The following is a 144,179-nucleotide window of genomic DNA, read 5'->3' on the forward strand; positions in this document are numbered from 1 at the left end:
ATGGAAAACAACATTTTAAGTTTTTGCATGGTTTTTCAGAGACATACTGCACAGGATACCATCTTTTCCCATTCCCTGGCAACTGCTTCCTGCAGACCAGGCTGAGCACATGCTCTCTCCTAGGCACTATGGCAGTAAGTCCAGTGCTGTGTTGCTTTCTGCCAATAGATATCTCTCTCCTTAATCCTTGTGCAATATTGCACAAAAAAGCATTTTGAATCCAGCCTAATGGCCACATTGTTGTGAATTCTATAGGTTATTTAGCTGTTTTTACAGTACAGTTATGTTCTGCTCTTTTTGTTGCCATTATGATGAGGTCATTTTCCTTTAGGCGGCAGTTTTGTTTGTGGGTAACCACCTAACAGCTAACATACTGATGCAAAACAGTTACTGTCGCATCATCCAGGTGGATGCTGCACATTGTTGGTGGTTGAAGTGGTTCTCCACTCTCTATGTGAAGCTCTTTGAGTAGTGAGAAAAGCACTATATAAATGAAAAGAAATATTATTTCTGACAGCCAAAAGCACACTGCCATACTGTATGATGGGTTAAGAGTTAAGTCAAATTCAGCAGCTGTCTCTGCCTTTTATTTCTTGTTTACTTTCTCGTATACATAATGTAGAGCAGGTATAGTAATCATGAAAAAAAATTCAACCTCAAGATTTTGGTGAATCTTGACATTTTAGAGATTCCTGAGTCAGAAAATACCATTTTTGAAATTATGTCTGTGTGTGTGTGTCTTTGTGTAAACACGATAACCTAAGTCAATGAGATTTTGTACACCTGCTTTATATCAAAAATAAGGAATCCTATCCACTTTTGGGCCACTTTCAACAACCGGAAGTGGTATCTTAGCTGAATTCTTTCGTGAATTTTCAAGTCAACTATGGTTATAATTACAGATAGATGATTCAAACTTTGTATAGATATTTATAATGATAAAAAGCAAACAGATATGAAATTTGAGAAAAATTACTCAACTGGAAATAATATTTTATTTAAACAACCATCCAAAAGTTTTGTATCATGGGAATATACAGTGGTGTGAAAAACTATTTGCCCCCTTCCTGATTTCTTATTCTTTTGCATGTTTGTCACACAAAATGTTTCTGATCATCAAACACATTTAATCATTAGTCAAATATAACACAAGTAAACACAAAATGCAGTTTTTAAATGATGGTTTTTATTATTTAGGGAGAAAAAAAAATCCAAACCTACATGACCCTGTGTGTAAAAGTAATTACCCCCTGAACCTAATAACTGGTTGGGCCACCCTTAGCAGCAATAACTGCAATCAAGCGTTTGCGATAACTTGCAATGAGTCTTTTACAGCGCTCTGGAGGAATTTTGGCCCACTCATCTTTGCAGAATTGTTGTAATTCAGCTTTATTTGAGGGTTTTCTAGCATGAACCGCCTTTTTAAGGTCATGCCATAGCATCTCAATTGCATTCAGGTCAGGACTTTGACTAGGCCACTCCAAAGTCTTCATTTTGTTTTTCTTCAGCCATTCAGAGGTGGATTTGCTGGTGTGTTTTGGGTCATTGTCCTGTTGCAGCACCCAAGATCAATTCAGCTTGAGTTGACGAACAGATGGCCGGACATTCTCCTTCAGGATTTTTTGGTAGACAGTAGAATCCATGGTTCCATCTATCACAGCAAGCCTTCCAGGTCCTGGAGCAGCAAAACAACCCCAGACCATCACACTACCACCACCATATTTTACTGTTGGTATGATGTTCTTTTCTGAAATGCTGTGTTCCTTTTACGCCAGATGTAACGGGACATTTGCCTTCCAAAAGTTCAACTTTTGTCTCATCAGTCCACAAGGTATTTTCCCAAAAGTCTTGGCAATCATTGAGATGTTTCTTAGCAAAATTGAGACGAGCCCTAATGTTGTTTTTGCTTAACAGTGGTTTGCGTCTTGGAAATCTGCCATGCAGGCCGTTTTTGCCCAGTCTCTTTCTTATGGTGGAGTCGTGAACACTGACCTTAACTGAGGAAAGTGAGGCCTGCAGTTCTTTAGACGTTGTCCTGGGGTCTTTTGTGACCTCTCGGATGAGTCGTCTCTGCGCTCTTGGGGTAATTTTGGTCGGCCGGCCACTCCTGGGAAGGTTCACCACTGTTCCATGTTTTTGCCATTTGTGGATAATGGCTCTCACTGTGGTTCGCTGGAGTCCCAAAGCTTTAGAAATGGCTTTATAACCTTTACCAGACTGATAGATCTCAATTACTTCTGTTCTCATTTGTTCCTGAATTTCTTTGGATCTTGTCTAGCTTTTGAGGTGCTTTTGGTCTACTTCTCTGTGTCAGGCAGCTCCTATTTAAGTGATTTCTTGATTGAAACAGGTGTGGCAGTAATCAGGCCTGTGGGTGGCTACGGAAATTGAACTCAGGTGTGATACACCACAGTTAGGTTATTTTTTAACAAGGAGGCAATTACTTTTTCACACAGGGCCATGTAGGTTTGGATTTTTTCTCCTAAATAATAAAAACATCATTTAAAACTGCATTTTGTGTTTACTTGTGTTATATTTGACTAATGGTTAAATGTGTTTGATAATCAGAAACATTTTGTGTGACAAACATGCAAAAGAATAAGAAATCAGGAAGGGGGCAAATAGTTTTTCACACCACTGTAAATGTGTACATGATATTAAAAACTGTATTCAATATAATGCATAGTTTTTCAATAAGTATTAATAATTTTATTTTAATTTATACATCATTAGTTTAACCATAACATGTAAACATTGAACATGCTATGTAAATATAAAATTGTAATGGGAACAATAAGCTGCTATGTCCCTGTTGTGTACCTGGTAATACATTAATTTTAGGATTTTTTTTATTTCTACCATCATTATCATAATTAAATGTACCTAAAGTAATTTTTTGCAATAAATATTATACAATACTATAACCTTTTCTATGTTTTTAGGTGATGTTACAGATTGCTGGGCTCCTAACTTAGCCAGGATGCCTGGAAGGACCGGAAGGTGGTATTTATGTCCTCCGGGCCATGAGGATGCAACTGCCCTGGATTAGGAGAGGGCCAACAGGAGAGGAGTAAAGAACTTGCAACCCGTTGGGACCCGTGGCCACTGCCAGCGGGCGCCACAAGCCTCGTGGAACCCGGGAAACATTTACTTCCGCCACACCCTGCAAGATGGAGGAAGAGCCTTCCAGGGACGCCTGGAGTGCTTCCGGTGCAAAGGGCAACACTTCTGCCACACCAGCAAGTGCTGCCGGAAGGACCTCATCAGACACTTGGAGCACATCCGGGCAGGAATAAAAGGGGCTGCCTTCCTACAATTGAGCAGGTAGAGTCGGGAGCGGGAGCAGGATGAAGCTCCCATAAGGAGAGGAAAGGCGGCCATGGACACTGAGAGAGAGCCGGGAAAAGGAGTGATTGGTGCTGGGAGCACTGTGAGTTGTGTTTGGGACTGTTTTTTGTGATTAATAAATGTGTGTGTTTTATAAAGATGTGGTCTCTGACTGGTGGTGTTCGGGCAAGTCTCACAGTGACTATAACTCTTTACTTTGCATGTAATCTAGGTAATGCATATGTAATCATGAAAAAATTCCACCACTTTTTTCAATGTCCCTAAGTGCAAAAATATAATTTTAAAATTAAGTTTGATTATAAATAGAGATAATTGATTGTGTATTGATATTATCAATTAGTTATGATGAGAAATAAAGAGATATGATATTTGAGAAATATTGCACAACTGCAGGTGGTTCTGATGACCTTTTCTTCTATCTCAGTATACTAGAAAGTCAAGGGGAGCACACTCCCGATTTTTCCATTCTGTTATGGTATGTACTGTAAAGCACACGGCATCAGACAGAGTATGTTCTTTTCTCTTTGTTAGGTCCACAACCCCCATGCTGCCTTATGGAGCTGGTACTGTATAATGGGTTAATAGCAGCGGTATCTGCTGTTTTTTCTTTATTTCATTCTGTTTTAGCACATAAAATACAAGACATCAGAAAGACAAGCTTCTATTCTATTTGTAATGTTCAAAACATGCATGTTTCTTATTCCTTGTCACTGCTTTCTATTTCTGGATGAGCATTCATTGGTTGTCAGCTGTCATGCACAAGGAGCCCATCCCTATGACTAAAGACAAAATCAAACCTGTTTGATTTTGTCTTAGTAAGTCACAGACTAGTTGATCTCAGTCATTGGGTATGTCACGTTAGGCAATCCACTTCATGGGAGCCTCCAACTGGCTAAGATTATGTAAATGAAGAATACAAGTGAATATTGCTGGAAAAGTTGTCTAATGTGACAAGGCCTTAACAGGTATCATGGGACATTTTGACATACCCAGAAGTACTTTTTAAGGTGGGAGAAACGGATTAGCCAGCAGGCTAAGTCAAGCCCACAGCAGGGAGCAATTTTGCATTGTCTCATTTTTTATCTTTCCTTGTGCATAATTAATGAATAATAGTTCAATTTTTATTTAGTGTTGGCCTATTTAGTATTATACTGGTTGCAAAGGGTTGCTGTGATGACCTTCTAATATTCCACATACATTATATATATGCCTTGGCTCACATTTAAGAGTTTTTCTTTTTCTCTAATGTCTTTTTTAGAGTCTAAAAAGATCAATATACATTTATTGTGTGAAGTATTTTAGTCTAATCATCATCACAAAACATTCTGTACAATAATCAAGTGCAATGGTATGAAGCTAAATGGCAAAATTGATTATTAATAGAAAACAAATAGTCCAGCAAAGCCTGTGTAACAGTATATAAAAGATAATCAAAGACATACTGAAACAAAAAAGAAAACATAAGTAGGTTTTTATCTTTGATTTGAATGTTAATTCCAGACCAGCCCGATTAGCAAATGGGTAGAAAACACAGAAGAAGCTATTTTATAAAGTGGCCTGATGTTGATGAACCTGAAACTTTATGTTTGAATGCTACTGCAATAGTAAGTTACACTATGAGGATAGGTAGATGACTCATTTATAGTATTAAATGTATAAAAAAGAAAGATCAGAAATACAGGAATTGAGGTGCCCTTTATGAAGCAAACAGCATGTTCTTCAATGTATGTTAATTTGGTCCTTTACACTAGCAAACATACACAACATTAGCTTCTCAAATTAGTTTAATCCATCAGCAGCACTGGATGCTAAGCAGGAAACAACCCTGGACAGGGTGCCAGTCTGATTACTGATTATTGTGGAGATAGTTGTATTTCTAGTTTGAAATAAAATGATGAGTTTCCAAAGATGGAAAAAAACACCAAGGTAATGTGTGAAAAAATAAAAACCTATATATTAGATTTTGTTAAAAAACATAAATCTTCTATGAAGGTGACTACAAGTTATGTATAATGAATATATGAAACATGTACAGTCAAGCTTCTTTTTATGTGAAATAGCAATTTTTACTTGTAAAGATAAACATCTCAGTTATATTAAAGGTAAGCTACTTGCACAATAAAAAATGAATTACTGTTATTGTTCTGTGATATGCTAATCTTAGCAGTGAATATTGCTTCCTCCCCTCCCCTCTACTGATAGCTTGCAGACTGTCAAGCACCTCTAAAAAGCTTCTAAATCTCCGCTATCGCTGTCAAGTGCTTCTCTCAGTAGAATATCATGACTTATTAAATACAGCAGCAGCAACTCCAAAGATAAGCAACATTGCAATAATGCAAAGCTAATTAATTTATGCCAGACATCAAAGAGTTCAAAGCAGGAGGAAAGCCAAGAAAGCTGACTATGTACTTTCTTGGACAATTACGCTCAAAGAAATTGTCCATTTAAGGATTTTCCTCAACACCACTGCCCTTCATTCCCATCCCCCTAATTTTCCACAATGTGTTCAGATTTCTCAAAATAAAAGACTTGGCAAGGAATGTGTGTTGGTAAAAGCTAATAAAGAAATCTGCCTTTCTCTTGAAAAAATGTTCATCACACTGATCACACAATGACTGTGTCCCATGTTAACAAATGCCGCCATAACCACTCTGCATCAGAAGGCAGTTTAGAGTGGTATTTTTTTGAATCTTAAAAATTCAATTTAGGAGACAGATCATCTGACTGTGATATGCTAAAAATAAATAAATAAATGAATAAAACAGAGAAAAAAGGCACTCCAGTGTGTTGAGGAAACCACATATTTTGCAAAGTATTCCAATGGGTAGATTTTACTTGATTTCCTTCTTTCAAGTCTAATTTGGCAAGCAGTTGCATGTATTTAGCACACTTTGTTAAAAAAAATCAGTTGCCAGGTTTCTGTTGTACATTTCATCTTTCATCTGTGACTGATATAATGAATGTACATGAAGAATTAAGAGAGGGCAAGAACTTTTGTTGATTTTTTTCAAACTTTGTCATTGAAAGAATTAAATTCTATGTAGTGCCCTTTATTTTTTACTTTTCTTTCATAGAGATTTTATTTTCAAAAACCAGACAATTACCATGGTATATTACTCAATAAAATAAATAATAATACTAGATACAACCATTTACTTTGAAATGAATGCAGAGGAAAAAGAAACAAAACAAAACAAAACAAAACAGAGCTAAGCAAAGTAAAATTCATCCCCCAGATGAGAGACCCATTGCAATGATTATTGCAGCAGCTGTGAAGAATAATATAAGACAAAAGTACTGCAAATATACATTATGTGAATTAAAGTATTTACTAACGAAGACGTTTCAATTGCCAATGGTCAACTACTGTTATCTTTTGTTTTTGTGATCAAGTGGAGGATGAAAGGGTTAAAAACACATGATAAGTCTTTTATGTAATAATAAGTCATGATTTTTTCTTGACAACTCCAATGCCACTGCAAATGGCAATTAACAAAACTATAATTACAATAAACTTTGAAATTAAGGGCTGCCATGTGTCAATCTTCATAATCACTGAGAAAACATCAGAAATTCTCTTTCTGTTATGGACGCTGAACAATACTGCATAATGCCATTAAGTAAAGGGCACGCAGTTCGTCTAACTCATCTACATTTTGTCTTTGTTGTTTCCAAAGGAAAGTAGATCCTCAGAGGTTTATTTTCTCTTTGAAGGCTGTTAGGCAGAGTCTTCATTTTTGTCTCCTCTGTTGTCAGCTGGGCATATGTTCTATTATTGATATCTCCTATTAGCATGATTTTAAGTAATTTGGACTTTTAATTTCATTTGGCCAAAGATTAAAGGGTCTTTCTTTTACTATTAATTTAACTTTACCTGCCTGTACTAAAATTTTCAAAACCAAAAGAAAGGTAACCAATTGTGTGTCAAATGTTATAAGTCACCTTGAGTAAAGGCATTAACCAATGTAAAACCTTTTTGACAAGCAGTGTGGAGTGGTGGCTAAGGTTTGTACTTTGAACTTCAAACACTGAGGTTTGTCAAAAGGAATGTAACCATTTGTATCTCAAATGTTTTAAGTTATCTTAAATAAAGGCATCAGCCAAATAATAAATGTATCTCTCTACTCCTATACATAATTGTTCAAGGCCACATAGTTTATCTTTACTGATTTGTTTCCGTACTATTACAGTAGAGCCTTTGTTTGTTGTTTTGGTTCAGCTATGCTATGTATTTATAGTTAGCTTTGTTGAACGTATGAATACTACATATATAATAATCCACTGTACTAGTTCCGTTAATACATTTAAATACTTCAATCATGTCACCTCTTGATCTGTTTCTGCTTAAACTGAAAAGGTTCAACTATAATCTATCTTTATAACTCATCCATTGCAATCCTAGAATCAGCCCAGTCACTCTTCTCTGGACTTTTTCTAATGCTGCTAGGTGTTTTAGTAGCCTGGAGACCAAAACTGCACACAGTACTACAGATGAGGCCTCACCTGTGTTTTATAAAGCTTGAGCATAACCGCCTTGGACTTGTACTCTACACATGGTGTTATATAACCTTTAATTTTTTTTGCTTTCTTAATAGCTTCTAAACTGCCTAGAAATTGATAGTGTCAAGTCCACCATGTCTCCTACATCCAGTTTTGAGACCTCCCATTGTGTAATTAAATCTAACATCTTTAACTTTACATTTGTAATTCCATTGAATTGTAACTGCCACAAATCTGTCCAAGCCTGTATGCTGTACAAGTTCCTCTGTAATGATTCAACAGATTTCAGATTATCTACCAATCCTCCTAGCTTGGTATTATCTGCAAACCTAAACAGCTTGTTGTTTATATTTCTATCCAAACCATTTATATATATTAAAATAGCAGCAGCCCTAACACTGACTCCTGAGGGACACCCTCTTAACAATACCCAATTCTTATTAGGTTCCTCACACCATCACCCTCTGCTTCCTGTGTCTGAGACAATTCTGCACCCATCTACACACTATACCTTGAACTTCCAATTCTTTAGTTTGATGCCCAACCCCTTATGTGGAACCTTATTAAATGCTTTCTGAAAGTCAAGATAAAAATATATATGCACTACTTTGCCTGCATAATTTGGTTGCTTTCAAATTGATTTGAGCATGTTATTAAAACATCACTTTCCTTGTCTGAACCCATGTTGACTGTTCAGTAAAAACCCTGTTCTTTCCATGTGTTGCTCAATCTTTTCCTTAACAATACCTTCCATTAATTTACCTGTGATGCACATTAAGCTTACTGGCCTATAATTACTTGGATCTACTCAATCAACCTTTCATATGACAGTGTAATATTTGCCATTTTCAAGTACTTATGAATTTCTCCACTGTTCAGTGACTTACTGAAAACATGTGTCAAGGGTTTATATATGTGCTCACTAGCCCTCTTATCTGGACCTGGAGATTTGTTGATGAGTTCTCCTATGACACATTAAAATGAGCAGTTAAATGACTAGCACAAAATTGAACTTATAATAGTGTTCTAATTGTGTAGATAGATAGATAGATAGATAGATAGATAGATAGATAGATAGATAGATAGATAGATAGATAGATAGATAGATAGATAGATAGATAGATAGATAGAAACTAATCCTGAAGGAAATTGCAAGATTACACCAGTTGACAAGGGTGTTGTACCGTGTTAAGCATTATGGTGTAACGAGAAGTCAAGCAAAATGATACCCACATTGTTTTGGATAAACTCATCAAAAACTTCAAAAGACTTTGTTGGATAGTTATGTTATCAAAAGTTCTTGATTATGCATTGTTCTCTCTTGCTAAATGAAATTAAGCCTGGAGAGGTCTATTAATTTTTTCCATCTACAATGTCTCACTTAAAGGTTTTCCAATCCTGTATCTGTCCTGGTGTCTATATAAACATAGGGAACTCCAGTCTCTGTATTACATCTTGCCTGAAGAAGAGGCCTGAGTTGTCTCGAAAGCTTGCATATTGTAATCTTTTTAGTTAACCAATAAAAGGTGTAATTTTGCTTAACTTTTCATTAGCAGCAGAAAAAAAGGTACAAATATACATATAACAAGAATTATAATAATTTTAGGTATGCTGATGATGCATAAATTCACATATGAATTATCTGTTGCATTAATTGTCTGCAAGTAGATTAACAAGTGTAGGTTTCTAATAAATATAAAGTGATTAGAATAGAACATGTTTGTAAGTTACATTTCATTGGCACAGTACATTGCACATGGCATGATTGTCTCTTAAGAACAGCTCAGTCCTATTCAGCAAACATGGGAACAATACCTCCTCAGCCAAGGGGCGACTCATTACAAAGCCTGGAGATTTTAAATAACGCTCTTTAGAGCAATGCACTTGTCTTAGTCTGCTACTAAATGCGTGCCTCTGTTTTACCAAGACCTCATACAAGGGGTGAGAGTCATTGTCCACAATAGCCAATACCTTCTTGAGTTACTCTGTTGTACCACTTAATCCACTGAATCCAATTTGACTCCTAAAATTGAATTAGCCTTTATGATGAGTTTAATTAGTTGGTTCACATCAGCAGCACTGATGCCATTTCCCTAGCACACTGCTGCATAGAAAAATGCGCTGGAAACTACAGGCTGATAGAAAACTTGTAAGAGTGATCTGCAGTCACCAAATAGCCTCCACCTCCTTAGGGAACATAGTTTACTCTGACCCTTCCTGTATACAGCCTGTCTGTGGGTACTCCACTCAAGCCTTTTGTTCAGATATACCCAAAATTATTAATATGTGCTCAGCACATCTACATATTCATCATCAATGAGAACTGGGGTCAGACTGGGCTTGACCTTCCTGAGGTCAACAATAATTTTCCTTTGTCTTTCTAATGTTGAGGTGCAGGTGGCTCACTTTGTAACATTCAACAAAGTCCTCACAAACTGTGGTCTAAAAGTTAAAAAGTCCATTATCTAGGACACAGTGGTAGAATCAACCCTTATTGACCAGAGTTTCTCCCCTGACGTTTGGGCTGCATTGTGCTGAATGCATTAGTGAATTCAAAAAACAATATCCTCACCATGTTTCCCTTCTCCAGGTGGAAGTAGTACGATATGGGTATATCGTCCACCCATATGTGGTCCTGATAGGAAAAGTACAGTGTGTCCAGTGCTGTTCTGACCTGGGGTTACAAGTTAGCCAATATTAGCCTTATCACGGCCTGAGGATTTTAAGATTTCACACAATATATACTTCACGTCAGCATTTTGTCAGTAGACGAAAAAACATTTCTGTTTTAGCAATGTGTTTAACATTTCTTGCCTTGCATTTCCTGTCATCCTACATTTACCCAGATTGTTGTAGACACGGAACACACATGAAATGTATGTATTCCAAATAACAATATATTATATACCCTATATAACTCCAGGCACCTCACACCCAGATAAACAGACTTGAGCTGGGAGAACTTTTTGTCCGACTTGTGCTGCGTCAGTGGGTGGGCTGGGAGAGCAGGGTGCTTGCCGCTTGTGCTGATTGACACATTTACAAAACAAGAAACACTGATGATGAGAGGTGTGAAGGAATTTAAGGTGGCCTGGGATTACGACTTTTTTTGTAGGCTTCAGGTATTCTAGTGTTAAATGTAGTATTACAGATATTGAAAATACCAAACATTGGAAATTTACTTTGTTCAGTCCAAAACAGCTGAAATAATTTAAATGACATCCCTTTTTGATGTATAGTCTATTTCCCTGATTCAATTGTTTTCCACTCTTTCACCCTCATATTTTATTAAATGTACTAGTATTTCATGTTAACTGTTGTCACTTTTGTACAAAAAATATATGATTCTGAATATTTTGCATCTTGTAACTGCCATTAAATTCAAATTTTTTTAAATGTAAATATTAAGTGATTTATTGTTAGATGACATAATAATTCACCCTTTATTCGTGTTTTCTTGATTGATCAAAGTGCTACTTATGACATTTGAGATTTTGCTATCCTCCTGAAATGGCACCGGTATCATGTTTACTGTATAAAGGTTATGTCTGCTTAGACAAACATTTCATTATTTTTGAGTTCACCACAGGCAACCATAACTTTGTCACATTCCTTATTTTGTAATGTGCAGTGTCCCTAAATTCTGTTTCATTTGATATTTATCTATCCCCCTTAAGCTATGTAATTTCATACAGAAGGATACAATTTCAATTATATACATATAATCACTAGATATCTCTAAAACCAACTTTGGACATTTCTATAGTTATTTCTAAGGTCATCAGACATTTGATTGCTGTGAAAAATTGGCTACATAAATTGTATATAAAAAGTGGTCTGAATCCAATGCATGGTTTTCTGGCTTGAAAAAAGAAAAATATACATTCTACAGCATGAGAGAGTGAGACTGAGAAAGAGAGTGAAGGAAGAAGCTAGCAAAGTGAGATCTTGTGTATCTAGCCTTGCTAAGGAGCTGTCATAAAGGGGTTTATTTAATGCTGCTTTTTATTCCTTAGAAAGAGCTTTGAAATATCCTATTGACAAGGCTGGTGGTTCCAACAACCACAAATAGGTGCATTCAAAGCTTCAACCGATTCTGAGATACAGTACTTTTTAAACATTCCTATGGTGTAATAGATGCTGCAGCACATCTGGGGACTTGCAGTCTAATGACAAAAGCAGGCAATATGGGTGCAGACAGAGTGTCTGAGCCCTTGATGTCTTAGGATGTAGAGATACTAGGATATTACAGATCACCAAAGGGTAATGTTATTTGGTGGCTGTGCTGCTTATGGGGACCCCTGTGAATTACTTTAGGAGTACCGACAAGGTGGAGTTTGTGAAAAAGATAGGGGAAAGAGACGGGACAAGATCTGGAGGTCTTTCAATAGATGAGAGAGTAGAAAAGCTATTGCATATACTAGACTGGAACAAGAAATCTGGATAAATGGGACTAAGAATGTTACAGTTTGTTATTTTGTATTAATTATTCCTTTACTTTCTGTCATTACCAAACTTGGTAAACTGCAATTTCTCTGTGGCAATGAATCATTTCTATCTTTTGGATACTACTTTCTGGACACAGAAAATGCTTATTTTCATACTGTATGTCAACATAGCAGCAGGTGTCCAGTGGGTACAAGGTAGGAAACAGCCTTAACTCGTACCCGCAGTTACACAGAACAAAATTAGAGTTGAACATTAACTTAACGTGCATATCTTTGGAAAGTGAGAGGAAACCAAAGTGAATGTTGAATGTTGTAGGGGGCACTATCTTGGAGGATCTGTTATTTTTATTCATCGAATGCTAAATCCTTCTTAATATACAAAATACCTTAAAAGAAGAAACAAAATGTCAAAAACCTTAAACCATTATAGAAAAATGGCACTTAGTTTAATGCTTAATACAACTTTAATTACTTGAAACAATGGTCAGCAGTGGTTTTAGGCAAGCTGATCATTCTGCTGTAGTTGAACCCTTTTATATTGCTTTGGATAAAGCAGAACAGAATTTAAGGTAAATTAGAATAAAACATAATACATATATAGCCTGCAGAGCTACTGTATTTAAATCACTAATCACAAGGATGTACTGATTACCGAAAATGTAATTATTTTTACTGCTTACTATACCTGGAGAAAACATATAAAGACAGTGTTACAAGTTTTCTGGCCAGGATTTAAACCCAACAAAGCTAAATGTTATACCAAATCATCTTTTCAAGGTTTCTCCCAATCAAAAATAAATAACCAAAGAAAACTTAAAATATGCATATGCAGTTTAAATTTATTAATTTCTTTTTAAACAAACTGCAAGGCGCACATGAACAAACTAATCAGAAAATGGAAATAAAAATCTTTTGCCAAAACCCCTGCGATGGCAATAAGTTTACAATGCAATTTACTTGACATTCTTATGGAGTAAAGTTGCCCATTTAATAAACTGAAAATACCAACATTCCTATGTTACTTTCTTCCAACGCTTCAGAAAGCACAATTGAGAGAACTCCTTGCAAATGAAAGCAGAGTGTGATCTGGTCGCACAAGATTCTGGAACCCTCTCATCTGTATTGAAAAATGAAGATAGGATTCCATAGGCCAATTATATTTTTGGGAAGCAGGTTATATAAAGGGCACACATTTTTTAAGTACAGCTTTTCAGATACTCTTTCTATGTACCATCAAATCCACATTCTATTTGGATAAGATTAAGTCGAAATATACATTAGTCTGCACTGGAGGTGCAGGTTTTTACTGAACTCCACTGTTTCTAGCATCTCATCTTTGTAGAGTCCATTTCTGGTCAACAGCATTGCGCAGACAAATCTATTTACCTGTAAATAACATAATATAACATGTACTTTTACCAAGTTCAAACTGCCCACAGTTATTTAAAAAACCTCTCAAAATGTTTGAAAAAATGCAATCTGACTAACCTCTCTTCCGCTGTGCCTTTGTATGTGGTGCTCTTGACTGTTGGAAAGTTAGTGATCACTCTAAATGTTTTGCCATGAAGACAGGTTTGCTACTGTATATGATAAGGAGGAAACTGCATAAATGGAAATATACGATTTTAGCATTAAATAGTCTGACCATTATAGTAAGTTGCATGGTGCAGCACTATTGCATATAAATCCCTCTCTACTGAAGCATTCAGCACTACAAGTAAAATGATTTATTTTTGCTGGAACAGTTCCTCTTTCTGTCTCAGTAATGGTCATAAATAAGAAAGTTGCATGCCCACAATTACATGCTTGATGGACTATAAGTCAACATGCAGTACGTGTTCCTACTTTGTATATGACTCAAGCAAGTGATGTATAATGTAGACCTGTAAAATAGAAGAATGTAGCTGGAAGTTAACTTTATTCTGAAAAAAAATATATATACAATGTTATTGCTACAGTACCTATATCAGCAATGTAAATATCAAGGCTTCTTGTGGAATTCATAATGTTTACCAAAACATTCAATTAATAAATCACACTATCAAATATCTGCATCTGGCAATACAAAAAGGACAAATTATGTTTACATGTTGGTAAACCTTTCACCTTAAATTTTATAATGATTTTGGTTATGAATGGTCACAGCATATTTAATTAAGTTAGTATGTGAGTAGTTCTCACATACTATAATCACTATATTAATTAATAATGCTTGGTATTTGCCGTTTCCTCTTCAAAGTATTTAAACAGATGTAGGCTTTACAATAGAATCATGCACACATTAATTTGCTAATGAATGCAATTATCTAAGCCATGCAGTGTTAACATAGTACACATTTATCTTTTTGTTTTAATAAACAAAAAAATGTTTTTGATACTTTGCCATGATCAAGACAAGATTTAAACCAACCTTTTATTCATGCAAAACAAAGTGAAGTAACACATATTGTATAAAGACGATGGATAGATAGCTAAAATGAACAAATCACCATTTATCTAGGTTCACAAAATATTGAACTCTGGGGACATTGTTCATGCCGATCTTCTCAAAATAATTTTACTCTACTTATTCTTTTTATTTCCGTACGTTTTCCTTGTTTTGGGATGGTTTTATGAAGCTGTTGTTTATGATAATATTAGTGAGCAGAACGAAAAAAGTCAGTTGAAGGCCAGTTCATAGCTGGTTAGAGTCAAACACACAAATGAAAAAAAATTTCATGTAGGGGATACCTTGGGATGTATGTCCTACAGCAACAAGGCAACCTACTTAGCTACTCTGCCACAATTATGGTACAAATCAGACATAAATACATCCTATATATAGATATTTACTGTAATTAAATGTAGGAAGTGCTGGAATAGAAACAAACAATAAAACTAAAGTTCAACATGTCTCATGCTGTATGCCAGAAATGATTTTCCATGATTATGACTTACATTTTATAACTCACTAAAGACAATAAACTGGTGAAATGTAACAATAAAATATAATATTGTAAAATTATTCATGGACATAGGGGTTACAGCCCAGTAGAGTTGGGCACAAGGCCTGGAGCACTCCTAAACAGATGAGCCCACTAATCTATACACTCACACAGATTTATTTTAAAGTTTCCAATTGACCTAACATAAACATCTTTTAGAATATGGGTGGAAACCCAAAGTAGTACATTATATTGTCATTTACAATTTACTTTTTTACATTTATTAATTTGATAAATTTTGTATAATTCAATCAAATACACAATGAATACTACATTATAAAGATATATTATTCAAATTAGATCAATTTCAACATTTCTTCTCAACCCAAATATTTTAGTGCTGTCTTGAAATATCTGGGTGCTCTTTTTCGACCTTGTAGCTATTTGTCAATTTTCTCTTCACTAAATGTATTTATTTTTATCATGAACCAACTTTGATTATTGTTATGATGAAAGTGTCTGTGAAACACTTCAAAAGTTGTTTTTATTGGTGAACAAAAAGAAATGCCTAAATAACGTTCCTAAGCTTACTAACCTTGTTTTATATATGAACTCTGCAATACTTACCCCTGGGATCCTTAATACAGGGCATGCTACATGCATTCAGGACCACCACTGTTTGCAGTTTTCCACCCTTAAAAGGACTTAATACTTAACCTCTGAATACATTAACAATGACAGGCAGCATTGCACTGAGACTTTTCTTGCTCCCAGTATTTCACCATTGTAAGGGCTGTACCTGTGAATACCCTAACAAGGGCAGGCTACACACTTCCAACTCACAACTTGTTCCTAGTTTTCCACCCCTGACAGAACTGAAACCGAACAAGAATCCCCCTGTTAAATTAATAGACCTGAAGGACTTGGATTAGCATCTGAAGTTCTCACCCTATACAACCCACTGACCTCTTATGACCGAGTTTAGAATCCTAAAGAACCTGGATAAGTACTTCGATTACTCATCCTATTGAACCTTCAGTCCCTCATTGATTGCTAGTGTTACAGTAAACACAAGTTAGTTTCAATCAGATAATACTTTATTTAATGTGTAAACCCAAAATTTATTTGAGGAGAAACCAGACATATTAAACATTAGAAGTTAAAATAGAAGAGCATATACAGCGTGAATGATTTAAATCAAAGTCCATGCAGCAATCTTCTTATCAAATAGCTTTTTGGGTTTTTTTTTTTTGGCTTTTTAGCTGTTGCAGTTTTTATCTTCTTAATGCTGCTAAGGTGTTCTTTTAAAGTCATCTTATGCCACTTGTAATGTTTGTGAATGTTGGGATGCTATTGTAAGTGACTAGACTGACAATAATGTCAAGAATTGCTTCCAAATAGCTGCATCTGCTACAATCAGACAACTGATCATTTCCAATGGTCTTGTTACTTGGCATTGAAAGTACTTTTAGCCAATGACAATAGCACTAGCCAACCCGCGGCGTACCATACGCCGCATAATCAGGCCGGTTTTTTAATAATTTTTAAGCACAGGGAGAAAATGTAACATTTGCAAAATCGGTAATGTAATAAATCAGCAAGAAAAGCAACATTGTAACAATGCACGGAACGAACCAACACACAATCGTCCGTGCAGCGTAGCGAGGTGGGTGGGGGGGGTGTACAAAGTGTAGGAGCATCTAAGAAGACGCATGTTTGTCGCGGATGCGAATTGCTGTATGTAGCGTGTACAACACTTTGCTATGCTGCACGCGGTCGTGCGTCGTAACCGAAAACTCGTTTTTTAAAGGCTGCTCACTTCATTGTGTTTTAACCTCAGTTGTAAAGGAATGTTTTAATGATCCCATGGGATACTCCTTGCAAACAGTTTTACACGCTGCATATGGTGATTCACCTCCGCGAGAAACATGCCTCTATTAACAGTCAACGTGTGGGAGGGGGGTGTGTACAAAGGGTAGGGACGAAAACAGTGGGAGCGTATGAGTCGCACTTAGTGGGAATTCCACGGTTTGCAGCCCGAATGGGGTTCAACGGCTTACCCATGCCTAGACACACGCTCAGTCTCATGCATAATTATTTATTGAATGGTAAACACTTCTGGAAAGACACGGTTGTCTAAAACAGGTTAGTGTGAGAATACAACAGTAAGTGAATGAAAAGATGGAACTCTGGAGAGAGCAAAATACAACACTATAGTGAACCCGCGGCATAACAAACGCCGCATAATTATTTATTGATGGTTGAACACTTCTGGAAAGACACAGGGACACCCCTCGCAAACTGTTCTACATGCCGCATACAGCGATTCACATCTGCGACAAACAAGCTGTTTAACACACTGCATACAGCGAATCACATCCGCTACATGGTTTTTCCTAGATGGTCCTGTCGCGTCCACCCTCGCACTCGAAGTATACACACTGCCTGCTCATGTGCCCGGTCGCAAGCCGCGTCCAGCCTCGTTCTCGAAGCATACACACCGCCTGGTTATGAGTTCGCTCGCAAGAGAAACTCACGGAGAGCCGCCCACCAGCTGCCTGTGTGGGTGCCTCTGTCTGTCTCTGGCGGCTTTCTCTTGCGCTGCCTCTGTGTGAACCGGTCAGGCACAGAGAAGGTCAGCTGCTGACAGAGCGTCTCGACTGTTGCAGGGCCTGCATTGATGAAGCAGGTGAGACGGTAATGAAACAGAGGCACAGGGCTTATTGGTTTTTAAAGACTGATTCCTTCATTGTGCTTTAACCTCAGTTTTAAAGGATTGTTTTAAGGATCCCATGGGATACCCCTCACAAACCGTTTCACACGCTGCATATGGCGATTCACCTCCGCGATAAACATGCCTCTATGAACAGTAAATGTAGCTCGGAGGTACATGACTTTAACCTGACCTGCACTGCATGTGGCCTCTACGACAGACGAACATAAATGACGCCATTTTTTCTGTGTCGTCGCGTCCGAGTTGGTGGGCGTGGCCCTGCGAGTTGTCGTCGTATCCAATGGTCTTAGAGTTGGTCGGCGTGGCTCCTTCCTGTGTGCGCCATATGTGTCTCACTTGTCGGCGGCTTAGTGAATCCACGCCCCTTCCGGCATGCTTTTCATGGTTGTCTTGCCTTAGTGAATTATATATATAGATGTTGAGTAAAAGGTCCTAAACACTTATTTCATACCTGCTTACAAACACACATTAATTTATTTAAGATTGTTTCTTATACAATCTAATAGTTATAACACTACATTAGGATTTGCTTTTACATTTGCATATCTCCCAAAATCCATCAGCCTATTGAAAAACACTTACTTATTCCTATGAGCTCAATGTCGTATACTCGCTGATCAGACCTTCTGTTCAAAAAAGCATTTGCCTGATAAACTCCTGTTTAAAACACACTTTTTAAAAAATAATGCTAACGTTCCCATATAAGCTCTATAGTCCTGGTTTACATAATGTATTCACTTAAAAGCTATGTCTTATCTAAATAACCCTATATTCCTCACACAAATTAATGAGTCCTATTTAACAAATTGTAAAAAAGCACAATTGTTCTTCCCAATACAATTATGCTCTAAAACTTCAACATCTATGCTTGCGGCACTTCTGCACCTCTTTATTCTGATTCTTTCTCTATCTTCTCAATACTTGTGGACTTCCCCCAGCAGGTCCTCTACTAATATTCCTGAGTATATTTTGAATTTCCATATCTCCCGAGGAGTTGGTCTAAAAAATATGTGTCTCACATTGGACACTGTCATTTTCTCACCTTTATTGATTCTTAACCTACCAATTATTACCCTAAACAAATTGAGCTGAGCAAATCTTCACTCTTATATTATTTTCTTTACTCTGATTCAACAGAAAAAGAATGGTCTCCAAGCTCTGACGCACTTCATCCATTGCAATATTATAAACCAAGTTGCTCTGAATTAAATGTTGTTGCCAGTTATACACTACTGAACTTTGAAGACTAAACATTTAAAGCTTTAGAGTAAATAAATTATAGTGACATCGTTATCTCTTGTTCCACAGTTTCCAGCACTAGAGGCAACTATTTACAGTGGATGGGAGTAGTTAGGAAGGGGTATGTCAATTCTACTATTTTTTACCAAACTATCAAAATGATTCTTTAACTCTTTTGTCGGCTTAATTAGTTTGTTTCGTCAAACTCATTTTTATTGCCCAGATTGTGAAAAACATAAAACTAACAAAACAGTTCTTCAGCAGCACTCTCATTGTTACTTTCCTCCGACACTGCAAAATCCTCATCTGACAGTGCAGAATCCGAGTAATTGATAATACACAACACATATCTGCCACTGAATTTCCTTTGATGAGAGATTTGACACAATGCTGTAATGAAACTAAAAGGTGAAAAAGGTAAACAGGCGGATATAGTGGTTTTATAGTGGGAAACCGGAAATTATGTAATCAGACAGGAACCAGAAGTGACATCCTCAGGCCTGGGACCGGAAGTGGCGTGGCTGGAACTGGAAGTAGCATCCTTGGGGCTGGAAGTGATGTCTTTGGCCCGGAACTGGAAGTGATGTCATTGGACCCAAGCGGAATTTCCCATGATCAGTCTGTCAAAGAAAAAGAGTAAGGTTTAGCGAACTCTGCAATCCCCTGGTTTGGCAAGGAATTCCCGTCTTTTGAGCCTCTTAGCTGCCTCCCATATGCATGTGTGTGATAGTGTAGAAACCCGTCTTGAAAGTGTTAACCTGAAAAAATACAAATTGCACATCTGTGCTAGTATTTTTTCCGTTCAATTTAAGGTCAGTGCTATGTGCTCAATTCGTTTCCAATTCCTTGCTCTCCTTCAGCAGCCCTTCCACTTTTTTCCACTTACCTCCAGATCTTCTCTAACTGATGTCACTGACTTTCTCATTTTAGGCCTAACACATCATTCACTGGATTCTCTTAGTTTTTTACTCATGTTTTTTTATACAGTATACATATACAGTATTTTATATTAGGTACATTTTCAATGTTTCTGCTAGTTTAACTCAGTTCCTTCTGACTTCATACTTTTCGGTATTTTACCTGAATATCAAAACAAAGCCTAGTTGCTTCTGTTCTCTCATTTGTTCAGAACACAAAGTTTATCCTTAGCATGTTCAACATCTAGCAAATGACTGAAAACAGTCTGGATTCTAACTTAATTGGAGAGCTGAATCTGCTCCTCACTACAGATGATGGCACTCCCTCCACTCTACCACTCATTCTTCCCACTGATGTTTTAGACACGTGTGATAGTAAAACTCTTAAGAAACACTTACTGAATTATGCATAGCTGACAAGAACATGCTACTCCAAGTTTATGTTGATGCACAGATCATTATCTTGCAACTGGTCACATTTTAATGACTTGAATACTTGATTTGTCAAACAATCTTCAGTTTCTATGCTTATGACTTTACTTAACCTGAACAAAACTGATTTACTTTTTAAAGGAATGTCCCACACAAGTATGATTTTTTATTTCTATGTTACTTATCCCATGTAGTATTTGTATACTCAGAACTGTTCATTTGAATTAAGATTCACCCCCACCATTTCATCTTCAAGAATCCTGCCCTCACTTTAAATGCACAGTATTATGTGAATGTGTCTTTCCTATTTACCTTTTAAGCAGAGTTTTCTAGAAGCAAGTATAAATAGTATTTTAGCAAAAAATGCATGTACTTTGCATTTTCTGAGAATATGAATAACGAACATGTGTATTATATGATACAAGTACGTGAGATATTTTTTGTTCCCATGGACATCTTTCACATTGCTTGCTGTTGTCCAGAGTTGGTCACCATTGGATATCATTCAATTTGAATCTTTATTATAACTTTTCTTCACAAAAACACAAGTTTGCCCATGACTAGCTTTGAAGATTTACTTGACAAAACCCAGAGTTTTAACTATTGCATTTATGTTACAGTCAAAACCTTTTTTATCATCTTCATAGCTTGTAGATAGTGTGAACCCTGACCTTTCTGTACGAGTTCTAATACTGAAGTAGAACTAAGTGCACTGACCAAATTACCCCCCCCCCCAATGGCCCGTGTATATTGGTCCTCATCTAGAATTGAACCATCTTGAAGACTGTTACTAGCATACAAAGTTTTTCACTCCAAAGCACTTATGTGCCTACATCACATAATCAGATTAGACAACTGAGATCTTCTGTCAGCAGTCCTATTGTTGTTGTAAAACTTCACTTATCAGCTCTTGGTAAATACTTATTAAGATTTATAAATCTTATTTCCTAGCTCTCTCTTCCAAGGTTGTTTTGTGAGACTCTGTTGTGAAGTCCAAATACAGAAGCCCTCCTCTTTGCTTCACTATTGAATCAGTTTAAAATGTTTAACCTGCTCTTCTGTTCATTGTTATAATAATGACACCACTATCTTGGAGCATCAGTTATGGAATTACAGTCTATCACTAAGCATATTCCTTCATTTTTTTCATATTTGGTACATTCACAGTGTTATATTTTAATTATGTTTGATGTTCAAAACTTATTTTACTGTTAGCTTAACAAGCATGGATTTCTAGTTTCCTGCAGAATCAGTTGGTGTTATATATTTGCATTTGCATCATTATCTGCTATTTTAAAGTTGTATTGTATTGTTTGGTTTGTATAGTATGTTATTTAATTCATGGAAGTCACATGGTATCCAGACATTTATAGAAACTTCTGTTTTATACTGTAAATACAGTGCATCCGGAAAGTATTCACAGCGCATCACTTTTTCCACATTTTGTTATGTTACAGCCTTATTCCAAAATTTATTAAATTCATTTTTTTCTTCAGAATTCTACACACAACACCCCATAATGACAACGTGAAAAACGTTTACTTGAGGTTTTTGCAAATTTATTAAAAATAAAATAACTGAGAAATCACATGTACATAAGTATTCACAGCCTTTGCTCAATACTTTGTCGATGCACCTTTGGCAGCAATTACAGCCTCAAGTCTTTTTGAATATGATGCCACAAGCTTGGCACACCTATCCTTGGCCAGTTTTGTCAATTCCTCTTTGCAGCACCTCAGGTTGGATGGGAAGTGTTGGTGCACAGCCATTTTAAGATCTCTCCAGAGATGTTTAATCGGATTCAAGTCTGGGCTCTGGGTAGGCCACTCAATGACATTCACAGAGTTGTCCTGAAGCCACTCCTTTGATATTTTGGCTGTGTGCTTAGGGTCGTTGTCCTGCTGAAAGATGAACTGTCGCCCCAGTCTGAGGTCAAGAGCGCTCTGGAGCAGGTTTTCATCCAGGATGTCTCTGTACATTGCTGCAGTCATCTTTCCCTTTATCCTGACTAGTCTCCCAGTTCCTGCCGCTGAAAAACATCCCCACAGCATGATGCTGCCACCATCATGCTTCACTGTAGGGATTGGTATTGGCCTGGTGATGAGCGGTGCCTGGTTTCCTCCAAACATGACGCCTGGCATTCACACCAAAGAGCTCAATCATTGTCTCATCAGACCAGAGAATTTTGTTTCTCATGGTCTGAGAGTCCTTCAGGTGCCTTTTGGCAAGCTCCAGGCGGGCTGCCATGTGCCTTTTACTAAGGAGTGGCTTCCGTCTGGCCACTCTACCATACAGGCCTGATTGGTGGATTGCTGCAGAGATGGTTGTCCTTCTGGAAAGTTCTCCTCTCTCCACAGAGGACCTCTGGAGCTCTGACAGAGTGACCATCGGGTTCTTGGTCACCTCCCTGACTAAGGCCCTTCTCCCTTGATCACTCAGTTTAGATGGCCGGCCAGCTCTAGGAAGAGTCATGTGATGAAGGCCACTGTGTTAAGTGGGACCTTCAAAGCAGCAGAAATTTTTCTGTAACCTTCCCTAGATTTGTGCCTCGAGACAATTCCTTTGACTTCATGCTTGGTTTGTGCTCTGACATGAGCTCTCAACTGTGGGACCTTATATAGACAGGTGTGTGCCTTTCCAAATCATGTCCAATCAACTGAATTTACCACAGGTGGATGCCAATTAAGCAGCAGAAACATCTCAAGGATGATCAGGAGAAACAGGATGCACCTGAGCCCAATTTTGAGCTTTATGGCAAAGGCTGTGAATACTTATGTACAGTACATGTGATTTCTCAGTTTTTTTATCTTTAATAAATGTGCAAAAACCTTAAGTAAACTTTTTTCACGTTGTCATTATGGGGTGTTGTGTGTAGAATTCTGAGGAAAACAATGAATTTAATCCATTTTGGAATAAGGCTGTAACATAACAAAATGTGGAAAAAGTGATGCGCTGTGAATACTTTCCGGATGCACAGTATGTATGTATCCTTTGAATAGCTAACCTTAAATGAAATATTTCAATAATACACTATTTTATTACTAGCAAATTTTACTTAATAACCTTATGCCTATCATCTAAATAAAGATATAGACAGCACTTTCAGAATCTACCACTTTATTTTAAAGAATATACTATTTGATTATCTAAGATAAGACCTTACCATTTAGAATCTAAAATGATTAATTTAATTCAGCTATTGATATATATATATATATATATATATATATATATATATATATATATATATATATATATATATATATATATATATATATCATTCTCTGCAAAGCATTTTGTAATTCTATTAACAAATGTCCATTATACTCTTCCAATAATGTCATCAACCGCCTGTTTCACTAGGTCATTTGTTTTGGGAAGGCCCTACACTCAGATAATTGTTTATTTGTAAGATAATTTTGGTTTGAAGTTACTTGAAATTCTCTAATGCCATTATTATTTACAACTGGGACAACATTATGTTATGAAAAAAGTATTGTGATATTTTACGCTACGCTGCTCAATCAGTCATTTTATTTTACTTAAATGGAAGAATCCTAAACACCGTTCATAATTCAAATGGAATTTTATTTACAGGATGTATATCCTTGGCTGATCCTTGTCTTTTTCATTACAATGTCTTATACAAAATAAAAAAATACAAGAAAGAAAAATAAAAAAGGAACAAAAAGAGTAAATTGCCAGGGTGACCAGTGTGCAGTAAAGGGATACATATATTTAAGTTAAAGAATCTGCCATTTCGCTCCCTTCTGATTGTATTTCTGTTTCTCTTTCTAACTAAATCCTTTATTCACCCCCTCCGTGTTTGCATATCTACTACACGATGTGCAAAAAATACTTTCTTCATAATGTGGGTTCACCTGTTGCCCTTTTGTGTGCAATAAACACTAAGGTGAAATGATTCCAACACCAGCAATGCATTTGCTGTTTAAATAAATAAAAACTGGCGACTTCTTTTACAAAAGAAAACAAACGGATCTCAGTTCCAGAAAAGGCTAAAATAAAAAGGCACTTATTCATTCAGCTGTGCAGTCCAGATAAGATTCTGCTGTCACAGATACCACTGCTCATGTGTCATTGCTTCTTACAGACCATACCCCTTGTTCTGCACAGCATCTTGGCAATCATGTCTTTCCTATCGCATGGTTCAACTTTCCCAGAGAATGTTACCCAGCAGGGAGAGTTTATTTTAAGATAGTGCCACCAGCACTCTAACTCTCAGATACATGCTCAATCATTCCTTACAGGGCACTCATTCCCTGTAGGTGCATCTTTTTCAGTTCAGTGCCTGTAGCAATCTTGTATGTCTTATATGTCTAGTAGTAGGGTTTTTTTTTCTTGACTCAGTGCTTCTGGCCTTTGCTGACTTGGGTAGTACCCCTAATTTTGAATAGAGAACTGTATAGCTGTCCAAACCAGCAAGTTCAAGATGTAAAAAAAAAAATAGAAAAATACTAATAATGAACAAAAAGTTCCAGTGAGGTGGCAAAAAAGTTGAGAAATACAGAAATAAATTATAAAAACTGAAGGTGGTGCAAAAAGAAATTGATAAACTCTGTTACCAGCGGTACAAATGATGTAATAATGACAGCCTTAAGGATGAATCCCCAATGATTTGCTACACTCACCTGTCCCTACACTAGCTAGTTAAAAAAAACAGGCAGGAAAAATAGAAGCTGTTATATCTGGCACCAGAAAAAAAGGAGGAAGGAAACACCACAGTTAGAACTATATTAGAAATATTTATTTCTTTGATGCTATAATTACAAGCAAAATAAAAACCAGAAAGAAAAAATAATTAACTTAATACAGAGCCTAAAAAAGAAAAGATGGAAAAGTATAAATAGTACTGTTATGGTTTAGCCAGGACTCTGTCTTTTTATTTTATTTTATTATGTATTTTATCAGGAATCATTTTATTATGAAAATTCTTTTGTTTATTAATTATTATTATTGTGTTATGATTGTAGTATATTTAATAGTCCTTTAAGTGATGTAAAACTATACATTATTTTAAGCCAAGTACAAGTGGCCTCCAGTGCTACTTAAAAGACAGCAGAACAACAAATGACTGCTTTGAAATTGCATATATTTTCTGTTCTTTTCCTTTTAAATTTACTTGTAATTACATTTCCTGGTTTATCAACATCTGAATTTCTTTAAAAGGTACTGTTTTGGGATTTTGAATTTGTTCGCTATATGTTATCTTTATTTTTTTCTTTTCTTTAGTTTGTGCTTTTCTTTGCTATTTCTTGAATTCTGAATAAATCTTTAAATGTTAAAGGACCATTTTTGTTTTCATGGGTGAATTGTTTTATAGCTTTTTTGTTCCACATTTTGTGGATATTATTCACTCTAAGTCCTTTTCCACATTGGTATTGGGCCTATGCAGTTTGTAAGATTGCAAATTGAGTTAGGAACTAGGTAGCTTCTTACTGGTGAGTATTATATTTTAAGCTTTGTTAGACTTGTGTGGGTACGGAGGTGTGACTTTCATTTTTCTTTGTGATTTGTGAGAATGCAGAATAAATATAATTTAAAAAAAATTAAATAGGCAAATTACATATAAGGCAAAAATATTTTAACCCAAAATTCAAAAGATTAAAAAAAACAGAAAAACACAAATTCTGATACAATGAAACTAATCCAAACACTAAACATGCTAACTAAACATACACAGAAGTGAATACTAAATGGTCCAAATACCAAAACCAAATCAAATAATGCAAAAAGAAGGAGATTAGACACTGTCAAGAGTAACCTGAAGTCTCTATAGCCCTTATGTGCTGTACCTTGACCCAAAAAAAGCATCAGGAGACAATTAACTAATAAGGAGAATAACCACCTTAACTTGATTGCACAATTAATAGAAATAGAATAACACACTAAATTAATACAAATCAAATCAAATGAAAACAAAAATAAGAAATACAAAATAAACACAAAAGACAAAATTTACAGTTGAACATAACAGCATTAAATTACTAAAAATAAATAAATAAATAAAACATCAATTAATAGAACCATCCTTTTATTAAAAAAAAAATCTGGAAAGCAAAAAATCTGAAAAGCTGACAATATTACTATTGTTCCAGACCAATTTTATAGAAAATATAATGGACATGTTGTAATTTACAACATACAAAATGGAGAAAAGGGGATCAGGCCTCAAATTTTCCAAAACCAGACTTACTAGGGCCTCCCTTATAAAACCTTTCTTAGATTCCACATTCAAAGTCTTCTTACACTCAAAATGCACAAAACAAAATTATAAAAATATATGTATGCCAAGTGCCACAGCATTTTCCTTTCTAAATCTCAAAATAACATAAAACGATGCATGGTTTTAGCCACTTCCCGTCACTGCTTGTCAGTAACCATACTGTATATTGTGGTACAGCCCCTTTTTTTGAATAGTCATTATCTAGTCAGCTTATCAATTTGCCTATGTTCCTGAGCAACCTCTTTACTACAACCCATGTAAGAATCAAGGAAACAAAGACAAAAAACAAAACTTGTGTTATGTGAATGTGAAATTGAGTTGTAACTGATTGAAGTAGAGAAATGCGAAAACATTGTTTTTGATGGTCTGTTTGCAAAAGTCACAAATAAAAGAAAAAAAAAACGAATGGAAGCAGCTGAGTGAATAGAGCAATAGCAGTTTGCCACCAGTACATAGCATAAAATGACGCAGACTATATATGCAGAATTGTGACATATAATAAGAACATTTTTATTGAACTGGAAGAGGTGTTGGTGAGGCCAACAGGGGTGCACAAAGGATGGCTTCTGGAAGTCAGAATTGGCTAATAAGCCAGAAATAAATTATGAGCCAAATATCCATTGTGATCTTTGAAAACTCGCTTTAGTCTGACACTGGCAATGTCCTTTAAAAGAGCTAATGTTGCCATTACCAGTTGTCTTTCAACACATAGCACACCCTTTTTATAGCCAAAGTAGGCAAGTATCATTAAGCTTATGCATTAAGCACTATTACCAACACTGAAGGCAGCTACATTGGGAGAACATGTCAATAAACTGTGATATAACTAGTTCAAGAACATCTGAATGTGACTGATGGATTATCAAAATGTGCAGTGAAATTAGATTTTCCGTTCACTTAATTATCCTCTCATCAGAAGTCACTAAAATACCAAGACCAAAACAGTGTAGGACTTATGAAATGTGCCATAACTTTAATCCAAATTCCATGTCAAATTCATATTTTATAAATCTCAAATTATGTGCAAGGTTTTTTCTTATGCATATTTTGGAGCGTAAGCAAATTTTCTAAATAAGGCTCCAGGTTTGGAACTCAAAGACAAGCCTCAAATCTCGGGCAGCTTCTAGGCCTGTCCTGGCGCAAAATGGGGCCCTACAAACATAACAATGTTTTAAAAAGGTTACATCAAAACAATTATCACAATATATACTTCAAAATGAACATAAAAAACAATTAAATTTAAACTTAACATAAGGTTACATCTATCTATCCTTATGAACATGCCCCTAGGGATGACACTACAGTCATACAGAGTGTGAGATCATCAGTGATATGAAAAGAAAAAAAATAAGGAAAGTAAAAATATATAATCAGGCTCAAATAAAAAACTTCAGAGCAAACAAGAAAATGGAAGACATAAAATACATGCAAAAGTAACAAAGTACAACATCATTTTTTTCTGTGTTATACATGCCAGTAGAAAACAAACCAAAAAAGAAAAAAAAAAGAATGAATTAATTGGCGTTATTGACCTAAATAACCAAAGCACTTGTCTGTGATTTTTTTTGTTTAGAGATGACAAGACCACTTCCCAGTACACATCATTTGAATACATTATGGTTTAAATGAAGCCAACTAGAAAAAAAGACCCTGGAGGTCAACAGTTGATTAAGAAAAGCCAGCAGACAGCTCTTGAGTGGCTTGTCTGTGCTCACATTTCACCACTCTTTACCAAGAAGAACCAGAATCACACATTCATTTCTTGCCACACATTTTTTCTTGATGTATATAAATAACAATATACAGTATACAAAATGCTTACTTTTTTATACAGTGTGTGACTAATGAAAGCAGTTCCCCAAAAGGCTGTATGACAGTCCTATAGAGGCACAAAAAATCTATTTTACTCAGTTCAGTTCCAAAACCAATTTCTGCTTAATTCATTATTCCACTAAGAACGAATCTTCCCTCTGGCAAAGATATTGCTGCTTAACTTGTCCCTATTTAGCGCAAAATTGCATTGCTTCATGTGATCTTGTGGTCTGTGGTTTGTCAGACAAAATACAATGCACGTAATTTGGCTGAAATCATTGGTACAGTTGATAATTTAAGTACATTTTGCCACCATGTGCTTTATTGTTTGCATCATTTGAGACTTGAAACTAATTTATGTTATATATCAAGTTATATATTAAGTAATGAGGTAGCTAATTCTGTGTAGTTGCCACCTGTATATAAAGATTTATTTTTATTGTTAAACTCCCTTGAGCACAAGTAACTGTATCAATAACATGGAGTCAATGAGCTTCTTTGAAAGCAGACTCTAAACTTAATTATCAGCAAAGACAACAGAAAGACAAAACAAATGAGAGGGAATTTAAATGGCAATTCATAATAATACTGCTTTAAGTATTTACAACCCGAGTTTTCATAACAGTTTTAATCGTGCCCTCCTAAAGGTTTTTTCAAACCCTAAAAAAATGTATTCCTATATTTTTTGCTGTCAATACACCGCTACCAGTTTTGTTATACCTACTTTAACCTACATTTATCTAACTTTATATTTATTTTTCTAGTGTCAGAATGTAGTTTAAGTTAATTTGTTTTTGTTTCAATAGATGTATTTTTCATATTTCCAATTCTTGTTTTTTTTTTCACATCTTCGTACCCCCCTTTTTGTTACTTCGGGGGGTGCACTTGACAGGTTGAGAACCGCCAGTGTAATGTTTCCAATATTTTAATTTAAATATTTGTTAATTATCCTAGTTCAGCTTATACATTTAGCTGATTAGTTCCTTTGTTTGATATATGTCTGAACGATATCAATTATGGTCCACATTTGTTACTCTTCAAGGGGTAGAAGGACATGCTGAAGCACAGTGACTAGTTTAAATAATACAACTTTTATATTCAAGCAAGATGTATAATGAGAATGTCTGGGTATGTAGGATTCTCTACTTAAAGGACGCACCGGAGAAAACCATAGCAGTGATGGTAAACTTGGACCCCTATAGTTAAGAAGATTGTAAGCAAGTATCACCAGGATACAAGTCTGAGAGACTTTATAGTGAGGCACAGGGTATCAGCTATGGAGTTTATTTTTTTATTTGAATTATCTCTGCAACTTTTACAAGAAAAGAGAATTATAGACTTACCATTCATCTCTTTAATCTGTATCCTTTTTGCATATAATAATGTCATGGAATTACACATTAGTTTAGACTGATAAGAAGGAGTTTTAAAAAAGAGAGACTGGTCAATTAAGGTGGTAACTTCATTAGGCATACCATAGTAAGGCTTCAGTTTTATCTGAGTGAGTTAGGTGTTTTTCACCTTTTCATAGTAATAGTAAAATGGAACTGCTAATGTACATGAACTTTAAGAAGGCAATATATTTTTGATGTTTCCTGATCCTTTCTTGGAGCAGTACTACTGTGTAATTTGTTTCTTACTTAGGTTTTCTAGGAAATATTAAAAACTAAATAAACAATAGGAAGTATTAAATATTAAAATTTTAACTGTTATTTTTAAAAGGTGCAAAGTTCTCAGGAAAGAGGTATTCAATAAGAGTTTTCACAGTTATGGTTATTTGTGACTTTATATATATTAAACTCCACTTAATTCACCGAAGCCAGTGGGGAAGGAGGAATTGAACTAGTTTGGAGTGGCTCACAATGGTGCAATAGTGTTTTCATTTTCCCTGAGGATTACGGAGGCATATACCAACTAGGCTTGCCTGATTATTTTGACCAAAAATGTGATCTGAGCTGTGAGGTTGCAATGCTAATCAGTGCATCACCCTGCAGCAAATAACGAAAAATGCAGACAAAATGATTACCACAAAACAAAATACAACAAATGGTCAATCACCAGCAATAATTTAAAAAATTGATATCATTGTTCATTACAGGGTTCCAGTTTTGGTGCACACATTAGCCTTGCAATAAAGCGGCACAATGAAACTGGCATGTTCCATTCTTTCACATACAGACAACAGCTGAAATGGCTTTTTTTGTTTCCAATTTCTGTGCAGATGCCATCCAGTGACAGTGCTTAAAATTTCTTTATGGTCAGCTAATGTACCTTTCAATTGAAAATACTAATAGTTATTTGTTTTTTCCTTTTTAAACACTTGCAGGATGGAAGACTTTCAGATGAGGAGAGATTGAAGGAGTGAAAGCTTTTCAATTTAAGTAAACAGAGATTAAGAGGTGACATAATTGAAGTGTTCAATATTATGAAAGTAATTAGTACAGTGGATTCCAGCTGTTACCATATATACTGGTGGATACGTTCTCCCATGGATAAGTGGGGACTTGATTTTACAGTATAATTTTTGGTATTTTATAATGTCGGTCTTATAAGTCGAATGTGGAAATCTCATGCTATTGGCACAAGGAATTATGATATGCTAACGCTCACCTGAGAGAGTAACCATGGAGCACACTGCCTTTTTTTCTATGTGGGTGCGGCAATACACTGTATCAGTGCGTGGGCCTAACCTCTCCCTCTCTCTCTCTCTCTCTCTGTTGTGCCTACGTGACCACATGGTAATACCCAAGCTATTCTGAAGCAACATTTGAACTGATTTGTGTTTTTTGTATCTCACACCCTTATACACCTTTATCGTAACAGCATCCTTATCTACGAAGGAGTATTCTATTAGAAGAAAATATGGTTTTAAATTAAACGTTGTTGAAGTGGCGAAAGAAATTGGTAACTACACTGTTGCAACAAAATTCAATGCATCTGAGAAACTGATGCAAGATTGGAGGAGGCGTGATTTTTTGGGTTTCAAGACCTGACTTATACAAGATCATATACAGTACTTTAAAATAATTTTTTCAACAAGAACACAAGGACATTATTGGAAACTTCTTAAGGGCTGATTTTGCACAAATGTTAGAAACGATTTCTAACCACAGGCACATGGAATAAATGACCAAGTAGTGTGGTGGAGATCAGGGGTCTTGTGTATAACGCCGTGCATAGGACAAAAGTGGAAATGTGCATATGCAGAAAAAAGTACCACACTTCCCCTTTACAAATCCCAATGTACGTGAAATTTACCACACGTGCACATGCCTACAGTCCCATCTCAACTCCTCCCAGAATATAAATATCACCTTCCATTAAGTGTTTGATTAAAAAGCAATGGAAAAGACACATTAAAAAAAGAAAATGTGAACTGGAGGCAAGGAAAAACGTACCATTTGTTGGTTTTATGCAGTGGTGTAAGAAACAAAAGCATAGCGGAGACACTCAAAAGTTCAAATTCAGAAAGTCGCACAGCGCCCGAAAGAAAAAAAAAATGGTCAGATATAACAGTCGATGTGAAAAGGTTAGTCACAGTCCACCATCTGTTTATTCTGTTTCAGACAATAATACAAAAACTGATCCCTGTGCTATTGTCAGGAGGTGATGATGCTGCTGTGCCGAGTACATCTTCAGGTGCTGGCTGCACATACATCTCTGCCTGGGAAACTGCTGGGAGGCCATCTGACTATGTGCTGATGGACTATTCTGAAGTCGCAAAATGCAAAAGTGGATACTGTAAGAGTTGTGGCCAATGAACTATCATCTGTAAATACGCGCTCTTTTCTAATTCTTCCATTTGCGATGTCTTCTAACAACGCTAAAGCATTCATGGTAGTTGGAATAGTTTGGCCATTCCTTGCAAAATTATATCCATCCATCCATCCATCCATTATCCAACCCGCTATATCCTAACACAGGGTCATGGGGGTCTGCTGGAGCCAATTGCACAATTATATTGTTACAGAATCATTACAATCAAGTGAATTAAATCTGTGAACGATATGCAATTAATTTTGGTGTATTTAATAAAACCTGCATAATAGATGTGAATCTAAAAGAGAAAAGCAGACCACAGAAAGAGTAGCACTGCTTTGATGCTGGGTGCCGTCATTTTGCAAAACCGAGCAGAAAAGTGCATACGCAAGGCAGGGACCCTGCCGTGAAAATGGGACTTCTATTAGTCACTTATTACTATGTAAAGTAGTTGTTATACGTCTTTATATAGCAGCAACTGACTAATAAATGTACGACAGGTTAGCCTTTATTCACAAGTTGTCACTGGTGCTCTGTAAGTATTTGTTAGGGTCATTTTACATAGCAGCAGTTGAATAATAGATCCACCTATAGAACTCCTACTTTATAGTATTATGAATATTTCAAAACAGATGGTATACATTAAATGTATATTTTATAGATTTCAGGCTTGGGGGTATGGGACTTACATGTTTATTTTTATTGTATTGGAAGTGATTTTAACTACACCTAGGTGTATATTGTGTTTTATTTTAGTGCTGGAGCATGTGAATTTCCCCTTTGAGAATAAAATACTGTCGACCTGTTCTATATATACAATGAAGTAAATGGATTTTTTTTTTTTATATGCTACCCACAATGACGTGGCCATTATCAGTAGGATGCCAAGGCAAATGATGGTAAGGTTTTCCATTTAATTCATTACTTTTTTGAAATAATAGTCTGAAGTTTTATTTTTGGACTAATAACTAACAAAAGAGCTGCTCTTCCTCTTGAGAGAGAATGTCAAGTTGCTGTTTTCCCACTTGACTCTGATTAATGCGGCTATAATTTCCATGATTTTTTCCCTGTTTTGCATGAGGCATTTAGTTTGATTTTTGATTCTTCTACAGTTTATTTTCCAAACTTTAAAAATTATATATGAAATACATTTATGATTTTAATTACATACCATTCAGAAAATTTCTTCATTGAGGTGTTCATCTCCTCAAGGAACCACTGACTTTTTTATTGTTATTTATTTATTGTTTAGTTTTGATTAAATGCTTTTCAAAATGAAATCAAAAGACAAATGCAAAACCCCGAATTAGAAAATAGTTGATATGAAAGTTTAACAATAAAGATTCCATAGTGCTTGAAAACCATTTCCAATCTCTGCATTTATAGAGAAGTTCCTGTTTGTTTTCCATTACGCATTTCTTCATGCATGTATTTTATCTTTTTTTCCATAGTATACATAATTGCTTCATGACACCTAATTGATGCCTTTCAAACATTTGCAAACCTGGCAGGAAGTCTGTAACACCATTAGTGCCAAATGTGGAAATTCATTGTTGCTGCCTACCATTAGATAAGCTACTTTTATAAATATGCTAGATTTTTTTTTTGCAGTGAAGAAATCACAGCTAAAACCGTCCATCAGTGGAAATTATTAGTTGACAGCTGTTTGGATTTTCTATATAACTGGTACAAAACATTCACCTTGAATTTGAAGAAAAACTTGTATTCTAACTGAACTGGAAATGTCCTGAAAATGTGAATTTTGACGAAACAAGATGACAGACATTATTTGAAATTAAAAAATGTAACTTATAGCACATAATTTGACAAAAAATGAGGAAAAAAACCCTATCAAAAAACTACTTAAGACATTACTTGTAGTTTTACTAACCACATTGCTCATGCATTTTACAAAATCCTGCAACATTTTGTGTGGATTTATAAAAACTAACATTTGCACTTATAATTACAGTATAAAAATAATATAATCCTTTACTACAAAATGTATTGTTAGAATGCTCTGTTCTCTCTGTATTGCTAGGTTGCCATAGATAGAGGCAAACTTCAAATGATTAACAACATAATCAGTGCTTATAAGTACATTACAAGACATGAAACAGTCCAAACTATTTCTTTCAAACAACAAAATCAGAGAGCACAGAAACCAACAGGAAAAGTTAATGGTGCAAAGTAAGAAAAGCATACAACAGTTACCACTGAAATCTCCTGTACTTTAGGATTTTCCTGTGGCTTCTAGAAGTCATTTTCTCTCGGTTCATATCTTACTGAATATGCAACTGAAGGAGTTTGTGGGTTTTGAAGACACATTTTTAAGGAGTAACCAATAAGTTTGGAACAAGAAAGTGAGAAACGCCTCTGAACAAGCTGTTAATGCAATTCATCTCATCATTTTCTCAATTCCAATAGTTTAGCTCCACATCTTCCTTTCAGTTTCTGCAGTGGAACTCTCTACTCTGTCAGTAAGCACTGATTTTCACCATGCCCTACCCTTCAAGACAGCATTTTCCATTTTCTAACATTGTTTCACTTAAGCAGTTTTTAATCATCCCTTTCATTTGAACAGTCACTTGATTAAGTAGGTATTGGGGCTCAGCAATGTATGGATACATGGGGGCCATTAAAGAAAGCTCTTTTGAAACTCTAGTGAGAATCTACATGGATCAGTTTCAAACACACTTCATGGAAACCCAGAAAAATGTTTCTTTAAAGACAATCAAAACTAATGTGCTGTTTAAAGTTGTCCCCGGACATTTTTTTTGTCATATCTTACAGCTGTGCAGTACTTACAACTCTGAAGCTGCACTTCATTCCAGATCAATTAAGAAGATCATTTTGTGAAGTTGTATAAAGACAATGGTATATGTCTTTACTACTTTCTGGATTCTATGCATCTATGGGTTATCTTCTTTCGCCTTTTGTCAATGTTCTACAATATTTTAATACAGATATTTTGATGGCTTTAAGAATGACCTCCAACAATACAGAAGCTGCTCTCCTTATTAAGAGCATTGACACGTTAATGCCCACTTGGAGATTTCAGTGAAAATAGAAAGAACATTATGTTGTCATTTCAGCACTGTTTTTCCCGAGGGCTTTTCTGTTTTTACACTCTAGCTTTAAGAAGTATATATGGTGCATGGAACAGATTATCTGTGGTGATTTATTTTTTAAACAACTTCAAGTCTCTGGTGAATTCAGTGGAAATGGAGCATAAGAAACATCTCTCCATAAAGAAATGGCTCATAGCTAAAATAAGCATGTTTCTTTTGTCCTATTATACAAAAATGACACATCTACTTGTAAGAACACTTCATCCCTGATACTTATTGACTACAGCTATCGAAATGCCCTTGAAAATACTTCAGATTTCTCTGGAGGAAAGCGGATGAAGAAAGGGGAACAACAAAATAACCTCTGAAAATGATAAGTTAAAAAGTATATGTATTACATGCAGCCTGTGGGCACATATATAATTAGCCATTTAACAGCTTAAAAGAGAACCATAATATCATTGATTACAGTGAATGCAAGAGAATACTTCAATGTTGAAATTCAAAATCGAATGTCAGTTGCATGGAACTACATGTTAATATTAATAAATAAGGAATAATGGACTTTAGATCATATCTAAGAGCTAACACTACCATGGCATAATAAATCTAAGACAAAGTAATGCTTTGTGTGTTACAGAACAGGAGCTCCTAAGAAACTGCAACTTATTGTGAAGCACCTGTGAAAAAGAAAAAGATACAAAGATGGACTTGCTGTTAATCTAGACTAAACATAGTTAAAATATAACACTGCTGAAATAGTGAGACATTAATCTCTCTGCAGAATGATATTTTAAAAAATGGAGAAATATGGAGTCAAGTATCAAGTGCAAATACAGAATTAAGAGGCTGCCTAAAAGCTCCTTTCCATGAAAATGCTTGTTTTAAAAATGGCAATCAACCCTTAGTTTTTTTGTAAGGACCTCATGGTGTGACAAAATGCAATCAAGGGTAGATGGTCTCCAAGGCCACTGACTAAACAGGAATAATGCTTTGATGTTGGCAAGGATTTCAGCCGAAAAGAGTTGCTTTGCATACTAATCAAGCTTTCAATTTGGGTGCCTTAGCATTAGTAAAGCAGGTGCATGGCTATATAGTCAGCTAATCAAATTAGAAAAGCTTGAAAATTTTAATATTAAATTGTTAATGAACAATATTTAAGTCAGCTGTTAGAGTGAGTGATATATCATAAAGCTTAATCATCACACTTCATAGCAAAAAGATATTTTTGTCCAGTAGCTGTCAATTCCTGCTGTTACTGAATGTCAAGAAAAAATCAAACATTGTTTGCAAATAATGAGTGACGTGATATTAGAAATATGCTTCTTATTAAATTTTGTTAAACGAAACATTACATTTTCTTTAAATGAGCATATTGATAGATGGAGGCAAATAATTATAGAATGATGATGTTTTTTGTTTTAAATAATCCCATAAATTTATTGATTTTCAAGTTACTAAATATTCAGAATAAGAGTCTTTCAAGGATCTGTGAAAGATGATTAATGCCTTTAGTCTGTTTTTTAACTATGGCATTGTACAACAGAAATGTTAAATATTTCTTGCAGTCCATGAAACATTTTGGCTCTACATACTTATATCTCATAGAAAAAAAATCTAAAATTTATTTTATTAGTATTCTGAAATCTGTTAATGCCCACACAATTGATTCACATTGTTAAGAGAGTGTCTGGAATGGCTGGCAAGCTCATGAGACAACTAGGGAAGTAAATCCCTGTGTGGCATGCTTTTATCCATGTATTGCTTGTCAAAGATCCATATTTTGATAACTGCTCATTATGAAATGTTGTTGCTATGTGTCCTGGCCACCTGCATGATGCTGCTCCAAAAGATATTTCCCTGACATCTGGTCTCTAATATCTAGTCCAAATATTGTGTCATTTCACAAGTGCAGTTTCTTTTTCCCTTCTTCAAAGTGACAGATCCAATGAGACATTTCTCAATTCAGTTCTCAATTTCATTAATATATAAAACAGATACTGTACTTAAATCAAAGAAATATAATGAAGGATCTTATACTGTTGTGCTACTTGCTATATCTGTTAAAACATAAATCTGATGAAATGATATACCTTTAAGACGTTTTTGATAATTAATTTCATTCCATCTAACAATCAATTTTGATAAATTTTCAAATGAAATTATTCTGAGAATCACTGGCATAAACATTCAAAGACAGTATGTTAGAAAGGTTAATTTATAAACACAGTAAAATGACAATGAAGAAAAGACATGTCTGTCTTTAAAAGCGCAACAAAGAGTTTTGTATTTAAAAGGATGAAAGGCAAGCTGATTAGATTGCTAAAGGCAAAAGAGCAGTCAAAATACAAAAAGGTCAAAACAAAAAGGTCAACACAATCAAATGATAAGCCAAAGCAGGAAACAAAAATCACAGTCAAAAGGAGAAAAGCTGTGGTCAAAAAAGTCATTGTGAGAAAGACAAAAAAACAAGCAGTTAAAAAATACTGACGTCTGATAACAATTCAAAATGGTGTCACATCAGAATTACAATAAACACCTAACAAAAGCAAAACCCAAGGACATCAAAATGATAACCTTTCACAGTGTCTGCAGCATAAAACAACTGTAAAATAAATGCAAAAAATGCTTTCTTACCTACAGTATATTTAATAAACATATTATCAAATTATGGTTTAACGTTTCACATGTATGAATTCTTTATTGAAGCTGTAATGGGCAACACAGTAAGAACAAATCCATTTGTACAAGTAAAAGTGTGTGCTCCCTTTGGGTTGACCTGATGGATGCTATTTGATAGATTTAACTCTTTACTAGAGAAAAATTTAAGTTCAAGCTATAGTGAACTGCAACATACACAGAGTGCAATAATTTTTTACTTGCATGTCTTACCTGCATTCGACACACAGCCACATTACATTACTGTGATACACAAGTATTATAATGTAATGAACAAGTATTTAGTTATACAGGACACACAGTAATAAAATGGACAAACAATGTTGACTTTAGGAAGACTAAGAGTGACCATCTGCCACTGAACAATGACAGCTCAACTGTGGAGGTCATCAATAGCACCAAATTCCTGGGTGTCCACCTGGCAGAGAGCTTCACCTGGTCCTACACCACCAGGGGCCTCATGTATAAACGGTGCGTATGCACAGAAATGTTGCGTAAGAACGTTTCCACGTTCAAATCATGATGTATAAAACCTACACTTGGCGTAAAGCCACGCACTTTTCCACGGTACTTCATACCTTGTCGTACGCAAGTTCTCTGCTCAGTTTTGCAGAGTGGCGGCACCCAGTGTCAAAGCAGTGATACTGTTCCTGTGTGGTTAACCTATTCTTAGATTCACATCCAAGACAGCGGCTTTATCAAATACACTGAAATTAACCTCATATCATTCATAAATTTAGGGCACCTGATTGTAATCAACCTGTAACAATATAACGGTGCATAGAATGGCCAAACTATTCCACTAGCATGGCTGCTTTAGCGTTGCTAGAGGACCTCGCAAATGGAAGGCTTAGAAAAGAACACGTATTCCGAGATCATACTGATTTCTTGGCACATGATGATGACTGGCTTCTAAGTCAGTTTAGATTTCCAAGAGTGATCCTCTTGGAGCTGTGTGCTGAACTGGTGCCGGTTTTACAAAGGCAGATGGTGAGCAATTATGCTCTACCTGCTCCTTTGCAAGTTTTGTCCACTCTCTAGTTTTTAGCTACAGTAGCTTTTCAGAGTGAACTGGCTGACCAATCCAGTATTTCTCAGTCATCACTGAGTCGTGCCATGCCAGCTGTATGGGATGGTATTATCCGCTTGTCAAGCAGATATATAAGATTTCCATACACTACGGTTGAACAGGCAAACATCAAAGCGCAATTTGCAATGTCTGGTTTTCCCAATGTAATCGGAGTGGTCAACTGCACACACATTGCTATAAAGGCACCTTCACAGAATGAATTTGTGTATGTGAATAGAAAGCATTTTCACTCTATTAATGTGCAAGTTATCAGTGATGCGAAAATGCGCCTCACTAATGTTGTTGCGAGATGGCCTGGCTCAACTCATGATTCATTCATCCTGAGACATAGTAGTGTGGGGAACAAACTTGAAAATGGTGCTGTGCGTGATGGCTGGCTTCTCGGTAAGATAAGACATTTATTACCATTTTGATTACAGTTGTACGTTATCTATACGATGTAACCATATAACACAATTACTTAGGTGACAGTGGGTACCTGCTGAAGACATGACTCCACACCCCTCTCGCCAACCCACTGACTGAACAAGAGCGACGTTATACTGACCTCCACTCACGGGCTCGGGTGATGGTAGAACATACTATAGGGCAGCTTAAGGGCCGTTGGTGCTGCCTGGATAAGACTGGTGGAGTGATGCTCTATAGTCCACAGAAAGTCTGTTGCATCGTGCAAGCATGTAGCATTCTACATAATATGGCACTCCTTTGTAACTTGCCGGTACCTGAAGAGATGCGATATGATGAACCTGACCCTGGACCACCAAATGATCAGCCATACCGGACAGCATTACAATTTCGAATGAATGTAATAAACAGAATGCAAAAACAGGTAAGCAGATTCATCATTTATTTTTTCACCAAATCAGTTAATTTTTCGCTAATGTAATGCAATACTGCCTTGATATCTCTTAGTTCATTGGCCACATCTCTCACCGCATCCACCAACGCATTTTGTGATTTTAAGACTGCATCAGTTAGTACATGGCCAGATGATCGCCCACCAGTTTCCAAGGCAGGGGTGTGTGAGCAGCCAGCACCCGAAGATGTGGTCGGCACAGAAGCAGTACCATCATCGCCCGGAACCATGTTCTCCTCATTTGGGTCAACTTTTGTACTATTGTCTAGAAGTAAATAAACAGTAATTAATACCTGATTGTTTGTCTTATTACTCATGCAAAGTATTCACATGAGTATGGATCATGGTAATCAAAAAAGAAATAAAAACTCAGAATCTCCCTCACCCGCAGGTAGAATGCCGACAATGAGTGTGTCGCCAATTATTGCTGTAACTTGCTGCTCAGATGGTGTGAGCTCCGGGAGTTCAGTGCCTCCTCCAGTGGAGCTAACATGAAGACGATGAGCTGCCACTCTCCTTTTCTCGGCCACTTTGATATCTGACCACTTCTTTTTTAATTCGCTCACAGTATGATCTTCTGCCCCAGCACTCTTGACTGCGTCCGCCACGCTATGCCACTCCATCAATTTTCTTTTGTTGCTAATGCCACTTCCTAGGTTGCCAAATAAAACATTTTTCCTGGCCTCTATTTCAGCTAGCAGCTCCATTTCACATTCGCTGAAGTTTTTTTTTTTTGTTTTTTTCACGTGCTTTCGCCATTGTCTTGCTGAAGCGCTGAAGGTAAGGGGCTATTTATATTGATTTGCATATTCAAAGAGGCATAATTCTGGGAGGAGTTGGAGTGGGGTAGTAAGCGTGTGCGCGTGCATTAATTTCCACGCTGACTGGGATTTTTGTAGCGGAAGAACGTGGAAGTTGGAGTATGCACAGATTCCTGCATCTGGAATTTTCTGTGCGTAAGCACATTTCGGCTTTTGTGCTTACGTCATGTTATAGTGCGAATTCTACGCACACCGTTATATATGAGGCCCCAGGGGGCGGTCAGCATGAAAAGTAACGCTTGTGCACGCGCCTGCTGTCCCGCCCCAATTCCTCCCATAATTACACCTCTTTGAATATGCAAATCAATATAAATAGCCCTTAAGCTCAGCATTCTGTGAAAAGACAATGGGAAAAGCACAGGGGAAAATATAATAATTTCAGTGAATACAAAGTGGAGGCAAAGGAAAAACATACTATTTGTGGATTTAACCATGGTATAATTAACAAAAGGAAGTTGATCGATTGACATAGAGCGTCAAGGAAACTCGAAAGCTCAAGTTCAAAGTCGCACAGTGTAAAAATAAAAAAGAAGTCACATATCAAAGTCGCTGTGAAAAGGCGAGTTGTAGCCCACCGTCTGAGTGTCATATGAAAGCTTATTAGGGTACAGACAAAAAAAAATAGGCACACAGTGGGAAAAAAAGCACGAAATGTCAACTATAATCTTGAAATTTCCACTTTAATCACGTAGTTTGTCAATAAAGTAGAACATCATAAACTTCATCTTAAAATCATTTAATTTACTAGTTTCTCAAATCCCATCGTAACTAAAGTAGCATGTTAAATGCTTTGTTTTGTATTTGATTTTCTATGTGCTCTATGTGTGTGAATCACTACGTGCTTCCGTTCTTTCTCTTTCTCCGACAGGACACAGAATCCATTACATTCTTGATATTACAGCTCTCTGGATAATTAAAATACTGAGATGTATATGTGACATCATTTTCATGATGATTGGAATGAAAGCATATTATTAAACATGGGAACACGATGGCGCAGTGATTGTTCATGTCTTACACAAGATGCTGCTGCGCCATGCTCGACCTTCGATTATATAATTTATTGTAGCAGTACTAATCTCCAATTTCTGTCCTTACTTTTCTTTCCCCAAATACCCAATCGCCACACAATCAGCTCTGTAATAGACGTTAAGCCATCTGTAAGCGCACAACGACGATTCTTCAAAACTTTTAAGGAACATTGAAATATCTTCATAGTATGTGTTTAATTATTCTATCCTTCCAGTGTCACGCCAGCCTCAGTAAATATACAGCGCAAGGCAAGAACAATACGTAAACTTGCTAGCGCTGCGGCACTGTGTCCTCACATGTTTAATTATTAAAAATACAGATTATTTAAATGAAGTTAAAGTTTTATCTGTATAATATAATCAACATATTTTGCTGCATTTCATCTTAAAAATGATATCGTCATCATATGTAAACATAAAAGTGCAATATTTTAACTGTAGTGCAAGTTTACAGTGGGGTAATTGTACTTATAAGTACAAACAATTCTACAAGGAGAAATTGATTGAGTGCGTTTACAGTTCTTGGGATGAAATTCTTTCTGAACCACGAGGTCCATACAGGAAAGGCTTTGAAATGTTTTGCCATGGCTGAGGCAGCGTGTGCTTGATGCTGTATACCAATAATTCCATTCAGCTGCTGCTGTGATTCCCCACTCAGATACAGCGATAACAATACTCTGAGTGGTGCAGTGAGAGTAATATGGAAAAAGATGATCTGCTGTGGCAACCCCTAATGGGAGCAGCTGAAAGAAGAAGAAGAAGGGGCAGTGAGAGTAACAATGCTAAAGCAGTTATGGTATTTGGAATACTATGGCTATTCCCTGGCCCATTATATTGTTACAGGTTAATTAAAATCAGATGCATTACACTAATAAACAGTATGTGGTTAATTTCAGTGTATTTATAAAGCCGTGTCAGGAAAAGAAAAGTAAACCACACAGGAACAGTAGCACTGCTTTGACACTGAGTGCCGCCAGTCTGCAAAACCGAGCGGAGAACTTGCGTACAACAGGGTATGAGGTACTGTAGAAATGTGCGTGGCTTTACGCCAAGTGTAGGTTTTATACATTGTGATTTGAACGTGGAAACGTTCTTACCCAACATTTCTTTGCGTACACACTGTTTATACATGAGGTCTCAACTCTTTAGCCAAGAAAGCCCAGCAGCGGCTCTGCTTCCTGCGTAGGCTGAGGAAAGCCCATCTTCCACCAGCTACACTAACAACATTCTATAGAGGAACCATAGAGAGTAGCCTGAGCAACTGCATCACTGTCTGGTTTGGAAATTGCATGGTCAGGGATTGTAAAGCCCTACAACAGAGAGTGAAGACAACTGAGAAGATCATCAGTGTCTCTCTTCCTTCCATAATGGACATTTACACCACACGCTACATCCTCAAAGCCACCAGCATTGTGAATGTCCCAACACACCCTTCACACTCACTGTTTACACTCCTGCCATTGGAAAAAGGTACCGAAGCATTCGGGCCCTTACCACCAGAATGTGTAACAATTTTTCCCCCCAGTCAATCAGATTCCTGACCACTCATGGACCGGTCTGATATCTGATATATGTGTTCTGCTCTGCAATGTTGCACATGGTTGCACATGTTTGCACATTTGACCCACATGCACCTTGTTATATATTATGTGTTTTTATGTTATGTGTCGTGGATTCTTCATTGTCCTGTGTTCTATGTAGCACCATGGCCCTGGAGTAACGTTGTTTTGTTTCACTGTATGCTGTACTACTGTATATTGATGAAATGACAATAAATACTCGTAAATCTTGAATATCAGTTATATGACAATGCTACTTATTCTGCTGTCCTTCTCACAAAAACAAAGTAAAAAGAAGAGTGTTGTAATTTGGAGTCAAAAACATGACAAAAACGGTATGAGTCATCCGAAAGACCTACAAGAGCTCACCAAAATCTTTACCAGAACCAGGCACAGCCAGGCCAGGTAACCCCCTGGCTTAACACTTCAAAATAATAAGAAATGTCCCAAAAATAAATCAAACTGCCCTACTAGGAAGAGAAAATCAGAAACCCCTGACTTGTAAACAGAAGGGCAAAAAGTTATCTTTATAAATGAAGAATAGCTAATAACAAAATAGTAAATAACACAAAGAGACTCAAAGGAGAAAAAAATTGCATTTTACAGCAAAAATGTTCCAAACCACAATCTTTAATTCAAACCTTGAAAGTGAAGTAAGAAGTCAAAAAGGTGGTACATAAGTATAAAAAGTTATAAAATATATTATAAAAAAATAAATCATGAAATGTAATTTTTAAATAACAACAAACCCAAAAACACATGTAATATGTATTATAGCTATTGGTATTTATTAGTGAAAAGCAAAACAATGTTTAACACTAGAATTACCAGAGCCTACGAAAAAACTTGTAATTCCGTCCCACCTTAAATTGCTTCTTAAATCCCTTCACACCTCTCTGCCAGTGTCCTTTGTCCTCTAAATGTGCTGATAAAGAGAAGCTAGGAGCAGCCGGCTATTCCATCCCCCCACCAATTTGGAACGTGCGCTAACTTCTCTCAGCTCATGCCTTGATTGAGTATCTGGGAGTGAAGTGGAGTTTTAGAGTGGAAATAATAGATCGTTGTTTGGAACACACGCATTTCATGTCTGTTCCGTTTCTACAGTAATCTGTGTCAACACATTGTTAAAACAGAAACGTTTTTTATATTCTAGTAGTAGATGACAAAATGTAGGCATAAACTATATATGTTGCTGTATGCTGTTTCTTTTGTACTCCAGGACATGCAGAGGAAAGAATGGTAAAGAGCAGTAACTTCGGCGCTATATGCAATAATCAGACACTCCCCATCTGCCCGTGTCGTTCAAACACAGGAACATATATTGGTGTAAAAGTATAACAAAAGTGCACTTTTATTCAAGTGCACTTTTTCCATCGCCCTTTTCCTGTAAGAAGCAATGTACACACATGCTGTGCTGTGGTTTCTATTACACATCTGAAAGAAAGAGACAATACATGTGAAAATATCATCGCACTAATGCAATATTATTTGAAAACGAACAGCGTCAGATCGGGTGTGAATTTATGCAGGAACTGGAAATTCTCTGATGCGGGACCTTCTTCACAATAATTCTAACAACCAGTTTTCAGCCATGGTCAGTTGTACGTGGCTTTTTCTAATGTTAGATCTTTCGACTCATTATCTGTCGTCACCACCAAAACATCTATTCACAACTGCGTCTTTCAAGAAGTATTTATTTCTTCTTGATTTCTGAATTCCTTTCTCACCATTTTCCGTTCCTATTCTTACACTGCCGTATGCTATGGCGGGCTTCGGCTAGTATATATATATATATATATATATATATATATATATATATATATATATATATATATATATATATATACAGTAATCCCTCCTCGATCGCGGGGGTTCGCGCTTCTGAAATTTGATTACGTAAATATAATCAATTACAACCTCAAAAAGATGTTGTTGTAGAATGTCTCTAAGTAATTCCTGCAGCTTAATCCAAAAGACTCATACTACAATATCAGGTCTGTGCTCCAGTCTTTGGGTATCCAACAGTGCATGTAGAAATTCCAGACAAACAGGATTACGTGTGAAAGTGATAAATAAATGAGGCTGTCCGAGTTTACGTACTATGGCCATGGCATCCTGATAGTTTTGTTGCATGTATCTTGGACTTCCTGGAAATGTGAAAGGTAATATGATCATTTTGTCTACACGTACGTTGTTATTTTCAGCGTTTGCTTGCAGTGCGTCTGACAGTCCTTTGTATTGTTCCACGCGCAAATCTTGTTGATCTAATCTGAGATAGTTGAGACGCGCGCCCTCTGTTTTAACATACGCATCTACGATGTACTGTTGGAATAGTTCGCCACTGGAGTGCAAAATACTAAATGTATTCCTCATTGCTAATCTGTACACGTAAAATTGTCATTGAGTAAGCCTTCTTCGCTTGGCGGTTCTTTTATTGGGGACATGTTGTAAATCTTTGTGCAAGCCAATGTCTCCATAAGGGAATAAAAGTGGGTAAACCATAGGATCGCAATTCATATTAAGCGTGGAAATCTGTTTACAGGAGTTGCCTATGGGACAGACGCAAATGTCCCTTTCGGCAGGCGGTTTGCCATCTTCTCCGACGAAAATTGCTGCAACATTGGTGTGACATGTCGGGGCATTGTATCATTGTAAATCCTGCCTAGGGTTTTCCTCAAAAAGCATTCGTACAGATGCTGTTGAATTGGACTGAGCGATTTCATGCATGTGTTTGTATGATTTAGCGAAGGGTTGTGGATGCGAAAGGAGGATTAGAGATGGTAGGCAGGGCTCTGTTGTGCGTTCCCCATGATGCGGGAGGAGGGTTAGAGTTGGTAGGCGGGGCTCTGTCATGCGTATCCCATGGTCTTAGAGTTGGTGGGTGGGGCTTTGTGAGTTGGCGGACGTGGCTCTGATCAGATAAAGGGGATTAGCAGAGAAGGACTGGAACAGAAAGTTTCATTATATGCAGATGATATGGTAATGTATATATCGGACCCAGAAAATTCTGTGCCTGCAGTCTTAGCAGCACTCACAGAATTTCAAAAGATTTCTGGTCTCAGAATTAATCTGAATAAAAGTGTACTCTTTTCAGTGAATTCTCAAGCATATAATATTAGATTAGATACCCTACCTTTTATCATTGCAGAACAGTTTAAATATCTAGGGGTAAACATCACAAGTAAACATAAAGCTCTTTATCAACAAAATTTCGCTGTCTGCATGGAAAAAATTAAACAAGACTTGCATAGATGGTCAACCCTTTATCTCACACTAGCTGGAAGAATTAACACTGTTAAGATGAATATTCTTCCTAAGCTCCTTTTTTATTTCAAAACATTGCAATATACATTAATCAATCATTCTTTAGGCAATTAGATTCAACAATAACCTCATTTATTTGGAATTCAAAACATCCACGTATCAAAAGACCGACCCTACAAAGACAAAAGGCAGAAGGCGGCATGGTTCTACCTAACTTCCAGTTTTATTACTGGGCAGCAAATATACAGGCGATAAGAACCTGGACACAAATAGAAGAACATACACAAGCTTGGTCCGCAATAGAAGTAAAATCCTGCAGTACTTCTTTGTATTCCTTGCTCTGTGCTCCAATAAACACACGTTATCGGCAATATACTAATAACCCAATTGTGCTCCACTCACTTAGAATCTGGAACCAATGTAGAAAGCATTTTAAGACGGAGAAGCTTCTATCTGTGGCACCTTTGCAAGAGAACCACCTCTTTCAACCTTCGCAAACATATGCAGTTTTTAATATCTGGAAAAAATTTGGAATTAACTTGCTTAGAGATCTTTATATAGACAACGTCTTTGCATCCTATGAACAATTACATTACAAATTTTACATTCCAGCTACACATTTCTTTCACTATCTTCAAATCAGGAACTTTGTTAAACAGAACCTTCCCGATTTTCCTCATCTTGCACCCTCATCCATGCTGGAAAAAATATTGCTCAATCTCAAGGACTCAGACACCATCTCTGCAATATATAAAATCATTTTACAATCCCTCCCTTTCAAAGATCCAAGAGGACACTAGGAAAAAGATCTCTCAATTAATATATCAGAAAAGGAGTGGAAAGCAGCAATGCAGAGAATTCACTCAAGCTCCATATGCGCAAAGCATGCAATTATACAACTCAAAATTATATATCTGTCTCGACTAAAACTCTCCAAAATGTTTCCAGGGCATGATCCAACCTGCGAACACTGAAACCTAGTCCCAGCCTCACTGGGTCACATGTTCTGGGCCTGCACAAAATTAACATTATTCTGGACAAAAATTTTAATTACCTTTCAGACAGCCTTGGACTCACAATCCCTCCTAACCCTATTTTGTCTAACTTCATATTTTCAAACCACAAACAACTGAAAATGCTGTGGAGAGGAAGAACACTGTAGTTGCATTTTGCCTGAGAACTTGTCACAGCGCTCTGTGGCTGCATTAACTAGGGAGGACTATACCACAATAAACTGAATTAAACAGAATTGAATCTTCTCTAATGGCAGCTTCAAAATACATCTTTATACTGTATATATACAGTAACAGTACAGTGACACCAGTGTGATTTTTATATATATATATATATATATATATATATATATATATATATATATATAGTCGAGGATGCCAGGGGCCACGACCCGGCGGGCGCTTGGAGGACGGAAGTGGGCGTGTGCCCATCTGGGATCACGTGGGGGCCGCCTTCCTGGTTGCTTTGGGGGCCACAGTTTCAGGGCATGGAAGCCCCACCCTGTAGGGGCCCGTGGTCACCGCCAGGAGGCGCCCCAATGCCTTGGGGACCCTGGACCTCAGCACTTCCGCCACACCAGGAAGTGCTGGGGGGGAAGAGAAGCAGGGACACCAGGAGAGCTTCCGGGAGAACAGCTGGCACTTCCGCCACACTGGGGCGTATCAGCGGAAGATTGCCGGGGAGCACCTGGAGCTCATCCTGGTGCGGATAAAAGGGACTGCCTCCCTCCAGTCGAGATCAAGAGTTGGGTGGAAGAGGACGGAGCTCGGAGGAGAGGAGTGGAGGCGGTCAGAAGGACTGAGCAAGGCATTGTTGTGCAGCCAGGACTGTAAGGGGTGATTGGTGCTGTGGCACTAGGTTAGTGCACTTTACTTGTGTTTTGAATTTGTAAATAAACGTGTGATATTATATATGTATGTAATCCTATATATAAATGTTTACGCGTGGAAGTGTGTGTGTCTGTCTGGCCCGGAAGTGAGAGGTGAGGTTTGGGTAAGGGCTCCTCCTCCGAGGAAACAGAAAACTCGCTTAGCCACTAATAACACAAGTGATGCCACCACATCAGCAAAATGAAACCTCAGATAAAAGACAAAGTCACTTAGCCACTAACATCAGCAAAACAGAATCCCTTTCTTCCCACGGCTAATGCCCAAGCGATACGAGCATGTAGGCAAAATGAATCCTCCTAGGAGAGAGATGCCCAGAGTAGTTCCTTTCAATTACCTGACATCTCTACATTTCAGGTTTTTTTCTGACGATTTCAGTAACCCGGGGGTAACACAGCTAGTGTATATATAAAAAACACACTGGCATTACTGTACTGTTACTATTATATATGTTACATATATACTGTTAGATATGTGTATATATACTGGGTTGGCTTTAGGCATAAGAAGAATAAGTAACAGTCTGGGCCAAAAAGTCATTTCATATACGATTGCAAAGCACTGATTCTCAAGTGGGAAACACTTGTTGCTTGAAGTTTCGGATCTGATCGTGTGGATATAAAAGTTAGACTTAATTACGAATATCTCTGTATGGGTGTTTGAAACAGAGTCTGTCCAGGAGCACAATGTACCCCTGTATACCTTGTAATAAAATTTGAAAAAGTCTTATATTAAGAAATATACAAGTATGTGTGTATGTGTGTTAATCAAAAGTAAGAATACGTGTATAAGAGAAACATTAGTGAATACACTTCAATATTATATCAAGTGCATTGAGTATAAACTTTGTCAAGTACTTTTGAAAAGAAAAAAAATGCTTACTTTAGAGTTCATTTCAAGTTCACATGAAAGAGGTCCCTGCTGCTCTGTGCCCTTTCAGTGGCCTTAAACTGCCTCCACTAGAAGTTGAACTGTGAAGGAACATAGAGGAAACAGAAAGTAAGTTCAACCTTTATAATGTTACATAACACCTCACTGGCTGCTTAAGAGAACACCTCAATAAGGTACGTGTCCAGGAAATTCTGTGTCTTTGAGCTCAACCAGCTGTACACTATAATGAACACAGAAATGTTTATCTTGTTAAGGAACTGAAAGTATTGTTTCCAGCTCATTGTTTCAAGGTCTGCAGATGAAAATATGACACATCTGTGTAGGGTTAAAGTTAATAAGATTTGAGTGACTAGTCTATGAAACATTAAAATGTACAAAGGTCTCTAAATTTTGAGGTTTAGGGAGAGAGCTCAAAATATCAAAAATCATCACAACAACACAAAACAAACAACTATTGTCCAGGCAGAATATGTATGGGGTCCCTCAGTCAAAGGCTCTGTTTTCTGAAAGTGTCTCTCCAGTTGAAATTGACTAATCACTCTGCCATGACAGCATTCAGCTCTTGACAACTTGGCAGTAGTGTCCAGACCCAGACTTTAATTACAACCTACACACAATACGTGCATGCATACCAAATTAATGATGATTTTGATGCATTTAAAGTGGCTGTTTATTGCTATGCAACTCATACAGAGCATGTATTTCTACTCATGTACCTCTTCAGTACTTGCAGCTCTAAGTGTTGATTTGGCTTTAACCTGGGAATGATAGCTAGACATGTGACCTGTTCTCGCTGTAGCTTAACTGTAGCAAACAAATATTATTTGACTTCACACTCTGTTCTTGCCTCACTAAATATGTCTGTTTAGGAAGTTTTTAAACATTTGTAGCTTTTAATTTTGTTAACACTAGATACATTGTGCATAATACTAATAAGCGTTGTGTTTTTAAATTTTTAATTATTTCACCAGTATCCTCCCGTCTTTCCCTGACATTTACTAAACAGCTGCACAAAAAATGCCTATGTTGTTGCAATAAAAAAAGTTCTGCTCATAATGAGTAATATTTATTTATTTATGTATGTATGTAGAGCCCCTATTACTACCACAAGAATTATGCTGGCACCTTTACATTGGACTTGACTGCATAAGCATATCCCTTTTACAAATCCTTTTGTTCCGCTTTTATTGACTTTTGTGAATACTGATGACCACATGTAAATTAGTCTTTCTTGTACACACCTAGAAAATAATCAAATAATCACATTAATAATCTAATAAACCATATTGTTTCAAAACGTGTGATCATGACAATAACAGATGAATATAAAACACTCTCAGTGCTTTATTTATTTCACTCGGGTAAAGAACAAATTCTAAACTCCCTTGAAATTGCATTATAATATTTTTCACACAACTTGGAATATAAAGTACACAGATAGCATTCATTAATTAAAAAGAGAACACATGAGATGGAGCAACCTATGGATGAACAGCACAGCACAGAAAAGTGACACACAGACAATGTATTAAAGACAGCAAAATAAACAATGTAAGCAAATGTGAGAATTAGCTATCATCTTCCTTTGCTTGTGCTAAATGAAGACTAAGAAACAGATCCAGGATTGTTAACGTGGTTGAAATTGAAAGAACCAATGGAATGAGGGACTCAGTCATAAATGTGACACAGGTTAGAAAAAAAAATATGATTTGATGATGGGAGTCACAAATGCACAACAAATTGATGGCAGATGTGTACTCAAATCATATATATGTACACCGTGTATATAGTTGTTAGACACATGCAAGTAGAAGACAACTAAAGGGCCTGATAAATGGTAACTCCACATCCAAGCAGGGGGTGGTGGGGTGCACTAACTGTCTTTCCCTTGCAGACCACTCTTGGGAAATCCCACAGGGTTCTGGCACCTCCGATGATGTCACTTCTGGATTGGGTGCCTATGATGATGTCACTTCCGATCTCATCTTTGGTGACATCACTTCTGGTTTCAGCAAGAAGACGTCATTTTCCTACACTGGCCTTTAAACCGGCAATCTTGTCTCCATACTGGCAGTTCAGTTGTGGACTCTGATCTGTAAAGATCTATGCAATATAATAACCTTTAGCAGCCAGGGCATAATATATGGGTGACTGCCCCAAACCTTTCTTTGATTTTTTTTGTGGTTATTGTGTCAATATATCTATATATATATAATTCACTAAGTCGCCCGACCATGGGATACACACAACAGCAACAACAACATTTATTCATATAGCACATTTTCATACAAAAAAATGTAGCTCAAAGTGCTTTACAAAATGAAGAATAGAAAAATAGAAAACACAATAAAAAATAAAAATAAGTCAACATTAATTAACATAGAATAAGTAAGGTCCGATGGCCAGGATGGACAGAAAAAACAAAAAAAAACTCCAGACAGCTGGAGAAAAAAAAAAAAATCTGCCAGTGGTTCAATGGCAATTGCAAACAGCAACGGTGTCAAGGGGCATCCTTGTCTAGTACCACGTTCTAGTTTAAAGTAGTCTGACCAAATGTTGTTGATGCAAAATGAAGCTTCTGGGTTAGTATACAGTAATTTAATCCATGCACAAATGTTCGGGCCAAACCCAAACTTCTCCAATGTAGTAAAAAGGTATTTCCATTCAATCATGTCAAATGCTTTTCTGCATCCAATGATAATAATATTTCTGGGGTGTTTGATTTAGTTGGTGAGTATATTACATTAAACAGGCGTCGAAGATTTGAAGATAAGTGTTCCCCCCTAATAAATCCAGTTTGGTCTTGTGATATTACCGAGGGGAGCACTTTCTCCATCCTTCTAGCTATGATTTTAGAGAGAATTTTAACGTCGTTATTCAGAAGTGAAATTGGTCTGTATGATGCACATTGTAATAAGTCCTTATTTTGTTTTGGAAAAACGGTAATTAGTGCTTGGTGAAAGGTTTGAGGAAGAGATTGGTTATCTCTGGCTTCTGTAAATGTTGCTAATAGGAGGGGAGCTAGCTGAGCAGAGAATTTCTTGTAAAATTCTGCAGGGTAGCCATCAGGGCCTGCTGCTTTCCCTCCTTGGAGTGACTTTATAGCATCTAGTAATTCTGATAACGCCAGAGGTTTATCAAGTTCCTCCACACTAAAAGTGTCTATTTGTGGTATCTGTAATGTATCCAGAAATGCTTTAGATTGTGTATTGTCTTCTTTAAACTCAGTAGTATATAGGGATTTATAGTAGTCTCTGAAACTGTGCATTATATTTTTGTGGTTGACGATTTTATCTCCGTTCGCGTTGGTGATTACTGAGATTGGGTTGTGCACTTCTTGCTTGTGAATTTGCTTTTAACTTTCTATACTTTGTCTTAATGTCTAGAGTGATTGAAGTAATAAGTTAGATTTGTTTGAGCACCTAGTTCAGCCAGATTTTTTGCCATTACTTCAGTGCTGCGAGGTTTATAAGGCTGAGAGTGATGAGCGCCTCTCAATAGCTGGAACAGTACGTGAAGAATGAATTCTTGGCTGATAAATGGCCTATAGTCAAAAGTGCTGAGTCTTTATATGTTTAAATGTGTTCTTGTAGATCAAAAGTAATATTTAGGTCTGAGATATCACTAAAACATCGTATGTCGTTCGTGCCGATAATAAGTAAGTCTCTTGAAGTGCTGAGTGACAGGCTGTGTCATTCCTAAAGTACTTGTGTGGTTTAAAGTGCTAAGAGTTAATCAACGTGTGTGTTTCATTCATGAGGCACTGTTGTGGTTAGGGTCTATGTGTATGTGTATAGCTATGTATGTGTGTGTACATCTTAAAGTGCAACAGTAGACCAACCTGATAATGAACTTGACGAGAACACTTAACCTTGAGGGAAAACAGGTAAAGAGTAAGTAGAGGGAAATACCACGATAATACACTATGCTAGGCTATTGTACCTACACAATAAAGTAGTCTATGACAAAGTACATAATTTTCATTTTGTTTAAGTGTACTGTAGTACTTATAAATAACCTATTTAAGTATATATGTATGTTAGAAATGTGTATATGTATAAATATATGTATATATTTGTATATGTATATATATATATATATACTAATAAAAGGCAAGCCCTTACTGACTGACTCACTCACTCACTCACTCACTCACTCACTGACTCATCACTAATTCACCACTAATTCTCCAACTTCCCATGAAGGTAGAAGACTGAAATTTGGCAGGTTCATTCCTTACAGCTTACTTACAAAAGTTATTTCAAAATTCTACGCGTAACAGTCATAACTGGAACCTACATATGTACATATATACCAGCCATAGCCTGCAGCTCAGTCGCCGTGTGAGGCGGAGTTGTGTCCCTCATTGTAATTGAGTGCCTGCCCATATAAGGCCGTCCATCAGTGGCAATCCAATAGTACCACTCTGCCGCTAAATATTCGCGGGTGAAGGACTGTGCTTATGCAAAAGAAGATGAGATGGTCAGGGTGGTGTTTGGCACAAACTCAGCGAAACTGTGAGAGAAACTTTTAAGTGCCTGGTCTTAGCTAACATTAAATAAAGCCATGGACATCGCACAAGATAGCACAAGCACAGCTGAGAGCCTTCGATGCATGTACTCTGAGCGGCTCACGTGAACTGACTGTGAATGCAGTACGCAGACAAAAAGCAACAGCTCCAAAGAGCGCTGAACAAAAAACGCATTACACAATCGAGAAGGTAGCAAAAGAATATGAAGCGAGTGATGCTTACGCATATTCACAAGTGTAGTTACTGCGCAAACAAAGCAAACGGTGGAAAAAGTCAATGTTCAGCTAAAGGAAGACAGTGTAAAAAAAACCTGTGCATGCAGTGTGTGATGTCTCAAATTTTACCTTTTTAAACTGAGGGAAAATATGCCAATAATTATTTGTTAAGGATCTCTTTGTATACCATGTTGTCAGTTCGTCCCTCCGGTTGTAACATGACCAAGCTGTGCGCTGAGCTTACTCTTGAGCATGCAACTTACAATTGGCCATGTGAACAGTAATCTTGTCTCAAATCTCACAGCTTGGATTGCTGCTGTCATAATCGGTTTGAGTTTCATGGTTTGTTTCAATTATGATAGTATTTGCAGGATTTGTTGTATTGAAGTGACATTCGGCATCTGTCAAGCGTTGGAAGCACACGACCGGTTTCAGCGATAAAATCACATCCAGCTTTTGAGAGTTTAAACATTCATAAACATCAAAGTGTCCACTACTGAAATCGTCACCTGTGAATCTAAAATGTTTAAGATGCATTGGCGGTTGTCAAAAGGTGTAAAATATTTGGCCATTTCGGTACACTTGAAAGCGACAACTGAACAATTCAGCGGCAGCCATCAACTCACATGCAGAACCATAGGTGAAGGGCTTAAGCATTTCACTCTTATAATGCTCCCGTGTAGTATAATTATCTCCTGTACTGTCATCCGTCCACACATTGAACCTGTCCCAGTCATTCAATACATAAGACACAATGTTCCTCTGGATATCAAGAGTGAGCCTGATATGGCCGTGCAATATGTAACAAAGAGAATGGAAAAGGTAGGTGGTATCTCCGGACATGGAAACCACTCGGTAAGTGATAGTTCTTTGATCGATAGTGATCATCTCGATAGACATGGTAATGGGGGTTGGAATGATAAAGGAAATGGGTACCTGAGCAATGTAAAGTAAGTGTAAAATACCTATACAATAACTATAATTGTAATAAACAAACAATAAAACAGTGGAGAAGCTGTGGATTAAACAAAAAGGCTGTAGTTATCAGTAGGGAGACGTGAATCCCGTGGCGAAGCAAGGAAGGGAATGTAGAGACTGGAGCGACAGACGGCCTTATATAAGCAGGCAGCCAACAACGTGGGAGGCGTTGGGATGGGAGACCCAACGCCTCACACGGTGACCGAGCTGCAGGCTATGGACATATATATGTACGTAAGTAGGATTCAGTTAGCACTGGGAACCCGTGTACCAAATTTCTTGAAGATGGGCCCATAAGTAACAAAGACTGTTGAATAGTTCAATATGGTGGCCGACAGTGGCATCATACCACCGAAATATGTATGTACATCGGTTTCGGTTAGTGCAGGGAAGCCGCCTACCAAATTTCGAGAAGATTGGACCATAAATAAGAAAGTTCAACATGGCGGACGTTGTTGACCGTTATGACCATTACGCGTAGAATTTCGAAATGAGGCCTGCTTAACTTTTGTAAGTAAGCTGTTAGGACTGAGCCTGCCAAATTTCAGCCTTCTACCTATACGGGAAATTGGAGAATTAGTGATGTTGGAAAATTCAATATGCCGGCTGACAGTGGCATCATACCACCAAAATAAATACGTACATTGGTTTCGGTTAGCTCAGGGAAGCCACCTACCAAATTTCGTGAAGATGGGGCCGTAAATAAGAAAGTTCAACATGGCGGACTTTGTTGACCGTTATGACGGTTACGCGTAGAATTTCGAAATAAAACCTGCTTAATTGTTGTAAGTAAGCTGTAAGGAATGGGCCTGCCAAATTTCAGCCTTCTACCTACACGGGAAGTTGGAGAATTAGTGACATTGGGAAGTTCAATATGGTGGCCGAGAGTGGCATCATACCACCGAAATAAGTATGTACATTGGTTTCGGTTAGCGCAGGGAAGCCACCTACCAAATTTCGTGAAGATGGGGCAATAAAAAAGAAAGTTCAACATGGCGGACGTTGTCGACCGTTATCGATCGTTATGACCGTTACGTGTAGAATTTCGAAATGAAACATGCTTAACTTTTGTAAGTAAGCTGTAAGGAATAAGCCTGCCAAATTTCAGCTTTCTACCTACATGGGAAGTTGGAGAATTAGTGATGAGTCAGTGAGTCAGTCAGTGAGGGCTTTGCCTTTTATTATTATACTAGCAAAATACCCGCGCTTCACAGCGGAGAAGTAGTGTGTTAAAGAAGCAATGAAAAAGAAAAGGAAACATTTTGAAAATAACGTAACATGATTGTCAATGTAATTGTTTTGTCACTGTTGTGAGTGATGAGTGTTGTTGTCATATATATATATATATATATATAATATATATATATATTTACACACACACATAAATATATATATATACATATCTATACATATACACATATATACATACATATATACACATACATATACACACACACATAAATACATACACACATACATATATACATACACACAAATATATATATACATACATACACACACACATATATAAACATATATATATATACATATACATACATATCTACATATATACACACACAGCTATTTCGTATCAGTGCAATACGCTGCTTGTTAAAACGGATGACTCCGCTCTTACGTGCAAGTCTGCGTGGATATTATGAACTATCGTATTTGTTCAAGTTCTATTTAAATTTTAAATAGAAGGAATTTTTATTTAGTCGACAGAAATATCTTTGGTAGGAATGGTAAAAACAGACAGGAATATTATTCGTGAATAAATCAACTCAAACCTTAAACAACTTATAATATTTTGCTCTCCATAAAAATATATCCTGTCTAAATTATACAAGTTAGAAATAAAGTAAACGTTAAAAGAACAAACATTCAAATTTCTTTACTCTTATGTAATTTTATATAAAAAATAAACTTAGATTTTAAATATCCCAAAAGATTTTGCTCTCCATAAAAATATATCCTGTCAAAATTATACAAATTCAAATATGAACATGCTGCATAACAAAACCTGGAAATATAAATAAAATGTGTTCCTTTCAGCAATAACAAATCAAATCATTCAGTTGTCTTTGCTCATATGTCATTTTAGAGCTGGACGCCTGGCATCTTTTTTTGGCCACAGGTTCGTTTCTGTTTGCTGTGAGGCGACTCCTGTGTGCTGTTTTGTTAGTCTTTATCACTGAGAAGAGCTTCTCACACAGATATGTGCTACCAAACATGCACAAGGTTCGAGCCGCATGTAGACGGACTTTTTTTGTTCTTCAAAGTCACCAAAGCGCCGTGCAAACTCAGTGCGCAGTGCGCTCAGTTTATCAGCAAAGTGCGATTTGGGAACACCGTAGTGACGACTTGGTTTAACATTACTTGGCAACAGGGAAAGTGGGGCAAGGTGAACTGGTGCATTTGTGTCTCCCATAAAAGCAGCTTCACTTGAAATCACTTTGTGATTGTGCACGGGTTAAAACGTCCGCTGAAGTGTCAGATTCTTATTTAATTATGCTGTTTTCTGTATCTTCTGCATTGCATTCAGGTTACCCTGATGTTTTGTCTCATAGTGCCGTCTTAGATTAAATTCTGTAATTACAGCCACATTAGCTCCACAAATGAGACACACGGGTTCAGTAAACATATACTCAGCCTCCCATCGGTTTTAAAGGCTCTATTTTCAGAATCAACTTTTCTCTTCAGCATCGTGTGAGCTAGCTTCGCAATAACTTGCAGCATCATAAGGTAGACTTGATTAACGCGGTAAGTGTTCGGCAAGGCAGCTGAAGCGCTGCATTATGGGATCTGTAGTTTATTGTGTTACCAGCGCTTCATATACCCGGGCTTTAATAACAATAATACAGTATATAAAATGATCTCGGGCGGATATAATTACACGCCGGGCGGATGTGGCCCGCTGCCCTTGAGTTTGACACATATGGACTAAATAGAACTTGAAAAGATATATTTTTCAAATGTGATCGCGCAATTCAGATAGAGTTGACGCAAGACTACAGCCTGCATGCCTCAATAAGTCATCCTCCCTCGCTCTTACTTTTTACCGCTCATCTAATGAATACACTGAGTATGGCTTTACCAAAACAATCATTGATGGCGAATAAAGTATCCATTATTCGAGTATGTAGATCGGGATATATATATACATATATATATACCCGCGATCGCAGCGAGAAGTAGTGTGTTAAAAAGCTAGAAAAGAAAAGGGAACATTTTAAAAATAACGTAACATGACTGTCAATATACAGTATTTGTTTTGTGAGTGTTACTGAGTGTTGCTGTCATCAAGGATTTGATTATCATTATTTCTTTCAATCAGGTTCGTATTTGTAGGATGTGTTGTGTTCAAGTTACATTCCGTGTTTGTCAATCGTTGTAAAGATGACAGGTTTCATTCATCGATTCGTTTCTTACTGCATCAATAAACAGCTTGTCTTCTTCTTTATCTGAGACCTGACACACTGCATGCACGGGTTTTTTACACTGTCTTCCTTTAGCGGACATTGACTTTTTCCACGTGTGCTTTGTTTCCACAGTAGCTGGATTTATGAATATGCTTATCAGACGCTTCATATTTTTGCTGCCTTTTCAATTGTGTAATTCGGTTTTGTTCAGCTCTTTGGAACTGTTGCTTTTATCTGTGCACTGCGCCAGTTCACGTGAGCCGCTCGGTGTACATGCATCGAAGGTTCCCAGCTGTGCTGGTGCCATCTCGTGCTATGTCCATGGCTGTATTTAATGTTACCTTAGTCCTGGCACTTAAAACTTTCTCTCGCAGTTTCGCTGAGTTTGTGTCAAACACCACCCTGACCATCTCATCTTCCTCTCCATAAGCACAGTCCTTCACCCGTGAATATTTAGTGGCAGTTTGCTATTGGATTGCCGCTGATGGACGGCCTTATATGGGCAGGCACTAAATTACAAACGCCAGCGGCAGCCTGTCTATGAACTTAATTGAAAGTGTAGGTTTACATCGTGCTTTGTTTCCGAAGTAGCAGAACTCATGAATATGGTTGTATATGTCACTCGCTCGCTTCTTATTGTTTCGCTGCCTCCTCAATTATATAATGCATGTTTTCTTCAGCGCTTTTTTGAGGTCTTCCTGGTTTTCTATGTACTGCGTGATTACGTGGGAGGCGTGATGATGTCACACGAAACTCCGCCCCACGGCGTTGAAGCTCATCTCCATTACAGTAAATGGAGAAAAACTGCTTCCAGTTATGACCATTACGCGTAGAATTTCGATATAAAACCTGCCCAACTTTTGTAAGGAAGCTGTAAGGAATGAACCTGCCAAATTTCAGCCTTCCACCCACACGGGAAGTTGGAGAATTAGTGATGAGTCAGTGAGTGAGTGATCCCATGAGATCCTTAAAAAAATCCTTTACAACTGAGGTTAAAGCACAATGAAATAAGCAGTCTTTAAAAAACGACTTTTTGGTTACGAAGCATGACCGCGTGCAACATAGCAAACTGTTTTACACGCTACATACAGCTATTCGCATCCGCGACAAACATGCGTCTTCTTAAATGCTACTGCAGGAACACGGAAGACGTTTTCCTGCCCACCAACACTCCTTTTTCACCGGCCGGCATCTACCCTCGCTCTTTATATATTCCGACGCTGACTTTATATATTCTGGTTTTGACTTTATATATTCCAGCGCTGACTTTATATATTCAAGTTTTGACTTTATATATTCCAGCGATGACTTTATATATTCTGACGCTGACTTTATATATTCAAGTTTTGACTTTATATATTCCAGCGATGACTTTATATATTCAAGTTTTGACTTTATATATTCCGACAGTGACTTTATATATTCAAGTTTTGACTTTATATATTCTGACGCCGACTTCATATATTCAGAAAATCAATGTATTTGCCTGTTTGGCACCCCATAGTATATATGTATGTGTATATATATATATATATGTGTGTGTATATTTATATGTGTAGATATATATATGTAGATATGTATATGTGCATATGTATATATATATGTGTATATATGTGTGTGTATGTATATATATGTATGTGTGTGTATATATATATATTTGTGTGTATGTATGTATGTGTGTATATGTATGTGTGTATATATGTAGATATGTATATATATGTATATATATATATGTTTATATATGTGTGTGTGTGTGTGTGTGTATATATATAAATATGACAGCAACACTCATAACAGTGACAAAACAATTACATTGACAATCATGTTACGTTATTTTTAAAATGTTTCCTTTTTTTTTTCATCACTTCTTTAACACACTACTTCTCCGCTGCGAAGTGCGGGTATTTTGCTAGTATGTATATATATATATATATATATATATATATATATAAATATATAGTCACACACGTGCGCATGGGAGGTAGCTAAAGGGCTTGAGTAAGGGCAATTCTGAATCAGACCGGGATTTGGCAGGTTACACAGACTCTTTTTTTCCATTTCCTGCAGACCATTCACGGGAGAATCCACCTGGCCCTCTTGACGTCACTTCCGGGTCCGAGCCTATGAAGGAAGACCTTGCTGGCTCCGGCCCCTGTGATGTCACGTCTGGGCTTAAGCCTATGGTTGAAGACCCTTATGAGCCCGACCCCTTTGACCTCACTTCCTGTCTTCCCCTTTAAAAGCCTCCAACTTTTCCCTATTCCCTCAGTTCTGTTTTGGACTTGGTTTGGTGCACATCAGTGCTGTATCCATTTTTGCGACTTTGCAGCTAGGACACCAAATATACAGGTGGCTGCTCCAAAACTTTCTATGCCTCTGAGTCGAGTTTGTGACTGTATGTATATATATATATATATATATATATATATATATATATATATATATATATATAATATATATTGTTCAGTATTATCTTTGGATTTCCACGAGTGTGTATGAAACGTTTCCCACACAAATACATGGGGACTTCTGTATAACTTTTACAAATTGCTAATTGTATAATCAGTACACATAAAGACAAAGATTTGTTTAAGAAGTCAAGAAATCAAAGTAAACCAGTTAACACAAAATGATTATTAGTTGAACAATGGACTATGACTAACTGACAGTGGAAGAAAGTGAAACAAAAACTCATAAATAGTCAGTCCTGGAGACCTATCCTATCTGACTGCCAACCCCCTCTTGGGCATTCAACAGTAGACTCTGTTGGTCAATCTAATTTGATGACGGGATCTTTCCATCCATTGATTCCAGTGCTTCCAGTATCTGAGATTACCATTTCATGGACAGCAGAACAGCTTGGCAGTACAACAGCAGCACCTTGTGCTACAACAGAATACTCAGAAATTCCAGTCGGCCCCTTGGATCTAGTTGCGAATAAATTACTAACAGTTAAGCTAGACAGGAGGGGCCCACCTCAGGGCACTGCACAGGGGCCTTCAGCAAGCTAGCTATACCACTGAATAGCACCCTTGTCTAACCTGAATACAGACAAGTCTCCCACTCTTCTGTTCAACACCAGGTTTCCCTTTTTTTACAGTTACACCTTAAGCTATGAGGTCCTTGCTATAGAGAACAGGAATCATGAATTACAGCCAGGGTGAGAGCATTGGGCTTAAAAAGAGATCACATGCTGGCAATGTATTTTAAAAGAAGTATTAGACATTTTGCCACTTTTTATGGGGTTGGGTATTTCAGTTGACAATTGGTGGAACGTTTTTTCCATTGATGTAGCCAATCATTGAATTATTGCTCTTTGTTCAAGCCAAACAAACAGGTACCATGAGAAGACATCTCCTTGGGGTTACTTGGTGACTGATCATTTAATCAGATAAGACTCCATGGTTACATTTCAAAGAAGCCCTGTGGAGAGAAAACTGGCCCTGTTCCTGGAATTAAGTGTGTGGAAGTTTGCTTTTTAGCAAAGTCTTGTGTGCCAAACCATATCAAAATGGGAAATACCATTCTGTTCTACAGAACATTGAGAAATGGTTACAAATAGATATTACACAGATATAACAAAAATACTACTTTCTGAAAATTGTAAAATTAAACTAGTTGGCTAAAAGAGTGATAACTAGTAGCACCCAATGTGTATTAAAAACTTTGACTCTATATTGTATTGGAAAGATTTGTTAAATAAGGATTAACAAAGTATACTAGGCTAAATGGTATTTTCTCATCAAATATGTGTTACACTTCAATGCACTAAAACAGATTTTGTTTGTAGTCTGATTACCTGCTTATTGTCCGCTTGTAAAAATTGTATTAGATATCATCAGAATTTATAAAAAAAAGGAATTTAGTGTGACTACATGAGAAGACCCAAAGTATTTTATATTTGTGAATGTATGAGATAGTAGATTTTGCTTCCATAATTAAAGTCATCTTTTTGTGTCGCCTCAATACTGCAAAATTAGATGGAAAGAGTCTAATACAACATTCATTGCTCATTACATCCTCTCTGACTCCCTGTGACATAAACCTTTTTTTATAATAAACATTGGCTTAATTTTAAATTGCCTGAAATACAGTATTTACCATAAAGTTGCTCTATAGATTTTACAGTGATCAGTGAACGCTTAGAATAGCAAGTCCTTGGTGGCCTATTAATGCTCCAGTATTTTTTAGATTTGATACAGGAAAATCAGAAAAATGTCAAGCATTTAACTTCTGTGTTTTGTATGTTAATTATTGTTGCATTAGAACCCATAAATCTCTGGTTATTGGATAATACAGTAAAAAATTATTACTTCTGCATTATTTATGCTATCTGCTGCATTGAACTGCCAGGAAATAACTCCTTGCTAAAGCTGAATGCAACCACATACAATAATAACTAGATGACTTTATAAATCTTCCATTTAATTAGGGGCTGTAATGGAACCCACACAGACAACTTCCCGCTATATACTACACAGTTCATAAAACTGAAATAGAGCACAGCTGAGAAACATATATTGAGAAAGATTCGAGGATGAAGTCATGAACTTAAAAAATCCATTAATCCTAAATGTAAATAAAAACTTACAAAAAAATAATATCTTGTCCTATTAACAGTGCCATAAAAATAAAATGATTATGCTACCTAATTTATCAAAGGGAGAACTCCCTATGCATTAAGAGAAATAAAAATTACAACCAGATTAATTCAGCAGAATTATGATGTAAAAAAAAACAAGTTAGGTGGGCCTGTGGGAACTGTTACATAAAACGTCTTAAACAGGCAGTAATGCCAAATGATTTTTCTTATTAAAGAATTTAATCTTTTCCAATTACAAGGCTTGTTTAAATTACAGTCAAAGGTAAATGGAAAATGCCTGATTTTTCTGAAAATATAAAGATGTTTCTCATGCCTTATGAAAATATCAAGCGTACATGAACAAAATCCATGTTATCTGCACATCTAGCATCATGATAAGGTGTTGTTTAATTTCATTCTTTATGATTACAAAGAGACAGTGATGCATTTTGTCATTGCACATGCAGGCCAGAGCAATCAGCCTGTATCAACTGCTTTTTGGATGAGCTAGAAACGTGAAAGTTTTCACAGCTTGAACAACAAGGTGCAGAAGAATCTGATGGCTACCTATGTCTATAACATTGGAGAAAATAGGAGACTCTGAGCACGTAAAGCAGAAAATAATAAATGTTCCCCTTCTCAGCTGGTAGCTCTGTGATCACTGTTGACTGTTGCACCTTATTGCAGAAGCAGCACATTGAAAGATGGAAAGAATACAAAGCAAGGATAAAAGTAAGGTGGAAAGGGGTTGCCATACCCAGAGACAACCTTCTGGAATATAAAAACAAAGACAACAAGAACTGCATTTCCCTTGTTGTCACCTATAACCTACATCTTGAAATACTTTGAAAAATTATAAAAGATCTTCAGCCAATGCTAAACAATGACGAAACGCTGAAAAATGTATTTCCTGAACCTCTGCTCCTGGCTTACAGAAAACCACCAAACCTGCAGCAACTAACTGTCCAAAGCTCCCTAAGTGAACCAACAGAAAATGGCACATCTCCCTGCCTACAGAAAAGATGTAAAACATGTCCTTACATTTTTGATATAGATTGTGTAGTTATATCACACTGCCGACGAGAACATAACATGAAGGGATCATTTTCCTGCAGGTCATCCAATGTGGTCTACCTAATTCTCAGCATGAAATATCCCGACACTGCACTCTATGTGGGAGAAACTGGACAAACACTCCGCCAAAGAATGAACATACACAGGTTCCACATTAAACATGGCAACAGAGATGTTCCTGTAGCAGCCCACTGACACGTCGATAGGGACTTTAAAGTCACAGTGCTTATGGGCAACTTCAGATCACAGCAAGAGAGAAAAGAATGGAAAGTTAACCTCTTGCTAAAATTTAACACATTACAACATAGTTTAAATAGAGACACGAGTTTCATAGCCAGATATGAGGATTGTTTGCACCTCTTGGACTGTCCCAGACAACCTGACTACAGATCTACATTGTTCTGAAAAACTCATCAGAAACTTCAAAAGACTTTGTTGGACAGTTATCTTATCCAATGATCTTGACTATACATTGTTCTCCTCTCTTCCTAAATGAATCTTAGCCTTAAGAGGGCTATTATTTTCTTTACATTTAAGATGTCTCACTTAAAAGGTTTTCCAATGTTGTCATTTGTCCTAGTGTGTATATAAACAGAGGGAACTCCAGTTTCTGTATTACATCTTGCCTGAAGAAGGGGCCTGAGTTGCCATGAAAGCTTGCATATTGTAATCTTTTTAGTTAGCCAACAAAAGGTGTCATTTTGCTTAACTTCTTAACTTTTCTAAGAAAGGTAAAGTTGAGCATGTCACTCCCCATAGCTTTGTACCAGTTTTAGTAAAAAAAACATATATAAACTTTTATTTTTCTGACTGGAATTCATCAATTTGTGAATGGACGTTTTGAAGGACAATAATGATAATCAAGTCACAAATGCATACAACACCATCCTGACTCTAAATATGTGTATCTCATTTAAGAGCAACCACATTGCACACTTTAAGCATAGTGGACGAGTGAAGAATTGCAAGTTCCAGACAAGGAAATGTTGGGGTGCCAACCCAGTCATCCTCATTTACTTCAACGGGTTATAATGAAAAACACAGGCACCCAATGGCAGAAAAGGTATTAAATCAGAACAACTGTTTTAACTTCAACTTACTGTATATCACTGGCGCTCTGTCCATGTCATGCTCTGCTCACAGAGTGACACTTCCTTCCACTGACCCAATGATATATAGCCAGGAAACCTGAAGGGGCAGAGTCAGGTGCCCTCAGGAAGCATTATCTTGGTGCTATGATTAGCAACAGTGCCCCCTCTCAACCTGTAATAATACCACATACTTGAGAGAAAGAATGGTCAGAGGTGCAGATTTCAATGACTTTGAATGTGTTGTATTACTACTGTAAATAGCAGATGCTACATTACTGCTGCGTTTTTACAAACAACATTATCATGGGCATATGAAGAATGTGCCATTGACAAAAAGAGGTCATTAGACGCTCAGTACAACAGTGGTGTTGAAAAATGTAACATGTCACCCATTTCATCCCCGAATGACAAAAAAACAGGGTTGGGCTACTGTTTATAGAATTGGAAAAATTCAGCTGCCGTGATGGATCCTAGCTCCTGCTGTTATACAGTATACTGATTGGATGAGTAGGATGTAAAAAAGCCCCATGAGCTTGTAGATCTGTTCTGCAGGTGACTTGTGGTGGTGTGTTTGAATGCCACAAGATATATGAACATTGTTTCTGATGAGGCGCAGCTTTTGATGACAGCAGTGCACTCATCTCTGAAACATTATTTTCAGCACGATACTGGTCTACTCCATAAAGGTAGGAGGCCTAAGAAAATGGCTCCAGGAACATAACAATGTGTTCGGTTTAATGCTGGAGAGGTAAAACAGAATATGTAATGGTGTAAATGATTAAATACATTGTTATTTATATACTTGTTTTTTCTTTGTAACCATAAGTGCATTGTTAATTAAATGACAAGTCAACTTATCAGCTTTTGATATCTTGGGTCCAGTATTGTTGGCTATTATAAAAGGTTTTATTAGTGAAAGGGTTGTTCCCTCATTTTTTAAATATGCAGTGGTGCGACCCTGGTTTAAAACGGCAGAATTAGATCCTGGTGTGTTATCTAATTTTTTCCCGATTTCCCAATTGCCATTTTTGGCAAAAATATTAGAATGAATTGTTCTTAACTCCAATAATTCATTTGACATTTACCAATCTGGCTTTAGGTATTTTCATGGTGTTGAGACTGCCCTCTTGAAATTACTTAATGACATCACTCTTATTAGCAACTCAGGTGGGGGCAGCAGTCCTTGTCCTCCTTGACCTTCCTGCAGCTTTTGACAATATTGACCATGAGATCTTGCTGTTCTGGCTTGAGCATCTGCTGGGGCTTAAAGGGGCTGCCCTTAACTGATTCAGGTCATATCTTACTAACAGACACTTTTCAGTGACTTTCAATTCCTTTTTTTCATCTACTGATCCTATTAAATGTGGTGCTCCACAGGGATCCTTTCTGGGTCTTATTTTATTTTCTAGTTATCTTAATCCTATAGGAGCTAATTATAGGAAATTTTATGTTTCTTTTCATTGTTATGCTGATGCCACTCTGCAGTGAATTGGCTGAACATTTTCTTGATCTTGATCAAAATAAAATGGAAGTGCTGATAGCTGGTCCTCCTGCCAAAGCTCAAACTGGTTTTGAACTCCATGGCTCTTTTGCAGACCTTTGGAAACCCCATGTTCGGAATCTTGAGATTATATTTGATAGTAACTTCTCTTTTGAGAAACAGATAAATTCTGTGGTCAAGAGTTGCTTTTTCTAGTGTCACCTTTTAGCCAAGGTTAAGCTTAAAACTTACTTAAGCTTTCATCTTTTCTCAGCTTGATTACTTCAACTTGGTGTATTCTGCGATCAGCAAATCCCTGATGCTCAGGTTGCAGTTGGTTCAGAATGCTGCTGCCCTGTTTAAAACTGTTTAAAATTTTGCAGTTGGTTTTAAAAGTCAATGCATGGGAATGCTCCCACTTATTTATCAGAATTGTGTGTTATAGTTTAGCCATTAGCCATCCAGAGAGCTTAGATCTACCAGTCAGTTGTCTCTTGCTTTCCCTAACACTTAAGTGCAAAACTAAAGGGGACAGGGCTTTTGCAGCTGATGCACCTTGTCTGTGAAACTCATTATCTAATTACATTAAGGAGTTACCATCAATTAAACTATTTAAAATAAGATTGAAAACACACTATCCTCTAACTTTCTGTGACTTTCAGTGATACTGGTGGTGCCGTCCTCATAGTCATTTGTTTATTTCAGTTTACTGTTGGTTTATATTGTGTTTTTTTTTTTGTATTTTATTATGTTTATTTTGTTTATGTTTATTGTATATTTTATTGCAAAGCACTATTTCTACAGCATTACTGATGTTTTAAATCTGCTCTACAGATATATTTGCATTGACATTAACTTAGCAATGACATAATACTGATTAATCAAAACTCTGATTTGTGATTATCATAGTATCCTTTTACTTAATTCCATGAACAATAATTTGTCAAAACAGTGACAAATGGTGACTGAATGTTTCTACTTTTCACTTAAAAAAATGCATGCGCACTGCAAGTTAGTTAAATAAATGTTCTGATTTGCATGATTATAATCTGAAATGCATCATAAAATGCTCAAAATGGCCAATACTACATTTCTGTTTCCTACTTCACTTTTATTGTGATTTTATATAGGTGAGCACATTTCTGATGAACCAAAGCATTAAATGTAAAAGGTGTTACTTAATGAGGTGTGAAAGTGGCCCCATTCGTAGCCATCAAGTACATATCATTTGCTAACAGGTCTTATGCAAGTCCAGCGACTGAAGTAAAAGTCCTCCTTTGACTTAGTAAATAAAATTAAGACAAATCCATCCATCCATCCATCCATTTTCCAACCAGCTGAATCTGAACACAGGGTCATGGGGGTTTGCTGGAGCCAATCCCAGCCAACACAGGGCACAAGGCAGGAATCAATCCTGGGCAAGGTGCCAACCCACTGCAGGACACACACAAACACACCAAGCACACACTAGGGCCAATTTAGAATCGCCAATCCACCTACCCTGCATATCTTTGGACTGTGGGAGGAAACCCACACAGACACGGGGAGAACATGCAAACTCCACGCAGGGAGGACCTGGGAAGCGAACCCAGGTCTCCTAACTGCGAGGCAGCAGCGCTACCCACTATGCCACTGTGCCGCCCTTAAGACAAATCAATAAGAATAATTGCAGTTTGAAAATAAAGTGTACTTAATAGCTGCACTGGCACATAAGAAAGTAGACTCTACACCACTTGTTTTAATGCTGTAAAAGAAGTCTATAAATGTTCACAGTACATTTTTATTCTGTAAGACAGATAAACACCGCCATTTGACTGTCTTAATTTAATATAGCCTTCCTTGATAAAAGACTAAGATATAATATGGAATGAAATAAGGTAATTTGGCATCAACTACTATTTTGCTTTCAGCTTTTCAGAAATGTAACAAATTTACTGTCAGACACACTAAAATGTAATTATTCAAATAGACACATTTTCTTTTTGCTAAATTACACATGGCTTGTTAATCTACATCAACCTCTCCCTGTTGAATTAATTTTGACTGGAGTATGATTTCCACATTTTTTTACTAATAAACAAGAACTATCATTTTATTGTCATAAATTTTGAAACCTATATGGGAAAAAGGTTAACATCACCATAAAGACACTTTTCATGCTTTTAAATTAGAGCAAGACATGTGCACGTAAATTGTTCTCTTTAATACCTGTTAAGATTCCTATTGGATTATGGCCAGTATGTGAATTTGAACAGTTAACTGTCAACACATTCATTCTTCATGACCATCACAGAGGTCATATGTTGTAGTATCAGATTATTTCCTAAAATTCCCATTAATTGAAATAGATATGGTGATACATTAGGCAGTGCTGACACCAGTTTATGAAAATTGTGGGTGAGAAGAATGTGCTGATTGAATGATCAATTGGTTAGTTGTACAGTTTGCCTCTGGTATTACTTAGGTAAAGTTCCAACTTTACTTTTCATTACCTTCCTCTGTAGATGATGTTTCTAGCCTTAGACTTTTGGAATTTTAGTGTGGAGAGAGGGTGATTTATACTGTGATTCAAAGACTTTCCTTTCCAATTTAGTCAAAAACTTGTGAAAGTTAAAAGTTTACCATAAATAATTATGAACTTGTTAAGCAGTAAGACTTGAGAAAGGAGATCTTTAACTGGCTGTTTTACTAGCCAGGAGAATAGATGTAGTCAAATTCAAAAAGAGGGTCAAAAATAGAGAAGACAAATTAGCAACCAAGGCAAGAACACAAAAACACAGACTTTTTAATTCAGAAGGTCAAAAGACAAAAAGGCTTCTACTCAGAAAAAAATGCTCTGCATAAATGAAATATCAAATGTGAGGTCAGATGTACCTAGTGGGGAATTTGTCAGGACAGAAATACCTTGTCAAAGCTCTTTTTGTTACTGAAGTTCAGGGTTATTTTTAGTAACTAGATTTCTTGAGCCATTCATTTAAGAAGTGTCTTCTCATACATGCACAACCTTTAAATTAAAATGAAACTATGTGAATATTGAAGATGGGAGCATGCTGTGCTTTATCAGACATTGACCACACAGGAAAGGGGCAAAAGTAAAAGAGTCTAAGAAGATACTGTGACATTAATGAAGGATACTGTGATATGGTTCACCTATACTGCATACACAAAGACATACTGTATACACAAAACAAACAGAAATTAAAAGTGTACTTTCTAGAATAACAACACTGTTGATGGTAGTGTAGAGAGTACACAAAATTTAAATGCTACATTCATTTTTCTTAAGCCCAGTGCCTTTTGCAGGGTCTTATGTCATTTACCTGTGAGACAAATATTTTAACCATCTGCCAGTGAGATTTTCAGACTAAAATCCTTAAAGCTATACACTTGTATTATGCAGTTCAGGGTACTTTATATACACTAGATTAGGCAGCATCAATTAGTTTATTTCCCCTGGACTAGATTTTTATAAAAATGTATGTGAAATAAAATGTTTATTATGGGAACTCCCTTTTCATTTATGTAAAAATAATAGAATAATTTGTGCACTGATACGTCTAAACATTATTTTTTCTCTTATCTCTTTTGAGTTTAGGTGTATGATGTATATATTATGTATATATTGTCACACACGTGCGCGTGGGAGACAGCTAAAGGGTCTGAATGAGAGCAATTCCACGCCAGACCAGGGGGTGGTGGAGTGCACTGACTCTTTATCTCACTTCTCTGCAGACCAGTTATGGGAAATTCTGCTTGACCCTGATGGCGTCACTTCTGGTTTTGGGCCTAATGATGTCAGTTCTATTTTTTTGGGGTCCATTGATGACATCACTTCTGGTCTTGGGCCTGATGATACCACTTCCAGTTTCGGGGCCATCAATGACATCACTTCTGGTCCCGGCCCTGATGACACCACTTCCAGTTCCCGCCCCACTGACGTAACTTCTGCTTGCCTTCAAAATCGCCATTTTGACCATCTCAAATCAGTTTTGTTCTGGACTCCAATCTGTACACTTGCATTTAATTTTGCAGCCAGGAAATAATATACCGATGACTGCCCCAAAGTTTGTTTGTGTCTTTTCTCGAGTTTGTCACGTAGCCGGTAGGATGGTGGATGTCCTGAAGAACCAGGACCCGGACCTGACACATGTCCAGGTGAGAAAGTACTGTGAGCGAGTTTACGAGTGGGGAGTTCGTCCTGTGTTTCGGAAAAACCTGGTGCAGGCTCTGCTCCCAATACACTTAACTGGATAAGCTGAGACAAAGTGGGCTTATTACAGCTTCACCCTGCCAGTCTGGAGATTCCACATGCAGGAGTGGTGATTATAAATGGATTTAAAACTGAGGCCTTATTTGATTCTGGAAGCAACATTGCCATTGTTGCCCATTAATATATGCTACCGCGACAGTGGCTAAAATTTAAGACTAGTCTAACCTGCGTCCATGGGGAAACCCACTGCTACAGGTCTGCCACCTGTGTAGCCAATTGCGAAGGATCGCTAAAAAAGTTATCCATAGTGGTCCTTCCGAATCCACCTTTTCCAATGATACTGGGGTGAGACTAATCTAAAATTAAAAGCGGTTCGGCTCTTCCCACTCCTCAGCCAAAGTCAGGCCTAGTTGTAGACAGAGACAATACGTCTCAAGCTGCCTCCACGCTGTGTACCCAGCCGGTGGAGAGAGACAATGCGGCCACTCAGTGTGACGTGGCAGTTCCCAGGCTTTCACAGGAAGATACTTCATCAACCAATGCTGCGGCAGAATGGGAGAAACCACACCCCTTGAGGTCAGTCCTGACCCTCTCTTCATCTTTATCAGAAATGCTGGCTTCTTTTAAAAGGGAACAGTGGAATAACGATTCCATTAAATTTGCAAAAAATGCAGTTGCTCTTGTCAATGGCCAGCACACTCATCAGCCAATGCCACAGGGTCCTCACTTTGTTTTAGAAAACCACCTTTTGTATTGGGTAGTGGAGCATGAGGGGGAGGTGCAGAAGCTGCTGCTTATCCCACAGACATTCAGGCAGCAGGTATGAGAATTAGCACACGCTCACCTCCTAGGAGGCCATTTGGGCACCAAAAAAACTGGAGCAGATTAAGCTTCGTTTACATTGGCCAGGAATCAATGATGTTCATCGCTTTTGCACATCCTGCCCAGAATGTTAATTGCTCCTGTCATTCTCTTTCCCCTGATTGGTGACCCATTTGAAAGAATTGGAGTTGAAATAGTAGGAACCCTCAACCCGATATACCCGATATACCTGATATCCCGAAGCTGTTCCAATTGGTAGAGGTATTTGTATGAGTCAGCATCCCTAAGAAAGTCCTGATGAAGCAAGGGACACCTTTCACCTCTGAGACGTTCTGGGAAACAGCCAAGTTACTTGAAATAAAGCATCTAAAGACTGTGGTGTATCATCCTCAAACCAATGGTCTGGTAGAGAGGTTTAATCAGACTCTCAGACAAATGCTACACAAGGTGGACAACGAGGATAGAAGGAACTGGGATCAGCTCTTCCCCCTCATCCTTTATTACGACCGAGGCACGTCTCTCCACCCGGGAGAGCGAGTCATAGTCCTTTTTCCTACCTCCCATTCTAAGTTACAAGCCCACTGACATGGTCCATATGAAGTTAAGGAGAAGAAAGGACTCGTTGACTATTTGCTGAAACAACCCAATTGTCAACACAGTGAGCGGGTCTATCATGTAAATCTGCTGAAGCCGTGGAAGGACAGAGATCCTGATCCCTCCTCTAGTCAGCCCCGCTCACTCTTTGCTCATATATATAACCTTAATGCTGGTGAGGATTTAAGTCCCAGACAGCGACAGGAGCTGGAAACACTTATCCTGTCCATCCCGGAAAAAGTGAGTGAAAAACCTGGGAGGACCTCTCTGATTGCGCACGATATTGTGACAGAACCTGGAGCTGTATTTCGAGAATGCCTATATTACCTTACCAAGGCAAAAAGAACTTGAGATCAAGTGCATGCTGGAACTAGGAGTAATAGATGAATGTCATAGTCCCTGGTCTAGTCCCATCATATTGGTCAGTAAGCCAGTAACTTAATCAAGTCTCCTAGTTTGATGCCTATCCAATGCCGCGAGTGGATGACCTCCTCGAGAGGCTATGACAAGCAAAATACTTGACATGACAAAGGTATACTAGCAGATTCCTTTAATGAACTCCGCAAAGGTTAAGACTGTGTTTAGTACCCCTAGTGGTCACTGGCAGTATCGTGTCCTTCCATTTTGGGTTTCCAGCACCTGGTAAATAAAGATGCTCCAGCCTCATAACTCGTATAGTGCTGCCTACCTGGATGATGTGGTCATCTATTCCAGCACGTGGAAGAAACACCTACAGCAGGTCTGAGCGGTATTATGGAGACTTCGTGAGGCTGGCCTTTAGATTAATGCCAAGAAATGCTTCTTTGGATTAAACAAAATTAAGCATTTAGGCTACCTGGTGGGTTGGGGTACCATGAACTCACAGTGCTCCAAAATAGATGCCATATTGAAATGGCCCTTTTCGCAAACCAAGCGGCAGGTCCAAGTCTTTCTCGGCTTAACAGGGTACTACCACTGGTTTGTGTCTGGATTCTCAGAGAAAGCGGCACCATTGACTGATTTGACAAAGAAGAAGGCCCTGAACAATGTGGTATAGACTGATAAGACAGACACTGCATTTAGTGACTTGAAACAGGCCCTTACGTAAGCACCAGTTTTGAAAGCAGCTAACTTTTCTTTACCTTTCATTCTCTAGATGGACGTTTCGGACAGAGGCCTGGGTGCCGTGCTGAGCCAGAGTGTTGATGGTGTTGAACATCCCATCATGTTCCTGAGTCAAAAACTGTTGGAACTAGAGACTAAGTATGCGGCAGTGGAGCGGGAGGCCTTGGCTATCAAATGGGCAATTATGCAGCTGAGGTTCTAATATATATATATATGTATACAGTGGTGTGAAAAACTATTTGCCCCCTTCCTGATTTCTTATTCTTTTGCATGTTTGTCACACAAAATGTTTCTGATCATCAAACACATTTAATCATTAGTCAAATATAACACAAGTAAACACAAAATGCAGTTTTTAAATGATGGTTTTATTATTTAGGGAGAAAAAATCCAAACCTACATGACCCTGTGTGTAAAAGTAATTACCCCCTGAACCTAATAACTGGTTGGGCCACCCTTAGCAGCAATAACTGCAATCAAGCGTTTGCGATAACTTGCAATGAGTCTTTACAGCTCTGGAGGAATTTTGGCCCACTCATCTTTGCAGAATTGTTGTAATTCAGCTTTATTTGAGGGTTTTCTAGCATGAACCGCCTTTTTAAGGTCATGCCATAGCATCTCAATTGCATTCAGGTCAGGACTTTGACTAGGCCACTCCAAAGTCTTCATTTTGTTTTTCTTCAGCCATTCAGAGGTGGATTTGCTGGTGTGTTTTGGGTCATTGTCCTGTTGCAGCACCCAAGATCAATTCAGCTTGAGTTGACGAACAGATGGCCGGACATTCTCCTTCAGGATTTTTTGGTAGACAGTAGAATCCATGGTTCCATCTATCACAGCAAGCCTTCCAGGTCCTGGAGCAGCAAAACAACCCCAGACCATCACACTACCACCACCATATTTTACTGTTGGTATGATGTTCTTTTTCTGAAATGCTGTGTTCCTTTTACGCCAGATGTAACGGGACATTTGCCTTCCAAAAGTTCAACTTTTGTCTCATCAGTCCACAAGGTATTTTCCCAAAAGTCTTGGCAATCATTGAGATGTTTCTTAGCAAAATTGAGACGAGCCCTAATGTTGTTTTTGCTTAACAGTGGTTTGCGTCTTGGAAATCTGCCATGCAGGCCGTTTTTGCCCAGTCTCTTTCTTATGGTGGAGTCGTGAACACTGACCTTAACTGAGGAAAGTGAGGCCTGCAGTTCTTTAGACGTTGTCCTGGGGTCTTTTGTGACCTCTCGGATGAGTCGTCTCTGCGCTCTTGGGGTAATTTTGGTCGGCCGGTCACTCCTGGGAAGGTTCACCACTGTTCCATGTTTTTGCCATTTGTGGATAATGGCTCTCACTGTGGTTCGCTGGAGTCCCAAAGCTTTAGAAATGGCTTTATAACCTTTACCAGACTGATAGATCTCAATTACTTCTGTTCTCATTTGTTCCTGAATTTCTTTGGATCTTGTCTAGCTTTTGAGGTGCTTTTGGTCTACTTCTCTGTGTAAGGCAGCTCCTATTTAAGTGATTTCTTGATTGAAACAGGTGTGGCAGTAATCAGGCCTGTGGGTGGCTACGGAAATTGAACTCAGGTGTGATACACCACAGTTAGGTTATTTTTTAACAAGGAGGCAATTACTTTTTCACACAGGGCCATGTAGGTTTGGATTTTTTTTCTCCCTAAATAATAAAAAACATCATTTAAAAACTGCATTTTGTGTTTACTTGTGTTATATTTGACTAATGGTTAAATGTGTTTGATAATCAGAAACATTTTGTGTGACAAACATGCAAAAGAATAAGAAATCAGGAAGGGGGCAAATAGTTTTTCACACCACTGTATATATATATATATATATATATATATATATATATATATATATATATATATATATATATATATATATATATACATATATATATATATATATATATATACATATATTGTAAAAGACTCAAGAGAAAACAACATAAAGGTTTGGGGTTTCCGGCCCCGTATATTGCAGACAAATCCACAATCAAAACTCAAAAGACAGGTCAAATTATATAAACTCAAACAGTTCATATGCGCAACGCCATACAAGACGTCGGTGGCCATTTTATAAGGGAGGAGCTGGAAGTGGAGGAATGCTGGGAAGGAACCGTGAGGAAGGATGGGACTGATGACGTCAAGAAAGATGGTGGAGGAAGGGCGGAAGTAACGTACTGCGGGAATGAGGCTTATGGTGGCGGAGCATCTTTTTTCCTGGAAAAAAGCAGAGGAGAAAGGTTAGAACCCCACCACTCCCTGCTGGCGAACGTCTTCCGGAGCATGTTAAGGTCCGTCCGCGGTCTCCTATTCGCGCGTGACAATATATATATATATATATATATATATATATATATATATATACAGGCAAGAATAGTGTTTTGGGGCACCTTGCAGCCAACCCCATATAATTAAACAAGTTGGTAATGAAAAAATCACTTGTCCAGCTGGGAGTTCTCTCGATTTAAGAGGCATTCTCGCAGGAAGAGGTGGATCCAGGCGGAATGACCCTGGAAGTGACGTTAAAGGTAGGTCAGTGTCAACCTTCCTTTTTGCAGAGGGAGGAGAAGAGAGATTATTACGCCATATCATGTCTTGGTGGACAATTACAATCACTCAAGCCCTTCAGCTGTTTCTCACATATAGTATATATAAGGGGAGACCCAAAAATTCATGGTATCAGTCTGCCGTGTGGCATTGTGCTAAGTTAATCTAGTGTGTATTTCTGGTATGGATGATAGCACTGCTGCCATGCAACAAGGGTGCTGGGGTTCACATTCCAGGTTCCTGTGTCCGCATATATTTCCTCTAGGTGCTCTGGTTTTCCTCCCACAGACAAAAGGCATGCAGATTAGTCAGAAGCCCTGATGAAAACAAATGTCCCAAGCCCGACTTCTCCCACAACTTTTCCTACCTTTTGGACCATTTGTGCATCCCTACAAAGGTCCTTCATCTTATTACGTCTCTTTCTTTTAAATTGAAGCAAGTAGAATTCTATTCATCAATAAAATGAATAAAGATTTCACCAGGAATTCCAACACTTTGCTACTTTCTCTGTTAATTTTAAAATTTATATAACTTAATATAACATTTTTAAAACCATTTAATCCATTTTGGGTACATAGGGGGAACACAGGAGCCATTCCTGGATGGGGTGGCTGCCTACTGTAGGACCTACTCATATGCTAACCCAAATGGTTAAATTTATAATTATCATTTATCTGAATTCTTGTCTTTAGCATATGGGGGGTAAACACAAGTACATGGAATATAAACCCAAATCAGACATTAGGACATTGTGCATGTTTGATGAATGTCAACCAGGTGTAGTATTAAAACCCAGGACACAGGATCCATGAGGCAACTCTGGTAACCACTTGGTCACCATGCCTGGAATATCCTAAATAAGACCTAAATGTCAAGTAAAGTATTCTAACAGCTGACTTTAATTATCAGTTTAGCTCTCTTTTTCACACAAGCAATGACCACCAACCACACTTTGCCCAGACGCTCCACTGTACACTACCATAACCTACAAAATGTTCCTGCCAAACACCCTGTGTAAAACATGGACTAAGACAAGAGATAAATACATTTTGATTACGGTGTAAATATGCAATTGTATAGAAAACAGTATAGATTAAAAAATCTAGATAAATGACCAAAATATATTTAAGGTTTATTTTAATTTAAAGTGATGATAGCTGATTACATATCAGAAGAAGTTAAGAACTTACTAAGCAAGTGAGTGAAATTAATTCAAAAACTTAAGAAGAATATGAAATGCCTCAGAAGACAAGTGGCACTGGGAAAATGAATAATTCAAAATAGGATTATCAAATAAATTGAGTTCACAGCTCTGGCAAGTCAAAGAGTGAGCTTGCTTGGCAAAGTAATATTCAAATTGTCCCAAAATAAAGATAATAGCTTAGCTATTGTAAAACAAAATGACACTACTAGATTTATAAAATACATTCCTTTGTTATCTAACTTGTATGATATTCTGTACAAAAAGATATTTCTTTGTAACATTATTTTTCTGTGTGTACCACTTTTGTTAAAAGAAGAAAAATTCAAGGACATTAATTGAATTCAAATGCAAAAAACAATGATAGTGTATAAACCATGAACAGCTCTGATAAAATGCCAGTTAAATAAAATTTTCTTTATGAATTAAAGTTTGCATATCCTTTTTGAATATACCAGATAAAGCACTTAGTCTGATATGTAAAGCCATGTAGACATTTTTGATTCTGATCTTTTTGATTTTGATCATGTCAATTGTTGTTCTATTATCATCTCAACTTTAAAGCATTATCAATAGTAATAATTATTCATTATTGTACATTTACCAAACATTTTCTTTTACATCCTCGGCTTGAAAATAGTGTGACAAGCCATATTAACTTTTAGAGATATGCTGACATGCAGCTGTCTCTAAATACCATTGAGATATCTTGAAGTATGTGCATTTAAACATCTGTAAAACACATTTTAGCATATCTCAAATAAATTTAACAAACTGTCAACAATAAAGTGAATTCTTAAAATGAAAAAGAAATCATTAAAGATCACCAAGGGAGTTCTGCCTGCTAAAAGCCATAACATCATTAGGTTGAGTCATTCATTTTTATACTGTACATGCTAACTCTAGGCAGGGCAGAATATTTTATATTCTTTACTTTGGTGAATTGTTTTTCAATAGTCATGCAATGCCCTCTTTGATAAATTGTTTCTTTCTGGCAAGTTTGTCTCTTTTTTTAGTTTTTTCACCCCTAGAGAGTGTACACATCTTGTTGAGTGGCACCTGTGTGGTTTCTATGGCACCACATGTGTTGCTGAATGATGATGGTTCAGTTATTTTCAGCTGGCTGGTTTGTTTTTTGTTTTTTTGTTTCTGTTTCTTTCCTTTTTGTCAGAGGTGTTGGTAAGCAACGTACACACAGTTCCTCTCTTCATTGTTTTCAGTGCAGTCTCCTGGCCCTCACCCAGCCAGAAGTTGCAATGTTCTGTGCTTCTGCTCCACCAGCCAGTCTTGATCCTTCCCAGTAGTGTTCTTTGTTCTTGCTCCATTACCTAGGAATTAGCCTGCTTCACTGATTGGAGGCTGCCCTGCTCTTATTTTCTCATTAGCTGCCATTGTTTTTCTGCCTTCTTCTTCTCCTTGCAGGTGACAGCAGAGGATGTGCAATGAAATGATCCGTATCAGGTCACCAACTTTGATAAATTACTGTAAAAGTTTTCCCTGATTCTAAACCTGGCAGGTCCCTGTGGAAAATTCTCATTTGCCCCCCATATTGTGAAACTCTTTGACTTCTTTGACAGTTTTGCTTTTAATTTGTGCCTTCCATTAGATAGAGAGCTCAATTTCTCCTTTAAAAATATTTTTCATTGAAACATTTCTTTGTAAGGACCTACAGCTTTTTTCAACAATATGTATTCCCAATAATTAACTACTTAATTAACTAGCTAACTACTACTTAACTACTCAGAGAGCACACATTAAATATCAGGTGAGCATAAAGGAAAACTTATTATTCTTGATTCCTTGTTACCAGCCCCGTCAATGCAACTGATTGTGTCTTAGTTGATGGTGCTATTGGCATACAAGCTCACTACTGAGGAATTGCTGCACTCCATAGCTGTTTAATCAAATTCCACTGATTCTCATACGTTTCCATGCTCATTACTCATTAACATGTATGCTTTTACTGCACATTTAACAGTATATTCTCAGTTCGAGTTATTGGAGCTAGCTGGTCAATTTCTAAATTTTGGCATGGTTTTCTTAAGTAAATACAAATACTTATTATTATTTAAAACAGCTATCTGGTACTTTTTCATTTTGGTTATATGTATCTGTTCTTGTATCCAGGGTTTAATGTGTGCTTAGACAAAAATTCTGTCAGGAAATTCATCCTTTTTGACATTATTATATATTCGTCCAATGGTCTATTTTTTTATCCTGTATGATCAACAAACCCAGGCAAGGTGAACCCTGGAAATGACCCTTAAGATAGACAATAAAAAAGGCTGTCATCATATAATAAATCCCTTCACAGCAGTCAATAAATTAGAAGAATAGATTGCATAATACTTACTTTTCAATATTTCATAGTAGATGTAATGTAAGAGCTAAGAAATCAATATTCGTTCTTCTGCAGAAGGTTTTTGTAGAGTTTTTATGTTCATCCCTGTTTACTGTCTCAGGAGAAAACAAACCACGTTTTTTTCCTTCTGTAATGATGCTTTTCCAAATTAGGAAATTCATATCAGTTGTTTAGCAGCATATTACTGTGAAATAATTAAAAAGTATAAAAATGTTCATTTCCTGTATCATTTATAATATTTACATTTTATTCAGTGTTTCTTATTGAAAGTGCAATGCTAAATAATCCAAGATCTTCATAAGCACTGAAGACTACATTCAGATGTGGGTACATTAGCCAGACCATTGGTGATAACAGATCAGTTATTATTATTATACTTGTTTATTACTTATTCTAACTGATAAAAGCAATTGAAAAAAGCCAGTTGTATACTGTAGCAGGCAATCTAGTGGTACCATAGAGACCCATGTGCTTAACACATCTACTGCTTATTTTATGAACTCATATTAAAACATCTGAAAAACTGCCAATATGGTTAAGTTAAATCTGAATTATATTGTGTATACTTCCGTGACAAGAATAAAATGGGTGACATTAATCTAGATATAATTTTGATTAAATTGGAAATATCTTACAGAAGGAAAATTTTGTATGCCTAGTGCCATGTTGTGTCGTGCTGATTTTAGTCATAAACACAGTGTACTGACTAACTTGGTTTTCCATTGCTTGCTCAATAGACACCAGTTTGTCATAATCAGGACTCCCCAGCCGCTCCACTCCTTATCTGTTAGTGCTCCCTGCACAGGTTCTGTTGGCTAATGTGAAAGACTACTCTGGAAATAACACAAAACCAGGCTATAACAAGCCAAATGACATAAATTAGGATTAGCATTAGGTGCATTGGTAGCATTGCCAAAAGAAGTGTTTTTTTTTTATGCATTACCATTTCCTTAACTTTGTTTTTATCACAGAGGTTTGTAAACTGCAGATAAGTGAAACACCATTGCCCTTACATTCAGGCATTTTCTGAACCTACTTACTTACTTAATGTAACTCAACATTTGCAAGGAGGTGGAATCTTTTCTGACAGCTTGGCCAAAAGATCCTAGATGGGGGCTAATTTCACATGGCACACTTATGGACAACCCAAGCCAATTAATCTAACAGCACATTTTTGGGGAATAGAAGTATACAGAGAAAAAGCCACTGTCTCAATGTGTGTCTTTTACTGTATATATTGTTTAGCTTAATTTAAATCTTTCTGTTCGTGTACAAATGCAAAATTAATACAGCTTCCCTTAAGAGGTGTCCAGAAGTTTGGAAGAGAGGGAAAATGATCTAACATCAATGCATTTTGATATAACAGAAATTCAGAAAAGAGTCACATTTATTGATTCCCACTTAGACAGCTTGGTACATTGGAGGTGGTTTATGGTTAGAGCAAGATAATGTTTTTACAGGGCATCACTGCTTGTCATGATGTCCACAGGGCCTTAGGCTTCTTTTTCGGTTCAATATTTATTTTACTGTGACATCAAGCTAGGTTGCACAACAAATAAATCTGTCCAAATGCAGGATTGTCAGTCTTCTTGTGGTCATCTTTTGTGATTAAACCAGCTGTGTTTTCCAAAGCTGAAGAAACCCTCATAACACAAAGCCGGGAAAAACACTAAAATGTGCATAGCTTTATATTAAAATCAGAATCAGAATCACAACATGCGTGATTATGAACAAGTAAACAGGAAGTCAATATTTAAAGAAAAACCTGGATTTACATTTTTCACACAAAAAAACAAACTGAAATAAAAGCATACTGAACCAATGTGATCAGTTTCAGCTTCATTGCCTGATTTAGTAAATTACAAAATAAAAATTAAAAAAGCTCCAGCAGATTACCAGACATTCATCTTACATTATTGGAGCTGATGTGGATGATTTGGTAAGTGTGTGTCAGAAGACAATGTTGAAAAACTGAAAATCATCTAAATCAGCAAGGATACTTATTGTAAGGGAACCACATAATACCACTCCAGAACCTCTTCTCTTCTCAGTGCCATGCATCTTTTTATTAAGATGATATCAGAGATAATAAAAAAGAAATTCAGTAAGTGTAGAGTTTTTCATATCACGTAACCATTTTAGATAAAAACACATGATCAAGCTGATAGAAGCAGTTAGCAAAGAATCTGTTTTCAAATTATGTAAATATTTTAGAATTTCTGTATAAGTTTTAATCTATCTTGTCTCTATTTGTTTTATTTTATTTGTATCTGTTATTGGAAGCAATTGAGACAATTGAGAAGGCAAATTTCATGTTTTTTTTCTGTAAACATAACTAAATAAAAACTTTGAATCTGAAACTAAATTACACTGAGAGAAAACAGTCAGAAAATGAACGCTTATGATCAGTTTACATCAGAGCAGTGCTGATACCCGCTATACATTTTTTGTACCTGATTATAATAACATGTCAGATATTTGTGGGAGAAATGATTATTGAAAAATCAGGAGTGGTCTTCCCTAGACTTTCTTGTATACTCAGTTATGGGGATGGATATATGAGGAGTAAACTGCAAGGCAATGATTATATTTTATATTATGTACATAAAAGAACCATCAACATCAAATCAAATCAAATTAATATATTGAATAATTATTATAAAAGTAAAGTTGAATAAATCGGACTCTGTAGCTGAATGAATAAAGGGTAAAGTACCACTTCCGGTTAACGGAAATGGCCCTAAAGTTGATAGAAATCTATGTTTTGTACCTAATACTTGTATGCAAAATTTAGCTGACCTAAGTGAAAGCATACTCAAGTTATTGTGTTTACATATACACACCCACACAGACAGACACAATTCCAAAAATGATATTTTCGGACTCAGGGAGATCTAAAATGGAAATGGAATTTTTGGAGGATTCCAGTGCTTTCTCTGTACTTCGTATACGTGAGTTAGGGAGGTCTAAAACATTGGGATTCATCAAAATCTCGGCATTGAATCTTTGGATGATTACAATAATTTCCCTATATTTAGTATATGAGAAAGTAAAAAAGACTCAGCATATCCATCCATCCATTATCCAACTCACTATATCCTAACTACAGGGTCATGGGGATCTGCTGGAGCCAATCCTAGCCAACACAGGGCACAAGGCAGGAAACAAACCCCGGGCAAGACATCAGCCCACCACAGACTCAGCATATCCACCTAAATAAAACACAAGCATTTGTGTGTCTGTCCAGTTGCAATGTCTCTGACATTCCAACAGATGGCACATCACAAATATTTGTAGTAATGTAATGCATTGCATTTTTCATTTCAACAGATGATGCATCAGAAACATTTATGCTGCCTTTACAAATCCCATACAAATTGGCATATAACAGAGACGCATTAATTACATTTGTTATTCCATCTGACAGTACATCACAAACACTTGTAATAATGTATTTTATGAATGAAAAATGTGATGCTTCGTATTACTACATGCATTACAAAATACATTCCAATGTATGCTGCACTGCAAACGTTAATCCTGAGGTTATGCAAAGATTACTTAGATTTCAACCCATCTTAAAAGTGTAGCACAGCTAGTTTACAATGAAAGGATATAATATTATCAAATTAAATTAGGTAAAATATAAATTATTTACCCATTTTTTTCCACTTCCCCAAGGCCACTTCACTTTCTAATTGCATCCTGGACATTTTGCATGTTTACACTGCTCATGTTACAAACTATATGATAAAATGTAGCATAATCAGCACCATTCATGTTAACATTATCCTTTGTTATGGAATAGAAACCCACATACACATAGGTAAGAAACAAAATCACAATGCAGGTATTAGATTATCTAAATCACTATTTATTTATATCTCATCACTGAGAAATCTTAATGTTGCATGCAGTGCACAATTTGTGAATATATTTATCTGCCACAGTATACAAATGTTATACAAAGTGGATACAAACTCTAACCCATGTTGCAAGTCATTTATATATAATTTATTTTAACAGAGTTAATATTTGCATATTTATTAAGTCCCAGCTACACTTTTATAATTCTTCTTTTGTTATTATATTCTTGGCCCTCTAATTAAACTGTGATAACGCTCTGCTTTTTCAGAATGTCTCAAGAAACCTCACCTTTCTGAAGTGTGAAAGCTGAAATTCAAGAGTCAAGAGGGACTGTCAGATTCTTTCACAAAAAAAACAACAGATAAGACTCTCATTCAGCCACTCATCTAGAAACAATCAATAAGCTAGCAAGAGAGTTGTGTAGACATTAAGCTCTGCCTGCTCACCATTGTGTAAATGAATAAGTGTCTAAAGGTACAGCAGGTATCAGCACTCTTTCCATTTCATATAGCATCTAGGTATTATATACCTGTCGTTAAAACAGCTTTGCAATCTTGAACTTATAAAGGACCTAATAGATATACAGTAACTTGTAACTGCTGTGTGAATGTATCAGAAACAAAATGTGTCTGAAAATGGCATTACTTCTCTTTTCAATTTCAATTGTATAACCGCCTTACCCAGCTTAGCTTATGGCGAGCCAACAACACTATGCAGAACATGCCAATCCATCACAGAGCACACTCACTCATACTAGGCTAGGTGAATCTAACTTACACAACTGTCATTGCTTCTTGTACTTTTCAACTTTTTTCTTTTAGTTTTTTTTGGTATCATTACTTTAAACTGGAGCCAATCACCCTTAGTAATGTAGATGACACTCACTAAAATGTTCCCTGTTCACAGATGATACTTTAGTTTTTCTTTATGATGCCCACTTTGATTCCTTCTTATTATTAACCTATTTCGTTCATATGATGGCTTGTCTAGCTATAAATCAACTAATCCAAATTGTCCTGTATTGTCAGTCTGCCCTTTCTCCTAATGTCATGTTGGTAAGCTCAATTTAATGCCTTGGTATTGATATCTCTGTATATTATAGTGAGATATTGATGTGTGTAATTATTGTAATTTTTTCAGAAACGTTCCACAGTCCTTCTTCTATTTGTTGTCTCTTACTATGTTTGATTGGCCATTATCAAAATGACCATTGTTTCTTTTTTTAATTTTTTTAGGACCATGCATCCCTATTTCTCTTATTGGCATGAGGTATAACTCTGTTATCCCCTTCTTTCTTTGGATAAGCAAAATGTCTTTTTGGAAATATGCATCAATCTATGAAAGCCTGAAAGCATTGGTGTCCCTACTACTGTAGCTCTACAACTGTAGCAGTGGTCATTCACTCTTTGTTCAATTGGGAATCCTCATATTAACCCACCTTTTGTGCCCACCAGAAGCTTTCATTAATGTCCAGATGTCCTTAGTATTAAACTGAATAGCAGAGATTATTTAGGGACAGATGAGAAGTCAGGCCTACCCAAAACTAGAGTTATTAAAATTGGAAGTCATTAAAAAATCAGCTAAGAAAGTATCCCAAAACTGATCTGTCTCATAATTATTCCCTTTTATCATTCAAAATGATATTGCCTATGACTACCAGATTCAGAAAATTCCATTGCCCAAATAAACCAAAACACAAAATATCAATACTCAGGAAATTAATAATCTTGCTAAATAAATGGCATTTAGTAAAATGCAAGGGAAAAAATCACAATACCATCATGACTGTTGGCTGCCATTTAAATTTCTGCCACTCAGATTTAAATTTGAATTGAATATTGGTCTGTGTTTAAACATCAAAATGTTAATGACAAGATTCTTGATCCAAACTGAGCTTGATATATGGCTTATGACTCTTGTAATTTGGCATCAGGTTAAGAGGCATCTTGGATCCTTTCCAGTTTGGTTCCCTGCATCACCTTCCTGATCTGGTTGGACTGGGGTATTAGGAAGTATGGTGACATTTTTAATGATTCAGTGCTCATAGTGTCCAAAGCTCTAGATTGTCTGTTCTCTTCTCCTCCCAGGGACAGTGGTGTTTTGACAATCTTTCCTTTTTCTTCATTCCCTTTTTTTTAAATTCATTGATTGTAAAAACTGTGGTAGTTCTCTGTAAAAGCTTCTAGTCTGCTTTACTCGTTTTAGATGAATCACCTCCCCTTCTAGTCCACTCTTTCTTTGGAAACCAATTTTTAAACAACAACAACATTTATTTATATAGCACATTTTCATACAAACAGTAGCTCAAAGTACTTTACATAATAAAGAATAGAAAAATAAAAGACACAATAAGAAAACAAAATAAGTCAATATTAATTAACATAGAATAAGAGTAAGGTCCAATGGCCAGGGTAGACAGAAAAAACAAACAAAAAAAAAACTCCAGACGGCTGGAGAAAAAAATAAAATCTGTAGGGATTCCAGACCATTAGACTGCCCAGTCCTCTCTCAGACCTTTCCTTCTTCAAAATACCATTACCATCAATAGGTTAAGTTTACAATTGTGCATCATCTGAACTCTGTCATCGCAGCCGACAGGACTGGCTACTGGTCAGTACTATCACCGTTGCTCTTTAAACTGCTACTTTCCTTAATTTGGCATTCATCTTTCTTCTTCTGGACCTTTCAGCTTTGCCTTTTACTTCTGTTCAGCAAAGTCTTTTTTCCCAGTGAACAACTGTTCCTAAACACTTCTGTCCTCTTGCTCTAAATGTCACATTTCTCGTTCACCTAACTTCTGCAAGTTCTCCATCTTTAATTGATTACTACTAGAGCTCTTTGTGTCATTGATCAACACGTCTCTCTAGCTCTCTACCTTTTTTCTCACCCTGTGGCTTTTTTTCTTGAATTTTCTCTTCTTGTATGATGCGAGCTTCTGGTGGGTGATAAGTTTAGGTGTTGCAGGGTGGTGGTGGTGGTATGTTTCAGGCACAATTTCTTTATGTGACTTATAACTGGTTGCTTTTAATCTTTACGTCTCATCAAACCACTGTGTAACTGTCTATCTATTTTTCTTTAAAATTCATTAGTTTGTGCTAACACCTGCAGGAACACTGGATTTCTTGCGGTGCTAAGTGTGATTAAGAATTAATCAATTATATCAGGACTGCAATATTTCACATTTTAATCAGACTTTAAGTAAAAAAAAAAAAAGATTAATGAATTAGTCTATATTTTATAATGCACCATCCATAATGAGTGCTATTGAAAAAGTAATTTATAAATCATTCAAGAGTATAATCATAAAATCAAGGAATGAAAAAATATGGGTGAACAGATCTAAGAATTAAAATGTTGAATAAATATAATTTGAAAAACTTTCACACTTGAATAATGATGTGAGCTATAGTGCCAGTGTCTTGAGTTGTCTTTCTGTTGTTGCCTCCATTGATGGCTTATTCCACTCACTAAAGGGATTCTCCTACAACGTAGCTAGCATGCTCTCTTACATAACTGATAGCTACAGTTTCTACAGCAAAATATGAAACAAGACATTAGAAAATAAGACCTGTTTTGATGAGAGCAGACCTTTCACCGCCACAAACTTGTCAATCATCTGCCTAATTTCTCCATATAATCTCCAGCCCGCTAATTCATAGTCACATGGAGCTGAATTGGAGCATATCCTGACAGCACTGGGTGCCAAGCAGAATCCAACAATACAATACAATGCAATACAATAATATACAGTTTATTTTTATATAGCTCAAAATCACACAAGAAGTACCGCAGTGGGCTTTAACAGCCCTGCTTTTTGACAGCACCCCAGCCTTGACTGTCTAAGAAGACAGTAAAAACTCCCAAAACAACCCTTGTAGGGGAAAAAAATTGGAAGAAACCTTGGGAAAGGCAGTTCAAAGAGAAACCCCTTTCCAGGTAGGTTGGGCGTGCAGTGGGTGTAAAAAAAAGGGGGGTCAATACAATACAATACACAGAACAGAACACAAGTAATCCTTAATACAATATAATAGTGAAATAGAAATCTTACAAGTACAGAGCAGAATTCAACACTAGGTGATATCATATAATATGATTTGGATTTGTTCAGAGTCCTGGAGACCTCAGCCATCAAGCTGCATCCCCCATTGGCCATTCGACATCTGAATCATTGCGGGCCAGCCAATCAGATGAAAGGAACCCTCTACCCAATGATTCCTGTGATTCTCCATCAGAAATGAGACAGGGTGCCATTCATTCACAGGGCCTACTCACAAAGCCAAAACCACAATTTTGGATCTGGAATCACAAATTAAACTTACCTGGATATTGAGAATACTGTAGAAATAAACATGAAGATGGTGGATATCTCAGACAGTAGAGCTAACCACTGCAACAACATTCCATAAATAAGCTTACATAAGTAAACCTGCATATTACCCACACTTAAACAAACTGCAATTTAAATATTTCCTGTCTATTATTAAAATAAATTAAATGCAAAAATGCCTTCCCCTGCTACATTTGCTCTCCTGCAGGAGTTACATCAAGTCTGAGGCTTTTTATTTTCAGTGTATTATATTTAAACCTTTATTTTCCAGCACTACATAAACACCATCTCTTTCAAATAAGAAAAATTAGAAAGTAACTGATTTATGTGTCTCTAAAAATAAGTTGGACAGAAAACTGCAAAACGTAGAAATGATTTTAGTTTATCAGAGTGCCGAATTCATCTTATGAAACAAAAGGTAGTGTGCTTGTCACACACAAATAAAAAAGGGACTATCACTGATATTTACTTATGGAAATCCTGTACAGTAAGCACACAGAATTCAATTCTTTTCATCAGTATGTTTCTCTCAGAAGCAATGCTGTGTAAGCTGGGAATCACATCTTATATAACAATATTTTTAAAATATTATTCTACTTGTATGACTAAATGGCCAAATCGCTGTAGGTTGTGAAAAATGGATCTTAACAATTGTCAGACAAAGAGCAAATAATGCAGATTCTGCCCTTCTCTTTGTAGGTCATATCCATTTAAACGTGCAATGGTGCAGAGTGACATTTTCAATTGATATAAATATCACTCTTTGTTGTTAAGCACACCTTTCAAGGTGACAGAGTTCTTTAAAGTGTGCTCGACAAAGCTTTAGCTTTATCCTCAAGAAAGTCCATTTAACAGTGGAGTGAAAACAGTATAATGCAGCATATTGATGCTGTGTTAACATATTGTAAATACAATTAGTCAAGCATTTATTAATCATAGTCCACTTGGACAGAGGCAGCGGTGCAGTAAGAATTATGTTTCTGGACTTCTCTAGCGCCATCAACACCATCCAACCTCTGCTCCTTAGGGACAGGCTGACAGAGATGGGAGTAGATTCATACCTGGTGGCATGGATTGTGGACTATCTTACAGACAGACCTCAGTATGTGCGTCTCAGGAACTGTAGGTCTGACATTGAGGTCAGCAACACAGGAGTGCTGCAGGGGAGTGTACTTTCTCCGGTCCTATTCAGCCTATATACATCGGACTTCCAATACAACTCGGAGTCCTGCCACATGCAAAAGTTCGCTGACGGCACTGCTATCGTGGGCTGCATCAGGAGTGGGTAGGAGGAGGAGTATAGGAACATAATCAAGGACTTTGTTAAATGGTGTGACTCAAACCACCTACACCTGAACTCCAGCAAAACCAAAGAGCTGGTGGTGGATTTTAGGAGGCCCAGGCCCCTCCCGGACACTGTGATTATCAGAGGTGACTGTGTGCAGATGGTGAAGACCTATAAATACCTGGGAGTGCAGCTGGATGATAAATTGGACTGGACTGCCAATACTGATGCTCTGTGTAAGAAAGGACAGAGCCGACTATACTTCCTTAGAAGGCTGGTGTCCTTCAACATCTGCAATAAGATGCTGCAGATGTTCTATCAGACAGTTGTGGCGAGCTCCATCTTCTACGCGGTGGTGTGCTGGGGAGGCAGCATAAAGAAGAGGGACACCTCAAGCCTGGACAAACTGGTGAGGAAGGCAGGCTCTATTGTAGGCACGGAACTGGACAGTTTGACATCTGTGGCAGAGTGACAGGCGCTAAGCAATCTCTTGTCAATCATGGAGAATCAAATGCATCCACTAAACAGTATCATCTCCAGAAAGAGGAGCAGCTTCAGCAACAGACTGAGGAGATCGTTCCTCCCCCAAACTATACAACTCTTTAGTTCCACCCGGGGGCTAAAAATTAACTACAGAGTGTTATACCTGCCTTGCACTCTCCACCTTGCATTTTTTAACTTGCACTGCATTTTTATTGCTCTTTAATTAATATTGTTTTTATCAGTATGCTGCTGCTGGAGTATGTGAATTTCCCCTTGCGGATTAAAAAAGTATCTATCTATCTATCTATCTATCTATCTATCTATCTATCTATCTATCTATCTATCTATCTATCGATCTAGAGAGACAGAGAGCTAAGATCACATGTTTGGCATGAGTGAACACTCTTCAATAACAAGTCAAAACATTTATTTTTCTTTTAATATAAATATTAATGTGTGTGAAGCATGTGTGCACACAGAGAGAGCAACAAAAGGCAAATAAGGAAAATGAATACAAAATGATCAGATAAAATCCAAAGCCATGTTAAGCCTATATACACAAATGCTCAGAGCTCTTATCTGTCACTGATGAGGCTGCTTGCCTTTTCCTAAACATAAACAAATGTTCTCCCTCTCAGCTCTCCTCTGTTTTTTCCACTTCATCTACCAATAGGATATTGTCTCCATCCTCACTGTTATAATTGTCTAGTCTCATTAGGTTTGTTATAAATAAGCAGTCACATGGCCACTTAGGAACAGAGAATTCCCAAAAGACCTTCTTACCCACTAAATAATGATTTCTTTTGGTGACCACGATTCACTGAAGAGACAGTTCAGAGATTCATCTTTTAACTTGGTAGGTATATTTTACTATTAACACAAGGGTAGAATCCAGACCTGTGCATAATCATGGATAAGTCAATTTTTTGTTAAAATATTGGTACCTGAAATGTCAAATAACTCTCAGAGCAACAGACATCATTCCTGGCAGTGCATGCTTTACTTTTCTTCTTGGAGGCTTGCTGGGCCCTGCACCTGTCTTGTGCCACCTTTTCCTGCCTGCATTACCCCTGTCAGCAGGGTCACTTATCAAACAGGAAAGAAATAATAATGAATCAGAATGCAAAGAAAAACTTTTCATTATGACAACTACATAAAAATGTCATATCTTAACATAAAAATGAACAAAAATGTGTTCTTAAAACTGATTCACACAAACAGAACCATCACAGCATAAATGTGTTAAGGTGTTTCTAAAAGGTGATTGTTTGGAAAAACGTGTCTCCATATAAACAGTAAGTGTTAATTTAACACTAGCAATTTTACTGGGTTGTCATGAAGTTGTAACCACCTCCGTTTTCATTGCAATCTATTTAAAAATACATTCTCCTGTACCTTTGTTTTCATTTGAGAAAATTCAAGAATCCATTTTTTTGAGGAAAATGAGTCATTATAGATAGGCTAGTGCTCATTAGTATGATTTTGAAGCTTTCTTTTCACACATGGAAGAAATGTTTTATTCAGTGTCACTGCACACAGTTTCATGGTCGAGGTCAATGTTAGTAAAATGCAATGGGGTAAAGTATTTCAAAAAGACATACTTTGTCACAGGTTCAGCAGAATGAACTTTGATAACGCACACTCCATATAAAATGCATTTGAGTCCAACCTGCTGACCTCCATTTGAAAGCTATTGTGAATAGTTTAATTGAATAATAGGGGGTAATGCATATTGTAACAGAAAACCTGAAATTGTGATTCATATTGTTATTATGTTAACAGCCTAGCTCACTGTGGGGCCAAGGTGGTCAACAGTGATGGCTCACACCTTCAGGGCCCTGGATTCAATTCTTGAACCATCCACTGTTTTTATGTGGGTTCAGGGTTGGCTCTAGCTTTTTTTTGCTGCCCTAAGCAAAAGTGAAAATGTTGTATCCAAACACAGTTGCCATACAAATATTACTGCAGATCATATAGCAAATCCCTTTTGGTGTTTTGTGCGAGTTCCACATTGAGGATTCCCTCAAGTCATAAGTGGATGTCATATCTCATACCCCTTGGAGATTCAAACAAGTTATATATGCAGGTCATATAAAAGAGCTTAGGAGATTAATATTGAAGTATGTGAGTGCTAAAAAAATGGGAAAAACATGGGCAGCAAGTGCATTATAAAGCTCAAGTACATGCCAGTCTCTGTGGCTTTGAGTGTAAGTTGGGGGGGAGAGAGAGAGACAAGTAGGAGATGACGTGCCAGTCTTGGGTAAAATCAGTGCTTAAGATACTCCCCATACTTTCAGTTCTATTGGCTTGTTCTTATTCCTCACAATGTGGTATAAACATACACATTTTTTGTAGCCTGGGAGTGAGGGGTTGACCAGACAATTTTACTCAATTGATCCAGTAAGAATGGTATTTAAGATTGTCACACCTGTGTGTTTCGGAGACAACCGAAGGGCTCTGATGATGGTAATTCTCCTCTGCACTAGAGGTTGATGCTGTTGCTTAATGCCTTTTCTTCTACCACTGCAGGATGGAAGATGGACACTTGTTCCACCTCTGATGTCACTTCTGTCATAAACACTCCAGGACCCGCCTCTTCCTGCCTGGATCCCATATAACTACCTCCTACTTAACCTCACTTCAATTTCATCTTGGACACCAGTCTGAAAAGACCCAAAGAACATATTGCTTTTTTTGTTTTGCATCTCAGAATACAGGGATCACAAAAGTTCCTCAACCTGTTATGACTTGTTTTGTGTCATTCTTACTATATATGCATATAGTATATAGTTATACAGTGCTTAAGCATCCATTTAATCAGCCACATAAATGTGTGATCTGTAAATGTAACTTTCTGTTTTTAATAAGTTAAAGTAAACCATGATTCAGTGTTAGGAACTTTATTGTCTGGCTAAAGGAATAGTAAAAAAAGGAAGAAGCTTGAGCATACAACTTATGGAAAACATGAAAGAAATACTTGACTCAGCAACATAAACACATGAAAATTGTAAAAAATTAATAATGATAATATACATTCAAAATGTACATTATTCCTACAGATTGCCAATTTCAATTCACAAGAATACATTATAGCAAAATTCTGTTTTAAAATGACCATCAACAAAACTCAAGGTCAGTCAGTAGGAAAAGCAGGAATTGATCTACGGCAGGAATGTTTTACTCATGTTCAATTGTGTGTTGCATGTTCAAGAATAAGACACTGAAGTAAACTAATAATATTAGTCCCTGGTTAAACAAAACACAAATATTGTAAACCGATAAAGCACTTGGTTATACAGTACTTCTGATACATCCGAATATCTGACAGCTGTCATGTTTCAGCTGTTTAGTTTATTTATCTATACTAATAAAAGGCAAAGCCCTCACTGACTGACTCACTCATCAATAATTCTCCAACTTCCCGTGTAGGTAGAAGGCTGAAATTTGGCAGGCTCATTCATTACAGCTTACTTACAAGAGTTAAGCAGGTTTCATTTCGAAATTCCATGCGTAACGGCCATAACTGAATCCTACTTACATACTTATATACGTCCCTAGCCTGCAGCTCGGTCGTCGTGTGAGGAGGGGTTGCATCCTGTGTCTTGCATCCCCTGGCCTCCCACGTAGTTGGCTGGCTGCTTATATTCCATCCCCATTCCCATGCCTCCCACATAGTTGGCAGCCTGCCTTATATAGATTTAAATGCTTAAACGAGAAGGCTAAAATTTGGCAGGCTCATTCTTTACAGCTTACTTACAAAGGTTAAGCAGGTTTCATTTCGAAATTCCATGCGTAATGGCCATAACTAAATCCTACTTACATACATATATACGTCCATAGCCTGCAGCTCGGTTGCCGTGTGAGGCGGGGTTGCATCCTGCGTCCCCCGGCCTCCCACGTAGTTGGCTGTCTGCCTATATTGCGTCCCCCTTTCCCACGCCTCCCACGTAGTTGGCAGCCTGGAAGATTTAAATACTTAAACGAGCAGAGCAGACACGCTGGCAAACAACACTAAAAACTCTCTTTTGTTGATTTCATTATACTTTGCCCTTTCTCTGTGCAGTTTTTCCCCCTTTGTTGTATGTTAGTAATGACAATTTAAAATGGGCAGAGCAGATACGCTGGCAAACAACACTGAATGATCAACGGCTGCAAGTACTTGCTACAGTGACCAGACGTCCCGGTTTACCCAGGAAAGTCCCTATTTTTGGATCACCTGTTCCAGCGTCCCCGAAAGATCAGGAAATGTCCCGGCCTGTGGCGTTTTCCGACAAAATGTGTACTTTTCCCTAGGGGCCTAGACCCCATTCAGTCTTTTTGATTCCAAATCATACTTTCTACCCATCATGACGTCAGACGGTTAGTCAATCAATCAATCAATCAACATTTATTTATATAGCACATATTCATACAAAAAAATGTAGCTCAAAGTGCTTTACAAAATGAATAGAAAAATAGAAGACACAATAAAAAATAAACATAAGTCAACATTAATTAACATAGAATAAGAGTAAGGTCCGATGGCCAGGGTGGACAGAAAAACAAAAAACTCCAAAAGCTGGAGAAAAAAATAAAATCTGTAGGGGTTCCAGACCAAGAGACCGCCCAGTCCCCTCTGGGCATTCTACCTAACATAAATCATCATATTTTCATGGAAGGACCTGATGATGATGGTCACGTAGACTTCTGGCTTTCAGTCCATCATTGTTGGAGCATCATGATGCTTTGAGTAGGTGGTGGTGGCGCAGGCCGCCACCACAAAGAAACCGGAAAAAAGTCGACCTTCTTCTGAGTCTGACGCCTGCTGTTGGCCATTGTTTGCAGTATTGAAACGCACGAAATGGGCGAGAAGGTGGAAGCAGACACATCGTCGGATGGTATCGGCCGTGCCTTGTGATACGACACGTTTTGGCTATGCTATGCTCTGACCCAGGAATTATCTTATTATTCCTGCTCTGAGCCTGATATTAGGGCTGATGCCTGATTCAGTCATTCACTTGTCAATACGGCAATCGAGGTGACCTGTTTTCACTGAAGTTAAAGCTTAAACACAAAAGAGTTAAATTTAGCCAATTTACTTTGTAGGACAAAATTGAAAGTGCTGACAAAGTTTATTTTTTTAACTTTAATTTTAACTCTTTATTCTTTAAGTAAGTACTGCTGTACACACTTTACTGTATAGTCTCAAGTCTGCAGACTGTACTCTCTGTAAATTTTGTCGTGGTTGTGAATCTGATAATATTAATTTATATATTAATAATAAATGAATATTTGACACAAGTCACAACAACATTTGCGGATGCTTTCCTGTTCCTTACACTAACAGCTGTATTTTACTTTGTTTTCCTTTAGTTTAGAGTGCAGAGTGACATTGCTTCTTCCCTTGCCTCTTTGGAATTTGGTTTGCTGTTTCTTCTTTTGAAGTCGGGACATGCACTAGCAGTAGCACATGTATGTGGGAGGCAATATTGTGAATGAAGCACATTTATCCTGCAAGTGTAACTGACCTAATAATGTACACTAATGAATTTATTTGCTCTTCAGGAAAGCGTGTCTTTCAGTCAATTTTCACGAACTGTTTTTGGCAAGATCTAGCCTGTAATTTCACGAAAAATAGCATACAATGGTATAGAACCCTACTTTGAAAATGGGTATATGTTTGTGGTTTAATAATATGATTGTTTCAAATGGAAGAAACTCGTACAGAATAAGATGCAGGAAACACGAAAATAGGCATTTCCATTATTAAAGTCTGTCTGGCTTCTGGGGGGCTCTGCCCCCCGGCCCCACCTGGTGTCCCAGGTTGCCCCCAGAAAAATCTGGTCACTGTACTTTGACTAAATAATACATTAATTAAACAATTAGAAGACCTGCAAAAGAACCTAATTGAGGCAACTATTTTTACCGGCAGTGGCTCAGGGTAAAGAGTTTGTATTCTTTGCATCCCCGTTATACCCTCTGATCTCCCTTTTCAATTCAAACACCTTCAATTTCCAGTAAGGCTCTGCTTCGCAATAACAATTAATAAGTCTCAGGGACAGACCCTACAAAAGGTTGGCATTGATTTGAGGCAAGATTGCTTTTCACATGGCCAACTATACGTTGCATGCTCAAGAGTAAGCTCAGCGCACAGCTTGGTCATATTACAACTGGCAGGCTGAACTGACAAAGTGGTATACAAAGAGATCCTTAACAAATAATTATTGGTATATTTTCCCTCAGTTTAAAAAGGTTTACTTTTCTTCTTAATAAAAATTTAAAAGCAGTACTTTGCCACTGCGACGCGCAGGTATTTTACTAGTTATGTATATTTTTCTCCATGTATGTCAGAAAGAGGGAAGGGCCTTATGTCCATTGTGCTTTGTATGTGGTCTCACAAGTGGCAGGGCCACCTGCCCATCACCGCTAGGAATAGCCCTCCACCCTATTTAAGGGAGGACCTCCTCATGATTCCTTGTGGTTCATTGAACATGCTGGGAGTGGAGAGTGTTTTGGTGAGTTATTTGCACTGTTGCTTTGCTTTGTGTTTTCTGGATTTTAGACCCTGTGCTTGGGTTTGATTACACCTCATGGTTTTGTTTTGGAACTGTGCTTACTGATTTTTTTTAAACTGCTACGTCTTGACCACAATTTTTAGGATTCTGTATTGGGACTTGTTTGCCCTTTGGGTTTCTAATTGGGGTATTTTGACTGTGTTTTCCCCTCTTTTCGGCAGCTTTGTACATGTTTTTTGTAGTTGTGCTTTCAGAACTCAAGCATATCATGACAACAGCACTATAACTGAAGCCCAGTACCTTAGAAAAATTCCCAGGCAAAGCCAAGTAACACAGCTGGTACCTTATATTTTTAAAGTGTGTGCATATTTGAGTGAATGAGCATTATAGCGATCCATTATTATTATTTTTTTTTTAAATCTAGCCATCCACCTATAATTTTAACCTGTTATTTCCATTACAGGGTTGCAGAGCACTGGGGTCTATCAAGCTAGGAACCCCTGCCAGATATCTCTGCTTTACTTATACCAGTACCAGCTTAACACATTTAGCAATGTGCAGTACATTGAGAAAAACAGGCAGAAATCATATAAGATGTATACATTTCAGACAGGCATTTAATGACTAAAGTAATATAATTACATCTTTAAGGTAGTAGTACTAGCCAGTGCACGTTTCGTAAGTTCTACGTTGACAGGGGAGTTTGAGTAAATGTTCTGACCAGAAAGTAAAAGTTTGGATACTTATACTGTAAAACATTTTCACTCTCATTTTTTCATTTATAAATCAATATTAAATCACATTAAAAATGATCATATTTATTTCTGTTGAAAAACATTGAATGCTTTAGTTCAGAAAAAATCTTCCTCTATGTAATGACATTTTTAATATGAGACTTTAAAGCTGGCTACAGGTCTAAAACTCTTTCATAATTTCTTTCTTTAATATTAGCAATATTGGGAGTGCAAAGGATAACAGATGTAAAGAACCAAAAAATATCGAAGAAAGTTAATTGTACAAAAGCTTAAACTGAGTCATCACCATGAAAATTGAAGCTTTAAAAATTGCAAACTGCATATAAAAGTTCAATCATGGGAACCTATTGTGTGGATGTATTACACCATGATATATTAAGATTTTATGGAAAAAGTAACGACCATATCAATTTATCCCAGTTACTATGAAAGCTTCAAAGACAGTAACTAAAATATATCAACACTCTCAGGCAGTTTTTAATCACACATTAAAAGCTGTAATCAAAATTCAAAGTAATTTTAGTAATGCTGATGATAGGCCACAAGCTATGGTAATCAGGCCTGGTGTATGAAAATAGCTACAAAATGTAATAGCACTATAATGGGACTGAGCAGTCAATACATTTATTTTGTAATCAGTTTGCTTACCTCAGAAGGATATTAAGCTCTGCATGGTGTCCTGAAAGAAAGAAACATTTGCAGCTCTTATGTAAATAAAAAACACTAAGGGTATTATTATCGTTTTAATTCCATATACATTATTTACCAGTTTAAAAAAAATAATTTGACAAAGTGTGATCTGAAAACAGAATAGTACTTGCCCTGACAACAAACCAAGTAATTCTGCCTTCTCTTTCATTAGTACCAGCCTCAAGGTTCCTCTGGATGATTCCCAGAAATTCCAAGGCCGTCGGCAAGACAGCAGCAACTCTATTCAGAAATCTTATTTGGAAAGAAAGAACATTTCTGATGCCTTGAACCAACATTCAGTGGAAAAAGGTTATGTGTCATCATCATGTTACCTTACTGCATTGTCACTCCTGCTTCAATTTCCAAGTGAGAAATGATCGGTCACAAAAAAAGAGCACATATATTCAGCAAAAATGCTTTAAAACTTTTGTTCCTAAATGTTTATCAGTTCCAACAATGCAGGGAATGTGTTTGAAATCATGTTTGGCGAACGGTGGCACAACTGACACAATGTGTCTGCTCTCAGGGTCTACAGCCAATTTTCAGTGGTTTATATATACAGTATATTATTATTATTATTTTTTTTCAGTGCTGGTGATTTTTTTTTCCTGTTTGTTCTATTTACTAGAAGTCTCCCTTTTTTTTCAGGGACCCATTCATGATGCATGGACACATAGTGTGACTGTGACATAATGAGGGGTAGACACATCATATTTCAGGAAACTATAAAAGAAGACCTAAAAACGTCTAATCTGGTCAACATAATTTAGATTTTATTGACTTAGTAAAGTGATCTATGAATGTATAAAATATAATTGTAATAATTTCTAATAGCTGGCTCTATCCATAATCATAGATTGTAGGAGTCACCCAGATTCTACAGTATGACACCAGAAAGCTGGAAGACAAAACAAAAAACAGTTTGGAAAGATATCAACTGAACACAGAGATAGCTATAGAAGACTAGAGACATACACAGCATTGATTGAGCATTGTGCTGTGTCATTAACATAGCCCTAAAATAGATTATTTCTCAAATGACATTTTTCTGCTTCATTTTAGTTGTCTTGCTTTGTGGTGGATTGCCGGCATTTTACTCCGGCCCTCACCCCCTGGCCGCTAGGAGGAGCTCTCCCGAGAGCATATACGGGCCCCGATTCCAGCAGGGCCTCATGGACTATGTAGTTTTTATACACAGCCCTGCTGGATACCTTGGGGGCCACTGGGAGTCGCTGTCGGGAGGCCAATGGACTCATTTGGGCACCATGACCCAGAAGTTCGTCACAGGAAGAGCGACGGGCTTCCGGGGTGAAGAGAAGTACTGTTTACCCTGACCTGGAAGGAGTAAGGACTTGTGGAACTGTTGGGCAGAAAGACTTCCGGGTCAGGAGGAATAAAAGGACTCTGGGAACTCCCAGACACTGAGCTGAGCTGGGTGGTAGGAGGGCAACGCGTCTGGGAGTGGAGGATTGTTGATTTATTATTGTGGTTCATGAATATAGTGGAGTGGAGGGTGCTTGGTGCACATTATTATAATAAAAAGAATAATTGTGGCAATTTTACCAGGTGTTTGGCGTGGTACCTGAGGGTTCAAGGGAGCACTACTGCCCCCTACTGCGACAGCTTGTTAAGATTTTGAACCCTTAACTGCTTAATTTAGTCTTGAATTTGAAATTTTTAATTGCTCCGTATTAGCAATAAGATGCAAATGACAAAGGAACCAGCAGCTGTCTGTCTCACTTGTTACCGTTTATACCTGTGTGTATTTATCGTGAAGTATTTGGTTTAATAAAATACTTAGGCGAAAGCTAAAGAGAAAAAAGCGAAGTACTGAAAATTACTCATTTCTTTTAGTCTTCACAACATTTCGATGATATCCTTAGAAAAAAAAAAATAACAATGATATAAGAATAACCTGACATTAAAACAGTAACGGTGGCGCAGTGGCAGCGCTGCTGCCTTGCAGTAAGGAGACCTGAGTTCGCTTCCTGGGTCCTCACTGTGTGGAGTTTGCATGTTCTCCCCATGTCCACGTGGGTTTTTCTCCGGGTGATCCGGTTTCCTCCCACAGTCCAAAGACATGCAGGTTAGGTGCATTGGCGATCCTAAATTGTTCCTAGTGTGTGTTTTGTTTGTGGGTGTGTGTGTGTCCTGCGGTGGGCTGGTGCCCTGCCCGGGGTTTGTTCCTGCCTTGTTCCCTGTGTTGGACTGGGATTGGCTCCAGCAGACCCCTGTGAACGTGTGTTAGGATATAGTGTGTTGGATAATGGATGGATGGATGGATAAAACAGTAACAAGCCTTAAAATTAAATGAGATCTGACACCGGCAATGATTGTCTTCCAATTAAGCAACTGGGCTGGAACATGGCATTCATTACCCCTGGATTAGATTATACTTTATACAGAATTGTTGTGTCACCCATCATTCTTTGCTTCATAATAAAATGTATTATACTAAAAGTCATTTGTACAGAAATATAAGTATCAATATTTTTAATCAGTTATTAACCCTTCTCTGTTCTCTTTTCTTTCTCAGTATCTGGATGCGGCACTTAGTGCCACTGCTGTCCTGCCAGGCCACTCTCCTGCATATAGAAAAATCACCTCAGATAAAGGAAAATTGTAATCATCAGATGGAAAGATTCTCTCATCAGATTGGACAGCCCCCACAGACTCAACTATAGAAAACCCAGGAACAGGTAGACAGCCAGTTAGACGAGGTCTCCAGGGCAGTAATTTTATTATTGACCTTTTAATAATAATAATAATAATAATAATAGATTTTATTTATATCGCGCTTTATATTTAACAATCTCAAAGTGCTACAAAATAAGAATAAAATTAACAAACAAGAAATCTATAGAAATAATTTAACAAAATGCCTTTCTAAAAAGAAGGCATCGGTAGGGAATTCCACAGCCTTGGCGCCACCGAAGAAAAGGCTCTATCACGCATACTGCTAAGCTTAGTTCTGGGAACTTGAAGAGTGTTGGTATGCACAGAGCGGAGGGTGCGTGAGGAAGTATGAGGGATAAGGAGTTCCTGTAAATACATGGGAGCAGATCCATAAATGCACTGATGGGTAAGGAGGGAAACCTTGTACTCAATTCTAAGTGGTACAGGGAGCCAGTGAAGGGTTTTCAAGATAGGAGTGATGTGGTTATGCTTTGCACCCTCATCAGGATCCTGGCAGCGCTGTTCTGAATGTACTGGAGTCTCTGGATACTCTTACCAGGAATCCCAATGAGGAGCGCATTACAGTAATCCAGCCTGGACGAGACAAAGGCATGGACAAGCCTCTCTGCATCTGCCAGGGTAATTGTTGGACGGAGTTTAGCAATGTTCCTGAGATGGTGAAAAGATGACTTACAGAGATGTTTAATGTGGGTGTCAAAAGTTAGTTGAGAATTCATTTTAACACCCAAGTTTGTAACAAATGTAGAAAGAGGAATCTTTTATCAGAAAAAATATATTTTTCTTTAATCTCCACTGTTGTCAACTGGCCATTGTTCATCTATTAATTTATGGACAGATATTTTTGGTTTCCACGTGAGTTTAATCAGTTCTACCTTTTTTGTGGGTGCTTTAACAAATCTGCATTTATATGTGTATCAGTTCTGTATTTTGTAATTTATATAATCTGTACTGAGAATTGTTCACAGTGCTCTGTACCTGCACTCAGAAAACTTAACTCTATTTTTCTTTTTGTAAAAACTTGATTGCTTTGTATGGAGTGCAATAAAATTAATAAAAAAAAAAAAAAGAGCACCATACAAAATGTATTGTATTTTTTAAAACTAAGAAGCACCTTTTCCATCTCTCCCAATGAATGTCACAAATCATTTTGTTTGTACTCCTTAGCACATTTTACTTTTGTACTCCTGTTTACAGGTAGACGTTGAAGCAGGCATTTGGAAAAACAAGACAGTGCTGCAATTTTAGCTTACAATTATCAGGTCAGTAATAGGCTCTGTCATGGCTTTTTGTTCCCCTTTCATTGCTAAAAAATGTGACTAACATTTTCTTTTTTAACTTGCCTGCAAATCATAACAGCAGTACTTAACTGTAAAGTATAATGTTTCTTAACATTTTTGCTGCAGTGTCATGTATTTCAGTTTACCTAAAAATTACTATCAGAATGATCACTGGATTTATTGCCTCTGATTTTACTTTGATTTCAAGATGGCATCCATCTCCCCAAATCCAAACCCACAGCCTAGAAGAGTTAGATCAGCTTGCATATGTCTTGCCTTTGTTCTTTCTTTTTTGAGTATTTGTACCTCTCCTACAGTTCAAAGAAATGCAGTTTTAGTGGATTGGCATTGCTAAATTGGCCCTTGAGTGTGTGAGTGTGTGTATACAGTATATGTTTTTGTCTGGTGACAGACTGGCCCACTGCCCAGTTGCTCTTCCCTTTTACACCTGATGATTGCTGGGATAGGCTCCAGCTTCCCTGTGGTGCTGCCCTGGATAAGTGGGGTAAGAAAGTAGATGGATGGATGTGTCTGTGCTTGTAGCATTGTGTACCAATGACATTATTAGGTGTTCCATGACCACACTGAGGATGCCCATGACAAACACATAGTATGAGTGCAGATTTCTATATTTTTAGCTATGCCCTCTAAGGTTAAGAATTTACAGTGATTGCCGGAGCAAGAATTTAGTGAGTGCTTATTTAAGTGAATTTTAACCATCAGTTAACAGTGGAAAGGATTCAAAGATTGCAAAATATAATTTGTAATATTTTTGACAGTAGGATGAAGAGGATGTAAGGTAACTTTAACAATCTTTATTAAGCAGCTAGCTTTCACCTTTGAGAAAACTAGGTTAGTACTTCACTACCATATCAATAACTATTTATTCATTAGCGTCCTTCTTCAAGCTTTGTAAGAACACTTAGCTTTACAGCTGTTGACCTGCAGTAATAAAGTCGAGGCATGCTCTGAAGCTTTGTTGTCTGCAAAACAGCTTTTTTAATTAATAATAATAAAAATCTAAACTTGGTGGAATTGAAAATATGATTCTCCCAGACTTGGCAAGATTTAATGTAAGATTATATAAACTACTCAAAATTACACAGTTTTCTTCAAAAGAAAAATAATGGAAAAAAGTGTGTAATGCGAATGAGAAGTTTAAATGGAAAACCAAAGTGTTCTGGGAAAGCAAAATCTTCTGTGTCAAGGAGAAAAACATTGTTATTAATTAAGAAAACAAAAGTAGACTATTTTAGTGCTAAACAATAAAACAAAAGAAGAAAAGCAAACACAGGAAAAATAAAAAAATGAGCATTTGGTACATAGAGGAATTTATTTTTTGGTGCAGCTTGAAATAATAAATAAAGTGCAGTGCTTTCAACGATGAAAGAAATATAGAAAGAAGAACAGCTTTGTTAGCCAAAGTTTGTTTTTTCTCTCTTCCTAAGTGGCCTGTTTTATTTTGAATGGCAAAGTTTAGGCAACCTTGATGCCAGTCATAACCAAATGTTAAAGCAAAGGTCATAAACATTAAAATTTTCAAAACTAAAAGTAATTAGGTATGGTAGGACTAGTGCACTGTAATTTTAACATAGTCTTTCCATTTATAGTGTAATAGACATAAATGGAGGAGTGCTTAAATACAACTCTTAAATCTGATGATTGACCCACTTTTACATCCTTTATTTATTCCAACAAACAAACCAAAAAGTATTCTGATTTTTCTAAATACAGTGGAACCTCGGTTCACGAACGTTTTGGAACACGTACAAATCAGTTTACGACCAAAAAGTTCGCCAAACTTTGCATCTGTTCACGACCACAGACTCGGTATACGAACAAGCCAGTTTCCCTTTTGGTTTGTGCGCGCAGATGATTTCTGCACATGTTCAGTCTCTCCCTTTGCATTCCCTGTGCAGCGAGAGAGACACACACACACAGATGTGCGCGCGAGAGAGACCCACACACAGACATCCGCGCGAAAGAGACCCACACACGGACGCGCGCGCGAGAGAGATACCAACACACGGACGCGCGAGAGAGATACCAACACACAGACGCGCGAGAGAGATACCAACACACGGGCGCGCGAGAGAGATACCAACACACGGGCGCGCGAGAGAGATACCAACACACACGAGAGAGACACACACACACATGTGCGAGAGAAAGAGAGAGAGAGACATGAGAGAGACACACACACACACATACACACACACACGAGAGAGAGAGAGACATTAGAGAGACACACACATACATACGTGCGAGAGACAGAGACACACACACATACGAGAGAGACACACACACACACACACGAGAGAGACACACACTCACGCAAGCCCGAGAGAGATGGCTGGATGCATAAGGCTTGTTTTTTAAAGAGATAGATCCGAGCATTGTTTTAACCTTGTTGTATTTAATGAAGACTTTTTTATATTGGATTTTAACCTCCACTTCACTTCTGTTTACAGCGATCGGTTCGTAGCGTGCATTGTTGCAATGTTACTTTTCTTGGTGGTTTATTAAATTACAGATTTTTCAAATGTTCATTTTTTCCCCTGTGTTTAAAACTCATTAAAAAAAAGTATTTTTAGCGAGCAGTTCTTAGCGCTATAGCACAAACTATTGCAGTGTTAGTTTTCTCTGTTGTGCAAGGTTTTCTCAGTGTTATTCAGTGTTTATACTATGTTTACTATTACGCTGTGCATTCTATGGTATGATTAACTATATTTGTGCTTAAAAATCTTTAAAAATATATATATTTACATAGAGTTCGTACAGTCTGGAACGGATTAATTGTATTTACATACAATCCTATGTTGGAAATTACTTCGGTTCACGACCAAATCGGTTTATGACCAGAGTTTTGGAACGAATTATGGTTGTGAACCGAGGTTCCGCTGTAAAAAAATAAAAAACAAAGTTGTTTAGACTGAAGCATGTCGTTGGAGTGCAACAATCTTTCTGTTGCATATTTCAGAAGGAAGAGCCTATAATTTAAAGTGAAAAACTCCTTAAACAAAAAGTTGTCTTCACACCAAGAAGAACCGATCATAACACAGTGTGAGTAAAATGAGATATTTAGGGTTCGGGAGAGAATGGAGCCCATTAATTCAGTAACAATGGAATCCAGCATGCAAGGAAAAAAAAGTTAGTTTTGAGTGAGTAATAAACAACAGGCCTGAAACGAATCATACAGCGACCTCAAGAAAAGACAAACACTACAGAATACCCAGTATAAAAGGTGAAAGGATTATTTTCATGTATTTGAGCTTCACATTTATTAAATAATCTATCGACTTAAAGCCCTGCCTTCAGTTTGAACTTCTTGCTGTGAAGGGTTTACTGATATGGCTTTGCTAAAGAATTTGATTTAATAGTTTGTCTAGGGTCTATGCCACTTAAATTAAACCACTTGAGGAGTTAAAGTGATCTACATTTTATTATTTTCTTTTCAACATAATTGTGACAAAGTTTAAAATGCATGTCAATTTTGTTTTGCCAGTAAAAAAACAAATTACATTGTATTTGATGTAATATTGATAATTAATAATATTGATTTAGTGACTTTTTGAATAATAAACATATACTACATTTTCCTGTCTTACAACAAATACATTTTACCTTTGCAAAAGTGCTTCATGTGCAAATATTTAAAAATCTAACACATATTTCTGAACTATCAAAAAATTAAGGTCACCTCCTCAAAGAAATAAAAATAAAATAAAGAAAAGTTTCTTTATAATTTCATCAATTTATTAAATAATTCAAAAAGGAACAAAAAAGGCAAGGAACACAAAATTTTAAAAATAATTGATAAACACCTTATTCAATAAATAATATACACAGACTGAACAATATCAGAAACATTATTAATAACATAGTATGAAAAGAATATTTATAAAACAAGAAAAGATTTTAAAAAACAAAGAACATACTTTAGCCAGAGAAAAGACTCCAGCTGAAACATAACACTTGTTAAGAGCAAACTGAATAACATTTTGTGACTTAATGTAATGTGATTTCAGTAGGAATGCCTTTTTCATATTTACACATTAAAAGGTTGCATTCATTCTCTTCATGAAATAATTGAAAAGTGCAGTTTTTCAGTGTCATCTGTTAGATTTTTATTAAGGTAGACATTAAAAACATTTCCCTATGTTAAGATAAATGAAAACTTCCAATTCCCACTATATCTATCTGTCTGCCTGTCTACCTGTCCTCCCATTTGAAGATGTTTTAGGGGCTTTGGTTTCCACCAGAGGACACACGCAAGTCAAAGTGTCTTAGAAGCTAACAGACTAAATTTGAATTTGCTGGGATGTGGCACTGGTCAATAACCTCTAAACCATTGTTAAAGATGAACTCTTGGCACTAATAAGGTGCAATATGTGCTAATGCATCTGCTGGCAGTCTGTCTTGTCAGTGTTAGGGAAGGACAAATCAGTGTTCCACATAGCCAACGATATTGGTAGCTCGCCTTGAGCTGATTATGATGAGTTGTTTTTTGATTGTCTGCCATTAAATAGACCACTAATTTGTTAATATTTGAGAGTAGCTCCAGTGGCCTTATTGAGGTAGTGCATATTGTAAGATAATTTGTGAGCAGAAGGCTCATAGAGATGCAAGGAATTTCTGATTTTTTTTTGATCTTCTATAGAAATTTTCAAAAAAGACAGACAGTGAAGAGATGCATCAATACTAATTTTAAATATATCATAGAGTAACTGTGAATTTAAAATGATAATCTTTGCTTTGAATGTAAAAGTAATTGTAAAAGTCATAGTAAAAGTAATACTATACTATTTATACAGAATTGTTGTGTCACCCATCATTCTTTGCTTCATAATAAAATGTATTATACTAAAAGTCATTTGTACAGAAATATAAGTATCAATATTTTTAATCAGTTATTAACCCTTCTCTGTTCTCTTTTCTTTCTCAGTATCTGGATGCGGCACTTAGTGCCACTGCTGTCCTGCCAGGCCACTCTCCTGCATATAGAAAAATCACCTCAGATAAAGGAAAATTGTAATCATCAGATGGAAAGATTCTCTCATCAGATTGGACAGCCCCCACAGACTCAACTATAGAAAACCCAGGAACAGGTAGACAGCCAGTTAGACGAGGTCTCCAGGGCAGTAATTTTATTATTGACCTTTTAATAATAATAATAATAATAATAATAGATTTTATTTATATCGCGCTTTATATTTAACAATCTCAAAGTGCTACAAAATAAGAATAAAATTAACAAACAAGAAATCTATAGAAATAATTTAACAAAATGCCTTTCTAAAAAGAAGGCATCGGTAGGGAATTCCACAGCCTTGGCGCCACCGAAGAAAAGGCTCTATCACGCATACTGCTAAGCTTAGTTCTGGGAACTTGAAGAGTGTTGGTATGCACAGAGCGGAGGGTGCGTGAGGAAGTATGAGGGATAAGGAGTTCCTGTAAATACATGGGAGCAGATCCATAAATGCACTGATGGGTAAGGAGGGAAACCTTGTACTCAATTCTAAGTGGTACAGGGAGCCAGTGAAGGGTTTTCAAGATAGGAGTGATGTGGTTATGCTTTCGCACCCTCATCAGGATCCTGGCAGCGCTGTTCTGAATGTACTGGAGTCTCTGGATACTCTTACCAGGAATCCCAATGAGGAGCGCATTACAGTAATCCAGCCTGGACGAGACAAAGGCATGGACAAGCCTCTCTGCATCTGCCAGGGTAATTGTTGGACGGAGTTTAGCAATGTTCCTGAGATGGTGAAAAGATGACTTACAGAGATGTTTAATGTGGGTGTCAAAAGTTAGTTGAGAATTCATTTTAACACCCAAGTTTGTAACAAATGTAGAAAGAGGAATCTTTTTATCAGAAAAAAAATATATTTTTCTTTAATCTCCACTGTTGTCAACTGGCCATTGTTCATCTATTAATTTATGGACAGATATTTTTGGTTTCCACGTGAGTTTAATCAGTTCTACCTTTTTTGTGGGTGCTTTAACAAATCTGCATTTATATGTGTATCAGTTCTGTATTTTGTAATTTATATAATCTGTACTGAGAATTGTTCACAGTGCTCTGTACCTGCACTCAGAAAACTTAACTCTATTTTTCTTTTTGTAAAAACTTGATTGCTTTGTATGGAGTGCAATAAAATTAATAAAAAAAAAAGAAAGAGCACCATACAAAATGTATTGTATTTTTTAAAACTAAGAAGCACCTTTTCCATCTCTCCCAATGAATGTCACAAATCATTTTGTTTGTACTCCTTAGCACATTTTACTTTTGTACTCCTGTTTACAGGTAGACGTTGAAGCAGGCATTTGGAAAAACAAGACAGTGCTGCAATTTTAGCTTACAATTATCAGGTCAGTAATAGGCTCTGTCATGGCTTTTTGTTCCCCTTTCATTGCTAAAAAATGTGACTAACATTTTCTTTTTTAACTTGCCTGCAAATCATAACAGCAGTACTTAACTGTAAAGTATAATGTTTCTTAACATTTTTGCTGCAGTGTCATGTATTTCAGTTTACCTAAAAATTACTATCAGAATGATCACTGGATTTATTGCCTCTGATTTTACTTTGATTTCAAGATGGCATCCATCTCCCCAAATCCAAACCCACAGCCTAGAAGAGTTAGATCAGCTTGCATATGTCTTGCCTTTGTTCTTTCTTTTTTGAGTATTTGTACCTCTCCTACAGTTCAAAGAAATGCAGTTTTAGTGGATTGGCATTGCTAAATTGGCCCTTGAGTGTGTGAGTGTGTGTATACAGTATATGTTTTTGTCTGGTGACAGACTGGCCCACTGCCCAGTTGCTCTTCCCTTTTACACCTGATGATTGCTGGGATAGGCTCCAGCTTCCCTGTGGTGCTGCCCTGGATAAGTGGGGTAAGAAAGTAGATGGATGGATGTGTCTGTGCTTGTAGCATTGTGTACCAATGACATTATTAGGTGTTCCATGACCACACTGAGGATGCCCATGACAAACACATAGTATGAGTGCAGATTTCTATATTTTTAGCTATGCCCTCTAAGGTTAAGAATTTACAGTGATTGCCGGAGCAAGAATTTAGTGAGTGCTTATTTAAGTGAATTTTAACCATCAGTTAACAGTGGAAAGGATTCAAAGATTGCAAAATATAATTTGTAATATTTTTGACAGTAGGATGAAGAGGATGTAAGGTAACTTTAACAATCTTTATTAAGCAGCTAGCTTTCACCTTTGAGAAAACTAGGTTAGTACTTCACTACCATATCAATAACTATTTATTCATTAGCGTCCTTCTTCAAGCTTTGTAAGAACACTTAGCTTTACAGCTGTTGACCTGCAGTAATAAAGTCGAGGCATGCTCTGAAGCTTTGTTGTCTGCAAAACAGCTTTTTTAATTAATAATAATAAAAATCTAAACTTGGTGGAATTGAAAATATGATTCTCCCAGACTTGGCAAGATTTAATGTAAGATTATATAAACTACTCAAAATTACACAGTTTTCTTCAAAAGAAAAATAATGGAAAAAGTGTGTAATGCGAATGAGAAGTTTAAATGGAAAACCAAAGTGTTCTGGGAAAGCAAAATCTTCTGTGTCAAGGAGAAAAACATTGTTATTAATTAAGAAAACAAAAGTAGACTATTTTAGTGCTAAACAATAAAACAAAAGAAGAAAAGCAAACACAGGAAAAATAAAAAAATGAGCATTTGGTACATAGAGGAATTTATTTTTTGGTGCAGCTTGAAATAATAAATAAAGTGCAGTGCTTTCAACGATGAAAGAAATATAGAAAGAAGAACAGCTTTGTTAGCCAAAGTTTGTTTTTTCTCTCTTCCTAAGTGGCCTGTTTTATTTTGAATGGCAAAGTTTAGGCAACCTTGATGCCAGTCATAACCAAATGTTAAAGCAAAGGTCATAAACATTAAAATTTTCAAAACTAAAAGTAATTAGGTATGGTAGGACTAGTGCACTGTAATTTTAACATAGTCTTTCCATTTATAGTGTAATAGACATAAATGGAGGAGTGCTTAAATACAACTCTTAAATCTGATGATTGACCCACTTTTACATCCTTTATTTATTCCAACAAACAAACCAAAAAGTATTCTGATTTTTCTAAATACAGTGGAACCTCGGTTCACGAACGTTTTGGAACACGTACAAATCAGTTTACGACCAAAAAGTTCGCCAAACTTTGCATCTGTTCACGACCACAGACTCGGTATACGAACAAGCCAGTTTCCCTTTTGGTTTGTGCGCGCAGATGATTTCTGCACATGTTCAGTCTCTCCCTTTGCATTCCCTGTGCAGCGAGAGAGAGAGACACACACACACAGATGTGCGCGCGAGAGAGACCCACACACAGACATCCGCGCGAAAGAGACCCACACACGGACGCGCGCGCGAGAGAGATACCAACACACGGACGCGCGAGAGAGATACCAACACACAGACGCGCGAGAGAGATACCAACACACACGAGAGAGACACACACACACATGTGCGAGAGAAAGAGAGAGAGAGACATGAGAGAGACACACACACACACATACACACACACACGAGAGAGAGAGAGACATTAGAGAGACACACACATACATACGTGCGAGAGACAGAGAGACACACACACATACGTGCGAGAGAGACACACACACACGCACACATGCGTGCGCGAGAGAGAGACACACACACACACACACACACGAGAGACACACACACACACACACGAGAGAGACACACACTCACGCAAGCCCGAGAGAGATGGCTGGATGCATAAGGCTTGTTTTTTAAAGAGATAGATCCGAGCATTGTTTTAACCTTGTTGTATTTAATGAAGACTTTTTTATATTGGATTTTAACCTCCACTTCACTTCTGTTTACAGCGATCGGTTCGTAGCGTGCATTGTTGCAATGTTACTTTTCTTGGTGGTTTATTAAATTACAGATTTTTCAAATGTTCATTTTTTCCCCTGTGTTTAAAACTCATTAAAAAAAAGTATTTTTAGCGAGCAGTTCTTAGCGCTATAGCACAAACTATTGCAGTGTTAGTTTTCTCTGTTGTGCAAGGTTTTCTCAGTGTTATTCAGTGTTTATACTATGTTTACTATTACGCTGTGCATTCTATGGTATGATTAACTATATTTGTGCTTAAAATCTTTAAAATATATATATTTACATAGAGTTCGTACAGTCTGGAACGGATTAATTGTATTTACATACAATCCTATGTTGGAAATTACTTCGGTTCACGACCAAATCGGTTTATGACCAGAGTTTTGGAACGAATTATGGTTGTGAACCGAGGTTCCGCTGTAAAAAAATAAAAAACAAAGTTGTTTAGACTGAAGCATGTCGTTGGAGTGCAACAATCTTTCTGTTGCATATTTCAGAAGGAAGAGCCTATAATTTAAAGTGAAAAACTCCTTAAACAAAAAGTTGTCTTCACACCAAGAAGAACCGATCATAACACAGTGTGAGTAAAATGAGATATTTAGGGTTCGGGAGAGAATGGAGCCCATTAATTCAGTAACAATGGAATCCAGCATGCAAGGAAAAAAAAGTTAGTTTTGAGTGAGTAATAAACAACAGGCCTGAAACGAATCATACAGCGACCTCAAGAAAAGACAAACACTACAGAATACCCAGTATAAAAGGTGAAAGGATTATTTTCATGTATTTGAGCTTCACATTTATTAAATAATCTATCGACTTAAAGCCCTGCCTTCAGTTTGAACTTCTTGCTGTGAAGGGTTTACTGATATGGCTTTGCTAAAGAATTTGATTTAATAGTTTGTCTAGGGTCTATGCCACTTAAATTAAACCACTTGAGGAGTTAAAGTGATCTACATTTTATTATTTTCTTTTCAACATAATTGTGACAAAGTTTAAAATGCATGTCAATTTTGTTTTGCCAGTAAAAAAACAAATTACATTGTATTTGATGTAATATTGATAATTAATAATATTGATTTAGTGACTTTTTGAATAATAAACATATACTACATTTTCCTGTCTTACAACAAATACATTTTACCTTTGCAAAAGTGCTTCATGTGCAAATATTTAAAAATCTAACACATATTTCTGAACTATCAAAAAATTAAGGTCACCTCCTCAAAGAAATAAAAATAAAATAAAGAAAAGTTTCTTTATAATTTCATCAATTTATTAAATAATTCAAAAAGGAACAAAAAAGGCAAGGAACACAAAATTTTAAAAATAATTGATAAACACCTTATTCAATAAATAATATACACAGACTGAACAATATCAGAAACATTATTAATAACATAGTATGAAAAAGAATATTTATAAAACAAGAAAAGATTTTAAAAAACAAAGAACATACTTTAGCCAGAGAAAAGACTCCAGCTGAAACATAACACTTGTTAAGAGCAAACTGAATAACATTTTGTGACTTAATGTAATGTGATTTCAGTAGGAATGCCTTTTTCATATTTACACATTAAAAGGTTGCATTCATTCTCTTCATGAAATAATTGAAAAGTGCAGTTTTTCAGTGTCATCTGTTAGATTTTTATTAAGGTAGACATTAAAAACATTTCCCTATGTTAAGATAAATGAAAACTTCCAATTCCCACTATATCTATCTGTCTGCCTGTCTACCTGTCCTCCCATTTGAAGATGTTTTAGGGGCTTTGGTTTCCACCAGAGGACACACGCAAGTCAAAGTGTCTTAGAAGCTAACAGACTAAATTTGAATTTGCTGGGATGTGGCACTGGTCAATAACCTCTAAACCATTGTTAAAGATGAACTCTTGGCACTAATAAGGTGCAATATGTGCTAATGCATCTGCTGGCAGTCTGTCTTGTCAGTGTTAGGGAAGGACAAATCAGTGTTCCACATAGCCAACGATATTGGTAGCTCGCCTTGAGCTGATTATGATGAGTTGTTTTTTGATTGTCTGCCATTAAATAGACCACTAATTTGTTAATATTTGAGAGTAGCTCCAGTGGCCTTATTGAGGTAGTGCATATTGTAAGATAATTTGTGAGCAGAAGGCTCATAGAGATGCAAGGAATTTCTGATTTTTTTTTGATCTTCTATAGAAATTTTCAAAAAAGACAGACAGTGAAGAGATGCATCAATACTAATTTTAAATATATCATAGAGTAACTGTGAATTTAAAATGATAATCTTTGCTTTGAATGTAAAAGTAATTGTAAAAGTCATAGTAAAAGTAATACTATATCAGAATTTGTGCCTTAAAAACAAATAATATAACAGATAGCCCTGTAATTTTAGTTAGTTGCCCTTAAAAATGAGTGCAATTGCAATAGGGGCCTAATATTTGATGTGCCTATCCCAATAAATATACTATATGATACATAAATTTCTTTACGACACCCTTAAAATAAATATGAGTTTTGATCTTTACACTGCAAATTTGATTTTGTGCAAAGTTGAGTAAGTATATCTAATGCCATTGGCAAAATCAAACATTGCAAAGCAGGCAACATAATTAACAAAGCAGTGCTTTACATTCAGTACGCAGGTTGTTTTTTTTTTAATTTCTCATGACTAAACAGCAGCTTATAATGAGATAATATCTTACCTGTCAGAACTAATAGATGGGTCATTTGAACACATTCCCTGATAATTTGTGACTGATTTAGTAGGTATACAGTGTCTAAAATAGATGTGCTCAGAAACATAATTATTTATACTATACACTACAATAATTTTGTTCATTTTTGCTTATTCTAAGTATACCTTTTAAAACAGATAGTAAAGTTTTAATGAAAACCAGATACCAAGTTTTCAAGTTTTTCACAGAGTTTTACTTACTTCTTTTCCCACACAACACTAAATCTTTCCTTAGTTTCTTTTTCACTAACAGCAAAAGTTTTTCAATTTCACTTGGTGGAATTTAGCCGACTGGGGAAAAATGAATTGGTTGTTACATCCCTTTTTTGTTTTCCTTGAAAGATTAATATGATATGGAAGATCCTTCCTGTCCGGCAAGGCCAGGTTTAAATAAATGAGCTTGTTTTGCCAGTTACCTAACATAGGATGATGCCCACTAAATTCATGGCATAGCAAACATGATCTAATGTGTACTTGATGGAGAAATCGATGTGTGAACCTGCCAGCAGGTCAGTCAAATGTAAAAAAAATTTAAGAATGCAAATAACATTGCAGAAATACACTGAAAACTATTCAGATCATGACACCACACTTAAATACACTAAAAAGTATGGCAACAAAATACTTTTAATCTACATATTCCAATTCAGGTAAGTTTTACTTTTATTAATTACTGCTGTAACTTTCTTAAATAAATCAAGCACATCCACAGTGTCAAGGCCAGCTAGGGTTAGACAACAATTCATGCCGTGGAATAGGGAGGACATTGATCTAATTCTGCCATTAACACTCAATTATGCCCTTCATTGTAGAACAGCACTGCCACCTAATATATCCCACATCCTGGTTTGAATCCTGATAGTGGATGTTGTCCATGTGCGCTCTGCATGGTCTTCTTTTATAATTCCTAGCACTTGCCCAAAGATGTGCAGGTAGAAACACCCCATCCAGAGCTGTTTCCTATGTTGTGCCCAGTGCTGTCAAGATAACTTTAAATATGATTGAAGTCTTTGTACAAAAAGGTTGGACAGAGCTAGCCAGTCATTTTGGTGGTAAATGTGGCTCAGCTAAGAGACCTCACTATCTATGGGAGAGAGCTGACTGTTAAAAAAAAAAAAAACTGTTAGGCAGATGCTGATGATTTAAAAGAAACACATGGCTAAGGCAATATTGGCATGTACTGTAAAACGGGGAGACAGCCATTATCAACCAGTGCAACTATGGACTAAAAGCATCAACTCCTAAACTCTTTGGTGATGTCCATGCACTGATTCAAAACTCAAGTAAACAGACAAGCCCATCTGGATTTTCAGAATGCAGATACCTCTTTAACAGAATTAACAGAATCAGGACATTATATCAAACATACCACAACTTAAAGAGTTGGATAATGGGATGGTTCCTCAAATGACAATGCTGTCAACCATACAAGATAAGGTGGCAAATCAATGGTTTGAGGACCATGACCCCAATATCAATGGTATACCATGGCTGCTCCATTCTCCAGATCTCAGTTTAATTAAGTATGATGGATTGTGTGGTGGCTCGCACCCGAGACACTACTTTCCATTATCATAATAAAAAATAATGAAATTTAATATTGAAGAATGATGATTATAAGAGCCTAAACTATGTTAATGTTACAAGTCATAAAATAATTGGCTTAACTAAAACAAAATATTGGCTTTACATAGATGGTTTTGCTTTATCACACACAAGCTAAAATGTTAATAGAACATTCATGACACTCTGCTATAATTCTGAATTAATCACTAAATAAGCTCAGATAGAAAGATAGATTGTTTATTTGTAGGTGAAAAGGCATTGGGGCATACCTATTACTGACTGTATATATTAACATAAATATAAATGAATACAGTAACTTAAAGAAATTTAACTAGACTACGTATGTCTGAAATTAAAACACCATACAGTTGTACTTGAAAGTTTGTGAACCCTTTAGATTTCTCCATATTTCTGCATAAATATGACCTAAAACATCATCGGATTTTCACTCATGTCCTAAAAGTAGATGAAGGGAAACCAGTTAAACAAATGAGACAAAATGTTATGCTTGGTCATTTATTTTTCAAGGAAAATGATATTTGTGAGTGGCAAAAGTATGTGAACCTTTGCTTTCAGTATCTGGTGTGACCCCCCTTTGCAGCAATAACTGCAACTAAACATTTCCGGTAACTTTTGATCATTCCTGCACACCGACTCGGAGGAATTTAGCCGATTCCTCCGTACAGAACAGCTTCAACTCTGGGATGTTGGTGGGTTTCCTCAAATTAACTGCTTGCTTCATGTCCTTTCACAACAATTTAATTGGATTAAGGTCAGGACTTTGACTTGGCCATTCCAAAACATTAACTTTATTCTTCTTTAACGATTCTTTGGTAGAACAACTTGTGTGCTTTGAGATTCAGTTCATGGACAGATGTCCTGACATTTTCCTTTAGAATTCTTTGATATAATTCAGAATTCTTTGTTCCATCAATGAAGGCAAGCCGTCCTGGCCCAGATGCAGCAAAACAGGCCAAAACCATGATACTACCACCACCATGTTTCACAGATGGGATAAGGTTCTTATGCTGGAATGCAGTGTTTTCCTTTCTCCAAACATAAAGCTTTTCATTTAAACCAAAAAGTTCTATTTTGGTCTCATCCGTCCACAAAACATTCTTCAATAGCCTTCTGGTTTGTCCACGTGATCTTGAGCAAATTGCAGATGAGCAGCAATGTTTTTTTTGGAGAGCAGTGGCTTTCTCCTTGCAACCCTGCCATGCACACCATTGTTGTTCAGTGACTCATGAACATGAACATTAGCCAATGTGAGAGAGGCCTTCAGTTGCTTAGAAGTTACCCTGGGGTCCTTTGTGACCTCGCCAACTATTACACGCCTGTGATCTTTGTTGGTTGACCACTCCTGGGGAGGGTAACAATGGTCTTGAATTTCCTCCATTTGTACACAATCTGTCTGACTGTGGATTGATGGAGTTCAAACTCTTTAGAGATGGTTTTGTAGCCTGATAAGCATCAACAACTGTTTTTCTGAGATCCTAAGAAATCTCCTTTGTTCGTGCCATGATACACTTCCACAAACATGTGTTGTGAAGAGCAGACTTTGATAGATCCCTGTTCTTTAAATAACACAGGGTGCCCACTCACACCTGATTGTCATCCCATTGATTGAAAACACCTGACTCTAATTTCACCTTCAAACTAACTGCTAATCCTAGAGGCTCACATACCTTTGCCACTCACAAATATATAATATTCAATCATTTTCCTCAATAAATAAATGACCAAGTATAATATTTTTTGTCTCATTTGTTTAATGGGTTTCTCTTTATCTACTTTTAGGACTTGAGTGAAAATCTGATGATGTTTTAGGTCATATTTATGCAGAAATATAGAAAATTCTAAAGGGTTTACAAACTTTCAAGCACAACTTTAGATAAGAATCCATTGTTGTGTATATTGAAGAGAAAACTGTTTTTACTTTGGATTTCCCTAAAACTTGAAAATCCAAGACATTTGAACTTAGAAATTTCTTGTGTATGTCACACTTAATGGTTGAACTTTTTCAAGTAGCTACAGAATTTCAGAAACAATCAAGAAGCGCAGCTACAGTCCTGTTTGTGAAAATTACACCAAAGTACTCTGAACTTGTCATGGCAGTTCATGGTGACTCTGCTACTAAATCAGTATAATTAAACATTTCTAGCAATTTTGTTGGACTGGAAAAGAAGGCTAGAAAAATGGGTGGATAGTTTTGCATATCCTATATTATGTCACTTATTTTTAGAATATGTGGGTCCCTGTGAGGATGAAATGATTGCTTTGAAGCAAAGGCATTGGCTAAAACAAATGTGATATTCATGATCTGTGATTTACATGTGAAAAAACACACTGTTTACCATTTAAGCAGGATAAGACTAAACTAAGATCATTAGTAAAATATTTCAATCATGAAAACAGTGAAGAGTTTGACGGAGATTACACTATCTTTAAATCATTCCAGTTCAGTGTCAGGTCTGAACTAAAGCCAGACAAAAAGGAAACTTTGGTTTGGTAATTAATATATGTTAATTTTACAAAGCATCTTTAACAGGATGTACTGCATCTTCCCAAGACCTTCACTCCTGTATCATTATAAAAAATGCTTTGAACTTGGACAATGGCAAAAACAAATGATCATACATTGAATATTTTGGTACACCAATATCATTTGCAATGTTATTCCTCCCTATTTTAACATTTCTAGTGTATTCTCCACCCCTAAACATATGACATAATATCGAAATGCAAAAGGAAAAGTCTAATATCTAATATTGCACTGAAGATTGAAAAAGAAGAGCTGTAGCCAAGAAAGGCTGGCATTTGTTAACGAACAGCTTGGCAGATACCCATTGGGTAAACTTATATTTTCCATTCATCTTGTCCTCATTCTGAAATGTCCTTCAAATAAATGAGCCTCTAAGATTAGTGAGATTAGTTAATATTCCTTTTTATGGTATGACTCATCTGTTTACAAATCCAGCTAAAAATGTTCACTTACAAAACAGATATAGTCAGTCCAAGTTTGCAGTTATTTCACATACAGTATGTTCAAGGTGGAAGTAATTCAAAACTGTAAAACATTTTAAAGTAGCTCTTCATCTTACTGCTTGTCAGAAACTTGATGAAATATACGCAAAGAGATAACACAGGAATTTTAGTCCTCCTCATGCTATTCTTCTCTGATATTCTGTTGACTTGTTTCAGTGCCAGACATTTGACTTATCTGATGCATTTCTTTAAATATCAAAATGAGGAAGGCTTCATTCCAGGATGTTTCAGCTGCCAAGTGTCATCTCCTACAGATGACTGAAAGTGTTTTTTTTTCACTGTTTTATGCATTATCATAGTTTGCTGACAATTTCTGTTTATTCTGAGGGATCCAAGATGATTTGTACACCACAATATCCCAGAGGCATGATCACATGGTGTGATGCACGTCGTTAATGTGCAGTATCCTACTGCTTTGATGGCTATTTTTGAGATTGTATAAAAAGCAAACACAGAACTGTGGTGGGTTAATCAGCTCTCTTCATATTGTCATACTTTATTTTTGTAATTAAAGTTTGTTAACATTTTGAGTCATGTTTCATATGTGCCTTTGCATTTAATTGGTGAGGATCACTGTGCAAAAATTGTTTGTACTATTGTATTGTATTTCTGAGGTGGCAATGATAGATTGGCCATTTAGCTCTCTGAAGAGGATTACTTGTGTTCTGTTTTGTGCGTTGTATTTACCCAATTCTTTGACACCCTTTGCATGCCCAATCTACCTGGAAGGAGGTCTCTCTCAATTGTCTTTCTCAAGATTTGTTCCATTTTTTTCCCTTACAAGTTTTTTTTTTTTTTTTTTGTCCGGAGTTTTCTTTTCTTGTCTTCTTAGGGAGTCAAAGCCTTGGGCTGTCAAAACAACAAGGCATGTTAAAGCCCATTGAGACATTCTTTGTGTGGTTTGGGATGTATAAGAAATAAATTATTGTTGTTTTTGCTGTTGTTAATGCCATGGTTCAATGTGTCCACAAATTTTGTTTTTTTGTTGTTATTCTGTATTTTGTTTTTGTTTTCTTTTTTCTGCTAAGCACAATGTGCTGCTTTGGGGTATTGTTTGTGAAGTCAAGTAATGTGGCTTTATTGCCATACCATCCATACACTGTATCATAGCATATAGTTTACTGAAATAACATTTTCAAGCACTGCAGTTCAAAATATATATAAACACAGGACAAGTTCAAGACAAGTAATGCACTGTACTACAAAACTATACTATAGGTAAGTAAATAAATGATAGGTAAATTAACAGATAATGACAAATTGGAAGAGATAGTAATAAATAAATAAATAAATTATATAAAAAAATCCTTCAACACACCAAGACTTTTTGGACATGAATCTCGTGAGACGAGAATATTACAATGATAGTTTTAAAAGTCACGGCCTCCTCTCAAACATTTTCAGACAAGACCACTCTCTTTCGTGTGAATGCTTTTGTCAGACACACTTCCTGCACACTCAGGTCTTATATATTTTAACGTTTTCTTCACTTTAAGCTCCCAATTAAAGAAGACGTATTATGTCCAAGTCTTATTGAAGAATGTCATCACAAAGATATATCAGCATAAAAAATTAGTACATCCTAGCTCTGAGAAATGAGGAAGTCAAATGAATTAACGCCAAAAATGTTGATCGGTTACACGTCAAATTGGTTAAATGCATCCAAAAATGTCGAACAGTTACATGGCAAATTGGTTAAATGTATATCAATTAACTATGCTGAAACAGTTGGTGGTGATTGTGCGGAAGATGAAAACAACAACTTACAATGTCATGAAGAATATCTACAACCGTCAACAATGTCCGGTCTAACAATGCATAAATTACTGTAGAAAAAAGAATGTATCCAAGAAAGGTAATGTAGTATATCTTCCGCGGATAACATTAGACAACAAAGGAGATCTTGATATGCCATTTGTATTAAAACGTTAACAGTTTCCAGTTGGATAAGCTTTTGCAAAGACAATAACAAAGAGCCAGACATTCGAAAAAGTAATTTTATTTAATAGAGAGAAAGAAACGAAATTCAATCATGGGCAGTTCTACGTTGCATTGATGTATATGTAACAATTCCCATTGAATTAAAATCTGTTTAAATTTTACATCCGCATCCCCATATGTGAGCAGTAGAATGACAAAGAGGCTAGCGCATAGCGCAGGTCAGGGGGTTGGCGAGCAGCAGGCAAAGCCCCCAAATAAGTAAGTAAGTAAGTAAATAAATAAATAAATAAATGGAAACAACAACTAATAATTAAAAACAATAGTAAGCACAAGTGTATGAAAAGTACTGTACATAAATAAGCTACTATAGCAGCAGATCTGAGGGTACAGAGGCAGCACAGAGTTCAGTGTCCGGGCAGCAAGGGGTAGAAGTTGTTGTAGAACCTGATAGAACTTGTTTAGATGCTGTAGAAAATTTTGGCAGAGGGAAGCAGAACAAAGAGACGGTGAGAAAGACAGGAATGGTCCTCAGCAATGATGTAAGTTTTACAGATTCAGCACTTGATAAAGATGTCTTTTATGGAGGACAGAGAGGTACCAATGGTCTTTTCTGCAGTGTGCACTGTTGTAGAACCTTATGATCAGAGACTCTGCAGTTCCCAAACCAGACAGTGATGCAGCTAGTCAAAATGCTCTCAATGGTAGCCCTGTAGAATATGCTGAGAATGGGGGTTGGGGGGTAGGCTTGTATTTCAAACATATACAAATAATTTAACTGACAAATCTTTAAACAAGTTAATCACAAAACACATTACTGCTGATAATTTAAAACAGTATTTTAATGTTCCAGAAAAAAAAATTAAATATGTCTTTTTTTTAAATCAGTTAATGCTAGTAATAACAACAGGCAGAAAAAGGCATCATAATCTCATGGTTAATTTTATGCATAGTGTGGATTCAGAAAATATTCAGACACCTTCACTTTTTGCTCACATTAGTGAGCCGTAGAATTAATTTCAAATGGATCAATCTACGTTTCTTGCCCACCAACATACACTTAATAACCCCTAGTAACAAAGTAGAAACATATTTTTTGGAAAGGTTTACAAATTATTCAAAATTAAAAACTGAAATATCTCATTGAGATAAGTATTCTGATCCTTAATTCAATACTTTGTCGCAGCCCCTTTGGCAGCAATTACAGCTGTAAGTTTTCTTAGGTAAGTTGTATTAGGCAGTGCTTGGTCTTCATAAGATATTTGCCCAAAATTTTGCCCAGAGAATTAATCTTGTGTGTGTCTCAGAAGACCAGATAAACTTTTTCCTCTTGCTTTCAGGTCCTTGTAGGCTGTCATATGCCTTTACTCAAGACTGTCCTCTGTCAAGCTACTCTTCCATGAACACCTTATTAATGGAGGGCTGCTGAGATGGTTGTGCTTCCAACAGGTTCACCCATCTGAGCAAAGGACTTCTGAAGCTCTGTTAGAGTGAACATTGGCTTCTTGGTCACCTCATGGCCAAGGCACTTCTTACTCAGTCTGTCCAGATGACCAGTTCTAGAAAGAATCCTGGTGGTACCACATTCTTCCATAGTACAATTATTGAGGACACTAGGATCCTGGGAAAAGTCAAAGCTTTCAAAGAGATATTAAACCCTTGACCTGACCTATGCCTCCCTTTGTACTTCATAGCTTGTTTTTTGTCGAGACAGACAATGTGAATTATGGGACCTCATATACACAGGTGTGGACCTATCTAAACAATGTCCAATCAATTCACAAAACAATTTGACACTTGTGAACTCCAATCAAGTTCTAGACACGTCTCAAGAATAATTAAAACAAACAGGATGCACCTGACCACTATTTGGAGTGCCAAAGCAAAAAACTGGAATACTTATACAAATGAGAGATTTCAGGTTTTGACTTTTAATCAATTTGCAAACCTTTCTGAAAATATATTTTCATTTTGTCATTGTGGTTTATTGAGTATAGAAATGGCAAGTATATCCATTTAAAATGAAATCTGCAACACAATAAAGTGTGCAGAATGTGAAATTGTCTAAATTCTTCCTGAATCCTTTGAAACTTTTTAAACCCAATTAAATCATTTCAAGCTTCTAGGCCACTGAAGGCAAGAAACAATATTGGACCAGGCTGACCATTTACCTCGGGCCCACCATATGACCTTTACTGTTTTTATTTCAACTGCCTCTTCTTGGATATCTTAAGCGCACACACTTATTTCTAAGTAAATGCTCCCAAATTAATTTAACAGAGCAAGGTGGTAACTTTGTCATGATAAAAATTGGCAAATTACATTGCTGTGTCTGTAGGATATTTTTATTATTTTCCCTTTTGAAGAAAAAGATGTGATCTCAACTGAGTTTCCAACCAAATGTTTATCTCTAACTTTAAAACGATTGTTTTATAAATTAGATACATCTCTATTTAAAGAGAGTCCCATAGCTATTAATTGAACATTTTTAATTAATTTTGAGGGAATACTATAAATGACTTATGTAAAAATTTACTTATCTGCACATTAATAAATAATTAATAATTAATAACATTAATTAACATTAATAAAAAATTGAGTGAAACTAGTTACAATGTTTCTCAATCCCATATTCATTTTGCAATGTACTGTTCTATTTTTGTATCATATTATAAAATGACATGGTAATTGACAGGTTAAGAACAATTGATACATTTACTCAAAAACAGATGATGAATTAAGCATCGAGGTGCATAATATACTGTAAGTACAGTATATACTAAATATAATAAATATAATAAATAATATACTAAAATATAGTTTCTCTGGTGACCTTTAGAGAAAAGCCAAGCAAAATGACACCTTTTATTGGATAACTAAAAAGATTACAATATGCAAGCTTTCGAGGCAACTCAGGCCCCTTCTTCAGGCAAGATGTAATGCAGAAAATGAAGTTTCCTGTGGTTATATAAAAGGAGTCAATTTGCTTGGCTTTTCTCTACATTCATAATGACTAACACGGTACAACACCCTAGTACTTCTGGTGACCTTTATAATAGATAAGACCTTATTTTAAAGTGAAAAATATAACATATATCTACTATAATGGGGTATATTTCATCTAATCCACAGCTAGGTATACATCTAGTAAAGCTATTCAACCTTTGGAAGACTTGTATAAAAAATGTGTATTCTTAATTTTAATGTATTGTTTTGGATATTTCTCAGAGCAAATTTAATAATACCATTTTATCTCATCATTAACTATGCATTACAGAAAAGTTTTTTTTTTTAATTTAAAAAAAAACAAAGCATGATTTTGGTGTTCAATATTATTGCAATGCTGATAATGAACAACTGCATTCTTACATCAGTGTACTGTTATAATTCTTGATATAGCTTAGTCAAATTTAGTTTTACATCTATTTTTGTGGAAATAAACTTTCCTCTATTTTCAAAGAAGTCATTCTCGGAAACCAGATGAAAATGCAGAACAATTCTTTTTTTGCAAATGTCTCAGTTCATGGAGTGAGCAATCAATAAAACAATTCATTCTTGTTTATATTTTTCTATTACCATTAGCTCATCTAATACATCACATCATCTGACTCTTAATATGCAGAATTCTATCATCTTTGCCAATCAACTACAGCCACCAATAACTTCGTATCAATTTTGATTCTTCTGTTATTCTAAACATTAATTTGTTAATAGGGGCGTTTGACGGGTTTTCCCATTGACCTTATTACTGCTTCATAATAGCGCTGTTTGAGCTTTCTCACAAGTTTGTTCTCGCTTTTAAGGTTGTGTTGATTATTGATTTACTTCATTTTAACCTTAGTAATTACCTTGATGGGTCCTCTTAAGATAAGGCAACCCTCACGTGCTCAAGCTTTAAGCTGTGTTCAGTTAACCCTTTAGTTTCCTTAATTCCTCTTTTAATAACCCATTGATACTGCTTCATTTAATTATATACTTGTATTAAATTGTAAAAACTACCATGTATTGATTAACGTGTTTGATTAAAAGTCTATACTATTTGAGCTATTTGCTTCATTTGAATTTGAATGGATTATTTTTCATTAGTATGATGTTGACTTCAACTGCTTCTGTTTCACTATCATTGCAGCAGTAGTATTGTTAGTAATGATGATGTTTAATGCTAATCTCTTGGTTGTGCAGCATCATCATGTAAACCTTATTGAAAAAGGCAACAACTACAATTGATGTTGTAGAAATTAGATATTCAGTGTAAAAAACCAAGCTTCATTAACAGTAGTTAGAGGCAATACAAAACAAAGTGTAAGGACCATTTCAGTTCATTATTTTGACTCCCTGTCTTTGCTGACTAGTCCTGTCTGCCTCTCTCTTCTGCTTGTCTTTAGACTCCATTACTTACCTTAGTAATTATCTTAATCCTTAATGTCTCTTATCCCTTGGTCAATCTCTCTCTCTCTCTTCCCCATTGTTGTATTTCTCTTTTGGAGGCATTCAAAGAACCTTGAACATTTCAAATAATTACTAAAAAGGTACATTGAACATTTCAAAGAACATTGAACAATGGAAATCTGACTTCTTATTCATAGAACATTGAACATTTCAAATAACTACTAAAAACATAAATTTTAAGTTGGTGTTTTCATATTTTATGTATATAACTGTCAATCTTGTGGACTTGGGAGTCAGCTTAAGGGTTCTGGTAAATGTTGCTACCTGCCGAACCAGGCGTAGGCGTTGTGTGCTAATGGCTTCTCTGACACCACTTCCATTGTCTGCTCTCCAGCCATGTTTGAGTTAGTTCTGCATTGGACTCCCTTCTAAAAAGATGTCATTGCTATATTTATAAGAAAAAATATATTTTTTTATATTTATTTTCATTATACAGGGTCATGGATGTGCCCCAAACCAGTTTTGTGTCCGCTTTTTGTCTTACAGACTAAAAAGAATCCATTATCATTTAAGATTTTCTTTACATAAACTTCACCACATCTTTCACTATTCTCTTACTGCTAAAATAAGAAACCTCTTATATCAAACATGAGGCATGTCAAACACGCAGCCCGTGGGCCGCATGTGGACCGAAACAGAAATCTGTGTGGCCCGCATGACACATCCTAGTTAGCACTAAACTTGTACAAAATGATTACTATTTTTTGTGATTGAATCATTCGCCATCTTCAGCATTACTTATTGACTTTTCTTACTTTCGCCTTCTGACAAAAGCACATTTTCCCATGGCATTACGGTAACGGAAACGTCATCTGCTAGTATAATTGCAGCTGCGGCATCGGCTCCTTGATAGCCTAGGCATGACACTGCCCCCGATGAGCCTTGACCAAAGTTAATGAGCCGCGATGTCGTAACTGAAGTACTAGGCTGGCAGGCTACACTACTGGCTGGGCTGCTGAGACTGGCCACTGGGCAGAACTGACCATCACGAGTAATAATAGCTTGCATATTTTCACGTTTATTTGCTCTAGTTTTATGTAATTTTGTGCTAGTATTGTAACAAACAGTTACTGCAGACTACACCTGAAGGTATGAAGTGGACGCGAGAAGTTAATGAGTTGTTTATTAACACATTTTTGTGATTTTGAGTTTGTAAAATTAGTGTAGGTCAGGGGGCTTTTTGCATATTGGCTTATTTTACAATATAAACTTTGAAGTAAATTTAGTACAGTAAAATTAGATTTTTGGAAGATTTATTTTCCAACTTTGAATTAATGAGCAATGAATTCAGTGAGCGTTTTTGCGATTTCAGTTCACACGAACAGGACTTTGCTGCGCTGTTTACGTCACCATACTCTTACAACGTTGAGAATGCGCCTGAGAATATCCAAATGCAATTGATTGAACTGCAGTCAGATTCTATTCTAAAGGCAAAATACAAGGAAGTTGGTGTGCCAGGCTTGTATGCTTGCCTACCACCCTCGTATTTGCAGATCCGTAAGTTGGCATCGAGAGTACTGTCTATGTTCGGAAGCACTTACCTTTGTGAGCAATTGTTTTCGTTAATGAAAGCTACCAAAACCCCACATCGCTCAAGACTTACTGTCGAGCACCTTTCATCCCTCATAAAAGTTTCAGCTGCACAAGATTTCAAGCCTGATATTGATGAACTGGTTACTAACAAGAGATGCCAAGTGCTGGGACAAAAGAAATAGATCTCAGACTGTAAGACTCCTATATAAGGATCTAGCTAAGAGGCTAAGACTCTAATTGTACTATGTTGTATGGAGATTGTATGGAAATAGATTGCTTTTCTTTAAACTTTACATGTTACATTTTTTAAAGTTTTCAGTATTGGTAAGAAAACTACAGTAACTTTATATAATAGTATAATAGTATTTGTTACAGTGCAGCCCACTGACGCACGTATGGCAGTCAAAGCGGCCCACCAATGGTAGTGAGTTTGACATGCCTGTCTTACATTATCTGCTATATTCTTTTCTAACTGTCTTTAGTTATTTCAACTTTCATTTTAACTGTGCTTGTGATGTACTTGTAAGACCTACTGTAAATTATTTTCTAACTGGCTGCTCAATTCTAATATTTACATTTTTAGTTCTACTTTTATTGTAACAGAATATCAAGTCATATACCTCTCTACTTGGTATTTTTCCTTAATAAGCTAAAAAATAATTATTACACATATGTTGATGAATTTTCTCAGATTATATTTGGATAGTTAAAATGGTCAATTTCTTACTTACCCCTCTAAACCTGGTTTACAGATATTATAATAAACTCTTTTATCAACAATTTTTTGTGTAATCTTTAAAGCCACGAAGTTCTAACCTGCCAGATATAGCGTAACGTATTGCAGAAGAACAAAACACTTACTTGCAACTTCCAAAATTATTTGACATTTGTGGTTAGTTCAATTTATGAGTATTCTGTTGTTTTATAAACTTAGAAATATGTTCTTTACCATATTTTAGGATTACAGTAATTTTAATTGAACTATATAAATGTGCTATACATATTATAAATGATAATATAAAATAACAATTTGTGAGCCAGTAGAGTTGGTTCAGAACATATTGTAATTTCTCACATAAGAAATAAAGGGAACAGTCTTTTTGGTGTAAACAAAATTTTGTTATCTGAATGATTTTACAAATATAAATTAAGTCAGTAATTTAGGGCATTTGTATTTTCATTACTGTCATTAAAATTGAACTGGTGATTTTGTCCTGTTCTAAGCTACTTCTACTTATTCAACAGTTAGTTCAATGCTCCTTTACTAACATGCATATATAACTTCCAGGTTTTTCAGTGATTCATTTGTTAAAGTCTAATTGTCCTTGTAGTACAGTGCTGTTTATTGGAAAAGCTGATCAAATACCACATAAACTTGCTCCCCCATCTCATACTATGATTTCAGTTTTGTTTGACTATTACGTACACAAGCCAGAGCCTCTTTAATGGCCAGGTTCTTCATCTCAGTAAGCTTTTCACTTAGCTTGTTGAATTTGTTCTATAGAATTGACAATCTTCTTTTTCCATATGATTTCTCTGGTTCCGTTGGTGTCAGCCAATACTGCAATCTGTTGATTTCTACTGCTGTATTTTATTATCTATTTATTTATTTGCCTTTTGCTGAGCTGCATTTTAGTTCAACTTCTAATAGATTCTATATGTACTGAAATATCATATACTTTTTGGATTTGCATTAATGATTTATTCCTGATTTTCTTTGTTTTCTTTTCTAGCTCTAAACCCACCACCATCTGATGAAAGTGCTCTGCAGCTGTCTGTGATGTTGGAGTGAATGTGGAAACCCCAACTGTTGATGAGACCCACTGCATTAAATCTTCTAAGATCAAGCTTATAAACCATAACAACTACTTCTGCACATTTATGTCAGGTAGAATATCTAGTGGGGGCTGCAGATTTGTTTTTAATTCTCACCAGCATCTCTCTGGTTTAAGTTTTATTTTTATTTTGTCTGTCCTCCTTGGTCATCTGGCCATAGAATAGTCATGAGAGACTTAGAAAACTAATCTATAATTAGGGATTTTATATGTTCTCTATTTGTATTATATAAGCGCACAATGATATATTCTTATTTACTATTTTTGGTATTTATTTATTCATTCACGTGTATTTCTAATTTGTTGTTTTTCTCTTCTTTAAATTCTTATAAAGCACTTTGAGCTAATTGCTTGCATGAAAATGTGCTGTAGAAATAAATGTTCTTGTCAAATTGTAGGTTGCCAGCTACTATTCTGTATTACCTATGAATTTTGTACTTTCTTGCTAGATACTCAAAGACATTTGTAACACACATGCGCATGGGAGGCAGCTGAAGGGCTCACAAAGGGATACTTCCATGCCAGACCAAGTGCAGAGTGCTCCTTCCTGTTTTTCATCGGCAGACCAACCACGAGAAATTTCGCCTGGACTCGATGGCGTCACTTCCAGTCCTGGGCCCAATGACGTTACTTCTGTTTTCTGGGCCTGATGACGCCACTTCTGTTTCATGTCCCAATGACGCTACTTCTGGCTCATGCCCCAATGACATCACTTCCAGTTTCTGTACCAATGACATCACTTCCCCTGCCTGGCGTTATAATTGCCATGTTTGCCTGTCTGTACTGTTCTGTGTACTGTTAAGACTTGAACCATTTTGAACCACAACCTTTCAATTTTGGTAGCCTATCTCAAGTACTGTATACAGGCGGCTGCCCCCAAACCTTTCTCACGTGTCATGTGGAATCCTTTCACATATCGTATATATGTTGAATTTTAGATAAAGGTACCTTAAAAATAAGCATGCAAATAACTTTTTCAAATTAAAATTATAATTTTGTAGTGCTGCATAATCATATTTATATATTGCAAATTGGTTCCACAAATAAATTAAACCAAACCCAGCTACAATATGTTAGAAATATGAAAATCAAGTTATGTGTGGTTTTATTTTATTTCTTTAGGAAAATACACATTATATTTTTTTCACATACATAAAAAGTAAATGTTGAAAGTTTACTTGGAAAAGATGGACATTTTCTCAGACTCGAAATGTCACTTGTAAAATCATCCTCATCTGCCAAAAACAGCTGCTTTCTAAGTTTACCCAAGTTAAATGGGTGTCTCCAAATCTTCTTTATTCCATTCGCCACAGTCCTGGGCATCTTTTGGTGTGAGACCCATTCTCCCATTCTTTTCAAATAATCTTACACCTCCGCCCACATCATTGTTGGCCTCACCCCCCGCACTTCCATCTTGGTGCACCTTTTCTTTCACCCAATCGTCCTTTTCCTTTCGTTCTTCCAGTCCAAACCATTTTAGTCTCTTTCTCCTCAGCACCACACCTATTACCTCCAAACCAAGCCTTTCTCTTAGCTCAGCACTTTTTCTTCTGTCACTCCATGACACTCTCTGTTCTTTCACACTTTGCTTCATGTTTCACTTTCATTTGCCACATGTCACTCCCATACAGCATACTAATCTTCACACAGTTTTCATAAAATTTAACCTTCAATGCCAAGGAGATTCCTTTACAAGTCAGAGTGATGGACGGCATCTGGCGGTTTCTTTCATGCATTTCTCACTTTAGTTACCACTTCTGTGCCAGCACATCTGTTTGCACTCAACATGTCACCTAAGTAGCAGAACTTCCTTACTTAATTCCAAAACAACTTCATTGCCAATATCTAAATTTACATTTCCTACATCAACATTCTGCATGACTCTCGTACACTTTCTGCAAATGTAGCACAGTCATGCACCTGCCTCTTCGCCTCTAAACATCACCTTGGTGTTTCCTGCATTTACCATTAGACCTTTGGTTTCTAAACTAGCTTTTTTCAGTATCTTCTCCTTTAACTTCTCTCCACTTTTTGTCATCAAAAAATATTGGCATACAAGAGCCCCCATGGCAATCCTTCACACATAACTTATAATCTCTTGCCATTCAGGGACGTCAAACTGTATGTACAGTGAAAGGAGAAAGCTGGCAGTCATGAATGTGTTATTCTTAACAAATTATAGCCGGGCTAAATTAACTCATTTGATGATTAGGGAATGCATCTGATGTTTTTAATTTTTAAGTTTTATAGAATTCAAATTTTAATTGCTAAATAGGTTTTATTTAGGTCTTGCCAAATGATTTTGCATGCTCTGATCCAAAATATATTAGGTACCTGTGAATTATTCAAGTCTTATTCAGTATTAATAATGTAAACGGTGCTCTAAGTCGACATTTCTTTCATTTAATTCAGGTTATCATCCACTAAAATTAGCTTCTAAAGTAAGGACTGCAATCAGATTACACACCAAGAATCTGTCAGAAAGAAAGTGAATGTCATTTAATTTAAATATAAGTTGAAATTTCTAAAGCTTGGCAATATGCATAATATTCATCAAGTATGACATTATTATTATTTGTTATAAGTAATAATATTGCAGCATGGCTGATCATTAGTGTTGCAGGAAGAAATATAATGTATTCCTTCTTAACTCAGAGTATTGTTTTGATTACTATGTTAGCTGAATGCAATTCTCAGTGTCAAGGACAAGGAAATTTTTTATTTTTCTTATAAATGATAAAAAATTTGCTTCAATAGAATGGTTAGGCAATTGAAAAAATCAACAAATAATAAAAATATAAAAACACGAAAAGAAAAAATTAAGGCAGTGTTTTTAATGGAAAAATCTTTAAAATTGTTAATTACTTTACAGGACTATTATATTCCAACAATCGTCTGTATTCATTAAAAATCATTATAAAAATAAACTTAAGTGTACATGTGGCTTCTGAAATAACAAAATTATTTTAGAATAAAAACTGTTTTACATACATGAAGACTTTAATGTGAAATGCTTTCTTAATATAAGACAATAAAAGTAAGAGTTGGAAACTGTAACTGAACAAATGTACCTGTACATTGCTTTTATTTGTCAAAAACAAAATGAATCAAAAAAGAAATGTTATTTTTTTTTAGGTCAGTTTGACTCCAGAAAACAGACATTGTTAAAAAGGCAATAAAACAAACCCAGGTGGACAACTGATCTAAGTACTAAATATGTACAAATTTACAATATATAAAACAGCAGTCCCCCACACTTTGGTCAATAAGACTTCCAAACACAGACCACTGTTTCCTAAAACTCGAGTATAAAACTTCCAAAATAAGGCTGGTTCCACAAGATGCTTAGGCAAATTATGTACAGATTTACCAAATGTATACATCCCAGACCAACAAGACTGCCAACTGCAGCCCCCTGTTCTCTAGAACCCTGTTACAGGATGCTTCCAAAAAGTCTCTAGCCATGCAAGATGCTAAGGCTAGTGGAAAGTAGAAAAAAATGAGAAGCATATTTCTTGTAAGACACTGCATTTTATTTTCCATTAGTCCTACATATACTGTATACTTGATGCGTTTCATGTGTGCTGTGTGAATCTTGGAATCATTTCTTTTTGTTCAGACCTGGCATGTGCCACATTTGCCAGTTTCTGCTATAAGGGAGTGTTGGAGGGTTTTTGACGATTTTCAATCTTTTTCACAGTGGATGAACTTGGTCATGATCAGGGAAGGAACTTGGCTTGTATTATGCAAATAATCATTTTTTTATAAACACCATTTACTTTTTTTTGTTAAACCCTATATATAACATCTGTAATATAATTTTGTTTTTGTTATATGTTGTGAAAAGGCACTATATAGGCACCCGACCCAACACAGACTGGACACGAAGGCACACGTAAAATAAATAAACTATTTATTTTTTCTTTGCCTGTGGGCGCACGTCTTCCCCGTGTCCCACAGGCAATACACAGTCCCAAGTACAAGCACCAAATAAAACACACAGCAAAGCACTCTTTTCTTCCTCCACCACTCATCCCAGGCAACCTTGTCCTCCTCCTCCCGATTCTGGCTCCCAAAGTGGCGGCTGCTGGCCCCTTTTATAGTTCAGGTGCTTGATTGCTGAGTTCCAGCTGCACTTCCGGGTGTGGTGAAAACACTACCCATAAGGGCTCAGGAGTTCCAGTTGCAGCATCCCCTGGCAGCGCCTGCAGGACCCACCAGGGCTGCACCCAAATCCAATTCCCATGGAGCCCTTGAGGAAACCGAGGCACCACTCCAACTCACGGGGGGCTGCCATCTAGTATCCAGGGGGAGGTATTGCACCGTCCAGGGCTGCTCTCCCTGAATATAGAGTGACGGGGCGTCCCAGTCAGGCATAAACTCCAGCCGTCTACCACAATGTCTACAAATGTATTTTTATTAATTTATTTTTTGTTTATTGCAGATCATTTTTTGAGATCCCTATTGTTAGGATGCAACTCCTGGTTTTTGTAGGGTACAATACCAGACGTTACACATTTTTTTGTTACTGACACAATGCTTTATAAATCAACAAGACGGATGGAGTATCATCCTAGACTTTGGATAATTCAATGTGCCTAGTATGTATGATTATTGTGAACTTTGGCACTGAATGCTTTAGCAATACTTTCTGAGTACTACTTTTGGTTGGTGTTTTGGCTTAGGTAATAGTTATTGTGACTTCCTGGTTAATGTTACATTTCTAGCTTTAAACTTTCAATCATCAATCTACTGTAGTCTTATTTATAAAACTTTGCATGGGTTTAAGTGTAAGAATACGCGTACAGCAAAAAACAGGTAATGAATGTGCCAAAAAAAAACAAACTGATTTTTAAAACTGGTGTACATACATTTCTGCCCCATTTACCTTTATAAATCCCAATCATCTTGTAAACATGTGTACTTGAATACGCCTCTGACTCTGCCTGACTATGCTGCAGGACCTCATTTGCTGGTACAGCAGCTCCCCACTCCTGGCACATCAAGACCCCGCTACTTACATACAAGAGTATCTTACTGCACTCTGTAACTGAGTTTTTAAGATCATGTGCTGAATTATAGCATCTCTCCTCTGTGTTCTGGAGGTTGAAATAAGGTGTGAGGTGTCTGCGCCTGAGCAGGTACCCACTATTACCTGGCACAGTTAATAACATGATTGCTATTGCACTGAATAGTACAGGCCAGTCAAATAACAGAGGTTTTAGCCAGTTATCTTACCATCAAGTCATCCACCATGTACAGTAATATAACATCTGCTAGACATTTTGATGAATCACAGGTTGACACAGGACTCTGAGCCTTAGCATTGTCAATTTCATCTTGGTATCAAAGATGGCTTGTGTGTTATTGAATGTAAATGATTACAAAAGCAAACAAAAGTTAACAAAAGCAGCTTCATTCACACTAGATGCCTTTTTTACAATATGAGTGCAGTAAAGTGCTCAGAAGCTCAGAACCAGACAAGGCTAAAAATAGCATTTTTATGCAGGCAAAAGTGTTATACGAAAACTGGATGTAGAACATTGCAGGTTGGTTAATGGCTTCCGGTGTAGAAAGCAAAGCTTGGCTGTAACATTCCCGACTTGCGGTTAATTCCTTGAGAAGGGGCAACAATAGCCTATGTAAGCTGATAAAAAAACTTAAAATGTTCTTCAGTACAAATATGCAGCATTGGCCCGTCTAAAAAGGAACCAGAATACAATTTGTTTCATAATTATCACTTTTAAGGTGTCTTTGTTACATCAACGCACATTATAATAATGGCTGAGTGATATGAATTATTATGCGTGCGAGTCATCATTTAGTTTGGCTGAATTTCCCTACTTGATCAGCGGTGTCATCATTTCTCAGTTTCTCCAAAATATCGCATATGGATGGGTCAGAAACCACTGTAAATATACACATATTCTCCCGTAAAGTTTTCTTTTATAAATCTCAACGTTTGTTTATAAAGCTGCATGTGCACATTTCTGACCTCTTTTTGTGCAAACACAAGTTTTATAAATCTGTTCCCTGCTCCGCTCAAAAGGAAGAAGTGTAAAGAATTCAAGTGCCAGTTCTCTCTCTCTCTCTTTTTCTCCTAGAACATGAAGCAGAAATGGAAGTGGGAAATTGCAGACTGTGAGATGCAGTGCATTGTTGAAGAACTCCAGGCCATTGAGAGTCAGTTTCAGCAACCCATAGCCAGACACACATCAGGGTACTGAAGACTCACCTGCTAAAAGAGATCTTCTCAATAGTTGAAATTGTCGCAACTTGTTTCATTTCACCAACATCAACCCCGCACTATGCTGCTTGCTCACTGGGCCGCACCTACTAGCCGTGCCTACTCAAAACGACAATGATGAGGAAATCTGGCTGTTTCAGCAATGTAGGCAGAGGCTCAGGCAAGTGTCACCATTCAGAACCGTTTCAACCCTCTCCTCTCCCCTACCATGCCTGAAGTCTCTGGTGATATATTTGTTATTGAGGTTTCAATTGGGCAAAACATCAGTATTTCTTGCCTTAAACAGGAATCTTTTGTTTTTTGTTGTCCTGGTGCACTGTACAAGATATTATGAGAAGAGCGCCAACATTGTAACATTGCATTGTAACGTATTCGGCACCCAGATTCTCTGTGAAAACATCTAAAAGGTAATCAGTCTTTCTTGACTACTTAAAGTTAGTCCAAATGTTTTCTACAATGCCTTGCTGGGATGTGATAATTGTGTAGTGAGTTCACCTTCAAGTGTGCACTGTACTAACACTATAATAACTAACCACAGTCTAACTAAAAAACCGAGACAAAGGTATAAAGGTGAATAATTTAATCATTATTTCACATTTAGATATGCACTTTATTAGAACTATAACAACTGATTATAAAATAAATATAAAATCTGCACAAAGGGACATTAAACAAATAACTTAATTGACATTTCAAGCTGCTGTAACACTCTGATTCAGCTCAGCTCTTCTGAGACATTAAATGTGGCTTTGCTAAATGTAAGAATATTAACCAGCAAGACTTCTTATATTAACAGTCTTACCAGTGATAAGAATATCGAGTTTCTTACACTAAGCAAAATGTGGCTCAGCTAAGATGGTGTGGCAGTGTTAATTGAACCAGCACCTCTGAATTATAGCTTTACTCATTCTGCTCAACAAGACATACGTAAATGGCAGCTGCTTAGCAAGTATTTACTCGAGCACATTAAACTGTAAAGATGCAGGTTTTGGTACCTACACGTCTTTTGAGTATTTTGCCGTTGTTATTCAAGAAGTGTCACAGTCTCTCCTATTGACCGTTTATAGACGTCCTACATATAATGCGTCTTTTACTGAGGAATTATTACACTTTGTATCTGTAATAATAAATAACTATGACAGCTTCCTAACTGTAGGCGATTTTAATTTTCATGTACATAACCAGTGTGACCTGAAAGCAAGATAATTCGTGAACTTATCGCACTTCTTTGATCTCAGTCAGCAGGTCAGCCAGCCCAAACATAAGGGAGGACACACACTGGAGTTGGTGATTTTAAAAAAGAATTGAAAGTTGACATGAGGCAGGCCATTGATATCAGTATATCAGATCACTTTTGCGTATTATTTAATTTAGAAATGCTGATAACTACAACTAATGAGAAACATATTGTTAAAGAGCGATAAGTTTGATACATGTGCAGCTTCAACATTTGCTAACATTCTAAACAATCTTTCTAATTGTAGTGCTTACCTCAATAACGCTAGCAGTGTTAACAGTAAGGTGGAAAGTTTTAATGCTAAAGTGAGAGCTGCAGCTGACATAGTGACACCTGAAAAGACTGTTAAAAAACACAAAGAATGTCTGATTTAAAGAAAACATGCTGTAGAGCTGAGCATAAGAAAAACAAAACTGATAGTCCGCTATGAAATATTGAAGGCTAAAATAACTGAATATAACAGTTGTATGAAATAGTGCTATATAAATAAATGTTGGTTTTGTTGTTGAAGTGTTTGAATGGTTAGAGAGGAACATACAAATTTTAGAAAACACTGTGGACCAAGTTTGGTTGTTTTGAACCAAAAACTAAACACAATTACAAGGACTTTGTTATTTAACATATGTAGCTTAAAACAACTTCTGGTTGACAGACAGACCATGGGTTCATTTAAACCCTAGTATAAAAGAAAATATCGTTATTGAGAAGTAGGGGATACCATACCACTGAGAGGTGTGGATGCAAGGAAGGCAAATGTGAGTGAATAATGGAGGGATACCAAGGAATGCTGATATGAGAGAAAGAGTGTAGGCAGTTCTGAAGCTGCACTGAACCATCGTGCACCCCAATGAAGGTGAGGACAACATCATTGCGGCACACACTTTTAAACAATGCCTTAGTGGGCTCGCTTTCTTGGACAATGATTTGTTCAGGTAGTATTTTTTCCTCTATATTTGACTTCTAGTTTTTAATGCCCGGCTTCTTTGCAAGTAAACAAAAGTAATGAGTAAGGTAAAGATTGAATATTTCCTCACTGAAACCTGCCTTATTAATTGATATCATCTGCCCCAGTGTGCTGGTTCAAATGATTTGTTTAGCTCTTTCAAAGGTAGCGATCTGGTCATGTTGGATCACGTCTTTTATGTTGGTTGAAGTGCGAGCCATGCTTTTTCAGCTAGAATTGCACAGATCTTTCGGGGTAATGATGAGAGAGCTAAAGCATATAGATTTCTCTCTGGGCCCTCCTAAGTCGTTGAAGCTTGAGGTTGCCAGGCTTGGGCATATTGCTCTGTTTGATTTGTATGTTGGAGATATGAGTGATGAATGGATCTTTCATTGGTAGTAATTTGGGGTGTAAATGTAAATCAAAGCTTTTTATACATTTCTAGTGGTAACCATAGAGGTTGTGGAAAGCATACCCTCAGACACAGACAGACCGACACCAGAATGTCCAAAACACACTTCTTTATTTTTCAGCACCACAATGCCTACATACACCAACTTTCTTCCTTTCTCTTTTCTTTTCCTCTTCTTCCTTCTCTTCTTCTTTATCTTCCTCTCTTGACCTCCTCTCCCCTCCTCACAAGCTTCGCCTCCTTCCTCCCAACTCTGGCCCACCTATTGGAGGAAGGCGGCCCCTTTTACCATGACCCGGATGAGCCCCAGGTGCTTCTCCTGACGTCATTTCTTGGTGTGGCGGAAGTGTCAGGAGAGCACCTGGAAGCACTCCGGGTGCCCCTGGGTTTGCTTCTAGCAGCACTTCCTGGTGTGATGGAAGTGCTGACCATCCAGGATTCCCTAATTGTCCGGTTGCCCCCTGGCGGTGGCCACGTCCTCCCGTAGTGGTGAGCGTCCCAGCTCCGTTCCCGTAGCCCCCAAACAGACCCGGGTGGCTGCCCTCTTGTGGCCCAGGGGAGGTATCGTTCAACTCGGGGACTGTCCAGGTGTCCCGGCTGGGCAGGGTCCCCGTTCATCTGTGACAAGGTTAAAGTGCCTTCAGTGGATACTTACATCACAAAACATCTGTATGCACTAGTTTATTTGGAAAGATGGAACTGAGCCAAATGTACCCCCACAGCAGTTAAAGAATAAAAGCATGTGAAAATCTATTGCATTTTTTTCATGTTTTATAGTTGGGTGTCTGTAAGACTCTAAACAGAACAAATGCATAATTGATCTCAGTGGGCTTTGAAAACGTGCTTATATGTTTATATTAAGTTCTATAATATTAGGAAAAAATATGAATTATCAAGCATATAAAATAATGTTAAATATATTTTTGTGCAGTTAAAGTGGGTCTGGGGAGTCCCAGACCCCAACTAGAAGATAAGATTAAATCAGTATCATGACCCTCCAGGACAATCAATATTTTGGCTCTTGTGGTACGGCTGAGAATAGGTCCCTAAAAATGGTGCAGTGTTAACGTGGCAAGTTTTAAAGATATTGCATTGTTAAAGGAAAAACAAAGAAAAAAATAGGTGTTTTTCACAGAAAAATTACAAAAAAATATGTAAACCACAGCAGCTGCTGCCACCTTTCCTATGTAAATATTGTATTGATGTTAATAATTCTAAATTAGTTTCTTCGTTCTTCAAATATCCTTGATGTCAACAGTAAGCTTTAAAGCTTTGTCACTTTGTAATATCAATCTGCTGTGTAATTATGCTGAATGCTTCTTTTTAAAGCATTTGTACAACATGCATATGCTGCATTTTGGCAAAATTTCAAAAATGTCTTTTGCTTCAACATTTTATCCTTATAAAATATTGGTATAAATATAACAATTGCTAGAATATCTCTGAGCAGCACATTAAATGCTCTTTATTGCTCTGCTTGTTCTCATGTGTTATAGTAACAGTGTTACAGATTTTTACATCCAATGTGATCAAGACATGGTTTGCCATCATTGAAGCTCCTCTAAAAGAACTGTTGACATTTTAGATTAGCTACGTCATATAATACTTCAATTAGACACATAATGTTATATAATTAGACATTAACAACAGCATTTTTGGTCTTAATAACACTTGCAAAACATCACTAAAGTAATTATTTACCGGTTATTTATTTCTAAGTGATATGGCATCCTAAAATGATTTCACTTTGGTGGCTGAAATGAGTGGGTAGCAATATGTCATTCAATATAGCACACCTCAGTATAATACTTGCAAATTCATAATTAATACTTAATAAAACCAAATAAAGCTCTCATGTTCACAAATAATTTTACCAGCATATCATATAAATAGAAAACCCAAAGACTCACAGGAGTGACGTTTTGAACTGAAGATAGGACTCTTGACCAACAAATGATGGGGAGAGGCAGGTCTTCTGTTCAAAAAGACACTTGTGTGAGTCCTTGGCTTTACTGCTTTTTCATTCGCACTGATAATTCAGGAAGTAACTATTTAATAATATTTTAGCCAAAAAAAGCATTTGTTTTGACCAAGGGACTAGATAACTGATGTGGATTATATGACATAAGTAAGAGGTTAGGAGCATGCGCTGATACAGCAAATTGCCGCACCCACCACATGACAAACAAACTCAGGAACCCAGATTAGGACCCAACTGCAGCCATGTGATGGGTGACACATCAGTACCACACTAGTTCAGATGGAATTGAACCAGTGTGAAGTTATTATGGAGGCTGGAGTGTCAATTCGGTGGCCAACCTCCAGGTTTTTCCCTGCAGGTTGGAGGACCTACATGCAGGACTGGATGCAGTTTAACATCATAGCTTAACTTACATAAGTAAGTTAAAATTTAATTTTTTTTTCCATGGTTTTTCACATCATTTGTTGTTATAGAGCACTGGTCACTATTGTCTTCTGCTGTGTCGCAAACTTCTTCCTCTTCCATTCTGCATGCAAATATGACATTAATTTCTTTAATATAATAAATAAACATATTACTGCGGTGGGCTGGCGCCCTGCCCGGAGTTTGTTTACTGCCTTGCGCCCTATGTTGGCTGGGATTGGCTCCAGCAGACCCCCGTGACCCTGTAGTTAGGATACAGCGAGTTGGATAATGGATGGATGGATAGATAAACATATTAAATGTCATATTTTGCTTTTATCTACATTAAACTTCATCTTTCCAGTTCTAGTTGAGGTATATCTTTAATGATTTAAGAGACTTTATAGTAATTACCATTTCTACTTAGTTGCTTGAGATTGTTTATCAATATTGTAGTAAGAAGACCACTAGGGATCACAACTTTTACATCACAGCCCACCAATTGCTTCATTTGTTTGGGCCAACTTTGCTTTAACATGTACACCTCATCTTGAACTGCAGCTTCTTTTATTTTGACCACTAGCCTCTTTTAAGGTACCATATCAGTTTTAAAATATGGGTCAATGTGCCACTCTGATCCAATGCTTTGCTGAATCCTCATAAAATCCTAGCATATTATTAATTCTTTTTAGTATACAAGATGCAGCTCAGATTCACAGATATTGCCATGTATTTCACAGTGTCTTAGATCTTTGATATAAACAACCAGCTTCCTTCCAATAATCCTCATAGCTTTTATTTTGTTTTACAAGCAGTTAAGTCACTAGCTTGACATCTTTGTTTTTTGACAAAAAGCTTGTAGCATATAATTGCTTCATCAACTTCATCAATGCCAATTATTGCACAATGTTCTACTGTGGTTCTTAGAGGAATTCTCTGTAAATACACAAGAGCTGGATGTTGTTGCATGCTGCATCACAACTCTTTAACTTTTATCTTTGAAGATGTCATACTGTAGCTAGATAACTGGCAGCACCTGCAGCCTTTGATCTCCACGGCTATGTCTTCAATTGTCAGTCTGTAGCTATTGTGTCATCTAAAACAGCAAAGCACTCAATGCCTGTTTTCTTTAACACCATTATCCATTAGTAGATGACCTCACCTAGGGCACCATGTCTATGTTAAACTCTTCACTTGTAAACACAGACTGAAACTGAAAGACAGGCGCAAAAAGGTGGCAAGGCGTAAAGTAAATGCTATCTTTATTATTGCTTCCTCTTTAAGATTGTATTAGAAGGAATTCACCTGTAACACAAACACAGTGTATACCTATTACAGTGTGGATAGACATATTGGAGAGGTCTCATTTCTTCATGTGTTTTATCAGGGATTCAACCGGTAACTTATTGTTTTCATACATTTGTTTTTTTTGTGGTGCCTCCAACAAACTACCATGCAATATGTAGATGGGTCCTTTACTTTTTTACTCAACTAGTATAATTCCATATGGTATGATTTTATATTTCTTACATGTATTGAACTATTTTTGAATAGTTGAACTCTGGGGCGGCATGATGGTGCAGTGGTAGTGCTGCTGCCCTGCAGTAAGGAGACCAGGGTTCCCAAACCAGCATGGAGTTTGCTTGCTCTTTCTGTGTACAGATGGGTTTTCTCTAGGTGCTCCAGTTTCCTTCCATATCCCAAAGACATGCATGGTAGGTGGACGGGTGATGCCGAACCCTAAATCTACCCCTAACCCTAGTGAGAGTGTGGTGTGTGTGTGAGTGTGGTCACTCTGTGTTGGACTGGTGCCCTGTACAGGGGATTCTTCCTGCCTTGAGTGCTGTTCTTCCTGGAATAGACTCCATTTTCACTGTGACCCTGCTCAGGAGAAAGCAGGTTTAGAAGATGGATAGTCAAATTTTCAAATTAGACATTCTAATTTCTATTTTCCAGCACAATTCCATAAATTTAGATAGCTATCAGTGTGCTTATTTGTCTATTCAGCAATCATGTTCTTTAAACTTGGAGAAAACAGTTTCTATAGCAACTCTCACAGCCTGAGGATAGTAAAACAAAAGTTTATAAGAATTCAGGCAGCCTGTTATGAGCCGACAATATAAGAACATTGAGATTTATCCTAATACACAAATTGCCTCATGTACAATAGGCAGTAAGCATCTTAATGATATCCTCTAAGGGGCATCCTATAGCAGTCTTTCATTCTTTTTTTATGTTGTGCAATATCTTGTACAGAAGATAACCTCAAATAAAAGTATTAAAAAAAATGATAACACCTACTCTAAAGAGTAAGAATTTTTTATGGCCTCGGCAGCATCACAGCTAGTGTCATTTACTCTAAGCAATCTTTTCTTGTAACCACATTTCCATTCAGGTTTACTAAAGTGAACACTAAACTACCTGGTGATACATTATTGAAAACTTTTTTCAATTCAGACACCCAGAAGTCAAACATGTCAGTCTAATGCCAGGGAGACTATTTTTTTTTTTTTAATGAATACTGTTTTTAGTGACTGTCTAGTTAACTGTGTTTGTTGCTATTTTTAATTTTCAGTTTGGCAGTTTTCATTTTTCAAAATCAAAAAGGGAAAAATGACAAAACAAAATGCAAGGTCAAAATCCATCCAAGGTTCATCTAGCATTTTTATTTGGAACCTTTGCACTTATGAACTCCATATCTTACATTGGATTGTCACTTATGGGTCACAAATGTACTGCCACTAAGAATGCCACTTCAGATGCAACAATTACAGTCAAACTCATACAAATGCCAATTGACGAATAGTTCCATTGCTTGACACTCATTTCAGTTGCCCCTCATCATGAGGTGCCTCATTGTTGCTTATGCCCTCTGATATTTTTAAAAGTTCTTTATTACAGTCCTTGTAGCTGACTAAATAATCACCAGTTGGTGGACTGCTTCATATGAAAACTCAGTATTTATTGGGTTGAAATCCTTCTATTGTTTTGAAGAGGATGATTCTTTCACTTTTCTTACCAACAGGAACTTGTCAGTGTAGTATTTGCAATTTTTTGTTGGTATTTGGTAGGATTTGTATCCAGTCAGTTACTCTTCCTAAAAGCATCTTTGGGTAATTTTATCCATCCTTTTACAAATAAATTGATCAATTTCTGTGATGCATAAAGACGAAGCTTATTCTGGGAGTATTCAATAGGAGACAACTTTGTGCAATGCAATGGGATGGCATTGAGTGTCCGCTAAACTTTCACTTGCAGTAATCACTTTATATTTGGGCTAGAAGACAAATCTTGTACTGAGTACTACTGCCAGCTGGCAAGCAATATATTTGTGTGTTTGTTGAAAACAATATCAAACAATATTTCAGACAACCATCATTATTCCAGTCTGCTTTATCTGAAGAATGGTCTTTGGGAAAGAACAATACAATTAGAATGTACTTATTTAATTGTTTCTTCTGTTTTGTAGTCTTGTAATGAAATATGTCTTTTACTGGACTAAAAACAGCACCAGAGTTGTCAGTCTACCTAAAGCTGCACACTGTGCACACACAAAAAAAACAAAAAACAGGCAGAATGCTAGGTTTACTGGAGGGTTTTGAAGTGTATGTGCTGCAGGTTATTCACAATTACTTTAGCTGCTACAGTGAAGGGACAACACAGTGCATCAGTTGCTGACAACAATGAATTCACACCCACCATGTTGTGATTGCCTCCACAAAACTCCATAGTAGAAGCCCAGATTTCTAGAGACGAATCGCCACTTCCAAATGATGATAAATAAAGTTCATTACTTCAAGTATACAGTATGACTAACCTTTTTTAATTTATTAAAGTAAATGAGAATAGAATTAAAAGTATAAGTAATAGTCAAGAAAAAATAAGGTAAATTGAATAAATAATTGTGGAATAATAGTTCTAAAAATTTGACAAAAGGACAACATAGAGCTCTAAACTTAATTCTCACAGAAAAGAACTAATAATAATAAGTAAAAAACTATTTTTAGAATATTCACAATCCCAATTGCACCACCAAGAGACTAAATCAAAAACCTTACTAAAAATCCAAAACTAAAATAATTTGCCAAGGGGCTAAGAATTGTTATTGACAAATTACACAAATTTACACTTGATGTAAGAAGAGGGTCTTTGTAGTGAAGTGACAAGCTCCTTTAATACTTCAGTAAAGGACTGTGATTAGAGCTATTACTTTTATTAGACTTTAGCAGTTTGCTATTTGGAAAAACACAAGTGGATGTAAATCTGATTGGAGGACACCCCCCTTGGGTTCAGTTTTGAGAACAAAAACAAACAAAGAAAACATTTCAAAAACTAAAGGTAACACGAAGGAAAAACAATCACAAGATGAAAGAAAAGCAGAGTAATACTCCAATTAAAGCATTACTGACAACATCCCATCTCACTGACTGTATTGTTCTAGGGGTTAATATGTCGAGCTGCTTTTTATTTTCACAACAAAATAAATAAAGTTAATCTTTAATTGCTTTTTACATTGTGAACATTAGGAGGTGTTCATAAAATTACCCTGAACCCAAACAAGACACTTGAAGTCAAAATGTCAAATGAACAGGGAATTCATTGTCAAAAGAAAGAATAATACAACATAGTAAGTGCAAAACTAGGCTAAAGGTGAAGAAGCAACACCTATGTCTTAGGGTCTGCCTATAGAAGTAACGGTCCTAACTATACTGTAGGGTGGCTGGGCTCCTTACCCTCTGTAATACACTCTTCCCTGCTCATTTCTTTCAACTTAGCACTCTTCTTTTCCACTTCTAGCCTTTCCTCCTGTGACCGGTACACCTGTTGTCTGCTATATTCTCCCAACCTCTAACTTGATGGCTCTATAGTACACTCTGCTCCTTTGGACATTTTCTTCTTTGTCAAAATTTGCTTTCCGCAATAGTTTACAGAATTAATTGATGAGACCATGTTATGTTTATAATGTATTGTATTTGATACACCCAATCATTTTCGGCCACCCATATTAACTCTGGACATGGTTATGGATGCCCTATGATAAACTGTAGAGTTGTCCAAGGCTGGGTCACGCCTGACTCCCAGAGCTGCTGATAAGCGCATTGGCTTTTCATGACCTGGAAACAGGCTCAAACACAGAATAATGTATTTAGTTTTGGTGACAAGTGTGTGGAGTACAAGGATGAATCAGTTGCAGTTTTTATAGTGCTAAATACTACAATACAATGCTATAATCAAAAAGTTGCAATTGTATACTAAAATATCACTGTTTAGGATTAATGTGTATGCCTTATATAAAGTGACATAGATTCTGTAACATTATTTACAGGTGGTACAATGCAGAAATATACAAGTGCTGAGAAATGATTA

At 36.8% G+C, this 144,179-nt stretch overlaps 1 long non-coding RNA gene across 1 annotated transcript; it reads right to left on the bottom strand.

The window, feature by feature from the left end:
* Positions 1-19,303: 19,303 nt before the first annotated feature.
* On the bottom strand, positions 19,304-90,727 carry LOC120536249. The gene is made up of 3 exons (XR_005635085.1): positions 90,650-90,727; positions 49,512-49,600; positions 19,304-19,813 (listed from the first exon to the last, which is right to left on the bottom strand). It is a non-coding gene; the product is annotated as an uncharacterized LOC120536249 (long non-coding RNA).
* Between the last annotated feature and the right edge of the window lie 53,452 nt (positions 90,728-144,179).

This window comes from Polypterus senegalus, chromosome 10 (assembly GCF_016835505.1).
Source record: "Polypterus senegalus isolate Bchr_013 chromosome 10, ASM1683550v1, whole genome shotgun sequence".
NCBI classification, from domain to species: Eukaryota; Metazoa; Chordata; class Cladistia; order Polypteriformes; family Polypteridae; genus Polypterus; species Polypterus senegalus.